The 144,179-nt window shown below is 40.8% G+C and overlaps 1 protein-coding gene across 8 annotated transcripts; it reads right to left on the reverse strand.

Moving 5' to 3' along the window:
* Window positions 1-13,115: 13,115 nt before the first annotated feature.
* ANO5 (anoctamin 5) lies at window positions 13,116-72,895 on the reverse strand. 8 transcript variants are annotated; one of them, XM_057414404.1, is made up of 23 exons: window positions 72,789-72,895; window positions 60,428-60,472; window positions 57,549-57,619; window positions 51,183-51,230; window positions 45,297-45,338; window positions 44,064-44,177; window positions 37,859-37,927; window positions 36,069-36,353; window positions 35,459-35,572; window positions 32,469-32,584; window positions 31,179-31,313; window positions 30,488-30,593; window positions 30,338-30,398; window positions 28,395-28,546; window positions 24,441-24,515; window positions 23,580-23,802; window positions 21,003-21,172; window positions 19,461-19,558; window positions 19,081-19,211; window positions 17,169-17,374; window positions 16,009-16,190; window positions 14,773-14,878; window positions 13,116-14,276 (listed from the first exon to the last, which is right to left on the reverse strand). In XM_057414404.1, the coding sequence occupies exons 1-23, from the start codon at window positions 72,847-72,849 to the stop codon at window positions 14,055-14,057; spliced, it is 2,832 nt and encodes a 943-aa protein (XP_057270387.1). In that variant the 5' UTR covers window positions 72,850-72,895; the 3' UTR covers window positions 13,116-14,054. The 8 variants fall into 8 exon arrangements, with proteins under 8 accessions (XP_057270387.1, XP_057270389.1, XP_057270390.1 ...); XM_057414406.1 differs by lacking the exon at window positions 60,428-60,472; XM_057414407.1 differs by lacking the exon at window positions 51,183-51,230.
* Between the last annotated feature and the right edge of the window lie 71,284 nt (window positions 72,896-144,179).

Consider the following 144,179-nt stretch of genomic DNA (forward strand, 5'->3'; position numbering starts at 1 on the left):
ACATATCCCCAAACTGAATGGCCAGAAAAGCAAGTAGCGCCTACAAAATCCATTGTCAGTCATATCTTCTTAGCTTCCAAATCCTCTTTTACTATGAGGCCCCCATGGTTTATGGAAACATTGTTGCCTGGAGGTATCGTATCTTTAATGAAATTCCCCACCGAATCCCTGAGTTCAATCAGTCTCATATTACTGAGTCGCTCTTGGTGAATTGAGTTGGTCTTTCGCCTTCACAGTCGAATTTCTTTGGCAGGCCAGCAATTTCTTTTTGTTTGTGACAAGAATATTAATCAGTCTCTGAGTGGTGTGTGCTCCATCTTCAGTGGACATCAGAAGTCGCTGAGAAGTACTTTCGCATCTGGTTACCATTACACCTGAGGGCTTCACACAGTGGATACTTTTCTGGTCTACATGGCATCTTTCCTTTGCCTATGTCTTGTACCTTGCCTAGTGTTCTCCAAAAGGTTTCATAATTTGATATCTTGTCTTTCAAAAGCTGCCCTATACTCTCCAGCACTTCTAATAGACTTCAAAATGATCCTCATCAATCCTACCTCACTAAAAGGATACAAATCATGCATTCTGAGGGAGATGGGAAAACACAGCCAGTGAAGGAAAGGGAGAGCAGGGTTCTCTCTTAAGTCCATGTGTGGCACAAGGGAGGTCAGATAGTGTAAAAACCAGCCCAAGTTTTTCTACTCTAACTCAATCTCAAGGAATATTACTTTAAACACAACAGGACTTTCTCATGAGTGCTAGCATTTTTGCAGGAAATCTCAGAAAAATTCACATTCTGGAATTGCTTTCCCATATCCCAGGCAGGTTACCAGCCTGAAAGCAAGCCATAACTAGGCCTTCTGCGGAGGTGAAGGGGGTTTTGTTTCACATACACCTTCCTTTTTTCCAAAATACTCTATGTCTCATCATCCCATGCCTCATCTGCCCCAGTTCCCTGTAGCAGTGTAACAAGCAGCTTAGAGATCCATTGATTCCCAGCATTTGATTGAATGTCTCTTTATCAGCAGAAGTGGGGTGGCAAATGCAGAGGACATCCGAGTCATTTCCTTTTCTGCACTTTTTCTTTAATCCTTGTTATTTCACAGAAGGTTGGAGGGACTGTCCTGGGTTCAGCAGTAGCAGTCATTTTTCTCCTTCTTAGGTAGCTGGTGCAGTGCTGTGTATTTTACTTTCACTCTGGGAACAACGTTGATAACACACCGATGTTTTTAGTTGTTGCTCAGCAATGTTTACTCTGACCAAGGACTTTGTGAGCCTCATGTTCTGCCAGGGAGGAGGGGAAGCCGGGAGGAAGCAGAGACAGGACACCTGACCCAAACTAGCCAAAGAGGTATTCCATACCACAGCACGTCATGCCCAGGATGTAACTGAGAGTTACCTGGAAGGGCTAGATCGCTGCTTGGTAGGGCTGGGTATCGGTCAGCGGGTGGTGAGCAGTTGTATTCTCTCCCCTTGTTATTTCCCTTCTTGTTATTATTATTGGTGGCAGCAGCAGTGATTTGTTTTATACCTTAGTTACTGGACTGTGCTTATCTCAACCCGTGAGAGTTCCATTCTTTCCATTCTGCTCCCTGTCCCTTGGGGAGTGGGGTAGGGAGGGGGGGAATGAGCAAGTGGCTGCATGGTTCTGGGTTGCCGGCTGGGCTTAAACCATGACAAGGACATACACTGGAAAAGATCACCTTCAAAATTAAAATAATTCTAAGCAACCAATCTTGCTGCTAAACGTTTGGGCCCAATTCTGATGCCCTTAACAAATACATGACCAAAGTGGAACTTCATTGTTTTTTCTGCAGGAGAAATCGGGCTCAGTTCTTTCTACATCGGGGGAAAGGCTGAGTACACTGAGCATATGCAAGAACTGTTTGCTTCTTGATTAAGTTCAAATACCTAATGCTTTTCAGGATTTTTATTTACAAATTGGTCTGAGATTAGATCTTCAGCTAATATGAATAAACTACTAATCATATATAATCTGTCTGGCATTATCACCACAGGACAACCCACACATGCAAGCAGCTGAAATGCAACTTGAATGTTGGAATTGGTAACTCAGTCTTGCAGAACAAGATGGGGGTGGAGAATCACAAGATAAAAAATAGAAAACTTTTTGCCTTTGATGATAAAAAATAAAAAAAACCCTTCCATTCCTAGTATTTTGAAATATTCCCCCAAGCATACCTAATGACCATTTAAAAAAATCTGTATGATTTAGAGCTTTGTCAGTTTAAAAACTGTCCACAAAGAAGTGTGTTTTACGTGAAATTCTTCGTTCATAAAACTAAGGGAGCTATTTCATTTGCCAGAATTGGTGGGTCCAAATGTGCCAACTCCTTTCACTGGCATTTTTTAATAGTACGTGAGATATAATAAAGCAATAAAAGAAATAAATGAACAAATCTTGATGAAGAGATCAGTTGTGAATCTTTAAAAAAAATGTTAAAAGCACAACTACTGTCAGGTTTTTAGTTTTTCTGCCTGCTCTGTTCATTGCCTACTTTGCTTCATTCAAAAATCACAGAATATTCAGGGTTGGAAGCTGACAATTGCAGTGCCTGAAGCCATTTTGCATGATCCCTGAAGCTGCCCAAATTAGTAGTCTTTCTTTAGAATATAAGCATTAGTGTCAGTATGTTTTCTGCGTATATGGTGTAATCCCATCCTGGGAAGTCAATGAGGCTTTGCTATTGATTTCAATGGTGGAAAAGTACTAATTTCTGCAACTAATATTTGGAGTGGTGGGAATTATACTGGTTATACTGCTGCCTTCCACTGCTGACTTCTCTGAATTGTGCTGACACAAAATGAGGAGGCTACTGTAGATTGAGATGAGCTCTTAGGCAGAAGTTCTTCCCTGTGAGGGTGCTGAGGCGCTGGCACAGGTTGCTGGCACAGAGAAGCTGTGGCTGCCCCATCCCTGGCAGTGTTCAAGGCCAGGTTGGACGGGGCTTAGAGCAACCTGGTCTAGTGGAAGGTGTCCCTGCCCGTGGCAGGGGGTTGGAACTGGATGAGCGTTAAGGTCCTTTCCAACCCAAAACATTCTATGCTCCTTATGATTCTATGATCCACGTGATTCTATGACAGCGACCTGTTCTCAAAAATACCCACCAGCTAAGGAGCAGAAGAAAGAATTGATGTAAGTATTTAGGCTGCATGCTGCCATCTTCAGAAAGTAGCCACCCACCCAGTGAGTTTCCTGGCAACTGGCCACCATGCTCTCAAAAAGATAAAATTTTCCTTCACAAGGGTCGTGAAAAACAAAGGCAAAAATGATCAGAGTGGAATATCTAAGTTTGGAGAATTTATTCTTGTTAATAAAAGGAAAGGAAAGCTCCATTTGTCAGCAGCCTGATGCTGCTGCAGGTAACAGTGGCAAATCCCAGGGAAGGGCAGCAACCAGAGGCTGCACAGCCCAAGAAAAGGGGGAGTGTTGGAGAGATGAAGTTGGAAACTATATATAGATATAACCTCTATTTGTTTGACATGCCTGAGCACTGACAACAGAGATGACAGGCACACTGCTCTGAGTAGTCATTGTCCCTGTGGGGAGGCAAATCAGAACCCACCACTGTTTAACACTGTCAAGGATTTCAGTGGAAGCGTCAGGGCCAAATAGCAATCCATGCTCTGACATGTGACAAAAGGGATGTTACTGTAATAGCAAACATAGTGAATTGTCCTGGTTATCCTGCAAATAATACTTCTCAAGATACAGCGCAGCTGGCTGCAATGGAAATCAGAAAGGGAAAGGTTACCAGCCACATGGTTTCAGCTAAGACCAGGCTGCAAAGGAAAATCATGTTCTCTGAGTCCAGCATTTCCTCTGGAAGATGAAAAACCAGGTGACAGAGATGTTCAGTCAGCCCTACAGATGGAAGAAGCATCCTGTGAGCAATGTCCACCAAGATGGTATCTATCTGTGTTTCCACAGAAGTCTGTTTCTTCTATCCAAATGCAGGAACATAAAGCACGGTGTTTCCACTTTATGTGACAGACGTCTCCTCTCTGCGTTACAGTTAACATGAACATCTTGTGATTGCCAGTATCATAATTGCCAGTTCTGAGAAGAGATTTATGGTGGAACTGTTATTTTTTTTTTTAGGTGTTTGACATTTTACTGACAAATCATTATGGCCTCATTAAAGGCATTAAAAATCAACAGAGAAATTCCTACCTACTGCTTTGGATTGGCCCAATCAGAACACCTCCAGGCCCAGCTGCTGCTTCCAGCATGCTTTAAAAAGTAACATGAAACATGTTCTTCAAAGACAATGATCCTATATCGCTTGCATTTCTTATGCTAAATAATAGAAATCCTTTTGCAGGATAAAGGTCTAATGATAAAGTTTCAGAATGACTGAGAATTCCTTGCATTTGTGTGCCAAATATACTCCAAATAATTGGCATGTAGAATCCTACAATGGTTAGAGTTGGAAGGGACCTTAAAGCTCACCCAGTTCCAACCTTCTGCCATGGGCAGGGACACCTTCCACTAGACCAGGTTGCTCCAAGTCTTGTCCAACCTGGCCTTGAACACTGCTAGGGATGGGGAAGCCACAGCTTCTCTGGGCAACCTGTGCAAGTGCCTCAGCACCCTCACAGCGAAGAGCTGCTTCCTCTATCTAACCTGAATCTCCCCTCTGTCAGGTTAAAGCCATTCCCCCTTGTCCTGTCCCTACAGGCCTTTGTCAAAGCCCCCCTCCAGATTTTTTATAGCCCCCCTTTAGGCACTGGAAGCTGCTCTAAGGTCTCCCCAGAGCCTTCTCTTCTCCAGGCTGAACAAGCCCAGCTCTCTCAGCCTGTCTCCAGACCAGGGGTGTTCTAGCCCTTGCAGCATCTTTGTGGCCTCTGGATTCGCTCAAGCATGTGTAGTGCTACTGTTGTGTTGGGGGCCCCAGAATTATTGCAGAATGAAGAAACTTGCCAAGATAGTAGGCTTGCAGGAGGTTCTAATTGTTCTCTTCACAAAAGAAACTGAAGTTATTATCTTGCTCATCATTTGCCCCACCTTCATCAGGCACCCTAAGTAATCCGGAAAAGCACTTGCTCCTATGATGGTCTTTGTGCCCAGGAATGAGTCAGGCCCCTGCAATGACAGATGGGTAAATAAATCACTGATGAGCAATGTGCACGCAGGAGAAGGTTGCGCTGTGCACAGGGAGGTGTCTGCTTATCCTGGATAGACACTCCAAGCAGAGTTTATCCTAGCACTGAAAGTGAAGCAAACGCTCCAAATGATTTCTTTGCATCTGATTTCTTCCAGCTGCAAAAGCAGAGGAGAGCCTGCTTTTCCCCTCCCTGCAGAATCAACCTCTTTTGTGTCCCATTTCAGTTCCTGTGTTAAGTGCTGCTAAAATGTGCCTGCGTCTCCTAGGCAGGGGAGACTTGCTGACATACTGCCATTTACATTTAAAGCCGCCTTCTACATACCTGAATATTAACAAGTCTCCACAGCAGTTTTTCTACATGGTCTGGCTTCAAGCTCTTCCAGTGCCTCAGTTTTTCTATCTTCTCCAGTTAACGAGCCTTCACACTTCTATTTATTTTTCTTCCCCCTCTTTTGAAGATAAAGCCATTAGTAACTACTTTATAGTTCCTCTACCCATGTCTTGTCCTTCCACTCTAATCATAGTAGTGACACTATTAACTTGATCATCATCTTTTTACCAGTCCCGGGGAGAATACTTTCATTTGCTGAAAAAGTTGAATGTTGTTCAGTGGTACGAGGTACCTCAGCATGTTGTGGCATCTTCCAGTTAAAACACGAGTCACTGTGATCTGGTTGTAGCCACAAAACCATTTTTTATTTTCACATGAGTGCACAGCAACAAAAATATAGCAAAAAAGCACTGAACTTCTTACTGCTTACCATAAAACACACAGAATCACAGAATCCCAAGGGTTGGAAGGGACCTCAAAAGATCATCTAGTCCAACCCTCCTGCAAGAGGAGGGTAACCTAGGGTACATCACACAGGAACTTGTCCAGGCGGGCCTTGAATATCTCCAACGTAGGAGACTCCACAACCCCCCTGGGCAACCTGTTCCAGTGCTCTCTCTCACTCTCACAGTAAAGAAGTTTTTCCTGATGTTCACATGGAATCTCCTATGCTCCAGGAATTTGTTGTTCCCTCCCTCAAAGCATGAGACTTGTCTACTCAGAAATCTCATGGAAAAAAAAAATCCCATTGGTGATATATCAGACTTCCATTAAGAAAAAAACCCCAACCAACAACCCAGAAAAGCAAAGCAAAGGGCTGGAATATTTGTCTTTCCCAAGAAAATGCCCCTAACATGCCCCATAACATCATCTCTTACAGTTCCTCTGGCCTGAACCTACACACACCAGCATCAGTGGAACTGAAGTGGCAAAACCAGTCATTGCCACAGAGTACCTTGAGTTCTTGTATGAGATGCAAGGAATATGTCTTGAAATGTCCACGCAGCGTGGCACCAACACTAATATTTCCTTTCTCCCCAGCACAATTCTTTATTGCCTGACATGTGCCCCTTCACACTCTGCAGCACCTTGGGAGGATGCTCAGCAGGCACTTGTATCTCACTTCTTGCTGAGAAACTCAAACCTAGGCAAGGAAGCTGCTCTTAGCAGATGAGCGGAAGTGTGACCTGGCTGCTAGGATTCAGTGTTTGGTACTACTGCCACATTCTCTCCTGTATTGCTTCTGAGGAAGCTAAAAAAGCTGTCATGACACAGAGACAATCCTGTGTGAAAAGAGAAAGCAGGGAATCCTTCCTGACTGCAATGCCCTAGCAGCTAACTTAGAGCAACGTGGAGTCTAGACATCTTCAAATTAATGGCTTGCCATCGCATGGTGAGCTGTATGGAAATCTCTTGGCACACCTGTTTCAGCTGGTTTGTTGGTTTTTGACCTGGATCTTTGTTCCACAAACACTGAAACCTTGGCCACATCTGCAAATAATAGTAGTTTCCATCAGTATAGCCGGAGCCAGGATTTTATCTGAAGATAGATGCCACAACCAGAAAATAGGTTTAACTGTAGCAATACTGTTTGCTGACACTCTAGTAATGGGCTAATGCCAACAGAAATGTTTATTCAAGAGAATCTGATAGCAAAGCTGTTGTGATGTGGTTGTAAGATGGCAGGGAATCCATCCCTCCTATCGGTTTTCCCTTGACAAACCTTCTGTCTGGAGTACTTTTATTCCTTTTTGAAAACTTATTAGAAGAGCCAGCAAACATGCAGCACATGGTTCTTGAACACTGGCTTCCTACTACATCATACCAAGCACTAGCCCAGATTATTGAAAGCCATCAGCAGAGATGTGTGAAACTAGGGGCCATGGGACACAGAACATTTCTACCATGGCTTTTCATTGCCAAGGATGGTATGGTTCAGATATACCAGCAGTGTCAAGCATTTCAAACCTACTGTGGTATGGAAGAGACAACATCACCAAAAGACTCATTTAGTTAACGCCTCTTGACTACAGAAGAAGTTATGATGTCCCTTATACTTCTCAGTACCAAAAGTGAAATGCTGAATAGCATTGGATATTTAGAACACCGAAGGACAAAGCTAGGTCAGTCTAATTTAAATACAAATGTATTTCTGACTAGCTAACAGCTCTGGTTTGTTGAGGAGCTGAAAACAGAATTAAAAGGAACCATACCCTTACTAAATGTTGCAGACTGACTCATTTCTGACTGAGAAAGCATAGTCACTAATTATTGCAGGGGAATGTGCATATGTGCCTTCCAAAAATTGATATGGCTGCTGAATTTCACATCCTACTTATCTCTCAGCAGATTTCTCGGTACACATATTTACATTAAAAAAAACCTTCCTGAGCTGCATCTGAATGATGTAAGTGTTGGGTAGAGAGAACCGATGATTTAAAAGCAGAAGATTTAATTTAGCTATTCCTTTTTTAGGATGCCCAGACTATGCCGCAGAGCTGTTGTGACCACCCTAAGCATGCAGGAAGACAGATGACAGATAGTAGCTGTGCCTTAAAGAGGTTACAAAGTGATTAAAATATACTGGAAATAATTTTGTTATCATTCATATGGTAATGATCATGATTTTTTTCCCCTTTACATCTTTCCATCTGTTTAGGTAAGGAAGGATTTTCATGTCTAAATGAGTCCTTTGTAAGGGCCGTCTTTGCCTTCTCTTGGTACAATCTCTGCTGCATCAGACGCTGGGAAATTCAACCCCATCCCCTTTGCTTTTGAGCCACTCATCAGTCTAAATCTCCTAGTTACAACCTGGGCTCTCAGACTGCAGGAGCTGCCATTGGTACATTAGTGCTGACCTCAGTATATTTTCAGTGCTGTGTTTAAGACATTACTTTCAGAAACATTAGTTTTCTTTTAATATTGAACATTTTGAGGAACGTTAGATGAGTGTTGCAGAGCCCACACATCTGAGGCAGACATGAAATGTGCACGCTTCAGATGTTGGAATATAATTTCTTCCACATCTCACCCTTCTTTTCCACTGATCTACCTATGAATAGGTTACATATTTTTTCTACTTCTGTATTTTACAGCAGTTTGATTGAGAGGCACATGTTCAAAATATTTCTTCTATTCAGGGCTCCCTACCATGTTTTGCATAGAATAAACACAGACTCATTTTTAGAAAGACCCTTTAATCTGGATAGATGAAGACACCAAGCAGATCAGATGCCTTGCCTATTTTTCTGATACAAAAAGTTCACCCACCAAAAATTCTGGTGCACCTCTTCATATACCGCGCAAGATAAATGAGGGGATTGCGACTGCCACATCTGGAAGTGTTTAAGGCAAGGCTGGATGGGGCTTTGAGCAACTTGGTCTAGTGGAAGGTGTCTCACTCATTGCCATGCTACTCTTTATTATAAAATACAGTTGTCTTTGGATTAAATTGAACTTCATCACCCATTTGCCACAAGCCACAATGGAGCAAAGTTTAACCTCTAAGGGCAAAGCCTGAATGCACCTGAAGACTTTTAGCACTTTGATGACATATACCCCACATAGCAACAGCCCCTGCCTTTGTCTCTCTTCTGTCTTTAACACTCTATTTTTCCTTTTGATACCTAAGTAAGTAACCCATCCCACTTCAGTAAGCAGCACAGTGATAGGAGTATAATACATACTCGTACCGTGCTTGTTTTGGTCATCTTTTTTCTTTTTTTAAATACAGACAAGATTGTTATTCATCTCACAAATTTCTTTAATTACTGGTATTGCATCTCTCTTAATTTATCATTTCAAAGTTACAAAGGAAATGCCTTATCAAGTCTGGTAAGAGAAGTTCTGATAATGCGATGCAACAGGAGAAGTAACGTGCTGCTGCTGCCTAGTAAGTCACAAATTCAAATCCAGATTCTGTGTGATTTAATCCAAAGCCCCATACTAGTGCCAGAAATGAGTTTTAAGAAAGGTGCAAAGGTATCTATCTCTGAACAGTAAGATTCTACCAGTCCCTTGGGAAAGTTTCAGCTCTGCCCTATTTTCCAGTGTATGAGCTCAAAGCTATTTAAGCGCATGCAGATAAAGGACTTGCTCTGTGTGTGAAAACTGCATGCGTGACTGAGAACTTGAGAAGTCACCTCAGGTCCTGGCATCACAAGAATAAAAACAGTACCCAGAGAATGAAGGGAAAGGCACTCTGGCTGAAAATGAATATGTCTTCATGGACTGCTTGTACTGCATCTAGAGGACGATTAAAGTGCCAAGTCTGAACCCCTGAACCATCTTCTCATGTAAGATATTTGGAAAGCTCAACTCACTCATAGGCTACCCAAGCCCTCTCAGTCCATGGGCATTGACTACAACATATGCAGAATTTAGTACAGGTTTTCCTTGGTAATTCATCCTTAGGAAAATGAAGGAAGACAGAAAAGACTGTTACACAACGAGATTATCAAGTGGAAGATGGCAGTCAGGTGGAGGCTTTCTTCAGTAATCTGAGTAAGAAAGCTGTGAAGTTAAAATTGCAGGAAATCCATATTCAGCATCCAGATACCCTGCAATGAGTTGCAGGAATCTGTACGAATATACTTTTCCCCATGAGGGTCACTGGGTATTTAACTTTTAACACACTTCAGCTCCTCTCTGCAACCTTGGAATATTCAAAAACAGGCTGACAGCACATTAAAAATAAGCACTGCTTTATTTGCCAGGTTTAGATATTAAATTTACACGTGAGCTGAATGCAATGTTTAAAAAATTTATTCCAACATTAGTATATCATATATATCAGCAACATACTTAGCAGACAAAAATACCACTCAGATTACACTACAGTACAAGTCAAAACAAGCATTACACATAGAACAGTATGGAAGTCCATCTATTTTCACTCAGTTCTGTTGTCTCAAGCCCATAGTATTACATAAAAAAACATAGTAACAAAATCTTCTAGAAAAAAAAAAAAACAAACCCAACAGTCTAGTGTCTTATAGTAGCACTCTTATTTTGCAGTCATTTGCTTAGAACATACCACACTAAGTTTTTTCAAGGTAAAAAGACTAAATTTTAAGTGGAAAAAACCTATACAATCCCTGATTGCATTGCACTTGAAAGGCTGATTTGCTAACTAATTCTAATAAAGCAACATACTGTTGCTTAAATGACAGTAGTTCCAAAACAGAACTATCTTCACTTTGGTTAAAGGACACTTTTAGATACTTGTATTAACCACAACTAAATCAATTGTTCCAACAGTTAGGAATAAACATGTCCCCCATCTGACCAGTCCATTTTCCCTGTTTTTCTCACTTTCCAAGACCACTTCAGGAAATGTCTCTGAACCATTATAATCCTAATCATACTAATAATATTTAGTCAAAATACTGCTCAATGACAAGTAAAGGCAAATAATTATGTCAAGAGGTATTAACACTTAATTCGTTATGTGACATCAGGTCTTAAGATGACAACAGATTCTCTTCTGAACAGTTCCTATATATGAAAAAGTAATGCTATGAAGTGTAAGGATATATTTATAAGATATGCATCTTTCTTATTTAAATAAGCTGATTTCAGATTTTTTCCACTTTCCATTGTATGGATACAAGATAGACAAAACATCTGTTTGTACAGCATTCAACAGGAAGTGATCTCAAAAACTAAGCTGGAAAAAGCACAAAGTGAGGGTCAAAACATCAATTCAATTCAGGTCTGCATGCAGGGCTTCTGCATGTCAATGCTGTATCCTGAACTAAGGCATATCTTTGTTTTCCTTCTTGTTTTTTTTGTTTTCCATCTTGCTTTTAAAGAGCATTATTCACTCACAATACATCTAGTTTGCTATCACCTTCTCAAGTGTGGTATATCAGACACTTGATTACAGCACCTGAAGAAACTAATGTTTCCTAAGCAGGAATAGTGCATCTCATACTGAATTTTCAAATCTGTTTTTAGCTTCAATCAGATTGTACATTTTGCATAGAAATATCATTTTGCATCTCCTCACCTTACCATCTGAATCAACTGTTGGCATTGCTACCAGTAACAGAACTGTGAACTCTAAATTAAGCAGTTTAGTTAACAGTATATGTGCAAAAAGCAGCAAAGTGCCTGCATTGTGTTAATTCCGGTGTGGTGCCCATAATTATGGCGACTGATACTCTTCTTTGGCTTATACATTAAGCAGCAGAGCTAATTTATTTATACATGCATTCCTCCAATACATCCATTACTTCAAATACATCTGAATACTCATGAGCACAGTCAGTTCAGCATGAAGGCAAATGGCCAATGTGCTTGGTTTTTCAAGCAAACTTATAGAACAAAGTTGATTAACTTACAGTAAATAAGAAATGTACATCTTCGTCAACTCCCTGACTGGCAGCCAAACCAGGCTAATTTGGGCTGTTCAGCCTGGAGAAGAGAAACTCTGTGGAAACCTCAGAGCAGCCTTCCAGTATCTGAAGGGGGCTTACAATGATACCAGAGAGGGACTTTTCTTCAGGGACTGTAGTGATAGAACAAGGAGTAATGAGTTTAAACTTAAACAGGGGAGATTTGGGTTAGATACAAGGAAGAAATTCTTCCCTGTGAGGGTGGTGAGGCACTGGCACAGGTTGCCCAGAGAAGCTGTGACTGCCCCATCCCTGGCAGTGTTCAAGGCCAGCTTGGATGGGGCTTGGCGCAACCTGGTCTACTGGAAGGTGTCCCTGCCCGTGGCAGGGGGTTGGAACTGGATGAGCTTTAAGGCCCTTTCCAACTAAACTATTCCATAATTCTATGATTCTATGTTTGTTTGAGGTAGGCACTTAAAAAACTTTAGCTAATAATGGCAGTTCCATGGATTTAAAACTCTATTACAACATTAAGGTTATTAGCCGAGCACCCCAAGATGTAGGCTAGGTCTGCTAAAACAAAATACATAAACCTTAAGTTGTGGATCTAGTACACAGTGCATCATTTGGCTGACATGGAATACCAATCTGGATTATTTTTGTGTATACCTGCAAGGAAGTATAACTTTTTAAGTGCAAACATGGTAAAATTTCTCATCTCTCTAGCTACAGCACTTCAGCATGAGAGAACTCAAGTCTGGTGCTACTTCATTGAAACAGTCATGGTATCTATCAGTGGCTCTCTGTGAGCAGCTCCAGCAGCACTAATGCAGAAGTGTGCCAAAGTAAGCATGGTTTGGCTAACACTGAACAGCTCTGGGTGAAGGTTCACAGTATCACGACGCCTGCAAGCACGCACGTTGGAAACAGGCATTTCCCCATAGCGAGCATTTTCACATCTTCTGCCAAATGCAAACAAACAAGGCACTAAGCATGGAAGCGTTGATATGTTTCAAATATACAGCAAACTCATAAAAATGCCTGCTTCAAATTAGAACATGAGGGCACATTCAGAAGCAGCTGGTAGCTACTCTGCACAAGTAGTTATTATATATTTATAACCTTGATAACTCTGGAGAAAAGCTTTATGACAAAATAGGAAAAAAATCCTTCTTAAAAATTAAAAAGAAATAAAAGAAAACAAATGTCCAAACCCCAGGCTCCTATGCATAAGGACAACAAAACCCAAACAGAGATTATTTGGCATACTCAAAAAATCTTTTGACTATAGATCCAGCTTAGATCCATGAGTGTGGCAGTCCAGCTCCCCGTCACTGACTGCGCTGTCACACTCAGCACTATGAATTGAGTACAGACACATAGCTTGAGCCCAATAATCCAAAGAAAGGAGCAGTCTTGGCAAAAACTCATGTCAAACATCATCTTTCAATGGCAGTTTTTGAGATGGAGAAATAAATTAGTTACACTTGTCTGAACTGTATACATATTCTCAAAAAATACTGTAATTAGATGATTTGTCAATATTTGCACTAAAGAGCAAACTCTTTGGCAGGTGGTATCTTTACGAAAATAAATTATTTTTTTTTCCTTCATTAGTACTGACTGAATTCTGTGCCTGTAAGTAATTCCAAGTAGAATTAAGCCAATATATTTTAAAATAGCAATTCCTTCTAAAAAGTGAATAGAAGTTCAAAGTTTCAAACAAATGTTTTCTAAGACATAGCAGATAAAAAAATAAGCCCCAAACCCTAACCCTTTCATCTGGAGTGTTCTCCTGTTTAGAAGATCATGTCATAAAAATACTACTTGTCAGTATTTTCCACAGCAGGATTCCTCTATGATAAGCTGTTTTGTTCAGCTTGGATACTTTTGTATCATCCTGGAATTCTGCATTGAGCAACAAGTGGGGATGCTTGGCCACCATGACCTTACCCTGCCCTGTAAGCCCTTTGAGGGTAATGTTCTCTATATTGGATAATCCAAATTTGAGGATGACAAAATTATGCTTCTTATCCAAAGTGATGGGTAAATAGAAAACAGTGGTGAAATCATACAGTTAAGTAGATTTCCTAAACCTAGAATGCTCAGTGAGGCTTTTAGAGCAAAGTCTAAAATCTTTGGACTGAAAGCAAAGGGCTGAAACCTTTGTTGAAACACATCAACATGATGTGTACTGAGCAAATCACAGATGAAAAAAAAAGCTGAAACGAGCTAAATCCCAAAAAGCTGTTTTTTCAACTACATGGCTCTAGATAACTCCATTCTCCCTTCTGTGGCAATGAACTCTTTCTCTGTGGCTCGTTTATCACCTTGACACAGTCTCTCCTTCAGTTTTTCAAGTTCATACTCATGCAGGATTTTCTGTGTTAAATATTTTTCACGTTTTATTTTGGCTTTCACGTCCGCAGGGACGTCAGGAATCATCCATGCTACGAAGAATTTGACAATGAATACAACATGCTGGAAAAAAAAGAAAAGGAAACCAGGAGAAATGTCACAACTCATTACCAAATGACCTATTGTTTTATCTAACCCTAAAGAGAGCTTTTTTTTTTTTTCTCACAAACAGAATACATTTCATAATGTATATCTGAGGCGTGCTGAAGAAGAGACTTTAACAACTCTATTTCCGCTGCAAACTTGCAAGACAGTGGCCTAATACTGAAGTGACAATTAAGCAAATTATGGATTTAGCTATTTTTAGCCAATATGTATCACTGCAAAATGCTTTCTGGATTTTGGGTATGGCCATCTCCCATCCAGCTCTTCAGTGAAACCAGGGGAAGGAAAAGTGCTAGTAGAGGTGGTTCCTGTCTTTTCCATCTGCATAAAGACCTTCTTGAGTTTGGTATTACTTAGGGAAGCAACGATTTGATACTCAGCAGTTCTAATTTTGGTACTATTAGTAACTAGCTACAGTACCAATTTCAGCAGGAAAATTTTTTAGGGAACATACCTCCATAATAATTATAAAGGCCAGTTTTGCAGCAAGAATATGCCAGAACTGCATAGTGTGTAAATATTTCCTCTCATGATCTGGAGGGTATCGATAGTCTCTGTACCTGTTGGATAGAAAGACATGCAAAGTTGAAATGTCACCGTCAGTCTGAGACAGACTACAAGCTCAGTGACACTGACAAGCAAATACAGCTGTCACTTACGGAACCTTTTCACCTTGTTTTAAATGCTGTTTCCTTCGGCAGAAAAAGGTTGCCCCTTGATTTGTTTCTATGTGATGTTTGTTTAAACACCCTCATGCTCACTGCAGCGGAGCAGAGATGAGGATGTGTGAGAAGTGAAGTTTTGTACATAGGTCACTTTTTTTCAGGCAATCATCAGCTAATACAGGACAGAGGGGTGGAATGGATCAGAGTGACAGACAGGTTTTGAGTAAATGTCACAGACATTGTCAGATTATGGGCTGGGCAGATGCAGGGTTTAATGGAAGGACAGTCTTGAGTAGTGTTCTACACTCACATGTATGAATAGAATAAAGACTCCTGAGGTTTTAAAGCTAATGCATCATACAAATGTAGTTTCTTCTTAAAGTCCTGGGGTTTTTTGTATGTTCATTTATTTGGGTCTTTTCCATTTTCATCAAATCAATATTCTTCTTTTACCATGGACTTCTCCAATTCTTCTGGAGCTTCCAATGCTTCTTCCAGCAAGAAAGGATTATTTTATTTTAGTGAAAACAGGATGGCCCAGATCCTTGGTGATACCTAGCACAGTAATCATTGACTTCAAATACCATGTCTCATTTTCAGCTTTGGAATCCAAACATCCCCTTATTGATACTTTCTTGTCTAGCCTAGGCATTGCAGCCTAAAAACCTTTGAAAATATAGGCTGATGTTTGCAGCCTTAAGGACATCAATCTCCTCTATCATTTAAAAATCAATAGTTTAATTAAGTAAAACCACCCCCAAACAAGCAAAAAGATTAGCAGTGAGACTCGAAACAGCAAAAAGGTGATTTTGATCTCGTACCATCTCAGGCACCACTTTGTTAATAGTTTAAACACTACCTCTCACACTTGAGAATGATGAGAATGACATCATTTCAGTTCTAGTGGACTGCTTAGACCTGCATTGACTTTTTATGCTGTATTCTACACATACTAAGAATTATATATATAATATACACATACTGTATTATACTAAGAAAATATCTGTTACTACATCAACACCAACCTGCATATGACAAAGTCTTCTCGATTCACTTTAGGCTTATTTCTGTCAGGAAAATCTGAGATTTGAAACACTGACAAGCTATTGTTTATGTATCCAGACATTGGCGAGTCTTCGTTTTCAGAATAAGCATAGTAGTAAACTAAACGAGGAATCATATCTGATGTGAATGCAACAATAAAAGCCTGAAAAAGAAATTTGGAAAAGGAATTAAGGAGGTGGCCCACAAACCTTGTGAGGGTTTTGGCACTGTGACTTAGTGGTGTAACTCAGAATCTTTTAAAGCAAGCGTAAGCAGCATAGCCAGGGCACTGCACCTTGGTAAAGACACTGACTGCAGCCTCCCCTGCATTCAGTGAACAAAAAATATGGGAACACTCCTTACAAGAGGCACCAAATCCCAAATATCCCCTGAAACCAAACTGTCTTCTACCTGTGATAACAGATACGGTTTTGAATTCTTGTGAGAGGATGAACTCAAATTCAGTGTGCGATCACTGGAGGGAAAAGGAGGGAGCCACCTTCTCCAGCTGTATCTGAAAACTAAACAATGGCTCCCAGCACATTTTGCCTGGGAACTGGAGATACTTCAGATGCTCAGGTACCTTACTACTTAGGTAGTACCTGCAAGTGGATTTATTGCCCAAGACACTTGCAGATCTGATACTACTCAATATTCCACATTAGAAAAAGGCAACTCTTGTGCTCGCCAGTCTGCCTTCCATTATAATTCAGATGAAATACTAGCACAGCATTTAGTTTCCAGTTTCTACTAAGTACTCTGAGCCACTGGCCCCACAGGGGCATCAGGACGCAGCTGAATGAGCAGAATGGGTATGACAAGACATAATGTCATCAGGCCGATGCAATTAATCCACCTCTCCTGTCCCCTCGAGGCAATCAGTGTGCTTCACCAAACTAAGCTTCAGACTGGCTTATACCATTCCAAAATGCTGGAAAACACAGCCAAGTGATTGAAAGATTACAGTCCAATGAAGTGTGGATTGTGTAATCAACAGAAAAGCCAAACCACCCAAATGAGGTAACATGTGATGAAGTCAATACTGATGATGAAGGACAAAAAGCATCAGATGATTTTTAAATCTGCAAATTGTGAGTACACGGAAGAATCAAAGTTGATGTAGCACAGTTAATGTACTTACATTAGTGACGACTGACAAGATGGCCATTCCATTCAGGATTTCTTGCCAAACTCCTATGCTATGTGCTTTTGCAGCCACAGGTCTCCTATACTGGGTGGTTAATTTCCAGGAGTCTACTCGTATTTCCAGGATATTATTCATCAGAGCAAGGAGGGGAGCCAGGGGAAAAGATGCCACGAAGAGAGTAATGAATCCAAACTGAATGACTGCAAGGGAGAAAAGAAAAGTGCCAAAATCTGCCGCTATAGAAGTACCTTCAGGGTGACAATGAAACATGTAAGTTGCCACTTGCAGACAAGCAAGAAGTCATCTCCAGCCCTGCCCGAAGCCAAGTGGCAACCTGCCCCAGCCCTGAGACTTGTCTAGTCTCTCTCTCAGGGCTGCCAATCAGCAGCACCCAAGGGAATAGGGCGTCTGGGTCCTCTCCAATAGTGCTGCCAGTAGTGCTGGATACTAGTTTTTTGATGGCGCCACAGTTGTCTCCTGAATGGAATGCAGCTGTAGGGAAACTGGAACATACTCATCCTTTGCATTTCTGAATTATGAGAGGAACAAAACCAGGCTGGTTTTCCATTCCTGCAGTTTGTACAGAGCAAGCCTATTCTCCTGTTACTTGTCAGCTATACTCCTAAATGAAAAAGAAGAAATATCACAACCTTACCTCCACCTATGGCTACTGGTTTAGTCTAAATGATACCAAATCTGAATGTAACAGTTCCACTATGGAGTTTTAATGTTAGTTTAAGAATTGCAAATAAAATACACGAACGATTTCTTCAGTCATTACCAAAATGAAATGTCGCTTGGTACAGAATGTGACAGTCCTCAGTGCAGAGCCAATACTGCCACGATGTCTTAAAGACAGGAAATAGAACATCTTGTCTGGTTTAGGCAGTGGATAAAAATAAATTCCCATGCACCAGCCATCAGCTCCTCCATGCTTTCAGTGACGAGTTCTTCATCTTAGACAAGAAACGAAATCCCTACTCGCTTAGCAGCCCCAGGGCAATGCTGGAGCTTAGTGGCTCAGCTTTGCTTCAGGAAGAGCAAGGACATCTATTACAGGCACGGCTGACAGCAGTAATTGTTCTGAGTATATTAGCTTCACAATATTAGGGCCCTGTATGAAATATCACAAAGTGTAGGAAGTGACAATAATAAAGCTACACATCTCTAGGCAATCTAGAACACTTGACTGTTTCTGTAGAAATAAAACAGTACAAAGATCCACTTTTCAACAAATTCTGTCCTTATAATAAACAAATATTCTCTCTATATATATTTTTAGTGTACTTTACATTTAGTTTGCCTTCAGTGTTTGTTTTCGTTTCTCAGGGTTTGTAGACTAATTTCATACACTGACCTGCTCACATTACCTTTGGAAAAGCCTATTGTGCTACGCAAGCTCCCTCTGCTGGGCTGCTCACTGTATGGAAGCACTGATCAGCACAAACCTCAAACTAAATGGAATTTTCCCCTGTCCAGTTTGCAGACCTCCTATTTGTGGTGCCCATCTCTACAGAATATTTGGCACTCAGCCCATACTTACAACTTTCCCATACTTACAACTTGCACTGACATCAGCTGAGAATATGCTAGGGAAGAAGAACAGACAGCAAGACAGCTAGCTGCACTGAGAATAATGTTCCCCATTCAAATGAGGGTAATAGATAGTCTTTGCAGTGCTTCTGTGAAATCCCCTACAGTCTAAGATGCAAAGGCAGCTTGTTTGTTTAGTTTTTTTTTTCATTGGGCTGACCTATTTAACGATTCCCAGCAGTTAATCATCTGCTGTTTACCAGATGAAAGTGGTGGCATCAACCCAGAACAATGAATTGAGAAGCTTTTGTTTTTTACAGTGTCAGTACAAAGTGTCTTGTCCTCAATTCTAAATGTGTATTTTTAAACTTACCCATTTCTAGATATTCATAGAACAGGCCTAGAGCTCCAAATGTCTGCAGATCATGGTCTTGCTCCCAGCGACTGTATAAATTTTCTGGATTATTTCTAGCTTTCCGGCGCCCCCACCAGTTACAAATCCAGCTGCAAATGCAGATAAAAGGTTAATAATGAGAGAAGTAGATTAAGTATCCCTTTCTCTAAGCAAGCTCCTTGCCGCAACATGCTTTTACAAGCACAGCTTTCACAAAAAAAGAGGTCAAAAGCCTCTATGAAATAAGTCTACTTGTCTTGAAAGACTTTATCTTAGCTTCTTCATATGGCAACACTTGTTATTTCTTCCAAGAATCTCCTGTCTACAACAAGGGCATCTCAGTGTAAGAGGGAACTTACGGTACAATGGCTTCTTGAATATTTCCCCAGATCTGTTTGCCAGCCATGACTATGGTGAGCTGTGTCGTCAATTCTATCAAGCAGCCTGCAGGATCGCACTGGCAGAGACAAATAGAGGGTTAATGGACATGAATAACAGATATAACCCAGATAATCCCTAACCTGCTAAGGTAGAAATTAAAAGACAGACAAGTAGAAGAGTTCTTAAAATGTTTTAGGACAACACTCCATTTTCACCTAGGCTGCGAAGATACCCTTCCAGGAAGGCTGTTACAGAAAGGCTTTTCAGTGCTCAATGTGCTTGATAAAACACATTGATAAAAAAAGAACATGTCTGAAAACATACTAGTATCTAGTATCTGATGGGAGCCTACAAGGATGCCAGAAAGAGACTCTTCATCAGGGACTGTAGTGACAGGACAAGAGGCGATGAAAAGAACTTAAAACAGGGGAGATTTACGTTAGGTATAAGGAAGAAGCTCTTCCCTGTGAGGATGGTGAGGTGCTCGCACAGGTTGCGCAGAGAAGCTGTGGCTGCCCCATCCCTGGCAGTGTTCAAGGCCAGGCTGGACGGGGCTTGGAGCAACCTGGTCTAGTGGAAGATGTTGCTGCCTATGACAAGGGGTTGGAACTGGATGAGCTTTAAGGTCCCTTCCAACCCAAACCACTCCATGCTTCTGAGATTCTATAATGACCATTTAAAGAAGAGCAATCCCCCCTTCCAGGGATGGCGCACATCTTAGGATGATGCTATCTTAGGGAGGATAAAATTCATTTGGCTCCCACTGAGATTTGAACTTTCTAAGGACCTGATGCCGTTTTGAAACATGGGATGAAGGATGAGGCTTGGGCTGCTGAACACTTCATCCACAACAAACAGGGCTGGAATAGCCTGGATGCAATGTGATAGCAATGGAAGCTAATGGGAGCTTTGCCTGGTGGTCTACAGCGTGCCTTGTCATACTTCCCAATGAAGGTCAGTGGATGAGGAGCAGTGCAGAACAGGGATGCCTGAAATGAATTTACTTTAAAGTCTTGAAATTAAGCCAGGTCAGGATTGCCTCCTTGTAATGATCCCTTAAGAGGTGGTAATCTATACTCTATATACATTTATAGTAACTTCCTTTAACCTAAGACCTATGGCGAGACCCACTGCAATTTCAGGAGAACTTGGGCCACGGCAGACATTTTGATTTTTTCACCCTTATGTCTGACAATCACAAATTTCACTGCTGGCGTTTCCCTGATAAGCAACAGCAGGAAGAGTCCTTGTAATGCCTGAATGGTTTAGGTTGGAAGGGACCTTAAAGATCATCTTATCCCAACCCCCTGCCATGGGCACGGACATCTTCCACTAGACGAGGCTGCTCCAAGCCCTGTCCAGTCTGGCCTTGAACACTGCCAGGGATGCCTCTCCATCAGCATCAGGATGGCCAACTGAGGTCCAGCTTAGTCCAAGTCAAATGAGAAACTGGTAATTTATAACTGGAGGGGATAAAGAGTTTACTGTTATTCAAACCACCTTAAACAAGAAAGTCTTACCTCCTCATTTCGCCAGCGATTAAACATATATGTGTAGGCACCTGGATAACCAACAAATTTCCCTTTGAAGAAGGCCACATAGAAGCAGGATGAATAGTAGTTGACAAACTGGAACAAAAACATTTTCATAGTGAGCCTGTTCTCGTATTCCATATGAGTTCTTGGTATCTCTGTAAAATGGAAAGGAGTAATTTTATTTCCCTTTATTCCTTTTAAAAGGATACAGATTCATAAACAATCATCATGCACAGCACCCTTACATCCCCAAAGGAAAAAAGAAAGAAAACCACCTACAAACATTTCAGCAGACGGAGTTCCTTCTCTCAAACACTCTAGCTTTAATTTATAAGGCAACATTCTGAGTAGGCATGCAAGTGAAATTCATTCTTAAAACTTGTATAGGCTTCCATTTTCCTTTCCTTGTACCGTCCACTAGCACTTGCCCATCCCCAAACTGTAGGCTATTTTAGACGATCCAAGATGAATCTCACACAGTGACTAGCAGGGACTCCTATAGTATGACAATTTCACTGTTGGCTATGTACGTGATAATATCTTTTTTTTTCTTTGTGGTAGAAAAGTATCTTATAGTTTGTTTTTTTTTCTCCCAATATACTGTATGTGTATAACACTGAAATCAGCAGAAACTGGGTGGGCCTTCTGCCTCTGAGAGAAGAGACTCTCAACAGGGGAAGAACAGGGAAGGATACAGGCATCTGGGTACTGCTGAGCATCACCAAGCCTTTGCTGAAGTTTTGCTGCCGTCATAGCACATAATAATAATGTTTACATTCTTAAAGGTAGCAGGAAGCCCTAAGGACATTGGTAAAATGTCTGTTACATGATAACATACAACCAGTTCAAGCTGAGAGAAAGGGGAACAAAGTACAAGCATTCAAGTGCCTCTGAATTGGTCAGGATCTGGCAAATGTGTTGAGTTGACCTGCCCTGTGGTAAAGTGATTTTACAGATCTGAGTAAACTAACATTTCCAAGCTTGGCGTCAGTTGGCACGGCAGAAGATCATGGAGTATTTACTGGAACTTAACAGCAAGGCGTACTACAAAGGAGGCAGCACTCAGGTGAGGCAGTCTGCCTAGCTTGCAGCACATTAAAACATTTCTGTTGTCAGTGAGCTCTTCAAACGTTTTTGTCAGACACACAACGTTCAGAGGCCAGAGGCAGGTTATATTCCATACCTGAAAGCAAAACCTGGCCTAACCTTTTAAGGGAATTCAGGAGTGCAGAGGGTGTGAACTCCTGACAGCAGCATTTCCTCCCCTGGAAACAAGGGTGCCTCTAAGCCCGGGTTTAGTGCAGCTGCCAGAAGAGGGCAGCAGCTCCCAAAAAAGCCAACTGATTTTTCGCCTGTAATTGATAACCACAGGCAGAGCTGACTTTGAAAATTAATCCTCCACACTTGCAAGCAGCAAAATAACACTGCTGAGCCTTCATGCTTATTATTTCATGCCCGTCAAAAAAAGAAAGATTAAAAATCATGATTTTATGTTTGTTTTATGAAATTGCTAGGAGCATTTTTACTTATTACTTGTTCTTTCTTCGGTCTAATTTGGCCAAGCGAGATAAGTAATACAGATCTCCGAGAAAAGAGACAGTCCATGATAAATCAAAATAAACCCAATTCAGCATCCCATTAACTTTCTGCAAGAAACACTTTTCAGTTCTTGATTCCACTTGTAAGACCTCATAAAAAAAGATTACCCAACTGTTTTTATGACAGCTGTACAAACCCCAAACACCTCATACTTTCAGCTCTGCCTGCCCCCAGCTGAATATTCTGCAATTATTTCTTTCTATAAAATACCTGCAGGGAGTTGTACCTCTAAATCATTAAGTGCAAACAAAACAAAATATGTAAGAAGGGCTCTAGGGGAGGATATTTCCAGCAAGCAAGCAACAGACAAGCATCAAATCTGCTACAAAAGTCATAGTTCTTTCTGGACCTGCCTACCAGCTCTTCCAGTTCTGGAGCAAGGCTACCAATGGCTACAGCCACAGTGACACATCGCAGGTCCAGCTTTGCAACCTGCCCAATCTCTGCCTTTAATCTGTGACATTCGAAATTTGTAAATCTACTGCTAAGGGAAAAAGCGCTCAGAACAATGGAAATACTGTACTTGCCCATCTCCCATCTTCCTATCTTTTCCTCTAAAGGACGAGACATGACTGTTTAGTCTTTTATCTTGTTAAGATGGCTGTGCAAGCTATGATCTGGTTTTAAAAACATACCTCCAGGACTTCTAACTCAATCAGTTTGATCTTGCTTTGGTGACTAATATAACACGTAAGTTTTAACTGGGTTCACAAGTTGGATTGTGTCCACAGACTAGTTTTAATATATGCAAATATTATACTAAGAGAAACTAGTTTATAATAACTATTCAAATGCAGGGAAAATGTTCCACACATGGCCATGGATATAACCTGTTGCATGCTACAGGCTACCATCCTGGTGCTCCCACTATGCCCAAGTGGAGAATAACTGTGCAGAGCACCTCTAGATAAGTTCTATGTTCAGCGATTCCTTGAGCGGCTTGTCTTCAAGCGCACTGCTTACCCATGTCAGTAATCCAGATGGCTATTCTCTCATAGAAGAAATTCAGGATCATGATGATGACAAAATTCAGGCACGAGGCTGTGACTGAAGTCGCCAGCTGAGGGGTCAGTAACCCACTGATGGGTTGCAGAGTCTGCGTGTTCTCCATGAGGCTGGCAAAGGCAGCGTACACTGCGAGGCGATATACAATCACTGCAATCATGCTAGCTATAATCAGAGACACCTAAGGAAAAGAGACATGAAACACATAGCTCAGTATACCTAAAAAGCTGATGAAATCTTCATGTTTCAATCTTTATGGCTAGGAGCTCAGTAACATTGAAATGCAAAGAACACAGGCAAGATACTGTGTTATACTTGAGACATCAAATCAAACAGAATTATTTAATTAATGCAAGAAAAGCAGACAATACCAACATTAAAAAGTGCAGAAGAATACGAATTCAGACATGGAGATGGAAGAGACAAGCCAGATTATATCATCCGCCCTGAAATTCACTCTGCAGGTACTTCTACAGAGGATTATGCAGGTACTTCATTGTAGTGAATAACACTTTTTTGGTTGGATATTTTTTTTTTGCCTTTACTACATTTTTTGTCAGTATGGTCTGTTAACAGCTCATAAGCCAGAGAAAAACTTATCCTGATGCTAAAATGCCCAATTAAATTCCTAATTAACAGATTTCTAAATTTATTCTTTTTTTATTTGAAGTGCATTTTGCATGTCAGCATGAAATGTGCAGGACAATAATAAAAGCATGTGTTAATATCACGATTAAAACCAGTGTGTGTTAAGGTTGTGATTAGTGATGATCAGCAATTGTGATATACGTTACAGTGACGATTCAAAAAGATGCTCACCCAGAACAACACTGTAGTTCCTGAGATGCAAAACCGCACAGCCTGGCTAGTTATAGGCAAATAAGGCTCCATCTCCTGAAACAGTCAAGCAAGCACAGCACAGTTCACAGATCTGTAATCTTATTCTAATATCAAGCAGCCCACAGAGCTCTCTTCAGCTGAGTGGAAGTGCCCACATCTGAGCAAAACCATTTAGGAACCCCTCTCTCTAGAAGGGCAGATAGGACATGATCTGGGGTTGGGGGGAATACAGATCAGGGCAGAAGTGGCCATAAAAATGCTGAAAGATAGTACCTGTGAAGAATGGTTACACCTTTGCAATAAACAATCAGTAGCTGAAGAAAAAAGACCAACTTTTTCATTAGATGAGCAGGCCAGAATGATTACTGTAATGCTGGGTCAGCTGTCAGACAGCTCAGAGCCCACAGCTAGACTGAATTTTAATGAATTCTTCATGTTTAGGTTTCTTAAAACAGTCATTTACTTGAATGCGCCATGTTTTTTTTCCACACAGCCAGAGAACATTCTCCTCCACTCCTTCAATTTCTTTTTCGTTTTAATTGAAGAAATGGTCACATTCATTAGTTGCCAACTTCGGCCACAGCACCAGGCAGCAAGGTCTTACCCAGGCGAGTATCCCCACATAGAACATGAACAACTTCCCATGCTCGTGTAAAGTTCTCTTTTTTGCAACCAATTCTAACTCCTAAAATACCAGATTACAAGTGTTAACAAAGGATCATTTAAGAACTAACACCTATGGAAAAAGAGCTAATAAAAAAATAACCTGAATTTGATAAAGGCATTGATAAAGGATGCTTATGCTCCTCAAAGAGTCACCAATTACTATAGGCAAGCACAATATTAAGTACAGTGAACCAGAAAATACTTTATTTGACAACAGAAGATACCGAACCTGAAAAATGTTGAAGGGGGTTTATTTTCTGCTGCACAAAAGCCCAGAATGTGCCAAACACCCTAGCATAATGTGGTGTAATTATGCTGAATACAATGGCTGCAACTGAGCTGCACATTTCTCCCTGACATAACCAAGCAGGAGCAGCTGTTTTACAAGCATTATTTCTTGATAGACATATTCTTTACTCAGTCGGCTTATTCACACCAATGCGCTTTTGTCTGAAGTATCATGTGCTGCTCTCTCAGGAGAGGTTTACTGCCTGCATCTGCCTGTGTATTCTTGCCAAACGCAGTTATCAATACTGTAGTCAAGTTACATGGTGATGTCACAGTTAAAGGCTCTATTAACAGAACTGTAAAACAAAGCTGAAGATATGAGCAGATATTAGGTGACTCTACACAGACTCGCAGAATGGTTTGGGTTCGATGGGACTTAAAGCTCATCTAGTTCTAGCAGGGACATCTTCCACTAGACCAGGTTGCTCCCAAGCCTCGCCCAGCCTGTCCTTGAACAATGCCAGGGATGGGGCAGCCACATCCACATCTGTCAAGTTAAACACCAAGTACAGCAGGTGCCAAGAAACAAATACTCCCCTCCATCCACATCACCACAGCATTTACATTGGCTCCACCATAACTTTTTATATCTATTTTGTATTAGTAAACAATATGTATATTCTGTACTAAGAACAAATATTCTGCACATTCTAGGCTATTCAACAAGCTTTTTACTTTAGAACAAAGTGTAGGCAACTGTGTGCAATGACAGAGCCTAAGTTTGAATGGAATGCTTCATTATTTATTTAAATTATGATTCTACCATAATCAGCAAACCCACATTTTCATTATGATCTAGCTTGGTTAATACCACAAGCAAATGGAGGTTTTTATTGAAGCCCCCAAATGGGCAATTTCTATTTTAGAGCACCTAGAATTTTGGATCGTGGCCAAGAATAATGAAGAAATACTTTTCTGAGTGAGGCAAAGCCAGCCTTGTGATGCAGGTAACTCAAGTGATCTGGACCCATATTGCCTTATCAGTCTGCAGAATTAAGTGATTGAAAGCATGGTCCTTTCATGTGTTCAGTATTCCACATTATGAAATAAAAGGAAACAACACTGCAGCCTGGCTAACCAGTATGGTTTGCTAGAACTGGGTGTTGATAATGATCACTGCTAAACCCCAATGCACAAAAGCTCCTGAAAATCCATCAAGGTAATAAATTGATGCATCATAAAACAAGGGATTGGACACTCATTAATTTTTATGGTAATTGTTAATGCATACTTAGAAAGCACAGAGCAGCACAGTATCTCACTCTGAGACAAGAAAAATGTATTATGGTCCAATTTCTATTTCCCAAATGCAGTTGAAATAAACAATTCTACCTAAAAGATCTGCATGAATGTAAGGAGCTCACAATCTCCTCCCTCACAACAGTTATACACAAACACCTAATCCATGCCATCTCTGGCTGTGATCTGCTGCAGCTTATTTACCTCCTCAGACTATGGGTTTGCTCTGTGCTGACATAAACACCACCTGCCAGTCAGTTTTGAGACTGAGCATACACAGGAATGCAAGCTAGTAGCTAGCATCCCACATGCAGACATGGGTTTTCAATTAGCAGAACCAGCTAATGAAAAACTGTTTTACCCACAACTCTTTTCCTGAGCATGCAGAAATCAGTAACTCAGCAGAGCTACACTCAAAATCATAGTCTGTGGTTCTCCAAAATCTCTGTGTAACTCAAACCTGTTACTCGTACACTGAAGAACAGCAGCATTAACAGTTCATGTGCAGAAGGGGAAGTAGAGACAGAAAAAACATCTCTCATGAGCAATAAGATTAGTGCATACACTTCATAATAGCTAAGGAGAGAAGCCCTGAAAGACAGGGCTACTGTTTATATAGCAATGATACTTCACATGCTCTAAGCTTCTATTTCTCGTCTGAAAACTTGTTCTCTAAGTACACCTATGACTTCACTTGACCTAGTGAAAAGAAGTTATTCATATGCAATTCTAGGAAGAGGAATGCCGATTTAAAAATAGGTCAAATTGAGGTGGTAGATGTCGTACTGGAATGCGACCATCTGATCCCTGAATTTGTCCAGTAACACCTACCTAAATTAAATATAAATGAAGACAACCATTTATATAGAGCATTTAAGAGAGTTAAAGAGTGTGGTTAATTGTATCTCTATTAGATTTCAAAGAGCTTCAGCAACCTCTCTTTCTCTAGTGTTCCCCAGACAAAGTGGTTTATATGAGAAACAAAACCACAGCTAGTGACACCTATGTATCTTTAGATCAAGATGGCTGCTTCTTCCTATGTGGCATAGGGATGAGAAAGAGTCCTTTTAAAGGCATGAAGATTTCAGAGACTGCTACCTGGAAACATGAAGGACACTGTAAAGATAGTGTTAGCCAAGTAAAAATTATAAACTTTGCCCCTGTTAAATTCCTGATTTAATATATCACAGAACCCGAATGGTGCAGGTTGGAAGGCACCTTAAAGCTCATCTAGTTTCAACTCCCTGCCATGGGCAGGGACATCTTCCACTAAACCAGGTTGCTCCAAGCCCTGTCCAACCTGGCCTTGAACACTGCCAGGGATGGGGCAGCCACAACCTGTGTCAGCACCTCACCATCCTCAATAGTGAAGAATTTCTTCCTAAAATTGGTTTTCAGTAGAAATTAAAATCAAGAGAGCAGAATTAATGAAGGTTATGCATGCACTCCAGAAGCAAATTCTGCTTTGATGCAATCCACTGTGTTCAGGAAAGGTAAGGTTTGCATCACATTCTCCACACTTCAGCCAAATCCCCTGCTGTCACAAGCACTGCTTTCTGGGGATGCAGTAGCTGAGGGCCTGCCCTGCTCCAAGATGAATGTGGCATTGCCTATGTGCCTCACAAATCTTCACCTAGCTGTAAGATACAGGCTTGTTGTTCCTGGGACACAACTCGCACATAAGCAAACTGTCACCATACAACTGAATCCGTGTGCATGTCAACTCAACACACTCCCTACCTGAGTAACAGGGTTCTTCTTCTTCTGGGTACATTTTGCCTCATACTCAGGCCTCAGCTGGAGTTGTTGCTGTTCCTCTTCAAAATCAACCAAATCCCACTCATATTTCAGTCTAGCTTGCCGTCTCTTCCAAAACTCCAAGAAAAGTGTAACTGCAGTTTGGAAATGTTAAAATACAGTTAAGGGAGAAGGGAACAAGTTCAGGAACTAAGTTAAAGTTATTTCTGCACAAGCTTCTATTCAGTGGTCTCACAGTGCAACCCATCTATTTTTACTGACTACCTATTAAAGGTCACAGCTAAGACCATAATATGGATTAAGTAATTCATTAGCTAATTGAATTCCAGAAGTAGATGACAAGAAAAATGGCAAGACAGAACACAGGTACTTCCATGTTTATGATGGCCATGTTCAATTACAGTTTAACTACATTACATATGCAAATAGCAACATGGAATTATCAAAGGGATGTGCTAATTCAACTAATTGCTTCTGCATAAGCCTGCAACATATGAATAACTATTACAAACAAGCAAAATGTTTTCAAGTATCATGTTCAAAGATTTCAGTTGCTTTTTTCTTATTATTTGATATCATGGTCATTTTAAAGACTGTGAATGTCTGATGCTCTTCATATGCTCCAAGGGTGAGGCTGGCTTAAGAAATTTTTAAGACACTAGAGGGAACTGATTTCATATATAAACAACTATAAAAGTTATAATATTGTATAACATTTTAAAAGCCCTCTATAAACTACTTTAAAATGTAAACCTCTTGTAATCTGATTGATCTTATTTGACCTGGAGAGGCTTTACGGTTTACACAAACACAGGAAAGCTTATCTTCTGCAGTTCTCAACTCTTTTGCTGGTACTTTCTGGACTAATCCATATCACTCAAATGCTTGTGGTTAAAACCAAGCAAAGTCCAGTAAAATAACCACACAACAGCTTATTCTGTTGTTTGGTTTGTTGCTTTTGTTCTGTTTTTTTTTTTTTTTTTTTTTTGGGGGGGGGGGGGGAAGGGGCGGCTTTTTGAGAATTCTCTATGCAAAATGTGGCTGGATCCTTTGATAATAAATAAACAAATAGTTTTTTTTTCTGTTGGCACACAGAGATGTTTGTGTGCTAATGAAGTATCTATATTAAAACTGAAAATATGATATTTCATACAGGCAGTATGAAATGGGAGACAAGGTATTTACAGAAATAAGAAACATTAACTACACTATCCTGCATTTATAAACCTTCACAGAGTTTAAGAACACAGAATCATAAGATAGTTTTGGTTGGAAAGGACCTTCAATGGTCATGTAGTCCAACTCCCCTACAATGAGCAGGGACATCTTCAACTAGATCAGGTTGCACAGAAATATATCCAGCCTGGCCTTGAATTCAAGAAAATACCATCTTCAAGTCTGAACAATTTATCACTTGGTGTGAAACTGCTTATAGACAGGCAGGAAATCCACCTATGTCTGCATCATCAAAACATACTGTAATGTATGAACTTAACCAGAGTAGAAGCCAGCTAATTCTCAGTGTACGAGTGTTGCTAATAAAGTAGTCGTGCTGGACCACCATCCAGTGGAAAGACATAGAAGCTCTGTACTCCCTCACAGTGACACTTCTAACGTGCAGGGCTGAGCAGAGGGGACGCTTACGAGGACTGTATAAAGTTGGACCACTCCATCCTAGGTTACGAAGGAAACAAACAAAGGAGTACGGAATGCTTATGATACCCTAGATATCTGATGGGTTCTGTTTGGGGGTTTTAAGTCCAAATCCTGTGTCACCTTAAATTATTTTTATTCTTATCACTTCTGCATCTGAAGCAGGATAGATATTGAAGCTGTTATTCCCCTTCTTCCCACTTTCTGTGCCCCTCAGCAGTTTGGCCAAGATCTCCTTATTGCTTGACATAAAACTTATCAAATGTACTCACCCCATATGCCCATGAAAATGGCAAAAAACAGAGTGGCCACGTTGTCAAACAAATGGGAATACTGCAACAGAATACACAGGAACAGGTCAGGACCGAACCAGTTTTCAGTGTGAACAAAAATGGCAAGTGACTGTAGAACCAGATACAGACCTCTGAGGACTCACAGGTGGTGTTCAGTCTCCAGTACTCACACTCTCGGTCACAAAGAGGGCACATGATGATCTCTCCTCCAATTGCAGGGTCACAGATTTCTTTGCTGAGGAGAAAAACATTACACAGTATCTGTTTCGATAGCATCTGAAGAGCTGCTATAGGAAACTGATCTAAAAGTAAGTAACTTAAGAGCTTCCTTTGTTCAAAGTTCAGCATTTGCAGCTTCCCAGAAAAGAATGCCAGTCTTGTCACATTCACTAGTGTGGTTGATCAGAGCAGGCCAAGCAGTGTAGCTGCGTGGCTGACTGGGCTTAAGCCATGACAACTACTCTGCAAGATAGATTAAAATAGAAAAGCTTAAGGCAGCAATAAACACTTGAAACAATTCTGAGAGATGTCAGTGCTACTTTTAGGACTTTACTGCAGGTACTCCGATATAAAAAAAACTGTAGCCAAATGGCAATAGAAATACTGTTTTTCACCTACAAGTGGAAATCTGAATCTTACTAAATAATAGCCACAAGTTCTGCTTTAGCTGTCCACCACCATTTCTGTCAATAAGAGAGCTGAAGAAGAAACCTGTTTGCTCTAACAAGCTTTAAAATTACTGCCTGTTATTTTGCAAGAGCAACTCTTTCATACTGCTTTGCCCATCATAGGCCCAGGAGATTTTTAACACTACACTCACCTGCTCATATTTTCATCCATCGTAAACAAGCCATAAAGAAAACAGATCAAGCCAACGACTGCTGCAAGGAATAACATCTCTGTGTAAAATCCTAGCCAGGCAAAATAGATTCCAATCTTCTCACCGTAATACTTCCTGAATACAAAAAAAAAAAAACGCAATTAACAGGAATACAAAGCAAAGTTTAAAAATGCTATAGAGAAAATTAGCCAGAGTCAAAATGAAACACTTAGCAAAATTATCATTGAAAAGAAGAGTCAGTGCTTTCATGTACACTGGAAAAAGGAGATTTGAAGCTAGCAGAAGTCATGCAAGCTGAATGAACAAAACACATGGCCTCTTTTTTTTTTCCTTTCTCCTTCCCACAGGATAATGTAAATGAAGATTTTTTGATTTTCTAAGGAGTTATACCAATGAAAGTGAGCACAACAGCTCTGATCATGTGGTTGAAATCAATGAGTAATTCACAGAAATACAACTAGTTGTGTTACGAATGGGGCAACTGTAACCTGTTCATATGAGCTGAATCAGAGTGATCTTGGATTAGTTTCAATCTGGGTTTAGTGCTCAATTCAGAGTCAAGCTTCAGAAATGATTTTATCAGTGCTTTTTCAAGTCTCTGTTAAAATTTCTAATCCTTAAAAATTGTGGCAGATATAGATTATAAAACGCAAGGTATTTTACATATATCCAGTACCTAAAGGGGGCCTACAAAAAAGCTGGAGAAGGGCTTTTGATAAGGGCCTGTAGGGACAGAACAAGGCGGAGTGGCTTTAACCTGACAGAGGGAAGACTGAAATGTGATCTTGGGAGTTCTTCCCTGTGAGTGTGCTGAAGCGCAGACACAGGCTGCCCAGAGAAGCTGTGGTATCCCTGGAAAGATTCAAGGCCAGATTGGATGGGGTTTGGAGCAGCCTGGTCTAGTGGAAGGTGTCCCTACTCATGGCAGGGGCTTGGAACTGGATGAGCTTTAAGGACCCTTCCAACCCAAACGATATTAGGATTCTATGATATGTGTTCCTCTACACAGCTGAAGTACCTGTAATATACCTGACCCCAGGAGCACTGGCTAGATTCAAAGAGACATCATTTGAGATAAAGCATTTTTCCAGTCATTAGTAAAAACCTGTGTTGTTTCCTCCAAGGACCTAGTGCCCACTTAAGTATCCAATTCTCACTGGATCTTAAAAAGCAGTAAAGAGGTCTCAGCAGGATCCAGGTACAAATGAATACATGTTCATATTACAGTGAAAACCAAGTCAATATAATAAAACATGGGCAGTATTTTACCTGATAAGGTCCAAAGGCTGTTCTTTGTAGAACCGCAAGAAACGGGCCCACTCCATGTACAGTGTGTACCTCTCATTGTCACAGTTTGGATCATTTGCCTTTTTCCAGTACTGGCACTGCAAGCAAATCAAGAGTAAAGGCAAAATACCTCACTGACAGACCCAAAGACTACACTGAAAGAAATAAGAGTTAACGATGGTGCAGCCCTCTTAGGACTATGCACATCAAACTCATTTGAAATTCAAACTTAGCACTCCACTTGCAGTAGAATCATTTTTATATATGTTTTAAGATAATACATATTTACAAAGAACATCTATCAGTCTTAGTATGTTTATCTGGAGAAGAAAAGGCTCTGGGGAGACCTTAGAGCAGCTTTTCAGTACCTTAAAGAGGGCCGACAAGAAATCTGGAGATGGACTTCCGACAAGGGTCTGTAGGGACAGGACAAGGAGGAATGGCTTTAAACTCACAGGGGGGAGACTGAGATTAGATATGGGGAAGTTCTTCCCTGTGTGGATGGTGAGGCACTGGCAAAGGTTGCCCAGAAAAGCTGTGGTTGCCCCATACCTGGCAGTGTTCAAGGCCAGGTTGGACAGGGCTTGGAGCAACCTGATCTATGGGAAGATGTCTCTGCCTGTGGCAGGAGATTGGAACTGGATGAGCTTTAAGGTCCTGTCCAACCCAAACCATTTTATGATGCTATGATCACATCAGCCTGGACTGTAACCACCTCATGTTACACTACACCAGTGTTATCTTGGTACAACACACTCATTTGCACTGGTAGATTACTGCAATTAATCGTTTGATTTTTCACACTGGTGTAGCACACACATATGTCGAAGTCCTAGCATCCCTAAAAGTAGAAAATCACTGTTTTACTCAACTTGGTTGAAAATAGTGGAAGTTTACATCCTGTTCTCTGTACTTTAGACTCACTTTAAACGGCACAGCAAAAACCATTTCACTGGGAGATGGAACCTAGGGGATAGAAATTAAAATGCTGTCTCCACAGTAGTATGTATGTATAGTATAGTACCCTGTCTTCCATGCTGTAGCTCTAAGGCAAGGACATGCAAACTGCAATTCTGACACTAACTGCAGTGGTGTTCATCACTATCATCCATCCATCTGTAAAATACTAAATGAGATGTGGAGCTTCATCAGTTTTCTAGAAATTAAATAGCACAAAATAACCAGTTTCTGACAGCTCTTGCAATTTTATATTGTGCTATACAACTCCGCCTTCAGAAATATTTGGCTATGTCAAATACTTGATTTGTGATCTTGTCTTTCCTCTTCTTCTGTATGTCTCTAAATCACAAAGAGAAGCATGAAAACTGGTTTCAAAATAGAAATCAAGAAGTTTAAACACCCTAAAGTTCACATTTAAAAAATATTTTAAAAGTTAAATAGCTATCTAGTTGTCTTAGGGGATTTTTTCTCATATGATTTCTTAGCATTGAAGGTTGGCTGTACTTGTAAAGAAGAGATTCTTGTACAACTGCTTTTTATAATCTGTGGCTTTAGGAGTTCAACAGTATAAGTACTTCCCAGCCTAAAGTATTCTTCTACAGTGCAGACTCTCATCAGCTAAACCTTCCGCCAGAAAACCTAAAATATTCCATCCATTCATCCATTTCTTTTCATACTCTAAGGGAGGAAGAAATATTTAGAAACATTTAAAAGCATAAATCCACATAAACTATTTAAAAATATCTTGTGGCAGAATTCAGAGATATAAATAAGCAACTTAAGCTCCCTAAAGCATTCTGACAAATCTGAACTAACTTAAAAACAAGGAGAATTTAAGATTCAATCAATACAACATTTTGAAAGAAAAAGAATAAAGAACTCCTAACATAGAATACAGTAGCCCATCTCTGTCGTTATTTTTCCAAGGGATTTCAGGGCTAAATCCACACGTCCCTACAGCAAAACTAAACATCAGCTTGCACTAGTATGCAACTCCAGTGTGTGCTTGTATCTACACTAGATAGCCGTTCTTCTAATGTACTATTTAATTATCTGTAGCATAGATGTTAATCATAGAATCATAGAATAGTTAGGGTTGGAATGGACCTTAAGATCATCAAGTTCCAACACCCTGCCATGGGCAAGGACACCTCACACTAAATCATGTCACCCAAGGCCTCGTCCAACCTGGTCCTGAACACTGCCAGGGATGGAGCATTCACAGCCTCCCTGGGCAACCCATTCCAGTGCCTCACCACCCTCACAGGAAAGAATTTCCTCGTTATGTCCAATCTAAACTTCCCCTATTTAAGTTTTAACCCGTTACCCCTTGTCCTATCACTACAGTCCCTAATGAAGAGTCTCTCCCCAGTATCCCTATAGCCCCCGTTCAGATACTGGAAGGCTGCTAGGAGGTCTCCATGCAGCCTTCTCTTCTCCAGGCTGAACAGCACCAACTTCCTCAGCCTGTCTTCATACGGGAGGTGCTCCAGTCCCCTGATCATCCTCATGGCCCTCCTCTGGACTTGTTCCCACAGTTCCATGTCCTTTTTATGTTGAGGACACCAGAACTGCACACAATACTCCAGTGAGGTCTCACAAGAGCAGAGTAGAGGGGAAGGATCACCTCCTTTGACCTGCTGGTCACGCTCCTTTTGATGCAGCCCAGGATACGGCTGGCTTTCTGGGCTGTAAGCGCCCACTGCCTGCTCATGTTCATTTTCTCATCAACCAACATCCCCAACAGGAATATAGTACAGAATAAGTGTCTCAAATTATTTGACTGACACATGAGTATATCCTAGAAACTCATCCATAGGAAGAAACATTGCAAGCACATAAAAGGCTAATAGTAGGACTGGCAGACAGGACTTGTGTGTTATGAAACAGAATTAATTACTGGGACAAATGGAAGGCACATTTTCATTTTTGCTGGAAAAAAGCAAATGTCACTGTAGGTGAAAGTAAAACACTGGGAAGTGGTCAAGGAAGCAGAAGGCTATAATACGTACATCATGAAGAGGATATGCAGCTGAGTAGGTGCCATTATTTAGTAGTCTCTTAATTCCAAATTTCTTCTTGCCTTCTTCTGTTCCATATGGGCAACGTGTAAGGATGTAATTCACCTGAGATTCAAACACAAGCATTTCAGACCTTTCCTGCTTTAAGGCCATGTAACAGAAACCTGTAATGGTTGTGCACTCTCTATAACCTGCAGAAACAACATACAAAGGCAAGAAGTGTTTCTTGAGAAGGCCCTACCCCATACAAGACCACTGAGGGCACGCTTGCCTTGCAAATATCTACAAGATCCCTTCCAACAAATACTATTCCCAATTTTTAAGATGCACAGGTACCAAGGCTTCCTCATATTTACCCACAGATATCCAGTTTATATACTCCTTCCTCGGTTGCCCCATCCCTGGCAGTGTTCAAGGCCAGGCTGGACAAGACTTGGAGCAACCCGGTCTAGTGGAAGGTGTCCCTGCCCATGGCAGGGGGTTGGAACTGGACGAGGTTTTAAGGTCCCTCCCAACCCAAACCCATCTGGGATACTATGAACATTGCAACAGGACCATGTAAGTCTAAATGTAAATAGAAATAAGCAAATCCCATACATACTATTCTGTTTCTCATGGATGGTGAAAAGAAAGTGTTCTCGTCATTAATGAGGTACAGCTCCTGCTTATCCTTGCTGAATGGTGCTGTGAAATAATCCGGTTCAGGGTGCATCACCTTCTCAGGAAGCCTGAGTGGTGCAAGCATGCAGTCCAGAGGGTTCTCCACCATTGAGGGAATGTCATTTTCCTTGATGGGAACTTTGATGTTCAGCACTTCTGCATATGTGATCAGAACCTCCCACGGGGCATGGATCTTCACAAAATAAATCTTGCCATCTTCAGATTCCTGCCCCAGGGAAGTTAAATCAGACATCTGACTAAACTGGGTTTATTGCAAGATTTAGGAGAACAGTTGTTACACAAAATTTATTGCCTTTTACATATTTTTGAGAGCTCTAAATAATGGGGGTGAGGGTGAAGGGGAAAATTGGGACTGTTTTGATAAATATTTAACTGAGAAGTTTATCTGAGTGATTATTTATTCATAAAGATAATCCTTGCATTACTGAAAGCACACAAAGGCTCTTCAAACTACACTAATCTTGTACACTGAGGCCTGCAAATTGTGATCCCACTTGGGAGTGCATTGGAAATGCAGAGATTTGCTGCGCAGGGCATCCCATGCATCCGGCAGTGAGATAAGTCCTCTCTCCTGGAGGGCCAGTTGCCATACACTGGAGCAGAGCACACAAAAATCTTTGCCAAAAGGAGTTACGAACCAGAGCTAAGATCTATTACGGCCTCACACTATGATAAGGAAGAATTTTACCACAGGCCTCACCCAACAGTGTATTATTAGTACTATTAGCGTTCTGCTGTGTACACAGGACAAAGATGGCAACCAGAAGGTATTCTGCAATGTTGCTCAATGAATCCCAATCTACAGATGTAGGAGTCCAATCTTCATCAAGAGATAATTGCACCATTCAGTCAGGCAGCCTAAAAGGTGTGCTGCTTGACGTCAGCATCCTGGGTTCTCCAGTTATTAAACAAACCAGTAACACTAATAAAACACCCTCAAGTTGTTACACCAGGGTCCTTCCTCATAACATCCAGTGGGCACACAGTAATTCCTTCTCGGACTTCCAAACATGTTGTTAGGTGGGATTAAATCTAGCTGTGAGCACACTTCCTATTTACATAACAAAGTCACAGCTAGTTTGGAACTGCTTTCTTTTTGTTATGAAACCAAAAGCCATCACTTCCTCATGAATTGTTATGAACAGTTCAAATAAACACATGAAGTTTTTTTCACCTAAATTAGTCACATTCAACTGAAACCCATTAGAACACTTTAAGTATTTATAAGAAGTAAAGGGCCGACAAGAAATCTGGAGGGGGCCTTTTGACAAGGGTCTGTAGGGACAGAACAAGGGGAATGGCTTTAAACTCACAGAGGGGAGATTGAGATGAGCTCTTAGGCAGAAGTTCTTCCCTGTGAGGGTGCTGAGGCCCTGGTACAGATTGCCCAGAGAAGCTGTGGCTGCCCCATCCCTGGCAGTGTTCAAGGCCAGGTTGGACAGGCTTGGAGCAACCTGGTCTAGTGGAAGGTGCCCCTGCCCATGGCAGGGGCTTGGAACTGGATGAGCTTTAAGGTCCGTTCCAACCCAAACCAGTCTGGAATTCTATGATATTTGGATACAAATATAGGCAGCACTAGCATTAAGGATTCATGATCATTTTTCTCAAAGAAAGAAAGTGGTTCATCAAGAAATGTTCATTACGAATTTGCAGGCCTATTTCTTTGGTCCTAATTTCACACCTCCACACATACACTTTTTTTTTCTTTACCTTCTTGTCTTCTGTTTCTAATTCCAGACCAGCCTTCTGCAGATTGCTCTCAAATTCTTTTCTTCTTTCCTGAAGAGAAATAAACACACTTTATTAAGTGATGAATTAGCAACTAACTGATCACTTACTGGTAACCCCATCAAGTTTCACTCCTAACTGACAATCCCTTAATGCTATGTGACCTTTGTAAAGGAAAGCAGACCAACAGACAAAACCCAACTGATGCATACAGGGCCACTTCCGAGCCAAGGCCAGACTAGTGATTGCACCATATCAGGAATTGCACTGACTAGTAACAGAAACCAGTTTGTTAGGAATAGGCTCATAAACTATGCAATCTTATTAACCAGAGAAGTAAATGAAGTCATGGTCTTGAGCATTTCTAACTCTTTGGGAGGGTGGTGGGTGTCATGTTATTGCTCAAGTTTAGCTCTACTTCTAAGAGAATGTTAAAACTAGATGAAAAGAAAAACTCTAGAAGCACATAGAAGGCTGATCTTTTACAGGGCCATCTATTTACCAGTTTAATAACCAGTCATGCCTCATACAGATGTTCAGATACTGATAACAGACAATTCAGAGTGCTCCACAAACAACGTAACTGCAGAACTAGATAAGACTAACAAAGCATCATATGTAAGCTTACGTATGCTTAGCTTGCATAAAGGCATCATGGAGTTCAGGGAGAGATAAATAAACCTGCCCATGGCAGAGCACAATGGCTGTGGGACCTCTGCCAGTTTGAGACTCTTCTTGAACTCTGCATATTGGCCACTAATTCCAAGGTGGTGTTTTTACCTAAGAACATTTGCTTGTCCCCCTTTACTATAGAACTGTTGCCCCTCTTGGGAGACTGAATTAATTTCCTTTTAATTCTATAAAATTTGCTGAAGAGCTGCCAGAATAATGACAAGTTATGCTAAATATTGAGCCCCAGCCCCTCTAGAATGCACTAGCTAACTCCCAATTTATTTCTAGCTAAAACTTGCAATGCTGTGTGATGTTTTCTTCATTGAAAGGTCTTAAATGACATTTTTCAAACACACTTCAAAAACCACAAACTACTATGCATTTCAGCCAATTTCCGGTGTGGCCGTGAGGAGCAAGCTGCCCTATTTGTATTATAGTTTGCATGAACTACTCAGATAAATTAATACTGACTGAAGAACAGCTTTAAGGGACCTTAAATCTATCTTAAGATGCATTGATGTGTTTTCCTGTGTTAGTGGCCTTGCATTTTTACCTGTCACATGTAATTTTGCCAAATATTATTATATATTAAACACTGGCCTAGATAAACTTGCAAATATAATACCTGAGTTCTAGCACATGCTGGGAGCAAATGCAATTCCATTCACTATTTTTTAATTAATATATCCCCCAAAGCCTGCCTGCACCTATGTATAACCACACCAGAGAACTCATTTGCTGACATGCTGATCTAATAGAGAAAACATAGCCAAAATCACGTGATTATGATTCCATTTGAAAGGAAATATACAAGAGCTGACATTCAAGCCCAGTACCCAAAGCTCTGTGCTATTCTGGATTACATTTTCTCCAACCAAAGCATGATGTCATTCGTTCTTTCCATAGCAAATACTGGAGGGGAGCCAAGAGAGCCATCTCAGGGGGTTCTCTGCCCGTGGAGACACTACCCAGCTCCTCCTTCAGCTCTGCAGCTGAACCACAGGCAGAGCCCGAAGGCCAGGCCCCATCTTACCTTGCTTTATTAGACAGTTAGTATGCTAAACCACAGCTCTCTTAATATAAATGATGCTCTTTTACCACCTTACTCTCTTACAGTAAGCCACCTTCTCTGAAACCCCTGCAAATGTACTGGTCTTTCCAGTTCCATCCAGAACCATCCAGTTCTTTCCAGAGCCATCTTTAAAAGGAAATCAATCTGCTGCAGAAAAAAAACTTGATGCGCCCCCTTTTCCTACCAAATAGTTTATTTCTTCATATCACCATCAGAGGCTTAAAATGGACAAAATGTCCACTTGGACCTGTGCTGTTTTAATATGCATGTATAAAAATTTTAAGCTTACTGTCCCAAACACAAAAAGCCAGACCTGGTGCATTTATTTGTGACACCACTATAGACACCACTGTGCAGTCACAGAGGAAACAATGCAAGTAAATCATGTTATTAGCCCAGTAACAGTGGGCTAATAACTCACACCTTGTTTAAGTACATTTCTTAAACCTCTCCAAAGCATCTGTAAAAAACTGAAACCACATCTCCTGAGACTTCCATGATATCGAAGAGAGGCTGGTAGATCATTCACCTCTCCCAACACCACCGTGGATATCCCACATACTCATACTGAGTAACTTCACCATCTAATGCATGCTTTGCTGTAATCAGCCATCCTGATAAGATTAAGAAAGCCAGATCCAAAGTCCAGCAGCACTCTCATGCCCCATGCAGCTGCAACTCTGCATGATTAGGTATGTATGGAAGATAGACAACTGTTATAAACCTGCTTCTTGATAACAATGCTATTACTGCTAGTAATAACAATCAATAAACAGAAGAATAAAATAATTAAAGATTATGACATACTATTCCTTAATCAAAGTCCTTTCCTCCCTAGGCAAGGAGCACCAAGCTTACAAAAGTCTCAGGACGCTGGGGCTGATTCTAACTGCAGTCACACGTAAGACATTGGGAAACAAACACAGCTTTCAGGAACAATGCCAGGCTGCTGTAAAGTGCATGGGAACTCTGCCCCTGGCTGTGCCCTGAGAAAACCCAATTCACTTCACAAGACTAGCACAGAGGGGCTCAGGTTTATCTCAGGCTGCCCACCAGCCAAGAACATTTTGAGAGCGATGGAGTCTGTTAAGAAAGTCCCCTTGTCTCAAGGCTCTAAAGCTTGGAGATGCCAAACATGGTCATTAAAGCAGCTCAGAGAGGTACCTGCTTTGGACCAAGCCCAGTTTTCAGCTGCTCCTGCAGACCTGGGGACACAGCCTTTTTACTGCCCCTGGCTCCCTAAATTTGGGCTATCTGGTGGCTGTAAGACAGCAGAAGTTTCTGTCTAAGCTGACGACAACTGGGAGAAGACTAGGTAAAATTTCTTTATGTATCTCCAAGCCCCACTGGGATAGGGGGACTTAACTTCCAGTTAACATCAGAACAAGTCACTTTGCACAGATTTCCCAGAGTCCTAATGAGAGAATCACAGAATAGTCCCAAACGCCCTGACATGGATAGAAACATCTTCCATCTAATGCTATGGATTTTCTTGTGAAGAAATACATTTATGGACAAAAAAAGATCATGTCCTGGTAATACACAAATAATTTGTTAGATATTTTTTAAAGCTGTATTTATTTTTCCGTCATATGCAGGTAAAATATTCCCATTTGTTTGCTGGAGGCTCTGAGGAAAAATATCAAGTATTGTCTCACAACAATGTTATCCTAATTTTTTCTTACAGAGACTCTGTGGTTAGGATTTAGTCATGTAGCTTACAGAAGGCAGGCTCAAAAAAGTTTAAGTTGGAAAGTTTCTGGGGAATATGAATTAAGTTAACGCATCTGTTGTGCACAAAGCTGACAGAGAAGATGAACATGCTGCCTCTTACATCTGCATCAGGGCTATGTTGAAACACACAAAGAATTTATTCATCTTTTCCTTAGAAAGGCAAAATAAAGCTGTTTCCTTGAGACAAGGAAACAAAACCCCTTGTCAGAAATGTTCATAGAAATAACATTTCTATTCTTAGCTGTTCTATTTTGCTGTATCATTGTACTACAGCAAAAGAAGTCACATTCTTCCCTGCAATGACTGTGCAATAGCAAGTACAGTATTGTCAGACAAATTCCAAAGGCTGCAGAGCATTAATATTTAAATTACATTCCCACAAAGATAACGGCACAATACTCCCATACTGTGTCTGAGCTAAGTTATGGGCATAGTCGTTGTGCAAAGGTCTATGCTGGACAGAAATACGGATTTCATTTTCTTAGCAGATTCCCCAGGAATTGTGTAAAAAGTGGTGCACTATAACACTGCTATCTTCATGTCTGTTGGTTCTGTGATCACAGAACTAGCTTACAGGGCCACACACCAAACACCTTCTTCTTGTGGGGTCACAAACTCTTCAGTGAGTAACAGACATACAGAATTAAATCTTGCAACACTCGATGCAGACATTCTAGCCTTTTACAAGACTTCCTACCTAAGTGCATTTTTACCTCAAAAAGGAACTCCAATATTGGCTACTAACTCTTGGGTTCTTTCCTGCATGAATCCTTCAGTCAATAATGACACCCATTTACATTGCCTCTGGTCTGGCAAAAAATTTCTGCTACCCCCTAATGACCCTTAAAGCAATGAGAGGAAATTGCTGCACACAACATGAACAAGTGACTGGACTGAGCATCTGGCTCCTTTTCCTTCCCACTTGAAACACTACCTAAATAGTCTCCATTTCTTCCTTCCAGCTATTTGAGTATGACTAATGGAAAAGTTTATTTTAAGAGTTGCTTTCACATATTTTGTATGGATATCTTTCTTCTCTCTACACTTGAGTTGTCTCATCCCCCTTCTTTTTTAAATGCATTTTGCTTTATGGGAGAAAAAACAATTTAGCTAGGATTACACCTGAACAGAGTCAGTGTGTGTTTGGAAAAATATGTCTTTATATAAACCTACTGTGCCATAGCTAGAATGTTCTCGCTGTTCTCCCAGACAAGTCCCTGCACACAGGTAGCTGAGCAAAACTGTGGGATGCTTAAACTGGGAAAAGCACCAGAGAGGATGACAGACTTATTTTTTTTAAGGTAAAAAAAGCAAGATGCAGGGGTGTTCTACACTGGATCACTGGCTGCCCCACGCCTGGCAGTGTTCAAAGCCAAGCTGGACAGGGCTTGGAGCAACCTGATCTAGTGGAAGGTGTCTCCGCTCATGGCAGGGGGTTGGAACTGGATAAGCTTTAAGGTCCCTTCCAACCCAAGCTGTTCTGGGATTCTATGATTCTATGATATCTGGATGCAAATATAGACAGCATCAGTCCTTAATGAAAGCAGTATTTCCTTCATAAAGGAATGAAAGCAATAAGCAGCCTTATCTCACATTTTTTGTTCAAAGGAAACGATAGGTTTATTACAAAACATTTTACTATGACAAGATACAGATAAGAAATATTCCTTACTTCACAGACCTGTAGTTTCGATCATGATTTTGTCATATGCCTTCGTATTAACAGTTATATTCAGATATCTTTATCTTTCAGAATAATAAGATTACATGAGACTTTAGGGGTATTTTGTACCCCCCCCCCCTTTTTTTTTTTTTGATAAAACTTTAGAGAAATCTCCTGGGGAGACCAGTTTGTAAATGTAACCTTGTCCTGACTGCACCGAAAAGCACTGGATGTTTAAATAGCTTGAATTTACATGTTAGTCAAGTTAGACCTCAAAAGTTGGCGTGAACAAGGAACAAATCTATGTCATTTACTGAGTTTGCTGGACCTACTGGGTCTTGTTGAAAAGCCCAGGGATAATCACTAACTGGCATGTTAGAGAAAGCTTGTACTTTGTGCTCTGTTACACAGGAGGTCTCTTATCAAAGCCACTTTATAGACCCCTCTAGATGAATGAATACACATATGTAGAGAGCAAGTCAAGCACAGAGAAACGCTCCAAGATGAGGTGCTGTGCTTGTCTTATTCAGAATATGTATTAAAAAAAAACCAAACAAATCTTAAAAGGAAAACTGCTTTAATTCTTGGATCTAGGAATCTATTTCTGCTCTAACCGAAGTCAAAGGATGGGTGGAAAAAAGTTATTGTTGAATCTCATTTGGATAATGCTTTGCTTATTTAGAAGAAACCAGGTTTAACAGTATCTACAGGTATTTCACCAAAGCCACAGCTAACTCTTAAGACTGTTAAATGGAGAAAGCAAAATAGTTCGTTTTACTTTGCACTGACTGTATAATATATTGCTCAGCCTAATAATAGAGAGTGATCAGTTCTGTAAACGAAGCCCCAGAAATGGAATAAAATCGGGTCCTGACACACAACAGTAAATTACACAGGAATTTCAGTATGTGAAATGGCTTTTCACGCAACTATAACATTTTTAGCTAACTCCTATTCCAGCTGCATGTAGTCATTTGAAAGGTTTAGCAATGATATTCAGGTTATAATAGATAAGAATTAAAAGGACGTCAGAAAGAGATACTTACCAACTTTTTTTCCCATTCCTTATTAAGATCATCCACATAGGAGAGAACAAAATCAATTCTCCTGACACCGTCCCTGAAGAAAATAGAATCTTTGCTTTGATGTCTTTTATCAATCTGTAGAAGATACAGGCATCCGATTACAAACAACAAGCATTGCTGTTGCTCTAAAATATAACAGAAGACATATTTCCCCAAATTGCCTTAATTCTTCAGTTCCTTCACAGCTTGAAGATACATACTTGGGAAAGTTTTAACAAGGGCTTATCCAGTTGTAATTATTTCACCACTGACTGCTTATATCCACAAGCACTACATGTAAGTTACTAGTATATGAAGAATGAACATATGTTAGTGTAGCCATACTTGTGAACATTTATTTTCTTTCCATAAATGATCAAGACAAGTGTTATTTTACAGCATGATTGTTTTTTCCTGCAGTTAGTCAAAACACTACTCTACACAAAAGCCAGCTAAGGCAGAGTTTATCAACTCAAAGCAGGTAGCAAAAAGTCAATTCCATGCATATTCTTCTACATCATGAGATCCACCAAATCGACCACCAAAGAGAAATATGTCCCAGCAATGACCACACATGAAAACAACAAAATACAGTGGTAATGTTTCAAAGCTGAGTGTTTATTGGGGAAAAAAAGAAATGAACCTAATAAAAGCTGTCAGTGTAACAGTGCAATTAGTATTTTAATTGATCTATTAAAGATCATGTTTTCATTTATCAGCATGCCAGAATGTTGTAATAACATTCATCTCTTTCACCTATTAGGCTACAGCAATTAATGTTAAGCTAGTAAAAGACTAGTATCTCTCTCTCCTAGGGAAGTTAACATAGTATTAGGTAGTATTATTTATTATCAGATCAGTATTCAGCTCTACCAAATTGTTTACAAGACTAAAAGTTCATACAAAGTGCTCTCCATTAGAAGCTAATACTCTGGTCTAAATTTAACTCCATGCTAAGTAAGACTGGTGTTGGGTCTTTTAACCACACCCATAAGCAAAAGTGCATTTGTCTAAGACAAGAATAATTCAAAGGGTTCTATCTCTGTCTTTTCTCTCTTACAACATGAAAGGATGCATGTGAAAAAGCCTGTGAGAAAGCATAGAGTATTTATAATGGTGAACTTTGCTCCCAGTTAACAAAAGGCATCACACAGTGAAGCATGTCATTACTGCAGCCACCCAAGCCACTTGCAGTATCATTTCTCACTGGTTTACCCTGAGACGTCGCTTCAGGAACAGATTATATCTTCTTCCACTCTGTCAGAATAACCAACAAGTAGTTAGTGAGGCTACTGCTCCTCTCCAAGAACTGACTCAACTGCTTTCAAAACATACCCTCCAGTAAAGTTAGCAAGAAATCCAAGTCCTTATAAAAGCCAGGAAAAGCCTCCAACTAGTAGAAAAACACAAGCATCCACAAACATTATGACTATTAATATCTTTTTTTAGTAAGGGCTAAGCTGTGCTGGCATCCTTTTTGGGAATAAGCTTGGCTGTTTTAAAGTAGTGACTCCCATAATGCTAACTGCCATCACTGGGATGTTTAAATAAATTAAAAAACCCCACCAAACCCAACAAAGTTTCTTTGAATGTAATGCAAAGGTAACAAAACAAGAACTACCTAATGAATAGTGCATGCATGTTTCTGTAACGCTTGTATTAGGTTTGACCCACTAGGACAGAAACAGATGAATGGCAATCATGTAATTCCAGAACTGCCAAAATTACAAGCAATGATATCTACATGCAGCGGGACATGCATTTATTTTCAAATAGGAACAAATTTAATAACAACAATAATAATAGATAATAACACTGACATCAATAATAATCCCTGTTGTTCCATATGCTTGTACAACTTTAAGCACCTTCATGAGATACCCTGGTAACTGCTGAAACCACTTGTAGCCTATTCTGTCCATCCATGCCCTATGGAAAATATTTCTGAAGCTATTCTAGCCTTTTGGCAGCTCAAAACACTGTGTTGCAAATCAAAGTAACACAAAAATGCTAAAAGATTATTTCCTGAATATGCCTCAATCCTCTTTGCCTTCTCTCCTTGGCAATTCTGTTGGGTTTTTTTTTGCCATTTTCCTTCTTGAGATATATTTCCAGCAGATCAATCGGACTATTTTTTAAGATTGACATCAGACAGCTGGCTCAGAAAATGCTTTTCTTCTATAAGCAGAAGAGAATCATGCAAGACTAAGAGGCTCATAAAATCATGAAATCCAGTCAAAGAAAAAGAACAGCATTTTTCTATTCTATTTTATCCTTACAGTTTGTGGGGTTTTTAAACATAGTTGTGCCTACAAGCAAACTGCAACTGTTTAGGTGTTAATCTAATCAAATTAAGATAGCTTTGACAGTACTGTAATTATCCAGCATTACAGCAAGTAAATCCCAAAGTGCCTTCTAGCAATTTACAATGTTGGGAATTGGCCTAAAACCAGAGCACCCCAACCACTAACTTAAAAAGACAGAGATTGTGTGAGCACAGACGTTGTCCCAGTGAACTAATAAAAGTCATATACACAAAGAAAAAATAAATCAATAAATAATATCTACTTCAGAAAAGCTCCTGTCAAAGAACAGTCCCAGTTTCTTTGGGTAGCACAGCTACAATTAGATTATTCCATCCAACTGCAGTAATAATTTATCTTTAGTGCCATCAAAGTTTGCTGATTTTCTAAGATGTATCAGAATCCTGCTCAGTCATTAAAGGTCTGACTATCAGTTTAAGAAAATGCTGTAGTCATCAGAGTAGGATCTGCTTTAAGGAGGGGAATACTCATCACTTCTCTCCTTTTGTACATCAGATATTCATCATGGATAGAGACAAGCCTATTTACTAAACCCATAAATTACTCCTTTCCATTTTCTGCATTTGGATTTCACAAGCAGAACAAGATCAGTCTTGCATACTCTGACACTTCTGTGCATACATGTGCCCTTGGAGGTTTAAAATATATCAAATTTTAGTAATATGCATTGGTTGCATGAGTGAATCATAAAAGATTATGGATTTGCACATCTCAGGGGAAGTTTAGACTGGATATTAGGAATAATTTCTTCACAGAGAGGGTGTTCAGGCATTGGAACAGGCTGCCCAGGGCAGTGGTGGAGTCACCGTCCCTGGAAGTGTTCACAAACTGTGTAGATGAGGCCCTCAGTGCCATGGTTTAGTGGTGGCCTTGGCAGTGCTGGGGGAACGATTAGACTTGATGATCTTAAAGGTCTTTTCCAAACTGGTTGATTCTGTGGTCCTGTTTCTTAACAGCTGTCTCCCAAACTGTATTTAAATTAACTGATCTTAAGACAGCCTGTAGTCATTAAAGGAACATCAGAGCAGATATTCTGTGGTGTGTACCTTCTGGAACACAAGTAACCAAATTAAAACATCCCAGCGCAGCAAACACAGCAATTGGAAGATTCTGAAAAACTGAATAATACCCTATGAGGATTAGAGAAGAGATGGAGCCCCAAGGCATATGGTGAAAACTCAAGAGGCAAGAGCTACAAGTTGCAACAAGGGAAATTCCTACTGGATGTGAGGGCGTGGTTGAATGGGAACAGGTACAACAGGTTGCCCAGAAAGACCATGTAATCTCTATCCCAGAGATCATGCAGCTTGATCAAGCAAGACCCTGACTGAACAGCCTGATCTAAGTTTGAAGTCAGCCTTGCCCTGAGTATGAGATTGGTCAAGGAGACCTCCAGAGGTCCCTTCCAATCCAGGTCACTGTATGATCTGTGAAATGGTGTTACTGCAAGGGTTCAGCATTTACCAGCACTTCCAGAAAGTTAAAAAAAATCCATCATCTACAAAGCAAGCTCACAAAAACTACTTGTTCAAAAACAAATACTGCTCTCCTGTTCTCTTGTACTAACTTCCCGGTTTTAATACTCTCGTTATCTCTAAAAGCACTAAGTGGCTTCATATGTGGACAGATGTGCTAACTAAACACTGTAATGATCCACCACGAAGAGCTATTTTCACATGGCTACATAAGTGTGAACTTACTGTGTACTTACGGAACTGTATTCATAGAATCACAGAATGGTTTGGGTTGGAAAGGACCTTAAAGCTCATCCAGTTCCAACCCCCTGGCACAGGGAGGGACACCTTCCACTAGACCAGGCTGCTCCAAGCCCTGTCCAGCCTGGCCTTGAACACTTATAACATATATTGCATATTAATATTTCTAGTTACACCATCATCATCAACTTCTGTCTAGACATCCACTGGAGATCCGAATGTTGAATGAGCTATGTTCAACAAACAACCTCCCAAGTACCTAGACTTCCAATCCTTACGTTAGACAAAAACTGAATCCGTGCAGTAGGAAATCCCAACTTAAACAAGTTACAGGAAAGACCAAGTTGTCCTTACGGAAATAAACACAGCACAGCTCAAGACGAAGCAAGGCTGTGTAACACCCCACGTTCAGTCCTAACCAAACTGGTTTGGGTGAAGTGCATAAATGCTGCCTGGTGGTCACACGCTACTTCCAAACCCATCAGAGCTCTCCTGCCCTGCTAGAGTTTTTACTCAATGCCCAGACCCTGGCCACTCTGCTCCCACAGATAGCTCTGACATGCATCTGCAGGGCCAAAGCAAACAAGCCAGTCACCACGAACTGGAGAGGGTAAAGAGAGCTGCTGGATGTGGCATCAACCACTAAACACTAACAGAAAGTGCTTCAGAGAAACAACTTTGTATTGAAGTTGAGGGATAGAGACTGCAGCAGACATGTCCACAGCCTTGCTCAGCCACCAAGGTACACAGCCAGCTGACCTTTAAAGGTACCACAGCACCTGAAAAGCAAATATATTTTGCAGATTATACCTGAATGATTGAATCCTGAATATTTTTCACAGGACTCAGAAGGACTTCTATTTCTTGTAATCCACCTAACAGGAAATTTATGTCCTTAAACGCCGCTTAGCACAACTTTTTCCCTCTACACAACTGAGCGTCCTCCAAGTACACCTCACTGCTAAACACCCTAGCCCTCTCCATGTCTATACTTAATGACAGAGGAACTTGGCTTAAACCAGCATTTTTCATATTAATAGTCAGAAAACTGCAAATTTCTCAGGAGCATACATTCAGAAACACCATTCCCAAACCTAATTCTGGAGACTTCAAGGTTTCCCAAGCATCCAGCCTCACAGAGCTGGGTCTGCAGGTTCAGACCTCAGCAGTCTTCTGCTTTTTGTATCTCAGAGTGGGAAGGTGGTTTAGAGCAGCAAAGTAGTACTCAACAGTAATCTGAGATGGAGAAACCCAATCCATTAGCTTCATTGGCGTTACAGCAGGGTAAAACCTCTGGCTATGACTAATGGGTATGCTGAGATGTTACTAACATGATCCCCATCAGCACATCTAGGAGTTATATTATAATCCTACATTACTAGACAAGAGAGCTGCCTGAAATTAAAAAATAAAACAGACCTGCAACCTTCTGCTTGCTTACAAGATAAAGTCCACAAACCAAATATTTATTTACTGCATACCTTTGATAATCATACAGGCAAATTAGTTTTTAATCACAGACCATGTCATAAACCAAAATAACTACATTAACAATGCAATTAGTTGATTTCTGAATTAACAATCCACTGCAGGAATATTTTTAAGACTACAGAAATAGATGAAAATATAAAGGCTTGAAAGCTGAATCAAAATATAAACTATGCCTCCTAATTGAAAGGGTGGGAAACATTCAATGTCTTAAAAAATATTATCACCTTCAAGCAGATCCTCAGTTCACACAGAGTATGTATGTAATCCCCCTTTTCCCTGAATTAAACGTGCTCACAGCTACAGGAAACACATGCTGAGTTAAGTGCCGCTATACTTAATATATAACTGTTTTGATAAATTTATTTTCCAAAGCAACAAGCTCCTGGAAATGCATTTACACAACATATACAGATATACAGGCACTCCACTGAAACCGAAAAAGGCACATTCCTGGTTTATGCACAATAAACTCAGATCCCATTACACTAGAGATCCCCTTTGCATCAAGTTCTCTTCAATACTCTTCCTTGGAGGAATCCACAAGTGCTTATCCACTTCGAAAGAAGTGTATTAACAACACTCTCAACACCACACATCCCCATTTCCAGTTATGCTTCATGCAGGCTACAAAGCAGCACACAAAGCTTTCCCACTCCAATAAACACAAAAGCCCACATATTTCTGGTAGCTAAAACTTGCAAGCTTCTTTTTACACCTTTACCACAGTTTTGAACCACATGAAAATCTGAAAGCTTGAAAACATGCATTTCAAAGCAGTTTAAGACACCAAGGTATTTGCACTCTAATTTAAACGCGCAGGAAAAAAGCCTCTCTGGATAAAAGGACACATTAAACAAGAATACAACAAAGGGAAATAAAAAGGATGCTAAGAGAGCGCATGAGTTAATGTAAAGACACCAGAGCCCAATGTAAGCAAGCAGACAGTTTTAATACACCTCAGCATGTACTTCTTCAGTTAGCTTAAATGAATTTGTGACTTTCTTCTCCATGAAAAAAAAAGATTATTTCAAGTTTTCTGATATATTTGACAACGCAATTCTCTTGTCTGCAAATTTTAGGAAGTGGCTATTTTGAGCCTTTCCATATTAGAGCCTGCAATAAGAAAAAAAAAGAGGCCACACATTTCAACTGCTGTCAGTGTTCACTTCTTGCTCTTTCAAACATTTGAAAGTACCATGCTGACTCTCAGAGCCCTCCAGGTTATCCCAATAAAAAGGAATCCCACATTTGTTAATAACACCAGAGTCAGAATATATCCTACATCCCATCAAACCAAAGCAATGATAAACAAAGCAAACTTTCCAGTTTTCTCCACCAATCTTAACTTTCCAATTTTGTCTATTATCCTTTTGATTTCCTGGAATTGACCATTTAAGCCATCACTAGGAATAAATGCCGAAACCACATTCATTTTTATAATCTAGAAAAAAAAAACATTTTTTTTTGTAAGGATGGCATCCTTGAAACTGGAAAATTTTTTTGTGAGGGACTTTAATAGAAGACACCACACAGATTCATGCAAGGAAGCATGAATATTGCTTACTGCTTACCACTTGATGTTCAGGGATGAGTAAAGTAGTCTCAGTGCTGTTTAGGCCCTGCCAGTGGCATCATGGGAAAAACATAATGTTGTTAGCAATGATGCAAAGGAGGCTTTAAAATAAAAGGCTATTTGAGAAGAAACAGTGTAGCTGCTGCTTTAAGTTGTTGTAAAAGCTATTCAGAGTGATAGCTGGATTTTCAGTCTAGATTGTAAAACTTGACACGAAGCTCTACTTCCTCAGATGAGCTGGGTCTCCAGCCTAAGCCGCTGACTTCTACATGGCCCATGTTATTTTAAATTATTAACAACTTTTAATAAGAGCTGTCCAGTATTCCTCAGCATTTCCTTTATAAAAATAAAGTCTACACACAGAATACCATCTACAAGCTGATGAAGATGAACTTTTAACAGTACTTATTTTAATATCTAAGAGAGGAGATGTGCATAGCACAGTTGGCTGCACCTGCATTCAGATTAAATGCAACACCCCTTAGGTATTTCTTCAGTACAGAATGAAATTATACCATGTGCACTGAAAAAAAAAAACAACCAACCAAATACAAGGAGACAAATTATTCATCTTACAGCACAGACAAGGCATACCAGTATCAGTAATTGAGGCTGTTATGCCTAAGGAGACTAGCAAAGGCTTCCCAGCTTCCAGTTCTGAGCAATGCCTGGTGAGGCCCTCCCCAGATTTTAATTGTACAAGATCTGGGCGCTCATTATTTTCCTGCGTGTGGGCCTGCAGGGTGCTGCAATGTCCTCTGGTCAGTATCATCCTGTTGGCAGGAAAATCAGCAGCAGAGGACTCTGCAGAGCACAGCTACCCTACAGGCACACATCCATAAGCTGTCTGGGGTCCTGGACACAACTGTGCGATGGCATGAGCAAGGGATTTTGAGATTCACTGGAATGAATAATGGCTTGCAATACCTAAACGGTTCTGCAATATCTCATTCTGCTTCAAAGTAATATCTCACACTCTTGTTTTGCTTCTGGAAACAAATGACTGACAGGTTTTAACACAGCAACCAAATAGTGTGAGCGCATTATGGAAATATGACAGTTCTCTATGGGATTAAATCAACTTTCAGCAGAATGCTAACTGCATTCCACTCCTGTACCACCAGTCATCCATTTACAGTTGTAACATTTCAGAAAGTGTATTTTTCAAAATCCAATTTTCATCAAGTTCTATGATCTTTTTTAAATTAGAAATGAGTATTTTTCACTTTCATTGCACTTTTACTGGAGAGCAACCACTGAGGTCCATTTCCATTATTTTGTGGAAAAAAAACCCCAAACCATGCTATCTTTGTTCCTGTTTACGTTGCAAGTAATACACACACATCTTGACATTCCTTCTTAGTGATGCCATCTCTGAGTATTTGCTTATCTAAATAAGATGAAAATGTCCTTTTCAGAATTCAGCCAGAGAGATTGATCCGGTTTTTGGCAAGGTATCCACCTGAGATGCAGTGCAAATATAAAGAGCTCTACTGTGCTCTTACCCTAAGATAGTCTGAACTGGGTTTAAAAGTCTAATCCTCACATCCCTGATGCTGCTGGACAAACCTGCACTATTTGTAGAGAACCAAGGGTGGAGACACTGAAGTGGAAAGTTCTTCTCCAGCTACACACTGAAAATATCTGTCATGTCAAGCGCTGCACCAACCTGACATCAGGGGAGGTGCAGCCTTGCTTTTCATTGCTGCCTACGGCTCCTACTCTCCATCAGTCACCTGCCCCTTCATCCAAGCTGGTGTCCTTATATATCTCCACCTTGTTCTCATCCAACCCACAGCTCCCCACCTCCACCACAATTAGATATAAAGATGGTTTTAGGCACCCACTGATCTACATATGCGGCTCACGCCGCTTCACTCTGAGATGAGATTTTAGTGGAGCACTAAACTGTGAGATGAAGACACACAGCTGGCATAGTCCTCTCTACAGTTTGTGAAATGCCTTCCCGTCAATCTAGGGAACTTAACCTGCAACCATCTGCAATTAATTAGCTCAAGTCATGGGGGTTAACTATTGTAAAATCAGTGATCAAACCTTCTACTGCACATTTAAAGTGTAAGAACTCTTGTAAAGAGACACCACTTCGTAAGGTTCTCCAGTCTTGCTTACACATGACTTGCAAAACAAGAACCAACAGTGTTTTTAAAAACACTCAGATTTGTTGCAATGAAAACCAAGAACACAGAGGTTGGCAGTGCTCGGCAGCAGCACTGGGCTGGTCCTTTGTGCTTTCGAATCCATCCACAAGTTTTCAGGGCATTCTCTCCCCAGAATATTCCTCAAATTGTGTTTTGCAATTACACTTGAAAGAACTCTTTTAGTATTTCCTTCTAGATTTTAAAATTGATTTGGACTGCCTTCCCAATATTAATAATGACATTTCACGTTTCTCTCTATTACTGGTCTGAATGGAAAAAATGAACAAGCATGGAAAGTAATGCACATTATGATGGTGTTTCTTGCTCTGCTTTCAGAAAGGACACCTAAAAACCCTATGAGTCATACCCTTCATTTTGGCAAAATGCATTGCTTTAATACACCCGCTGGAGCTCTGGCAACTTACTTCTGCTAACCTGGTTAAAATAAAGAGAGGTTCTTCTCAGATTTTCTCATTATCAAGTTACAATATGGAAAAATCCTGATTAACAGGATTTTCTAATGAGCATTTCCCTAGTATGAAATTACCAAAGATGAGAATTACCTATATAACTGTACAAAATTAATTCCTACCTTCTCACAGCTAAAAGAGGGTAAAGAGAGTAAAGCTGTAGTTTTCCCCAGAGTAGTGCAACCATCTGCCTTTTTGGAGGGTGAGAAACTCAGAGTCCACATACACAAAGCAAACATTTTAAGCTACTTTGTCCTTAGTTGGAATAACAAATAGTCCTCTGTATACATCTCATAGATACACTACAAATGACTGATGCAGTCTTCCACAAAATCTGTACTTATTTTACAACTGAATGGCCTAAAATTTAACTCTTAGGGAATTTAATACAGATTCCATTTTTTAACCTTTCTGCCAATCTTGAATTCTCTAACTAGACTTCTTTCCTCTCAAGAATAGGAACTCTGTTTTGTCAGTGGGCCTCATCCTCATTTACTCTGTAACTTGAGCAACTAATTAAAATCACTGCACAGAGATGCAACACAGAATTGCACCATTATATAATCTAGTGCGCTCTTTGCATAAATAGCACAGAGGAAAACCAAAATCTCAAGTTTTATTTCATTCATTTTCCAATTGGCTTGAAAGGACTCTGAGAGGCATTTATGTATTTCTTGGAACAGGAACTCCATAAAGACTGATTGAAGCAGATCCTACACAGAGACTCAATTAGGACAGTTGCCTACAGCCGTCTATCTGTGAATTACTGCTTTAACAATGGCATTATTTGAAGCAGTTTCCACTGCAGCACCTATTTCATAATACTCCTATCACATCCTTAGTTTTCCTCTCTGGTCTGCTGTTTGCTAAAAATCTCATTGCCGCCCTGCATGGCAAAGCATCTAGAAATGATTCATGCTATAAAGCTTGTGATATGAAAAGCTGTTGAACTCCAAGTGATCTTGATTCTTTTCTCTTTGTGGGAGTTTAAAAAAGAGAAGAAAAATAAGGAGACTCTACAAAAAGCAGATCAAAACGAAACAAAACCAAACAAACAAAAAAAAACCCACCAAACAACCAAAAAAAAAAAAAACATACCCAAACCACCACCAAACCAAAACAACAACAAAAAAAAACAGTAAAAATCCAGTGTAAAATAGGCAAGAAGCAGTGAATTAGAGCACAAAGGCAAAATCATGAAGATGGACAAAATGCAGCTTTGACGGGAGATTCAGCTGTTTTCTGAGCCCTGGACTTCTGTATATATATGCTGGCTACAGAATGTTTTTCACCTTCTTTTTTGTTCTACTTGTATTGTTCTTACATCCAAAGGACATATTCCTTTACAGATGGCAAATAAAGAAAAATACCACTGAATTATGAATAGGTAACCTTCTTTGCTCACTATATTTTTTTCTAGACTTCTTTTATTTCCCTCCTCTGTTGCTAAATCAACAATAAGGCCTTGGCTTTTTCTCCCAGGTGCTGAGCAGAAATATACAGTGACTCTATGTCATGTTTCTTCTATTCTAAAACAAAATACAACTAGAACAGTTGTGACCAGAATGTAAATTCATTTAACTCTTTCCCAATGGTCTTTTCATTAATTAATTTCATTTCTGTTTTAAGAATACTTCATTTAAATTGTTGTAAGACTTTCAAGTGTTCCTATTTTCCAACTGCATGAGCAAAATTAAGGACATGATCAACCTGTCCCCAGAGTGAAATCACAAAATAGAGAAATGTGCTATCTGACAAAACGAGCACAAAACATGTTGACCTGAGCTTGGAAGGGTCTTGGTAAAAAGAGGAGAAATCATGCCTTGACTTTCATGCTGGGTGAGATGACCCTGTTCAATTCCTATGGGAATGCATCAAGGATGATAAAAGGCATCCTAGAACTCAGAGAAAAGAAATCCTTCCTGTTGTGACAACATGTTGCAATAAAAAGTTAGCATTAAATGCTAAAAAATATATGTATCTCAGGGCTGTCTTACTGTTGGAATAAATTAATTGAAAAACTTTATGGATAGACTTACCCTGACTACCTAGGACACTAATCATCAAGCCTCTTGTGACTAATAAGAGTGCAAAACTGGGCAAGAAGAATAAAACTAACTGTAACTTTATGTCTGGCTAGTGCTTAGAAAGCAAAAATGAGATAAATGAGGCTGTATTAGGGGACATAGTGTAGGATAACACCAAGGACAGGAAAGTATTAACTGAAATGCAAACAAACATCAGATAACCAGCTGATCTGGAGAAACAAACTACCTAAAGCTAAATAAGCTGTCTCTTCTTAGAGGCAGAGAGAGAATTAACAACCCCCCACCAAGTCACCACATCAACTACAGACTAATATTGCTAATGTGACAATACTTTGTGATATTTAAGAACAAATTATGAAGAGGAATAATTACGTAAGGCACAGGCATAAGCAGAAAACAAGAAATGAGGCAGCATGAAGTTATCAAAAAGAAATTTTTGAGAGGGTAACCATACATTTTTCATAAGGAGACCACCTCCCAGACAAGAAAGTGCTCAAGATCAAAGCCTCCTTCCCCTCCTCATCATAAGTCCTTCACCCTTCGAACAAAATAAGGTTAAAATCCCATGCTTCTACATAAAGAACACGTTTCACTCTTTCTCCCACGTTTCCTTCCTTTTCTTACTTTCCTGGAGAGTAAGATTACTACAACTCCTACAATAGATTCAGAAAGCAGCAAGGTGAACTTACTAGCAATTTTTAAGATGGAACAGGCAGATTTATGAAAACATCTAAATGATACAGTTGCATGTGCTAGCAAAGTAAAAATCTATACTCTAGGAAGCACTTCTGTGTTCAAGTGACCATCTCCAAGTTTGCCTCTTGCAGATAGGCGAGGACAAGTTCAGCAGAACAGCTACAGTTTTCCAACATTCAATTCAACAGTCAATTTCTGTTGAGTGCTCTTGGCCTGTATCAGGCTCTAATCCAACAGAGCAACTATTCCTTTTCCTACCTAAAACTCTTCCTGTCTTCCTCTAAGCACAACAACCATAATAAAGAAATCGGACAATAGAAATTAAAATAAAATACAAATTTCAAGAACACATTATCAATACTGTTTCTAAATCTGTTTCTTCCCTAAATAGTAACCACACACTGCTACCTATTTAAGATATTGTGGACTGTAGATATTAAGCAGAGAGGTATTGTGAAAAAATGAATGTTTTTCATATTGCACAAGTTCCAGGGAACAGGTATTCTTGTAACTCAAATCTTCATTTTCTTAAGTCTTGCTGCACTGTCAAGCAGTTCCTAGAGCAGAGGAATGCAAGGGTGCCTCTATTTCCCTGTCAATCCAGCAATGTAACACACAGCATAAAACAAAGTGGTAGGTTTGTGAAGAAGCATTATGTTTTTCCACCTGCCAGAACATTAGATGACCACGTGATTCTCAGTTCAAGACTGATACTGGAAACACTGTTAAGCCCATACTGTTTTCTACCACTGCTGTGTTGTCGCACTAACACTGGTAAGTCCCTTAAAACACTCAGTGAGCATCAGCGTGACATTTGTGGTTTTGCTCCTTGAAAAAAAACCTATAGAAAGAAAAAGTTTACCTGGATAAAGGGGAAGTATAAGACAATCTATAAGAAATGTAATTTGTAGAAGTAATTCTCTCTTTCACAGCAACTGTTCCTCTCTCTTCCTACCAGTAGTATGTTAACAACGTCAGTATTCTACTTTACCTCAGAGCTGCTAGGGACTTCTGATCCTGCAGTTGAAATAGTTTCACATAAAGGTCCATTGCATTCTTCCCCTATGGAACATTGAAAGAAAGATAAGATTCATATAAATACATTACTTATTTTAAAGTATTTTTGTATCTGAAAATGACATGAACCTTGCGGACACGGAACTACAAACAAGCAAAAGCTGGAAAATAATACTCAGCTACAGAAAACCAGAAGATCTTATAGCAGAAAATACAGAAAGAATGGTTGTGTCTCACAGCATTTTTTCCCCTTCAGTGTACTCAGTCTTTATTACCCGGTTATAACCTTGCAGTCATATAAACTTATTTTTAGCTGTGACAGAAAAACCCTGTCTTCCTTGTCTCCAGTGTCTGTTGGGTTACTCCCATGATGGCCTTGCCCCTGGAGCTTTACTGCCTCAGTATGAAAGTTCAGTTATCTCTGGAGTTGCTTGCTAGAAATTGAATAGTTTTATTGTTGCTAAGGGATTAACGATGTATAACGTAGGATTACAGATGCCCACATAAAAGAGACACGACAACAGGATCAAGAGCAGTAGTAACAACTTTAATTACTTGGCTTCTTGTTCTTTAAAAAAAAAAACCAACAACAAACTCCCAAAACCTCCTACCTTAATTTTAACAACAGCACTGAACTTTAAAATAACAAGTATAGTCAGCTGGGCAAGGACACTTATTTAAATATTAATATTGTAGGGGAAAACTACATTGAATATCTTCAGATCCCTAAATCATACTGAGATGTTGGCTAGGTTTGGGGCTCTGGACCTACTCTATCACCAATTTCCTTTGGATAGCAATTCAGAGCCCATAAGCTAGGCTCCTGCTGCAAGAAGTTTTTGTAAAGAACAATCTCTGTGCTGATTAGACAGACCAGCCTCCTAAATCAGGCATCTAAATAACTCCAACCCCAATGGAAAAGGATAAGCAGTTTGGAAAACAGCTTAGCACATCTAGAACACCTAAGAATGGTCTTCCTTCCAAAAACAGGATTCATCACAATCCCTTCTCCATCAAGGAAGTATTGCTGGATATAGCTTAGATTGAACACACTGACTGGCACATCTTAGACTGGACCACTGTCAACTATGGTTAGATTAGTCCTATCAATAAACCAAACCTACTTCTTTTATTTTTTTTAACCTGTAAGTATTTGCTGTCAAAATTGCATCCAGGCAGAATATACACTGGCTCTTTGAAAATCTATAATAAGCTACTTAAGTACACTTTGAGAACATTTTATTTCCTATAATTTTTGCTTAAGTTCACTTACAGAAAATGGTCTCAGTAATTTATAACTGTCCATATGATGTGATCAGAAACAGGGTAATGGTATATAATAGTATATAACATATAATGAAGAAGTTTCCGAATGTTAAAGACATTTGAGGTTGTCACACATCTGCTAAAGCAAACTATGCCTCCAAAATCTGTATTAGTAAATACAAGTTGAACACTTCAGGTTTACTTATGCACTTGCAGAAAGGTGTTTCCATATGCTGATACATGTGTGAGGACCAGATTAAGTCACCTCTAAAAAGTTAGTGTGAAGATAATTAACTTAGGATCATTCTTCCTAAATATATCATAAATGCTACATACAGGGACTATGCTGTAAAACAGAACACCAAACACAGTGAAGGTTTACAGGGACAGAACTGAATTCAGTTCACCTCCCAGCACAGCACAAACATTCAGCAGGCAAGAGACACAAATGGCACATAACAGGAGAACACTGCAGTAACAATATGGAAGTCTTGACCCAAAAAACAACTATCAAAATATTCAGATTAACTTTTGTGAGAAATTGTTTCTGCAATAATGTTCCCAAGGAGAGGCTCCACACCTTCCTACAGGGCTGGCTCTAAGCTTATGCAAGCCCTGCAGCATATCAAGACAGCAGACCCCTGCTGGACCAAAGCCAGGGATCATCGTCATCCCACTCTGCGGCCTGCTCACCTACAGCCCTGGCAACCAGGCGACTGCTGCTGCTTTCACCAGACGGAGTGAGCCCAGCGTCCATGAGCAGAAAGCCCAAATGTTTTGTCGCCTGACCCTCTGCAGCAGACACAGCCTGGCACCTTGTCCCTGGAGCAGCAGTGCTCAGTTTGCCTGTGCTGCTGAGAGCATTTGAACTGATACCACAGCCTGCGGCAACAAACCTGGATTTTCCTTTCTTTAGCTGTCAACGTTTAACCTCAGAAACAAGCACAATCCAGAATGCCACATTTTATTGTGGCTGCCCCATCCCTGGCAGTGCTCAAGGCCAGGCTGGATGGGGCTTGGAGCAACCTGGTCTAGTGGAAGTTATCCCTGCCTGTGACAGGGGTCTGGAACTGGATGCGCTTTAAGGTCCCTTCCGACCCAAACCAATCTGTGTTTCAATGATTTTTTAAATGCTCTCCCAGTAACACTGCTGATTCCACACATACTTACGTATTTGTGGAATTAAATCCTTTTCATATCTCTAATCCAGGAAATAAAACTGAATAACCCTACAGCAGCACACAAGAAGGCAGAAAGAGAATGCAAAACATTAACTGAGAAGTACAACATACTTAATACATTCACAAGCTCCTGAATAGGAGCAGTAAAAGAAACATACGTCCAAGTCATGTAGGAAAGTGTGAAAGAGCTGCAACCCAAAACTGCAACAAGCACCCAGAACAGAGATGCCCAGCTGGTTCTGTCCACACATAACTTGCAAATCACATTGCAGAAAGCCTGGCTCGTATGTGACATCAATGACCCATATAAACTTAAGTCTGACTACCAAGAGCCTCTCAGCATCAAAAAAAAGGGCAGTGGACACACACAAAAGGGAAGAAGGCTTAATGCTGGTTAGTACAATACCTTCTGGTGGTGATGGCTTGAACCTGGTGAGAATCACAAGCTCATCTTTAAAAGGAAAAAACACTTCAGTAAGACCCAGAAGTAAAACCCACTTTTAACATGAACCTATTTAGTAATTCTCTCCTTCACAATACAGTCACTATATCAAACAAAAGAATAAGCCCTGGAAACCACAGACTGTGACCTATACAGACAGCATGGAGCAGGTTCCTCTTTATAAACACCAAAATTCACCTTTTTGTCCAGGCACCTTTTCCGGCAACACAAACACGTATACCACTTACCCACACCAGCAGCAGGGAGGACCATGACAGTTTCTGCTAGCAAGCAAAGCCCCTTTCAATTTTTTCAAGAAATGACAACTTTGCATCTGAAGATGGGAATAAACCAATAATATTCTGATAAAACCATCATATGTTGTTCTTCAACACTACACACGTTACTGTATGTGAAGAGATAGAAACGTCTGCACACCAAGAACAAATAAGGACATGTATTAATCATAAGAGGCCCTTCAAAACAGAATCTGTACAAATTGCAGTCAGTCCTGGCAATTTTTTTGTTCAAAATTAACTACAGAACATTATGACTATCAAAACTCATTAAAATTGTTTCTTTGAATATTTATTCAAATCACTGCCCTTTCACAGGCATGCCCATATTCTAGCTGACAGAAATGCCTTTTTCCCAACGTAACTGTCAACTCCAACTGCCTTACAGTTGTGCACACAGCTATTTGTAACTCCTTAAACATGTGTCTTGGGAGTTTGCACTTTATTGGAAATAAGGAAGCTTCACACAGCCTGTAATTTGCACTATTAACATAAAACTGTCCCAAACTACACCCTACCGCAGGGCAGCTTACTCATAAACTTTCAGCATGCCATCCCTAAGAATTACAGAGCGTTTCCATTTCAATTACAGACCCAAATGATCACATCACCAGTAATCCAAAACAGCTCACAGAAACCAACATCCAGAACTGAAGACTGGAGAATATAATCAAGACCACTTTTGCCTCTTAAAATATAAATAGTTTACCCCACAAAAAAGGTCCTTATGATTTCTATAAGAAGAATGAAAAATGGCTTCCTGTGTAAGGAAATGATTAGCCTTTCTACATTAGTTTAACTTTGTTCTCTGTGCCTGAATCACTTTATTTCTACATGGCCAAACTGACAATTTGGGAAAAGATAAAAGGAACTGAACTCCCCATCTGGAGCCACTGGTTAAAAGAAGTGCTTTACTATGATTAATATTTCAGGAATCAAAAAGTTGTCCTTCGAAACTTTCCTATTCATTCCATGATAAAAGACAAAAATCTTTCGTGGTCTAGATGCTGACATATGCAATTTTTCAACTGCTGTATCTGCAACTTACAGAACAAATACAGAGAAATTTTGAGACCACATGTGAGACTTTCCTAACACTTCTCTTCAATGACTACAATGGTCATCCAGACTTTACAACTCAAGACACCTGCAAGAAAACATAAAAGCACAAAATAAATCCTGATTATTTTGACCATTTCATTTCTAAAATCTCATCAAATACCAGTGTACGCAGTGCTATCACAAAAAAGGAACTGTGACCTTGTAAATCAAGGCCTCCCTATTTAACTGACTGCTGGGGTGAGGGAAGTGGCACAGGTTGATGATGCCACAGAACAAGTGAGGTATCCAAGACGAGTGATGTACCCCTCTGCACCAAAACTGAGCTGCACATTCTCTGGGAAGTCCAACCCATCATAAGCCATGTCCTGGTCACAATAGTTGTGCCTCAACTAGGCAAACAGAAGGGCCAGGATACAGGGCCAACCACAGGACTGCTCGCTTGACTTAATTACGAGTACACTTTGTGGAAGGAAAGCACTCTGAAGGACACCACAGGCCAGGTTCTGGTCTTCTAAACAGCACAGAGAGGTCTGTCCTGCTTGGGCAGAAGGGATTTCAACCACATGAACTGTGCTACTTGCCCTTGAAGACCCATGAAAAACTACTCAGCTTTTTAACCACTAGCACAGGCACAGCCAGGAATGCTCAGGCATAGAATCATGGAGCAAAATTTTGATGGTCCAGGTAAAAATTAAAATGAACAGAAAAAGAAACAAAGCCAAAACCAACCAAGAAAAAAAAAAACAAAATCCACAAAAACCAACACCCTCCCCCCACCCCCCCCCCCAAGAAAAAAAACACCACAAAAAAACATACCCATTGAAACTTGCATTGTAGTTGTTGGGAGGTAGCTACTTTGTGCTACAAATAAAATTCCTAATCATCCTTACCAGACAAAGCAAGAAAACTTTAGTCCTAGATGCCTTGCAGCCATTATTCAATACCCTCACCTGGCTGACCGAAAAGAGAAATCAATGTAAAACATGACTATGCATCACTAAATCTGGAACGTACAACCTTTGCTCCCCAAGATACCACCATGGGATTACTGCTGTAGCAGGATCTACTCTACCCCATTTCCATCTTTGCTAACAAGCCTGATTCAGCACTGAGTCACTAACAAAAATGCCCACTGAACAAAGACCTTTCTGGAGGAAGGTCACTCATTCCAAGTCAGCTTCAGAATGACTATTGTTAAGTGCTTCCATATCTAGGAAAAACAGAGCTTTAAAATGACTTATTAATTAAACTTATGTGTATATTGACCATGCCCTCCCAGAGCTGGATGACGGAGTTGCCATGGGGAACTGAGGACCCACCTAGTATGCTGGCTCCTGAGAAAGTGAAATCAGTGTTATTACTTCACCTGTTACTCTGAAGGGTAATAACTGCACTGCTGAGACAAAGATTCAGTCTCAGGATTATGTCTGAAGTGGTGATTTATGCACGGTCAGAACTGCTCCTAAAAGTTTTAAACTATTTCTTAACAATGAAAACATTAAATTCTCAGTAAATCAAACAAAATTAATTGGGAATATTTTAAAAGAACTTTATGCTTCCTTTTAAAGAAAACAGATTGCATTGAACTATAGGCTGCTCCATGGACATACTAATTTTCAGCATGTGCCTCATTGTTAAAAAAGTGATTCCAATTAACAGCTAGTTATCAACACATAAGAAGTCAAAGGAAAAAAAAAAATTACTTAATATAGGCATAAATCAATGGAGGAGAAACCCGTTCCTAACCATAAGAAAATGTCACTTAGCATTTGAAAAAGACATGAAGTTCTCAGTTCTCATCTCTAGTAAACTAAATAGCTATTTTAAATCAGAATTTGAGGTTTACGCTCACCTGCCTTCTCTTCTAAAGAACTGAAAAACCTCCCCTCTAATTAAAAGGCACTGGGATAAAAAAAAAAAAGAAAAAAAGAAGAAAAACAAAACAAAAACAAAAGGAAAAAAAAAGTCATGTAAATGTTTTTAGCAAAACCCCACAAGCACAGTGCTGTAAAAAATAACCTCAATGGCTTTTTAATGTGGTTAAGGCAATAACTATTAGCATATTGTATACACCAGTATATACAAGACCTAAGGCATGCTGTGAGCACTAAAGTTAACACTTACACCTTCCAGCTATCACAACTTTGCAGAATAACATATGTAAACTCATAAATAGGTTCAGATGCAATCAAAAAGAAAGCCTAGACCAGTGAGAGTGGGATAAAGTCAGGTATTTTTAAATTGTGTAGCATTCAGATGCACATAAACAGGGGGGAACAGGATGGCAAATAAACCTCGTCAGAGCAGGGTGGTGGAATACCAGACTGCCAAAGTCATGAAGCAAACGGCTGGGCTTGTTTGCACTCAGACTATTTATATGTGCAGGGACAGGTTTCATCAGCACCATCTGACTGCAGAGGCAGACGCCCAGCTCAGGCAATAGCTTTGACAGGTGCTCTCACATCTCCTTCAGGAGAAGGTGGACAAAGGGGCACCATGGTATTGCTTCCGATCACAACCCAAAGGAATTCTGAGCACCTCAAGAAGTGTTAGGTACAGATTTGCTTTCCTAGTATTGCCAAAGATACATTTAAAATCTTAAGGCATCCTTCATAATGCATTTTTCTAACTTCCACTGACATGACTGGTGTAACCCCGAAAGAACACAATCTCTGATTTCTTTCAGTATTTGCAATATAAAAGTTTTCCAAAGTAGTGGAGGGCCCATTCTATAGACACGTTACATGTCCATTCTGCTATGAGAGATCTGCTATAGACACTGTAAGAGAAAACCAAAACATGATCAAGGAACTAATGATGAAGAGCTAGTGAAAAACCTGTGGGAAGAGGTTTAGTATAAATTAGGATCACATATAACTTGCACTTTTATAAAGAAAGTGAAAAACTATATATAAAAAACCCACACCTTAAACGTACTGTCCTGTGGCAGTGTTCCTTTGCTTCATGCTACTTGGACGTTTAATTTCTGACAATTCAGATGCAATTTTTCCTTCCTTCTGGTTCTCACATTCTGCCTAGTTCAACTCTATTTTGGTCAAGCTTCCAATTAAATATATCACTTGCAATTTTGCTAGTGTATTCATCAAGTATTTTACTTTCTCTTCCTAAACAACAAAAATATAAGTATAAAAAGGCTTTTTACAAATTAATCCCATTTAAAATATTTTTTCTTGTGAATTGGACTTGGCAAGAATTAATATTTTCGGTCCAAAGTGCTTTAAGATAATGAAAGAATGCTGGGATTCATATACTGACCTCAGAGAGAAACAGTTTTCATCAACCAAGAAAACAAGCAAGGCCACAGACCATGGCTTCTATCACCCATAATTTCTTCTGTAAGCACCAGTCCACCAAAGGAGCTGAAGTACACAAGGGCACCCAACTTGCCAATAGCCTCAAAGCCACATCTGCTAGTCCTTACTCATCAACATAGTCTATTTCTAGCCCACTGTAAATTGTGCAGACATAGCTCTCTAATCACCTACCTGATAGTTAAAGAAAACCCTTCTGAATAACAAACCATGGAGCACTTTCTAATTTAGGGCTCGCGCAGAAAATGAAACGCCAGCCATCTGCATCACGATGTACCCACACAGCTTGCTGGGGCACTGCTCTCTTGCCAAAGGCCTCAGATTTCACATTTACACTTGGCAGCCTGCTAAGGAAGGGGAACACTTCGGATCTCCAGTTATAAGGCTGCACTTTACCCAAAGATATACTAATTTCCTAAAAACCAGCATGTGCAACTTCACTACCTCTACTGGTCCTAACTGAGAACCACAGAAGTACAGCTCCAACTGTACCGAAAGACCCAGACAAACCAACATGACGAAATAATGAGGTGCTTGTACTGTTATGTGGCAATGAGTGCACTAGGAAAGAAGTCAGGTTTGAAGCAGCAGCCTAGGATGAAGTCTTTTAACACAAGCAACAGCAACAAGAAATCTTGATCCATTCTTAATTTATTCTGGGTGGCCCAAGCTGTAACAGTCTACCTTACCAGTGAAAATTAGTAGTAAATCCCACAACCTTTGATCTATAGGATCTATTGAAAATTCCAGATTACAGCCGTGCTAACAGGACCAAAGACAATTTCTCTTCTCATTTCTTAAGCACCGCTTACATCTAAAGCAGAAACAGTGATGAGAACAGGGCCTAAAGAGAGAGGCTGAATGCAGGTCTGCAGTGTGCAAGAGCATGTGCAAGTTCTGCCTTGATGTGTGGTGAAACAAGTGATCCAGATATACACATGGATGTATTCTGAACACAGAAATACATTCAGAAGCCTTTGGTGCATTACTGCAATATGAGCACTGCAGGTATGGAATTAAGGTATTCAATCAGCTGCTCTGGAGAAATATGCTTACACTTAAGACCCAGAGAGTTGTTTTGGTTGGAAGGGACCTTAGGATTATCCAGTTCTAACCTCCTACCATGGACAGGGACACCTCCCAATACACCAGATTGCTCCAAGCCCTGTCCAACCTGGCCTTGAGCACTGGCATGAATGGGGCAGCCACAGCTTCTCTGGGCAACCTGTGCCAGGGCCTCACCACCCTCACAGGGAAGAACTTCTGCCTAAGATCTCATCTCAATCTCCCCTCTATCAGGTTAAAGCCATTCCCCCTTGCCCTGTCCCTAGAGGTCCTTCTCCAAAGCCCCTCTCCAGGTTTCCTGTAGTCCTTTTAGGCACTGGAAGCTGTTCTAAGGTCTTCCCGGAGTTTTCTCCAGGCTGACCAAGCCCAGCTCTCTCAGCCTGTCTCCAGAGCAGAGCTGCTCCAGCCCTCGCAGCATCTCCATAGCACCCTCTGGACTTGTTTCAACAGCTCCATGTCCCTCCTGTGCTGTTGCCCCAGAGCTGGGTGCAGGACTGCAGGGTGTCTCAAGAGCAGAGTGGAAGGGGACCTGCTGGAGACACTACTTTTGGTGCAGCCCAGCACTCAGTTGGCTTTCTGGGCTGCACCCCTTTAAAGCCTACCCAGATAGGTGAGTTGAGAATTTCATTATGTTGCATTAGAGGTAATTAGTGCTTACAACGCATGTCAGCACCATTGCACAAGACAAGTTTCCAGCACTGGTTCAGGTGTCCTGCCTTATTCTGCACATTTTATCAGCAGCGCCAACTCTCCTGCTAACACACCTTTTCTTGGTACGTAGCAAACTAAAACAATGAGCACCATACAAAAGTCAGCGCTTTATACAGCTGAAGGTTCTCACAGGAGGCCCTCCAAAGAAAAACATGCATCTCTATAGTATAATCCAAGCAATCATGTCCCAAACCAGAATCAACTCCCACAGACAAGATGTAATCTGTAAATAAGTCCTGACATATTATTCAGCTTTCTGCAGCTAGCCAACACCTCAAAATCCTTCCATAATTATAATTGTTAAGAACTACCCCTAGCAATACAACACAAGGATCTTCCTTCCCCTTCATGCATTTATACACATGGGCACATGAAAAGCCAGCACCAAATAAAATTACTGTGGGATCAGGAGGCACAACTTGTCAAATACACTGCTCCTCAGTTCAACTCCCAGATAACAATAAGTAGTGGAAGAGTTCACTGCATTATTAACTTGCTGCTTACATCTGACACAGCAACTCTCATCAATATTTTTGCACTACCTACACCTTCTTAATTAAAATTGCCATAGCATCCCACACTGGTTTGAGCTGAAAGCGATCTTAAAGCTCATCCAGTTCCAGCCCCCTGCCACAGGCAGGGACACCTTCCACTAGAACAGACTGCTCCAAGCCCCGTCCAACCTGACCTTGAACACTGCCAGGGATGGGGCAGCCACAGCTTCTCCGGGTGACCTGTGCCAGCGCCTCATCATCCTCACAGAGAAAAGCTTCCTCCTAATGTCTAACTTAAATCTCCCCTGTTTAAGTTTGAACCCATTACCCCTTGTCCAACCACATTTGTATTAGGTGATTGTACTTTTCCATGTATGTATATATATACACACACATCTCATTAGTTTACAAATACTAAATATTAAGACAATTGTGGTTGATTTTCTGGTTTTGTGTGGGTTTTGTTTGTTTTTTTGTAGGTTTCTTTAGGTTTTTTTTACAAAATATCTGCCAACAGTTCTCAGCATAATTTTAAAAGGCACATTTTCAACAGCACACTTATATCTTATCCTAGTTTTTCCTTGCCTCAGAGTAATCATTTCTCGTTGGTACATAGATGTTAAATGCCCTTTCATTTTATGATACAGTTATCTTTTCCATGGAGACTTCCCCAGTGCGCAAAACTTGGCATTTCAACACAGCCTGCAGCTCTCAATATGTGTTCCTAACGCACAGGTTAATAAAAGCCTGAAAAGCAAAGTAACTCTAAATTTTGTTTGCAAGTTGAGAAGAATTAGTTACAAAAACCTTCCAAGGAGCAACACCAGACTTTTGGCACAACTTCAGTGTGAATGCCCCATCCCTGGCAGTGTTCAAACCCAGGTTGGACAGGGCTTGGACCAACCTGGTCTAGTGGAAGGTGTCCCTGTCCATGGCAAGAGGTTGGAACTGGATGAGCTTTAAGGACCTTCCAACCCAAACCAGTCTGGGATTCTACAATTCATTCAACAGCAGCAAATACTGGAAAATTTCCAGCTATAATTATGCTTCCAGAGTGTCGTGGTTTAAACTCTGTCAGCCACACAGTCTCTCTCTCACTCCCCCCCTTCTTTCCCTCCCCCTACTCCCGGGGGGACGGACAGGAGAATTGAAAAGAATGCAACTCCCACGGGCTGAGTTAAGAACAGTTTAGTAACTAAGGTATAACACAAATCACTACTGCTACCACCAATAATAATAATGACAAAGGAAATAACAAGGGAAGAGAATACAACACCTCACCACCTGCCAACCGAATAACTCGCCACCCCCAACTGAGCACCGACCGATCCCTAGTCCAACCCTGCAGAGAACTCACCCTTCCAGGTAACTCTCAGTTACATCCTGGGCATGACGTGCTGTGGTATGGAATACCTCTTTGGTCAGTTTGGGTCAGGTGTCCTGTCTCTGCTTCCTCCCAGCTTCCCCTCCTCCCTGGCAGAGCACGAGGCTCAGAAAGTCCTTGGTCAGACTAAACATTTGAGCAGTAACTAAAAACTGTGTTATGAGCGTTGTTCCCAGGCTGAAAGTCAAAAACACAGCAGTGCACCAGCTACTAAGAAGGAGAAATGATTGCTACTGCTGAACCCAGGACACAGAGGTTTTAATTTTACTCAGATCCAAGTGCAGTCACCAGTCCAAGGGTGGTTTCTTTTCATTTTTTTCTTAAACTGACACAATCTCCATGTAAAAATCCATATTTAACAGCTGCAGTGGAGTGGGTTTGATATTTCCATTTTCCCATTAAAAGCACCACAGCTATAATGTGACACTGTTGGAATGAGTTCCCGAAAGCAGGCTTTCCTCCAAGTTGAAGTTTTCCATTAAAAGGAGTTTTAACTTCCAATAACCAACCTGTATTTACACTGTGCCCCCGCAGTGACACACTGCAGCCAGCAAAGAAATTCCACACAGGAACTACACATTGGTTAGTGTAAGGGAGTATTTTCTCCCCTGCCTTTTATATTCTTCTGAACTATGTCTAAATTTCTCCGAGCTTTTACTTCATTACCTGGGCATAATCTCTCAAACAGCTTTCACGTTACAAACGCTCTGGTTTAGCCCGGTGGGAACACGATATCCCATTCAGCATTTCCACAAACAGACCAGAAATTACTACATACAGCACCCCAGTAATTAGAGACAGATGTAGTTTTGCACAGAGGCCTATATTTTATGTTGCTAGTATGAATCCTAATAATTCTGATTAAATAAGTGAAGTATCATTCTATAAAATGACAGCAGTATTTGGTCCTGGATGCTGAGGCATTATGAGAAGCCAACACAGTGTCACAAATGGCATTTTCCAGTCACACCAGCAGTTTTTCCCTATGCTTTGCTATCTTTCTTAGAGGAATATAAGCAAGATGACAGCCAACCTAAGGAAGCATTTGAATTCAGACCAGTCTTAAGAGCATTCTGAGTTCAAATCAGACTCCTGGAAGTTTCAGAAGAAGAACCACATGTGTAATGGCAGCATACTTCAAACCATAGCAGAAAGCCAATGAGGAGTTTCCAGAAGATCCACAGTCTTGGGATATATCCCACAACACAGTTACTGCAGCATTAACATTTCATGCTGGTAAAACACAGCGTAGACAAAGAAACACTCCTAACAATATAGTGTAGTGGTCTTCCTCTGATAGTTACAACCCAGTTTTGCAAGTTCAGTTTTCTCTGGGTTTACAATTTGAGGTAAATGGCACACACATCCCAACAGAAAGCAAAATCATGCTCATGAAAATGGAAGTTATTACCTCACATGAGCGTAAGCCACCAGGAAGCCAGAAAGCTTCCTTCCAGGTAGGAGTTTTGGCACACAGCCTCTTAACACAGTCTCTGAGAGTTACACTTTGTGCTGATGTTTAAGTAGTTTTTCATCCCCACAACCTGCTCCTCAGCATTCAAGTTTATTGAAATGCGGCAGGAAACCAGGATTAAATACACACATAGTATCCAAATACAAACACATCCTTCAGGAAAATGAGCAGCAGATGCTTTTTCTTCTTGTTCCTATTGACTCATACAGACCCTGCTCATGCACATCAGGCATCTATAGCTTGAAGGTTCCTTAAGAGGCTCCTTACAAAAAGGCTTTTCCTTAAAAGCACAGAGCAGATTTTGGATTGAAGAGATGTCCCCGTGGCAATATATGCATAGTGTTAACCGTTTTCAAACTATATTTAAGGAAGATTTTATGGTGCTTTTAACCTTGAGAGATTTTTCGGATGACAAATTGACATAAACTTTAAAAAGTCTACTCACATCACCCCATATTCAGGTTGTTTCTGTTTTAGAAAAGTGGCTAATTAAATTAAAAACTGAACTGGCACAAGATTTTGTATGGACAGTTCTGTGCTCCTAAATGGCAAACTCTTTGAATCACCCTTGTGCACAGAAATCCCACATATCTCCTTATATTCAGTGCTGATGAATATAAAAACCTACCAGACACTGATGGGAAAACTGACATCTGTGGAATTACGTTTACAAACCTGACTCCTAACCTCATTCTCTAAATGCTTCTTGAGTATTTCGTAAATATCTTTTAGCCTCAAGCTGCTCCAGAAGCATGACCCCAGCCAGAGCAGCTCCTAAGAACTCTTCCCTGCTCGCAGGCAGTGGGACGGTCAATGACTCAGGAATACCCACACGGCTGGAAACATGCTGCTGTCAAGAGGTTGTAACACCCATCTGTTCTCCACTCCAGAGCACACTCTAGCTCCACCAGGCTCTCCCAGAGAAGCTAAGTGGCCATCTGGCACTTGGTGCCTCACCACAGTCGGACCCCTCTCCTCTCTGGCATTGTCAACTCCTTCTTTTGGGGCATTCTCATAGCCGTTATCTGATGTCACACATCCCTGAAACAAGACTGCCAGGTATTTCAAAGATCATGGTTCTGCACTAGTGCTCAGGGTGTTTAAAATGACATTAGTTGTCGTGTAGTCACGCTTTGAGGGAAAAACACACAACCCAAGCAGCCAACCTAGAAGCTTAGTGGTTCTTTCCTGCTTCAAGATCTTCATTTTCATGACTGGTGGCAAAGAATGAATTCCAAAAATAACTTTTTCCTAGATCAGCATTTTCTTCTGTTTTAAAATATCTATAGAATGTTTCTCAAAAAAGCCTGGAGAAGAGAAGGCTCCAGGGACACCTGAGAGCAGCTTCCAGTACCTGAAGGGGCTACAAGAAACCTGGAGAGGGCCTGTAGGGACAGAACAAGGGGGAATGGCTTTCCTGACAGAGGGGAGACTGAGGTGAGACCTTAGGCAGAAGTTCTTCCCTGTGAGGATGGTGAGGCGCTGGCACAGGTTGCCCAGAGAAGCTGTGGCTGCCTCATCCCTGGCAGTGTTCAACGCCAGGTTGGACAGGGCTTGGAGCAACCTGGTCTAGCGGAAGGTGTCCCTGCCCATGGCAGGGTGCTGGGACTGGATGAGCTTTAACGTCCCTTCCAACCCAAACCAGTCTGGGATTTTATGACAATATCAACACAGTAGCTGACATGCGTCTGTTGATTCAGGGCTGCCTGGTGAGATGCTGATAAATACACGAGGGCACCTGCAGCGTGTCATTTTCTGAAACCTTAATGTTACCACAATTATTACAAGTAATCCCATTATATTCTGACACAATCTGGAAACCGTAACCTGGCTGCTACAGAAGAGCAAGGCCCCAACACAAACCCACCGGCTGCACTGCAACTGGTACAGAGACCTCATGGGTACCCATGGAGCACCCCAGATGGAGCAAGGTGTGAAAGAGGATGCTTCCACCTTCCGAAGCAGAGTGCACCAAACTCCTCACAATGGGAACCTCAGCTCCAGCGACCCAGCAAGTCCTCTCACCCTAAACCCAGCCGGGCCTTTGTGAAAGGCTACAAGTTTGCTTGAAGGCTCTGCATCTGAAACAGGTTTAAAATCACAATCAAGGGCTACCTCTGGTTTTTACTTCTTAACAGGTGCTGGTGCAAGCACCGTTTTCTTAAGGTTTAATTATTAATTTAATATAAATCTGGTTTATAAAGCCCTAACCCAGCTGTGCTCAGGCTCATGCAAACGTGGCTTCGTCTGTTATTTCTCTTTCCAGTGAAAACCGGAGGATTAGACACAGTCGGGAGGATCCAGCCGGGAACAACCCCACCGCAACTGCCTGCAGAGCCCCAGCATGAAACGGGACCCCCAGATCCACTCTTACCACCAGCCCCATGCTCGCACCCGCCGCCTCCCACCCGCGCCGCTCCCATGGAATCCGGTCCCCACCGAAGCAGAGTCCTCGAGCGGGAAAACAAAGCAGCGACCCCCCTACCCCCAGACCCATGAGGTCCTACCGTCGGCAGTCAGAGCCATCTCGATGAGGGTCTCGGACCGGTTCTTCCCCAGCAGCTCCATAGCACCCTACTTCACCCTCCGCACGCAGCAACCGGGAACGGGTGGGTCACAGCCCAGCGTGAGTCAGGGCCGCCCCACACATGCGCAGCTCCCGCAAGGGCGGAGCGGGGCACCGGGGACGGGAGGAGGGACTGGGGTGCTGACGCTATCGGGCGCGGTTTCCGCCCGTCGGTGGCCGCGGGTAGAGGCCGCGCCCGAGGGATCAACTCGTTTCCCCGGGGAGAGAAATTTTCCCTGCCCAAGCTGCCTGTGTTCTACTTTACTCAATTCCAGTGTCCTGCTGAAAAGAGGATTCTCATAGTTGATCTTTCCCGAGAGGCAAGGGGATGTGGCATGAATGAATATTCCCCCTGGGCGAGGTGGGGAGGGGGGTAGAATTGTTTAAGGCTGATCGGCAACTAAGTCATGAAGATCACTTCTAGCGTAATGGGATGGAGGGGAGAATCATAGAGTCATAGAACAGTTTGTGTTGGAAGGGACCTTAAAGCTCAACCAGTGCCAACCACATGCCATGGGCAGGGACTCCTTCCTCTATGTCAGCTTGGAGTGCTTATGTTATACGGTTAAGTGGCAGTGAGTGATCCATGCACACTGGGAAAGAAGTCAGATTTGAAGCAGCAGCCTAGGATGAAGTCTTTTAACACAAGCAACAGCAACAGGAAATCTTGATCCATTCTTAATTTATTCTGGGTGGCCCAAGCTGTAACAGACTACCTTACCAGTGAAAATTAGTAGTAAATCCCACAACCTTTGATCTATAGGATCTATTGAAAATTCCAGATTACAGCCATGCTAACAGGACCAAAGACAATTTCTCTTCTCATTTCTTAAGCACCGCTTACATCTAAAGCAGAAACAGTGATGAGAACAGGGCCTAAAGAGAGAGGCTGAATGCAGGTCTGCAGTGTGCAAGAGCATGTGCAAGTTCTGCCTTGATGTGTGGTGAAACAAGTGATCCAGATATACACATGGATGTATTCTGAACACAGAAATACATTCGGAAGCCTTTGATGCATTACTGCAATATGAGCACTGCAGGTATGGAATTAAGGTATTCAATCAGCTGCTCTGGAGAAATATGCTTACACTTAAGACCCAGAGAGTTGTTTTGGTTGGAAGGGACCTTAGGATTATCCAGTTCTAACCTCCTACCATGGACAGGGACACCTTCCAATACACCAGATTGCTCCAAGCCCCATCCAACCTGGCCTTGAGCACTGGCATGAATGGGGCAGGCACAGCTTCTCTGGACAACCTGTGCCAGGGCCTCACCACCCTCACAGAGAAGGTGATCTGAACCAGCACAGTCTCTGATCTTTACTAAGAATAAATTTGTTCTTACTTTAGATCCTGCGGGGATGGTAAGGACAGCAAACAGTTCTCCTGCCTTCAGGCCAAATTGAAGCTGGTGTCAGACAATAAAGGATGATGCTGTCTTGATTATAGATTCAGAGCAAGCAAAACCATTGTTTTGGCTAATGATACTGGGCTCTTTTTAAGTAGTAGTCAGGAGAGAGATGGAATTGAGAATAAAGCCTGACGAAGGCGAAAATGAGGAATGGAAAGGTGGCAGAAGAAACATAACTCTTTCATTCCAGATGTTGAATTGAGAAAGAAACACTGTCTTCCTCTCTCAGACTGGCCTTATCTAATCTAGGCTTGCTCAGGATCTCTGAAGCAGGGAGCATCTCCCAGCACCAGATCCTGACAGTTCTGGTAGGGTGCAAGGCTCCTGTCCCAGGCCCTGTCCCTTTTCCCAGAGCTGGTGCCATTTCCCTGTCCCAGATAGCCTCATCTCCTCATCACTTCCTTCAGTAGTTTGCAGTAGTTTCCTACGACTGTTCCGTACGTGTATTTCACACATTTTTTTTTCATTAATATCATCTCAGGCCTTCTTTCAGCCTAACTTTTTTCATAGTCAGCTTTTACAGCCTGAGTGTTTTATGCACCAGACTGATGGGGGGGGGGGGGGGTGATGGGGGTGTTATTACTTAGGCAACTGTAATGTAAGTTGTTTTCATGGCAGGATTTCTTAATCTCAAAGTTAATCAAGTCAAGTGACTTAGTGCTGGGCTCATGTTCAAGTCTACGTACAGTATTAGGCCTTTATTTGTACTATGTGGCATTACTACTTTGAGAAATGTATTTTTAGTCAGAAGGAAAACCTAAAAATGTGTCTGGTTGCTTGCTGAAATCTGAAATGTTTAGTTTGGTTTTTCATCTTACGGTGCAAGATAGTGGAAACAAAGAAGACAGGCTCAGCACTCCAGAGGACGCCTTTAAGCAGCTTGTGACCGCATACAACACACTAGGTCACAAGGTTCAGTTTAAAAGTTGTATTTTCTCAGCCTTTAATTTCCTCACAGCATCATATATCTCGGATAAATGCTTTTATGCCTATAGAAGATGCAATTGAAGCCAGTATTCAACCAGAGTTAGAAACAGCAAGAATTGCAGTGGCCATCCATGGGTTTTGCCTCCTAATTACATGCTCACACTGCCCAGCTCCACCCAGCATGTGCAGTGGTAAAGCCAAGCATACCTAGAGCTGTGTAAGCATCACGTCCAGCATGCCACGGATGATTTGGTGTATCTGTAATTGGACAGGCTCGTGGTTTGCTGAGGCACTGCAGTTGTCTAAATGACATGGTGGCTTGTGTTAGGGAGTTCTCTCTCCCAGAAGGAGCTATCTATGGAAGGCCTGGTGCCTGTGGCAGGGGCACAGGGGAGCCACACAGTATCCAGCGCTGAGATTTCTTGTGTATCCAAGTGTTTAAGTAACTATTGTGTAACTCGGTGGTTTCACAGTATGTCTAAGCCATCCAGGACCATACTTCCTTCAAAAGGCACAGATATTACTCCCTCCCACCTTGCATTTTCACTGCTGATGGATCATAAGGTGTTACAATGACTCAGGTCAGCCTGTCAAACTGACTGATCTTTTCTTTCTTCTGTGCTTTCAGATCCATGAATCACTGCAAGAAACAGGTCCTGCCAAAACAAAGGAGGAAATGGGGAACCACACCATGGCAGGACCATTTTATTCCTGAAATACAAACCCATAACCAGGTATGCCATAGTAGTTCTGCTTTTAGTGGTCTGGAGTTCACACACTGTTTCTAATACAGTGTGTACATAAACTGAAAAGTAAAAATACCTAAAGGGCTGTGGATGTAGGTTGCAAGCATCACAAAAACTGACTAGCAATGATTAATTGCACTTAGGATGTTCAGTAGTGAAGTGTAATCTTTTGTGCTAAAGGAGAGCAGGTAGTTTGTAGCCCTTATAAAGTCTTGCTTTCCACTGATGGGCTTTTCAAAAGCATGGAACTGCTTTACAAGCCTTCGTATTTAAAAAAATAATAATTTAAATGCAGAAAATTGGTGGGATGGGAGGGTCAGATTTCAAAGATAACTCTGTGTCCATCACTGCCTCAAGCATGTACTCCAAGACCTGTTCAAAACAACTCACAACTTACAACCTGAGCTCCCAGCTTTTGAAAGTCCTGGTAGAAAGCACTGCCTAAACCTTTTGGCACTGAAGCATCTTTGAAAATATGACCCTGAGTCCTAAATCATGCGGAAAATGGAGCTTTTGTGTCTATCAGTTAGGTGCTCTGAAAAATTCCCTTCCTGGGAAGGAATCTAATATATACAGCTTTTGCATTTACCACTTGGGGAACTACCTGTAAGTATGCTTTCTGGATTCCCTATGCTGTGCACATCATATATCCATGCCACAGTCTTAGCAGGTGCAGCAGCTTCCTGCTATCGAGGATATGTGTATTGTGTAAAAAAAGTTTTACACTTATATATATCTATATATATGCAGAATTTCAGTAAGTTTTCAAATCAGACTGTGAGTACAAAGTTAGAAGTAGCAAAACAGGAGTCTGAAACAGTTGCAGGAGTAAAAGGGAAGTGGTGTATCCCCTGCCCAGCCTCTTCAGCCTGCTCTTTTTCCTCTGATGGCTGCACAACCCTGTGGATGGTCACTTTGCTGTGAGACTTCAGCACACGTGGGCTGAGTCCCAGAAACACCTGTTGCTGCTTCCCGCATCTCCAGGAGTGTGCTTTTGTCAACTGATTAAAGGCTATTGAGAGCTAACCTATTTAGAATAGAATCCTAGAATGGGTTGGAAGGGACCTTAAAGCTCAACCACTTCCAACCCGCTGCCATGAGCAGGGACACCTTCCACTAGAGAATGTTGTTCCAAGCCCTGTCTCCCCCCAACCTGGCCTTGAACACTACCAGGCATGGGGCAGCCACAGCTTCTCTGGGCAACCTGTGCCAGTGCCTCACCACCCTCACAGGGGAGAATTTCAACCTACTTTCTATTCCAAATCTCCCCTCTGTCAGTTTAAAGCCATTCCCCCTTGCCTTATCACTCTATTTCTTTCCCTGTCTTTGAATTACCCCTTTAGAATATCAGTTACAGTGCCATTTGGAAAGAAATATTTTAGAGACCAGTAGGGCCAGGTATCAAAAAGGCTTAGAAAGGTAAAGAGAGACTTGGATGGAAGTATAGGTGCTCAAATCCAGCATTATGATACCCCAAATCACCGTTTGGTTATCACAGGCTTTTTAGGTTTTTGAAATGCACGAGAAAGGGAGCACAGTTTCTGTACCCCAGGTAATAACATCAGTTAAAGTTTCAGCAGATGTCTGGGGTGTGGGATATCACCGGCAAATTCCCATGAGTGAAGGGGGTGCAGCCTCTCCTGCTGTAAGGCTGCTCTAGCAGCCTGAAGGCTGGGCTGGCTGTTAGGAGGAAGCAAGAGATGAGGAAGAGACAGGAATGGTGGGATGTACTGTGTACTGTGTGCGCTCCTGGGAAGTCTGCCGCTGTGAGGAAAGGGATGTAGCAGCCACTAACTAAAGAGAAAGCCCGAGGGAGATCACAACTGTCTGAAGGTTCAGTCTGGGCTCCCTAAATTCTTTCTGCATTTTACTCAGAGGCTGTTTGCCATCTGACTCTGCCTTCCTGCTGCACAGTGCCTAAGGCTAAACCCAAGCTGCCCGAATACCAGGCAGCCACTAAGAAATACAGTAACAGTCACTGATGGGATGGGCATGTGGATTTGTATATCAAGACAGCTGGTTCTTCCCGTGTGCCGCTGCACAGCCCTGAAGCTGCCATGAAATGAAATGAGGGGGTTATAAAGAACTGCAGTGTAGGGCGGCAGAATGCAAACACTTCTCAAAGGAAGTCAGAAGTTCCATAGCGTGCAAAAGTTCATTGTTAGTCACTGCATGTTTCCTACTTCACTTTTCAGTTAGTCAGCTGCTTGCAGAAAGCGATGCATGTAAGGATAACACCTATGCTGTCTAAACAGACAGATAACTTTACAGACTATAATATACTTTTTTCTTGGCCAGAGTTACTACATGTTTGCGACACGGAACTAAACCCAACTACCCGATTTTCTCTCCCCAGGGCAAGGAAGCTGCCTGGGTGCGGTCCCAGCGGTGCCGCTGAAGGAGGAGGAAAGCCCGCGTCAAGCACACCGTCTTTGTGCCCTCTGCGTGCGCAACAGCGGTTTGCAGAGAGGTGCTAGAGTTAAGGTGATCTTAACAGAAGCCTGTGTCCCATTTTAAGCAGAAACAGTCATTTTAGTTCTGTAATCTTGCAGTTACCCTCCCTTAACTGGATTGCCCGGTTTACAGCTGCCATCGAAGCCTTCCTAAAAACATAATTCAAACCACAAAAAAAAGGTGACAAAGAAAACTACTTTGGTGTTGTTTGGGAAGTAGAAGGAATTAATCCCTTTCCTGATAGTAGAGACATTCTTAAGGGTACTTGAATATGTGCAAAATCTATTCACTAACAATGTTTGAGGCTGTTTATTCACTCTCCTTGTGTCTCTGTGGATATAGTTCCACTAATATTACCAAACCACTCCTAAACAGCCTGAGTAAAGATCTGTTTTTAATTCTGATGGGTTGTGCAGTCATAGGTACACTTACATAAAAGAGTATTAAATGTGGTAGGGTTGGAGTAAGGCCAGTTCATCAGTTCTGACACTTAAATGACAACGTTAAGATAAGAAGTTGCATCATCTTGGTGAATTTCCGTGTGAAATTGGTGAATTTCTAGTGAAATCATCCGTTTTCTCTCTTGTCCTTTTATAGACAATTTCGTTTCTCGGGGTTTATTGCCCTCTGGTGGCAATAGTGGTTTTTGCTGCGATACCGGGCTCTGACCTCTGGTGCTTCATTTAGGCTTTTCATTTCTATCTGCTGGTTATCCCGAAGTGATAAATAAAGAAAGTCCAATGATGTTAGTTTCTTTAAGCAGCGAGGATTGTCGCAAGGAAGTAAATGAGGCGGATGTGTGAAAGCCACAGCACTGAAGTGATGTGGGGAGCTCAGGAGCTCTAGCAAAAAACATTAACAGAATCAGTTTGGTTCAGTGTGCATTGGTCAGCTTAGACATAAAGCAGAACTGAGTGGTAAAGAGACCACAAATGTAGAAGAGAAGAAAAATCTGCAGTTACATATCAGATACTCACAAATAGTACTTTGTGTCATCCCAAATGAATTTGTGTTAACCATGGTTTTTGTACACAACTTTTAATGACTTGTGCATCTCTCATATGTGCACATTTTTAATGTCCTTGATTACATATTTTATTACAAAGTGATTATTATTAATAGTAGCAGTGCTAGTGTTATTCTCAAGACATTAGCAGCTTTCTCAAAAATTTGAGAAAAATCTAAGGCCTTCAATATGAGTATTAATCCTAGAATCCTGGACTGGTTTAAGTTAAAAGGGACCTTAAAGCTCATGCAGTTCCAGTCCCCTGCCACGGGCAGGGACACCTTCCACTAGACCAGGTTGCTCCAAGCCCTGTCCAACCTGGCCTTGAACACTGCCAGGGATGGGGCAGCCACAGCTTCTCTGGCCAACCTGTGCCAGGGTTTCATCACTCTCACAGGGAAGAACTTCTGCCTAAGAGCTCATCTCAATCTCCCCTCTGTCAGTTTAAAGCCGTTCCCCTTGTCCTGTCCCTACAAGGTGTTGTAAAAATTTCCTGCCAAAAATATTCTGGAAGGGAGCCTTTTTCATTGAAGGTAAATTAAATAGTGGATGGCATCAGTCTTGACCCGGTTCTGCTTTACAGAGTCTTGGGTTTAATTCTAGTAAGACTCATAAGTGAGCTGGTAGTTCTTGGCTGTTGCAGCACATCAGTTCCTTCTCATTTTCACAGCTTTCCCATGCAGCTGTGTGAGATGCAGTGACTGTGGTTTCCAGCCTTTCTCCAGTCTCTAGTCCCGGCTTATCCTACCCCAGATCCTGTCTGAATAATGCCGTGCTTATCTCCCTGTGCTGGGAACCCTTGTGCAGGGTTGTGAGAGCTGCCCCACCTGCCCATCCATCCCAGGAGAAGCTGATCTGGACACAAGGATCAGTTGTGTGAGCTCCGTGGGCACAAGGAGCATCCTGGAGCAGCATAAGCTGGGAAATGCACGGGGACCCTTAGCCTCAGCCAGCACAATCAGAAGGATCAGGCAAAAAGCAAAGGGAAAAATTTAAGCAGAAAAGATGTATCTGAAAATCAGTGCTTTAAAAGTAAGATGAGATGTATGAATAGGAGGATGAAATCGATATAACCTAATAATTTATGTACACCTTCTAAACAGGAAAAAGCAGAGCCTATGAGGAACAGAGTGAAAATGCATAGAAGCAATAAATAAGAAAGACATATCAAATTAAAACCTTCATTGGCTGGAAAGTATATTTACAACTGCAGGGGAACAGATAAAAGCACTCAAAATGCAAGGTGCCACTTAATTTCATCTGGTTTCACAGAGATCCACCAGTACCAACAACAGAATTCCTTTTTTTTTTGTGTTTACCTCTGTCTTCAGGTAGGAAAGGTAACCATAACAGAAATACTCCAGCGCATAACTGTGTAATTTTTGTAAAGCAAATCTACCATTTGAACACTTTTTAGTAGCTCCCTCTCAGAATGTTAATTCTCCTCCCTGTCAAACCACTGAACTCGTAAGAGGAGCTCTGCCATCTCTAATCAAAGTCAAATCTCTTTTCTTGAGGTGGTTGCTCTTGCCTGTCATCTAGTTCTTCTTACGAATTGTAAATCATCTTGCTTATCAGAAGACAAACTCTTTGTGCCTTCTAACTATGCCCTCTTGGATATCCATTCAAGTGCATTATGTATGAGGAAGAGTTTCATTTGTCATTCCTTGTTTCCCTCATTGTAAACGTTGTACTGTTTCACACTTCATTTCAAATGGAAAGCAAGAAGATACCATGGGAGTTACTTATCCAAGCAGTTACTGGCTGAATAATTTCTGAAATCCTTGAGTCTTATTGTATTAATTGTGAAGATTTTTCCATATTGTTGAATTTATTGCTTTTCCTGTTAATGAGCATACAATGTGTAGCTCTGGATGCTTCCCTTTCAGTTTAATCTCCAGGTAAGTCAGTTTGCTAAGATACTTGGTAGTAACATTCCTTTCAAATTCTTGAAATTACTGGACTTATGCCTATCAGCCAACATTAAAGATGAACACACAGGCATTTATTGATAGCCCTCTGTATGTAAAGGAGAGAAAGTGGTATCTGTGTGGTCTGGTACATAAACATAATATTTGCCTTTGTGCGTTTCTGTGAGTGATTGAGAAGTTACAGCATCAGGATGTGCAGGCGTAGTGGTGCCTGCCCCATCAGTTCTAATGAGTATAGCGGAGGAGTGACAGTGGCTTGTGCACAGGAGGGGTGAGACTGGCTGTCCTGATCCATCCCTACATTAATTAACACAAGTGATGCTGCTTCATTTTTTCAATTCAAAGCACATCTGCACATTTTGATAGAAGTCTTGAATTAAATTACTGCTATGAATATCAAGATCATTGATTTGAAGGAATCTTTGTAAACAGAAGCAAAGCCTTGTGCAGTATCTATGAGTACAACAGTTCTTGGTCTGTTTCTTCCTGATGTTCTCCTAAAACCTGTCTGACTCAATTTAATGGAGTAGTCTTTAGTTAATCTATCCATTAAAATTATTGAGGAAAAGTTGCGTAAAAATTGTCCTTTCAGTAATAGGTCTGTGGCTTCTGATGTGATTTAATTTTCCTGGGTCTGACATACGGAGAATTAAAATAGAATGAAATTTTTTAAAGCTGTCAGTAATCACTGTTCTTATCAATCATTAGCCAGTGAGGCCGCATCTGTATGAGGTGACTTTGCCATGCCTTGCAGCAGCTCTTTTTTTTTCATTTCCTTTGTACTTTCACAAAGTAATGAAGTTATTAAGCTTCATCCCTCCATCTCTGTTTGTGAAATTGATGTCCTCCCCACACATTTCCACTCATGATGAATTGAAAGCTGAAACAGGCAGAGCATTTCTCTTTACCTCGCACTTACCAGCATCTACGCTATTGCTAAATGGCATTTCTGACTGGCCCCCTTTCATTTAGTATCTCCATACTATGGCCCTTAAGAAGTGCTAATGTCTGTCATTGTTTTTCTATCTGCATGCCCCCAAACTCATCTTTAATCTCTTCTTCTTCTTTTGTTACAATGCTTCTTAACCAGACATCTGATAATCTTTGTTCTGAATTCATTCTCAAGATCATGCTCTTCTGCTAGGTGGGGGATCATAGTCTCTGACTCTGCACAATTACATATGCTGTCAGAGTCAAGAGCAGGTGCAGCACTTTCTTTAATCAACACTAATCTTTTTAGCAGTATTACCAGACAGTGGAGAATTTATTATTACTATTCTTCTACTATGGTAGATCTAGCTAAATCATCCAAGAGAGCTTCCTCCTCCAAAGACCAGCAGCTTTCATACAATCCTTTCCTGAAACAGTGTCCCATGCTGCCTTGTGAGCCCTTCTTTTATGCTTCAAGAAACCTATTTCTCATGTCTCCCTCTGGTTGGTGTTATTCGTTGTTTTTAGAGCTGGGACATGGTATGATGTGATCCTTTTTATAGCTTTTCTCTCACAAGAAACTCTGAAACAAAGTTATGTTCCCCATCTTGATTCTGTGATGAACGGAGTGCAACCCCTGCAGGGTGACTTCCTGCTGTGTGAAAAGATAGATAGGAAACTTTCTCTGTATGGATTCCTAACACTCACCCTTTCACCACTGATTTTAATTCAGATAAAACCCGGGCCGAGACAGTGATGAGATAAACATTGCCATCAGCTGCTCTTCCAGAACAGTTCCCTTGTCACTATTCATCATTATTTTTGATCAAAACAGTCCAGTGATAATCTATCATCTCAGTTTTCAATGCTAAAATTACTAACCACAGGAACGTTGCTCCATGTTTCACACTGTATATCTCAGAAGTTACTTAGCTGGCAGAGAAGGGCTGTGTCAGGAAATAGAGTCCTGGGTGAGCTGTATGAAAACTGTGCCAGATACTTTCCTTGGCTTTATTACACCTGTGGTGAACTTGGCCAAGTGAGCTTGGCTTTGTGCAATTTCCAGTGATAAGTTTCAAGCTATTATCAGTTTTCCACTGAAATCAGTTGGTTCAGCAGGGTGTAGACATATCTGAGCCAAATCCAAACAAATGGCTTGGCTGGAGCCCTGTTTTGCTGTTTCAAAATACTAAGTAACCAACAGGAATCACAAGGAGGTAGGGGATTCACAATCCCCTAAAGCGTCACTGCCCATAATAGTGTTGTTACTCCTGCCAAAGTAACCTGCCCTTAGCTTAGTTTTTCTCTCCTACCTAAGTTTGTACTTTGATCTCTCCTGCCTCGTACCAGTCTAGGTTGTTCTAAAACCTGATCTACCTCATGTAAAATTTCATGGCTCCCAGGTACAAACCCCTAACCTATTCTCCTGCTAATTCTTTTTTAATTATTCATTCTTATTAATTCAAAAGGCACTGCCTTGATGTGGTTTAGTCAGCCTTGTTCTTTAGGAGCTTCATTTCCAGACCACCTTCCAGTTGGCATGCTATGCTATGGACATGACTAGAAGTAAGGCCTTTCTTTTAGCAACAAGAGGCTCATGTAGGGATCTCCTAGTACAGAGATTGAGTGAGTTTTAGACACCAGAGTTGTCAGGGTGTTGACTCTTGTACATGAATGGTGTACTCAATAGCTAGGGATCATTAGGCATACACAATCTAAAGTATAGATTTAGGCGTTGAAAATATATTTGGGAGAAGGAATAGGTAAGAAAAACCAGATATTAATTCAGAAGGTACTCTTTTTTAATGGAGACTTTCTATTTTTTTAATTGTTTTGTTTTTCTCAATATGTTTTCCTCTCTGAAGGAAAAACACTAACCCAAAAAATCCACATTCTCCTCTCTCTACTTTCTTTCACACTTTACAGCTCTTATTTAGTTCTTTCCCTGTTACAGTCTCACGCTTCTACACAGAGTGAAAATTATGTGCAGTCTGAATTATAATTCATGTAGCTTTACTGCCATGTCATGCACAGTGTTTTGTATCAGTGATTCACAAACTTTTTTGTTACCAAGGATTCCTCTGGCGTGTAACTAAGCTTCCCAGAGCCTTTGCATTCTCCACTTCTGTTCTCTCCTCTTGTCCTGCTGGTGCTACCTGGCTCTTCTGACCCACCTCAGAGCCTTTCCTTTCCACCCGATACAAATTCTAATATCCCCCTTTCTTCCATTCCCTCCTGCCCTCAGGTTCATTTATCATTATTTTCCCAGCCTGCTCAGAGTATCTTTTCCTCTTCTCAGAGTTTCAATGCTTTTCCCTTAAGAAGGAAATGAGGCTATGGGAACAGTACAGGAGATTTCCTGCTTCCATGGCTGGCCTTCTACTTTTCCTGCACAGCTACATCTCCTGCCTTTTCCTCCCTAGGAAAACTGGATTCCTGCTGTCTGCAAGAGAGGCTGCTGGTTCAGAGGATAGGTGCTGTCACGGCTATCTCCTGGTGTCCAGCAGTTACCCTTGGGGCACTGCAAGTATTTTCTGTCGCCTGTGAATGTGTCTCTGCCTCTTTGTCTGCAAGTATTTGACGTTTAATATTTGCATATATGAAGTGTTTCAGCACCAGACTACTCTGGGCTGTTGCTGATCCTGTGTAATCCTTTGTTCCTAGCATGGTCCCTTTGGAAGTGTTACGATATCGTTCATGGCAAATAAATATTTATGTCTCTGAATCTAATTATGGTGTCATTCTCTGGACCTAATCCTGAAATGTTCAGTTTGCCCATTTTCAGACAAAACTCGCACTAAAGTTAACGGCCCAAGATTTTTTGTTACTGTTATAATGTCATTGAAAAAGAGAAAAAGCTTTTCAGAAGCATTCATTTTTCCATAGTGCTGTGTGTTTCTTAGATGAGGAGAATCAACTGGAAAACAAATATAACTGAGAAGATGTTTAGGCATTGCACAGTGAAGAGAAATGTTTTTATATAAGTGTTTGATATGACAAGTTAGAAATACTTTTCACTTCTTTTAAATTGGCATCTTACATTCCCAGGGGCTTTGTCTGGGGTTTAAAGAGCAGAAAAAAGAATATTGTCCCCGGAAAAAGCTATCCTGTGTAATTTGTTTCTTCTTTGCTTGCAATCAATCATTCTTTCAGTGAGGCTGATCCTACGTGCTGCTCCTTGGTTGCAGGATTCTTGTTATGCTATGATACTCATGGCTGTAGCTCACCACAATATGATCATCTAGTTTGCTAGATTTAGTCATCTGTAGCTGGTTTCTTGAACATGGTATTTTGATTTAGTTTACTGCGAATAAGTGTGCTCTTCCCTTCCTTCATTGTTAAATGCTTTTCAGGAAGTATTCCTGCCTTGTCTCTGGCTTTAACAGCATACTGCATTGTGTAAGGATTGGAATCACACTGCAGACCCTCATGGAGCTCCCTTGAATTGATCCTTCTATAAGCAGACTAGTTAGGGAGATGCACAAAGCTTAATCTGGGGAGCACCAGGCAGCAATTTTTCTGCCTATTTAAGCCACCATTTAGAGATTCATATTTACTAACTCTTTTGGTCTCACGCCTGGAACAACAGCCATTCATTTCAAACTGAGAGTCCAGTGTTGATTTTGAAGAGCAAATGTTAATCATTTGAAGTTGATACTTTTACTAAGAAGCTTTCTGTTCTTGAGATTCTTTTTGTTGTATAAAAAGGATTTTTCTCATTCTAGCCAAAGCAAGAGAAAATTAGCACAAGCTATTTGTGTAGGTCAATGAGAATATTAACCTGGCAATGGAGAAATGCCACATCATGGAATCACAGAATCATAGAATAGTTAGGGTTGGAAAGGACCTTAAGATTTCCTAGTTCCAACCCCCCTGCAGAATCCCAGACTGGTTTGGGTTGTAAGGAACCTTAAAGCTCCTCCTCCCTAAAGATGGGCAGGGACACCTTCCACTAGGCCAGGTTGCTCCAAGCCCCATTCAACCTGGCCTTGAGCACTGCCAGGGATGGGGCAGCCACAGCTTCTCTGGGCAACCTGTGCCAGCGCTTCACTACCCTCACAGGGAAGAATTTCTTCCTAACATCTAAGATCACCTAAGATAACCAGAAATGGTTGGTTAGAGCTATTGCTTGTGAATATCTCCTGCCCCATGGAATCTCGCCATTAAAACTGTTTTGTTCTATAGACTTGTTGGCAACATAGTCAAGCTTAAGGAAACTGACTGTAATCCTCCCGTTTGAGCATTCGTCTGGCATATTGGAAAACCAACTGTGTGTTCCAGCCCCACAGGCATAAAGCTTTCTGTTAGACAGAAGTGAATTATGAATGACTTACAGAAAATTACAATAGCATATGTAACAAAGAGACAGCATATGTAACACAGAGAGGGTTAAGTACAATTACAGCAGCAGCAAAGTGTAAATGGGTAGAAAATCAGTGGGACAAGCTCTCCTCCTGCTGAGTAACCTTGGTGTGCTGGGAGAATCAGATTCCAGGCTTCCCTTAAATTGTAGAATCTGAATATTTGCCTGGCACAGTCTTTTGCCAAAGCCCAGGATGTAGCACAGATGTGGGGTTAATGATCAATTCATATTAAGCCTGGAATGAACTCTAGAATTCAGCAGTTCAGATCTGATATGCCCCCAAATGCTCACAGACTGAACAAAACCCCTTTGCTTCCTTCACATGGTAATTTTTCAGGTTCTCAGTGGTTACAAGTTGGAATTGTAGGTTTGCCACAGCTATACTTTTGCTGGGGTATAGGAGGTAGAAAATGTCTACATGAGTCTAGGGTATTTCTGGAGCCACAGCAGAGAGGTGTCTTAGTGAAGTTCTCAATCTAAGAGTATGTTTAGCTGCTGCCCATCCAGCAGAGGCTTCCTCTGTAGTTGAAACACCCCAGACTTTTGGAAGCCTTTTTTTAAGGACATATTTTAAGACCTTTTAAAAAATGTTCAGCTTTTAGTTTAAGCTTCGGGTAAGTTGACTTCAACCATCTCTGAGTACATTATGTCCCTCTACAACCTCCTGTTTCTTGGTGTAACAGGAATATTCACCACCCCTTTCTTTGGAAAGTGAAAGCCATTTTGACAGCACCAAAATCACTTGACTTTGGCCTGAATCTAAAATGAGGGACTTGGAGGTTATAGCAATTGGCAAATGCTGCTGGTGATGTAATAATGTAAACTTGATGTAATCCTGCTTTTCTGAAAGTTCTGCTTATTGGCATAGTAGAGGAAGCTGGTGTCTTTGTGCATAGTTCTATAAATGCTCCACTGTCTGGGTGAATTCATTAAACATAGTATTTCCTGTCTCCACTTTCCTTAACTCTGTTTTTCTCCTAATCCCTCAGAAGAAATAGTTCCAGTCTTATCAGTGCTTAACCTTGTTTTGTTATTTGTTAGCTACCCTCTTGTTTTGTATTTTAACACCAAGAATACCTCTTTGACTGCATGACTGTGTGACTCTAATTCAGCCTGTGTTTGTGTTCACTAGAGCGCTTCTATTGTTTCAGCATCCTGCTTATACAAGAATGTTTCACAGATTCTTTATATTTATGCTGGAAGATAGTTGTTCAAGAGCTTTAAATGGTAGAAATGTTCCTCCCCCATCTTTCCTTCTTTGCCCACCTCACAGCCCCTCTAACAGATTAATGAAGTGGTTCTGTGAATATCAGGCATAGAAGTTGCAGGGATCAGCCCTGGTGCTTCTTCCCCACAGCAGTTCAGCTCTGTATAGTAACCTTTGCTTACTGGGGGAGCGAGAACTGTGTGCACTATAGGGCTCCAGGTTCTGTCACAGTCCTAGTCAGACTCCTTTGTGTATCCAGCTCACATAGTTGCTATTCATTCTATAAATTAATCTGCTGTATTCTTCTAACAATGGAAACTAAATGCATCATGGTAAAACCAAATCAGTGTCATTCGTGTCAGTCACCAGGGGTCTCTTGATCTCTTTCTAGCAAGGATTTGTTATTCAGACATTCGCCACAAGCTGTCAAATCTTCCAACTCAGTAACAACTAATAAAGCAAGCACCCTTAACAATTTCCCCAGGGAATCTTTTTAAATTGAACAGGGAGTAATAAATCTTGTAGTGTCAATAACGGTGAAAATGTTAATTTGGGTGAGTCTACTGCATGCCTCCTCCAGTGAAATTCCTAATGCTGTGCTGGGAAGATGGCTACTACCGCTGAATCCACTCTGTCGCTCTCTGCCTGCAGCACCAGGGTCATCTGAGATAGGCTGTGTAACAAAACAGTGTTCTGGTGCTTTCTCAACCCTTTAAATCTCAGCTACTGATCTTAGTGATGCCCTGAAATGAAAGTTAGATGGCAGGGATGAATGTGCTGGTAAGACTTTGTCAGGTGGCTGGTACAGTCCCTAGCACATAGCAGAAATGTGTCCATCTGCTACACATAGCATGAGTCTGATTTACATACCACACAAAGCCGGTTTTAATACCAGTATCAATAACATTTTTCTTTATTATACAAACTGGGTAGAAAAGGGGTTTTATGGTGTAAATTCAGCCTATGAAGGGCATATCTGTAAATAAATTATACTAGATGTTCTTTTCATCCTTTTTAGCACAGATTTGTTTCGCAGATGTCATTTTTGGTCATTAGACAATTCTTGTCTCCTGCTCTTGTGAAAGGAGAACTGTAAGTACTGACATTAAACGTTCTGGAAATCTGTTCTGTTTTTTTATAAGTGGAAACAGGCGTGCCAGAACTCAAATCTTCCAGTGACTTGCATTTTTATTTTATTGTATTGTTTCTTAGGTAATTGATATCATCCTAAAGAACCTAATGAAGGGGCTATTTCTGAAGTCCCAGTTAGATACTTACTCCATAAAATCATGCTTCTATTTTTCCATATTTAAATATATATATATCAGCATAGGAAACAAAATGGCAGCTTTAAGCATGACTACTAAAATTTATGACATGAGAGGAAAAGTGCTAAAAGTTTCTGATTACTAGATGTTAATGGACTTGGGTCAGGCACAAGAGTAACCTGGAGATGGTACAGTTAAGGACCTATGTGTCCACTTTCAGATTCTTATCTATATTTTTAAAAGCTATTTAATTTATTCCATCCTGTAAAATTTAGGAAGTTTCCCTTTTCTTAGCTGCTTGATCCACTTCAGGGTTTGTTTAAGCTCTTTGTGGTGGTATAGGCAAGTATGCGATTGGCATGCTAGGCAGGCAGGGAGACCTGATAGTCTATCCATCAGCTTTAATCAAGAGCCAGCCCTGCACTCGCTGGGCAGCCCTGCCCTCAGTGTTCCATGGGAGCCCAATGCCCCTGCCATGTCCAGATCAGTGCACTTCTTTTCCTTTCCCTTTAGAAATTGCTTTTCCCCTTTATTAATGGCTTTAAACTGACAGAGGGGAGATTGAGATAAGATCTTAGGCAGAAGTTCTTCCCTGTAAGGGTGGTGAGGTGCTGGCACAGATTGCTCAGAGAAGCTGTGGCTGCCCCATCGCTGGCAGTGTTCAAGGCCAGGTTGGACAGGGCTTGGAGCAACCTGGTCGAGTGGAAGGTGTCCCCGCCTGTGGTAGGGGTTGGAACTGGATGAGCTTTAAGGTCCCTTCCAACCCAAACCAGTGTGGGATTCTATGATTGTATAAATGCAGAAAAGAAAGGAGACCTGACAGTTGTGAAGAAAGTTGAAGCAGGAAGACGTAGAAGTTGCCAGACAAACTTGGCAGGTGCCTGCAATTCATTCCATTTGTGGCTGTGCAGGTAAAGCAGGCATTGCTTAAAATCCTCTCCTCTCGGGCAAGAAACGGGAGGCAGAAAGCAGCGTCCATGTGCATAGATAGGCAGAGCTGGGATCTGACATGTCCCTCCCTAGTGGGGTGAAGGCCACTATTTCTCACTGGATGCCATGGTCAGCAGGGCACCCACTGGTGCCAGGCCAGGCGTATGTGTGAGTGGCCCTGTGGGAATGGCAGAGCACACAGAGAAAGACAGAACCATGCAGGTATCAGTGAAAATAGGTGCATTTCATATGCAGGCTGTCAGGGGTGTTGTGGGGCCACACCGCTGAGGTGCAGCCTGTGGCCTGCAGGACATGCACCATGTCATAGAATCATAGAATCATAGAATAGTTAGGCTTGGAAAGGACCTTAAGACCACCTAGTTCCAACACCCCTGCCATGGGCAGAGACACCTCCCACTAAACCATGCCAGCCAAGGCTCTGTCTAACCTGGGCTTGAACACCGCCAGGGATGGAGCATTCACAACCTCCCTGGGCAACCCATTCCAGTCCCTCACCATCCTAACAGTAAAGAATTTCTTCCTTATACCCAATCAAAACTTCCCCTGTTTAAGTTTTAACCTGTTATCCCATGTCCTGTCACTACAGTCCATAATGAAAAGTCCATCCCCAGCATCCCTATAGGCCCCCTTCAGATACTGGAAGGCTGCTATGAGGTCTCCACGCAGCCTTCTCTTCTCCAGGCTGAGCAGCCCCCAACTTCTCAGCCTATCTTCATACGGGAGATGCTGGAGCCCCCTGATCATCCTTGTGGCCCTCCTCTGAGCTTGTTCCAACAGTTCCATGTCCTTTTTATGTTGAGGACGCCAGAACTGCACACAATACTCCAGGTGAGGTCTCACGAGAGCAGAGTAGAGGGGCAGGATCACCTTCTTCGACCTGCTGGTCACGCTCCTTTTGATGCAGCCCAGGATATGGTTGGCTTTCTGGGCTGCGAGCGCACACTGAAGCCTTCTCATGTTAAGTTTCTCATCGACCAACACCCCCAAGTCCTTTTCCGCAGGGCTGCTCTGAATCTCTTCTCTGCCCACCCTGTAGCTGTGCCTGGGATTGCTCCAACCCAGGTGTAGGACCTTGCACTTGTCATAGTTAAACTTCATCAGGTTGGCATCAGCCCAACTCACAAGCGTGTCAAGGTCCCTCTGGATGGCATTCCTTCCCTCCAGGGTATCAACCGAACCACACAGCTTGGTGTCATCGGCAAACTTGCTGAGGGTGCACTCAATCCCACTGTCCATGTCAGCGACAAAGATGTTGAACAAGACCGGTCCCAACACCGATCCCTGAGGGACACCACTCGTTACTGGTCTCCAGCCGGACATTGAGCCACTGACCACAACTCTTTGCGTGAGGCCATCCAGCCAGTTCTTTATCCACCGAGTGGTCCATCCATCAAATTGATGTCTCTCCAATTTAGAGACAAGGATGTCATGTGGGACTGTGTCGAATGCTTTGCACAAGTCCAGGTAGATGACATCAACTGCTCTACCCCTGTCCATCAGTCCTGTAGCCCCATCATAGAAGGCCACCAAATTGGTCAGGCAGGATTTCCCCTTAGTGAAGCCATGCTGGCTGTCACCAAGCACCTTGTTGTTTTTCATGTGCCTTAGCATGCCTTCCAGGAGAATCTGCTCCAAGATTTCGCCAGTCACAGAGGTGAGACTGACTGGTCTGTAATTCCCCAGGTCATCCATTTTCCCCTTCTTGAAAATGGGGGTTATATTTCCCTTTTTCCAGTCATCGGGAACTTCACCTGACTGCCATGATTTCTCAAATACGATGGCCAGTGGCTTAGCAACTTCATTTGCCAGCTCCTTCAGGACCTGTGGATGGATTTCATCAGGTCCCATGGACTTGTGCACGTTCAGGTTCTTAAGATGGTCTCGAACCAGATCCTCTCCTACAGTGAGCCTAGGGTCTTCATTCTCACAGTCCCTGTATCTGCCTTCCAAGACTTGGGTGGTTTGGTCAGAGCCTTTGCCAGTGAAGACCGAGGTGAAAAAGTCATTCAGAACCTCAGCCTTCTTCAAATCCAGGGTAGCCAGTTCTCCTGAGAGCTTCCAGAGGGGGCCCACATTGTCCCTAGTCTGTCTTTTACTTGCAATGTACCTACAGAATCCTTTCCTGTTATCTTTCACATCCCTAGCCAAGTTTAATTCTAACTGGGCCTTAGCTTTCCTCACCTGGTCCCTAGCTTCTCAGACAACATCCCTGTACTCTTCCCATGCCACCTGTCCTTGCTTCCACTTATTATAAGCCTCTTTTCATTTGAATTTTCCTCAGGAGCTCCTTATCCATCCAAGGAGGTCTCCTGGCCCTCCTGCTGCACTTCCTTCTGGTTGGGATGCAACACTCCTGAGCTTGTAGCAGGTGATCCTTGATTATCAACCAACAGGCTTGGGCCCCTCTGCCCTCTAGGGCTGTATCCCATGGAACCTTCCGAAGCAGGTTCCTGAAGAAGCCGAAGTCTGCTCTCTTGAAGTCCAGGGCAGTGAGCTTGCTGCACACTCTTCTCACTGTCCTGAGGATCAAGACTCACCTATCTCATGATCGTGACAACCAAGACTGCCCTGGAGCATCACATTTCCAACCAGCCCTTCCCTGTGGGTGAGCATGAGGTCAAGCATGGCACCTCTCCTTGTTGGCTCCTCTATTACTTGCAGAAGGAAGTTGTCTTCCACACAATCGAGGAACCATGTCCTTCAGGCAAGTTGAGGTTGGGGCTGATGCGTGACATGGCTCATAAAGGGGCAGGTGTCAGGCTGAGGGTCAGTTTTAGGATTAATTGTCACTGCAGAGCTCTCACTTTGCAGGGTAAAACTAAACACTGCCTTTAGAATGCTTTGCAGGCCTGAGGTGGTCAATGATTCTGATGCCAACATAAATCCTCTCACCTCACACATTCCTTGGGCTGAGAAATGGTTCCGGAGGGTGAATGCTGAGCAACATGGGCAGAGAGTGTTCTGTTTCCAGAAACAACCCTGACAAATGGCAGAACCATTTGGTGCTGTTTTGTGGCTGTTCATTTATGTTTGTAACACAGAACCCCAGAGCCTGGGTGTGAAGTGAGGCTGCTGCTGCTCAGCACCGCATGATAACAACACACCCACGAGCAAGATGGTCTCTGCTGCAGGAGCCCACCTCCATATCCCTGGGTGAGGACCAGCTGCTCCAGAGAAGGTGCTGCAGGTGCGGCCTGGGTGCTTTGTCATCCATTTTGTGTTTAGGTGGCACTGGCAGCATTCTGTCTTTGCACAGTACCCCTCTGAGGTGCTGCCTTGTTGTTTACCTACCAGTGATCTACATCTTTCAGGATGGACAAGTTCTTCCGCTGTTCTATTGAGGTTTTCACGATAAGGAGTCACAAGGCTTGAAATTTTCAACTTCTTCTGTTGAAGTAATTATAAAATTAAGTAAAACACATTAAGGCTTCCTTTTCAAATACTTTATGACCATCTATAGGAATGCAGCACTGGAGGAAACTCCCTACATTGTTGCTTCCAGATATCTGCTGTTGCAAGCAGGTTTGTTTTATCTTGTTTTTTAGAAAATAGTACTTATTGCTGCATGCTGGCAGTCATCTTCTTCTACAGGGGTAGCAAAATCAGAAAGAGGGAAAAAAGAATTCTAGAGCACTATTCTTGGCAAGAAAATTCCAAATGTGGCAAATGAGATGCTGGGTTTCTGCTCAGTTTCTCCATGTGTTGTTGTTACCTTTAAATGAAATCAGCATTGGTTGGGATTGCTTTTCATGAGAGGCTTTGTAGTGCAGTGCTCCATCTTTTGCACCCAGCGTGTTCACAGAAATGTCACCGACGATAAAATATCAGCAAAACCCTGTGAGAAAGAATGTCCCAATTTTCTGGTAGCATGCTGCTGCGGAAGACTTCCTATTTGTCTCCTTACCATGAAACGGTCAGTTTGAAATCATCATCAATTTCTGTTCCCTCAACTTCCAGGCTTTCTTCTGAGACAGAAAAAATTTTCTGTGTACTTTCAAAAAGTGATTTTCTGCAACTGAAATAACTGTAAGTGACCCCTGTATCTCCTAATGTAGACCATGGCAAAGAATCAGGCAATAAAGGACAAATATTTGCTTTTATTGATTTTACTTATTCTATCTGTATTTCCTACAACAGTGCATGGAATCTTGTCCATACTTGATTGTTTTTTTAGACAATTATTTGCCCTCCATTTTAATCCTATCATCTGAGCATTTCCCAGTTGTCAAACTATCTTGACACCCATTTCCTCTTGCTTTTGGTTCTGCAGCAGAATTCTTTCAAAGCCGTGTTGGTTTACTTTTGAGAAATCCTGCTGTGCATTTCGGAAATATTTCTAATCTTCCTCAAGCTGTTTCATCATCAGCTGGGGATATGGCAACAACAAAGATTACAGGTTCTGATCAGACAGAGGAAGCACGGCAAGCACTTAATGTCAGAAAGGGCACAAGCATCACTAAATTACAATACAACAGCAGCTCATTGATTAAATATACTACTGACAACCTTTTTTCCTTTATTTTTTTTCACATTTGCTCCCAGGATTTTTTGTTAGTAACATTTTTTTATTTTTTTTTTTTTACGACCCATTGCTGTGTACTTTTAGGCCAGAGTACTTTAGTGCTTTGTGTGTTGAGTTTGCAAACACTGAGTCCTAAGTTTCTATCTTCCACACTCAGGTCTGATTGCTGATATTAGTTTACCACAATGTATGTGGGACCATCAACAGGTTAGATGAGTGCAGTTGTGTCAGACAAGGTACCTAACACCGTCTGGAAACAAAACGTGAATTCATAGAACCAGATTGGTTTCTGAGAGTCAAGATATTTATGTTATTGTTTCAAGTAGATCCTTAGTAATCTGCTGGATCCTTAAATGTTGTCGTCCTTTGGATTTTATTTTATTTTTTCAGAATAACAGATTGGTAGAGGCTTGGCACAGATGGAAATTCCAAAGTCTCTGAAATGACCCTTTCAAATTACAGAATTTAGAGGTGCAAAGCACTGTACAAAAATTAAAGTCTGTGCTCAAATGTGTAATCATCTGCTCCAAAACTCAGCAGGTTGCTGAATGTTAGAAAATTTCTGGGGATTTTGTTTTTTTTTTTTTAATATTTTTCTGATAGAAAATCCTTATGACAAATTTAGGCACTTAAGATACTTCTGGCTGCAAGGAAAAAGCAAAATTGAAAGGCAAGTCCCCAACAGCAGCTCCATGTTGAGACTGAGGAAGCAGCGAGTGGGACAACTCGCCTTTTGTTTTCTTTGCTAGCAAGAGGTGCAAAAGAGGTGGCAGGCATTGCCACCTTCCTCCTTTTCTGGCATCCCCTTCCTGTAGAAGTAAGTATTTAAAATATTTGCCCCTGTTCTAAATAGAAACATTTTCATAAAAAGCATTTGTATTTTCTGGTTTAGTTTTGATGATCTTTGAGAAGCCTGCTACAAACTGCCCACAGCTATGGGAGTGATCTTGCTCACATTGCAAGATGGGAAAAAAATACTACCCTCATCCAGCTCCACAATGAACTAACTTCAGATCTGGATGTAAAAACAGAGTCTGTAGGAAGGATTCGTGGTCTCTTTATTTGCTTGAATATCAGGAGAAAAATGTTTGCCAATAGCAATGATTTTTGCTTTTTAAAATATAAAATGCTTAATTCACATTAGTTATGTGCATGAGAACTGGGGAATTATGGTGTTGAGTCATTTATGTTTTTAGAAGAGTTAAGCTTGTCAGTGCCTATCTCACTTTCAAAAAGGGAATTTAAGTTCCTAAGTTATCAATGTGCTTATTAAATGGTACTAAAAACGGCTTTTCCAAGCACCCAGTGACTTTGGATTGACAGCATCTCCATGTTGCATCCATAGCTCTGAAAATCCTACAGAAAAGGGGAGTTTCATCCAAGTGAATCCCCTGCCTATCCTTTCCTCCAGAAAGTTCAGCTGAATTGGTTTTGATTAGATTATGTTTGGTTTTTGCCTTTTAAAAGTATTGCAGCATAATCTGCTAAGTATAACATTGGAGCATTGTGTACAGTCAAACCTCAGCTGCAGTTTTCTTCTAATGCATGTGTTTTCTAATGCAGATTTATGGCTGTCCTAAAATCTAATCTAGAAATATTCTGGACAAATATGTGCTTTGTGCTTCTAAAAAGTGTGAGACAAAGTCTTTCCAGGCATTTCAAACTCGGAAAAAGGAGACAGTAGGTCATGTGAGATCATTTTGTCACTGCTGTTCACATTATATTGAATTGGGAAAAACACTTGGTTCTGACAACCTGCAGTTAGAGGTTAAAATTAGCTTCTTGACTCAGGAGCTGGTGATTTACATGGCAAAAACATTATTGTCTTTATTATGTTTTGTTCTATAGGATAACGTGACCTATGTCCTTCTTTGGACAACACAGAACTGAGACACTAAGCATAGATTCTCAAGGGGATTTCTGTACTATTTCTATATTACATGGTACTAACCCATGTAATTCCTAACTTTCACAGCCAGAGAGCCAGACGAGTTCACAACCCAGAGATAAGTTTATAAATTCTGTCAGTCACCCAGTCCTTGGATCTCATATTTACCTGGAAATGAATTTATATAAATCAGCAAGTAACAATGTCAAGAGAGCTAGGTGATGGGGAAAGGCCAGCAGAGGGAATGCCCAGATGTCAGTGCCTTTCAGAGCGCCCTGTCCCTCAGGGCCCTCCCCAGCTTCTCTCTGCTTTTAAGAAACAAATACTAATTTCCTCAATGACTTCATTTTGCTTTTATCCCATATGAATTCCAAAAATCTATCTCAAACTAATGACAAATATTTTTAATTTCTCTATGCAAAGGAGAAGAGCTTCATAAGGAAAGATTGAGAGCTGCTTGTCTTATGGTTTCCAGTGGCATACTGTCGTGTTGGTAGGGTTGATATGTCCAAGTTTTATAATGGCTTGAAGCTTTTTGATCTGGATTGTCTGGTACCTAAATAAATATCCTAATGACTTTATGGAGACTTCCTCTCCTCTCTTAGTGTTGGTCAGTTGTCATTTTTTTGCAGCTAAACTGGAAAATATGGATCAGATTGGCAACCAACCCTCGCCTTTTGGGGATCCAGGAAGTCAAATTCAAGCGCTGACCTTTTTAAATAATGCCCTCTCTAATTCTGCATTGAATGAACTGAAGGGAAAGGGCCATCCATGGGGTAGTACTGTAGATTGCTATGGTGGATATATGTTCTGTTCTGTCTGTGGTGATTCCTGTGGAATGCTATTAACAGCAAGAGATTACTCTGCGAAGTTTATGATGGTGGTCTTGCTGATACAAGCAGATACTTTCTATTACATTAATGTTCTATTTAAGTAACACATTGCCAGCCATAAACTTTGTATATCTTATTCCCTGTATGGGCTATATATGGGTCCTCTTGAGTATGGGTTTGTGGATTCATTTAGTACCTAATGCACTTTTAATGAAAGATATTTTTGGAATCTCTTTGTAAGGCTTGTGGTGCAATGGCTTTTCGTAGTGCTTCATAGAAGAGGTATTTATAATTTTCAGAATAGTTATGAAAGTTTACTTCAGGTTTACTGAAACACTGTACTAGGCAGGGAAAAAAAGAAGAAAAAATGATAGTGAATTAGGTCAGGAAACCTCACATGCAATCCAGTACATCCTCATGGCATTTCATCCTGCTCTTTCTGCTGACATAGATGAGCTCAGCTGGTGAGCTGTTTCTGCTGGAGACCGCAGATGCAGAGCTAGTCAAATATCCTTCCAGCTATGCCTCTCATCAAAACCTCTTTGACAAAATACCTAATCAAGGCCTCTGATTTTTCACAATTCCAGAAGAATGGAAGTAAGTGTGGGGAGAAGTCAGTTTTCCCACACACTAATGTTGAACAGGCTGCAAAAACATCTGTGTGACTGCCTGTATTGGGCTAACCAGGATGAAGATTCACTGCTTATGTTACAAATCCATGCTGCATTTCTGTTTTAGGAAATGTAACGGAAGTGGTGGTCAAGGGGAAATTCATCTGAGCAGAGCAGTCAAAAAGCAATGTGAGGAATTTACATGTGACTGAGAATCTAAACCGAAGCAGACAGACAGCTGTCAAACAGAAAGCTAATGGCTTGCTCTTCAAATGCAGACTGTAGTTAGGCTGGCTTGGAATATCAGACCAGAAAGTGAGCCAAAATAAGTTAAACTGGAAAAACTTGTGTTAATAATTCTCTACTGCTTTATTAGGAAATTCTTCAAAGGTGGGTTTTAATATAATTAATGTATTGGTTCAGATTTGGTGGTAACAGATGGAAAGCAGCCTGTTTCTCAGTTGGTTTAACTCATGTGCTGCTGAAATGGGAGAGTGCAGTGCAGGAGTGAAATACTGTTTAGGAATACATGAGTTGAAATGGTCTCAGTATTATTAAGTTGTGTCCTGGGTTCAGCAGTAGCTACTGCTGAACCCAGGACAAGTTGCCAGAAGTAAAACTGGAAAGAACTGACAAATATTAATGGGATACAATGTTTAAATTATTGTGCTTCAGGGCATATTCATCCTCAGCTTAAGCCAGAATTTTCCTATTGAGTTCAGAATTTTTAGTTAGAATTTCTCTTCCATCCCATTCTGTGTCAGGTACCTCATACTGACCACCACCAAGGACAGAGCATAAAGCTACCTGAACTGTTGGTTTGTTTTAGTAAATAATAGATTTTCCCTCTCCAACAGCAAATGTGTCCAAAGAGTGTTGAGTAAAATGGCAAAAAAAAAAAAAACAAGAAGTGGAAAAAAAAATCAGGCAAAACTCTGTAGCAAGGAGCAGTTCTTCCTTTCCTATGAGACAGATTTATCATGGAAAACACTCATTTCTCTTTTTGGAGACCATGAGAGAGTAGGTAGGTGTTATTAAGATAAAATGTTTAACAGCTTCTTCCTCTATTACAATCCTTCATAACCATCAACTGCAGGTGACAGTTCCTAATGACTATTGTTCCCAGTGAAATTTTGAATCAAGGGTTTACTTAACGTATTAACCAGTGAACCTGCACTTCAGACAGTACTTGCTTTGATGGACCACTCTTACTTAATAAGAAACCTAAAACACTGTACTGCGCATGACATTTTATCCCCCCTTTTCAATTCTCTTTCCTTTGTGAGCTTAAACATGGCATGACCTCATGCTTTTCCTTCTGTGTGTCAGGATCTGGACACTGGCTCTTTGACTGCTGTTGGCTCTCAGAGAGTGGCTGCAACTGATTCTACTTAAGCAGGTTTCTTTTCACACTTATGCCAAAGTTGAGATTTACAGCCTTGTCCAGATACCAAGTTAAAGAAACAATGAATAACTTGGGTTTGACGGGCTTCATAGTCAAGGTGCAATAATTGAATAATCCTGTGATTAAGTCTCAAAAGGGATTCCACCTAATTAAGTGCCTTATGAACTGTAAAGACTGGACAAAATGCAGTAGAAGATGTCATTTTCCTTTAGAAGGAATAGAAGATAGTCTCATCCTGCTGTTTCCTTTATATCTCATAGCCTGTAATTGCAAAAGAATTCTGTTCACCTTTCTTTCCATTCTTTTGGGGAGTTGAGACCCACATGCCCCATTTTCTTAGTTTAGGTGTCTGTGGTAAATGGGGTATATACGTAGGCACTGCTCCTTCAGCCATCCTGTTGAATCTGGATTGTTGCATAGAAATGAACTCAAGATTCAAGGTCAAAGGGAGAACAACCATGGGGGACATTACTGTGGGGATCTGTTACAGACCGCCTGATCAAGAAGACTCGGTGGCTGAAGCATTCTATAGACAGAAGGAACAGCCTCACACCCGCAGGCCCTTGTCCTCATGGGTGACTTCAACCACCCTGACATCTCTTGGAAGGACGGTACGGCCCGGCACAACCAATCCAGGAGGTTCCTCGATTGTGTAGAAGACAGCTTCCTTCTGCAAGCAACAGAGGAGCCGACCAGGAGAGGTGCCATGCTTGACCTCGTGCTCACCAACAGGGAGGGGCTGGTTGGAAATGTGACGCCTCAGGGCAGCCTTGGATGCAGCGATCATGAGATGGCCAATTTGACAGGTGGACCACTCGGTGGATAAAGAACTGGCTGGATGGCCGCACGCAAAGAGTTGTGGTCAATGGCTCAATGTCCGGCTAGAGACCAGTAACGAGTGGTATCTCTCAGGGATCGGTGTTGGGACCGGTCTTGTTCAACATCTTTGTCGCTGACATGGACAGTGGGATTGAGTGCACCCTCAGCAAGTTTGCCGATGACACCAAGCTGTGTGGTTCGGTTGATACCCTGGAGGGAAGGAATGCCATCCAGAGGGACCTTGACATACTTGTGAGGTGGGCTGATGCCAACCTCATGAAGTTTAACTATGACAAGTGCAAGGTCCTAGAGCTGGGTCAGAGGAATCCCAGGCACAGCTACAGGTTGGGCAGAGAAGAGATTCAGAGCAGCCCTGTGGAGAAGTACTTGGGGGTGCTGGTCAATGAGAAAATGAACATGAGCCGGCTTCAGTGTGCACTTGCAGCCCAGAAAGCCAACCGTATCCTGGGCTGCATCAAAAGGAGCGTGACCAGCAGGTCGAAGGAGGTGATCCTGCCCCTCTACTCTGCTCTTGTGAGACCTCACCTGGAGTATTGTGTGCAGTTCTGGTGTCCTCAACATAAAAAGGACATGGAACTGTTGGAACAAGTCCAGAGGAGGCCATGAGGATGATCAGGGGACTGGAGCACCTCCCATATGAAGACAGGCTGAGAAAGTTGCTGCTGTTCAGCCTGGAGAAGGCTGCGTGGAGACCTCCTAGCAGCCTTCCAGTATCTGGAAAGATGTTGGGGATAGACTTTTCATTATGGACTGTAGTGACAGGACAAAGGGTAATGGGTTAAAACGTAAACAGGGGAAGTTTAGGTTGGATATAAGGAAGAAGCTCTTTACTATAAGGGTGGTGAGGCACTGGAATGGGTTGCCCAAGGAAGCTGTGAATGCTCCATCCCCGGCGGTCTTCAAAGGTGGGCTGGACAGAGGCTTGGGTGATATGGTTTAGTGTGAAGTGTCCCTGCCCGTGGCAGGGGTGTTGGAACTAGATGATCTTAAGGTCCTTTCCAAGCCTAACTATTCTATGAGTCTATGATTCTATGATTTGCTGGGCCAGTAAGATAATAGGAATATGCACACAGTTTCATGGGTAGGGCACGACATGATAGGCAGCTCTAGTTCTGCTCCAAGAATTCATATTTTATTCAATTCTGTTTTGTCATCTCTTTCAACTGTGTTTTAAAAGGAAAAGATTAGTCCCTACTTAGCTATTTCAAAGACAGGTCACAGACCTCTTCTTTCAGGAAAGTACTAAAAGCTGCGGATCTGCAGTAGATAAAAGCATTTCCCTGCAAAATGTGCAGAAAAGAGTAGGTCAGGGTCACATTTTAAATGCATCCTTGTGCTTAGTGTTTCCTAAAGCAGCTGCTTTCACAAAGCGCCTCTTCCCCTGCCTTCCCCCATGGCACAGAATAAATCCTTGAAACACGTTTCTCAGGAGCGTGAGGAGGTCCAAGGAAAGATCATAGTCTCTGCCTTTCCCTTTCTCCTCTCTTTCTCCTTTGTATACCCATGTGAAAGGTGCACACTAGGTCAGCACTGTGGGCTGATTATTCTGGAGGAAGAAGGCATTTGAAGGACCCAAGGCTCCAGGGTGCCCTATCTTAGTGGCAGCACCTGGGTGAGGATGGTCAGTGTCTCCTGCTCCTCTGCTGGCTGTGTGCTGGCAGCGCCAGCACCACTGGCAGATGCCTGCTTGCCTGGTGAGGGAAAGTAGTAATGAAGCTGGACTGTGATAATTCTGTAAATTCATACAATTCACAATCAGGATATTTTCTCATATTTGGCCTAAACTTTTTCCCATTTCAACTGTGTACCTTTATTCTGCCAAGTTTTCTTTTGAGTACATGTAAATCCACTTATATATCAACAGTAATTTCACTGTTCACCCTTCCCATACTCTTTTCCTGAATCTGATGAAATGGAGACATTTTGAGGTATTGTTTCCTACAGTTTGGTCAGCCCCAGTGCAGATTTCATGCTGATAACTCCCTTGGTCCCTCTTAGGACTTGCTGCTTGATTCAAGCCAGGCACTTGTTTTGCAACAGTCATATTTTATGCTTTTGAAACTGGGTCTGGCCCAGGTCTGAATTAGCAGTGACATATTCCCTGAACTCTCGGTTGTTAAGCAGAAGATCAACAACTCTTGGTTGGTGAGCACAAGATAAACAGCAGTTGCAGCATTTTTGGCTAGGAATCATGCCCTCAATGCTTATGCTTGATGTGCAGACATAGTCCCTAAGCTGCTTACACTCACGTCCATCTGCTGAGATGGCAAAGTGCCTTCTCACAAGTTGGTTGGACTCCTGCCTTGTGGGCAGAGGTGCCAGGCAATGATCAGCAGCCTGCATGACAATGCAAGCACCATTTCTTCTAAAAGAGCAGCTCCTTTAAGCAATTACTGTATTACAGGCTGCTACTATGGGCCTCTTAGAGCATGGTTCCACCTGCTGAAAATTGTGTGCCAGAAAAAGAACACATGAACCATAGTGGAGAGCAGCTCAACCAGTGCAGTAGAGTTTGTAGCTGCCAAGGAGACAGGTTGTGCTGCCGCAGGGTATCAAAACTCATCAGAAGTTCTCAGGGTGTCAAAAAAAGATCTCAGCAGGTCAAAACTGCCTGGAGGCAAATCCAAACCAGACAGTACAATAGCCCCAAGTAGCAACTGAAGCAAAATAACAGCAACAGAGCCTGTGTGAGAACTTTCCTCACAGAACTGGTACCTAAGCAAGACAAAACAGGATAACTTTGTGTTGTCCTCTTCAAAGAAAAAGAGAAGACCCACCCTTATTCTCCCCACTGAATAAACACCTGTGCTATGTGCTACAAAGGCAAAGATACAGTAGGAAATGAAGGTAAAATTAATTTTTCATAGGCATAATTAGATAACCCTACAGCATGTTGGGACTCAACTTCTCAGTTTAGGGTTCAGGAGCTGCATGACAGGAGAAGCAATTCTGTCACTTGGGGTTAAGCTAGACCCATTTCTCTTTTATCCCGAGACGTTGTTAGATTGCCACAAGCACTTGTTTTGGGAAGGAGTTCAGAAGCATCTTGTGACCCATTCCTACAGCCTCATGCTATCCAAAGGTTGAACCTACACAAAAGGAGCTAGGATTTACTTGACCAAAACTACTCTGGGGGAAATGAAGTTTCAACAACTTTTATTAGCATTGTTGCAGTTAGCTCATGTCAAAAATGGGAAGCTGTTATAAAAAATATTTGAGTAGATTTTAAATCTGTTTAACTGTATGTTTCTCATTATTTTTAAACTGCATTGCAAAACATTTTAACCTGAACAGATTTGGGCCTGGCTAGTGATTTTTGGATTTCAGTTGTCTAGAAAGTTCATGAAGTGTTCCTCTGAGAGAGTCTGGAAACAGCATTTCATTTTTGTGTTCTTATACTGCAGAGAACTAAAGCTAAGTTGTGTCTGTATGGCTCAGCATTAGCCTGGAGGTAATTTTTAAATCTCCTCTGAGTTGCTGGAGTGGACAAAAGGACTTGTGAATGCCTCTGTGTGTTTCCAAGGAAGTACAATGAGCTGAAAGGCTGTTGCCAGTCTGCTCTGGTTCATATGCAGCTGTCACATTCTGTGTCAGGTCTCATTGCGGTCAGTGGGAATTCTGCTATTACCTTCATTAGAGTGAAGATTTGCTCTAAGCTGCAGCTGATAGTTTATGTAAGCCACTGGAGTTCTATTTTCCACCAGCTGAGCATTTTGAGTGCCAGATTAAGAGATTTTGGCAAAGACTGGTGAACAAAAGGCTGTTGATGCTTTATGATGGGAAAGTTTTGTGTTTGAGACAGGTAATAGTATGTCTGTGGATTTGTACTGTAGGGCTGAGTTCAGAAACTAGTCTCTTTGGGCTGAGTCATGATGAATGCCAGAGCCTTGGATCTTTGACACCTGCAGTTAACATCATCAATGTCAAAAAAAGCCTGTGAACATGAAGATAATGTCATTTAAACACAGACTGGCCTTTGTGTGACCTTTCCCTCTAACTGGAAAGAAATACGGAATGAGCTCCATAACAAAAGAATATTGAACACCAAGTAAATATCCCATCGCATTTCTTCTGCATGCTGTCCAAAAGGCTCTGGATTGATATTTCAGCATCATGTCATAGTTTCATTGACTGCAGAAGCAGTTTATGTATTCATCAGGAAGCATCTTAGTCTGGATTGTTTGAGCTGCAGAGTAGAATTTACCCTACTCCTTGCACAGTTTTACAGTACATTAATCTAAAATTGCATGAGAAAAGCAATGTGAGTAATTACAGCTTTACAGTGAAATGTAATCCATCAGCTTTATTCTGCCCCTGGATCAATACATGTAAGTCTCACTGACAGCAATATGATTTCTATATGTACACTGAGGGATAAGATTTGGTTAATGATGTTTTCTTACAGAAGGTACATATTCCTGCAGGGTTTTTTGGCTGCCCATAGTAGTACAGCTGACACAGAAGCCATATGCTGACCTCTTTGCCAGCCTTTCAGAAGTGATGTTGGTACATGAGAGTTATTGCTCATAGGACTAGCACTTACATGTCATATGACTTGGGTAATTGAAAACAGAAGGAGATTATTGTACTCTGAAAAACCTGAATCTGATCCAAAAGATAACCTTGGAGAAGGTTCTGCAATCTATTTTTTTTTGTTTGGTTGGTTTTGTTTTTGTTTTTTTTTAGGTTAAAACCCAATGTAACTTTCATTGAAGGCAACAATACCAATTGCATTGCTCAAGGTGGGAAGAGTATCAGGCTTTGGCCTTTCTACTGGGAAACCACAGGTATAACTTAAGGCTGAGTGTGGCAATATGAGATTGTTATGATCTACTAGAATTTCAGAAAAACATAAAAACCATAACAGCAGCCCTTGTCAGATCCATCCAGTGCATCTTACCTCCGACAGTAGCCAGCAGTGGGTGTCCAGGGGAGAGTAGTAGACAGGGAAGATGCTGATACTTTGCGGGTGTTTCTCCGATAGTAAAGGAGAAACTCAGACTGACACAGAACAGAGTCAAAAGAGTGACTGTTTTCAGTCTCTCATCTCCTAGTTTGATTTTGAAATAGCAGAACATGACAGCTCCTTATTCCATTACCACTCGCAGCCAGTTCAGAGCCTGAGCCAGGGTGGGATTATGTGCAAGGTATCTCACCCCCCACTTTGTGTAAAGACTGTGCTGAAATGCTTTACGATTTAGGAGGAAACTGGATGTAGATTAAAAGGCCTTTTAAATCAACAAACAGAAACATTCCCAGGGTGCTGCAATCCTTTTCAAATACACCCAGCAATGAATTCCTCCAAAGTTCATATTTGTGTTTGTTCTATTGTGTGAAATTCTGATTTCATACAGTAATGAAATGCTGCAGTCCAGCATTTTACCCTGGAGAAAAATATTTGCCATTAAAAAGAGTATTCATGAAGCTTTTACTTCCTCATGTTTTTAAGGCTCCCTTGCTAATGAATAAGCTCCATTAGTAGAAGAGTTAGTTCTTTTAAAATTAAAGATAATATCAAAACCTCTCTTGTTTGCTGGCTTCTCTGCAATTTATTTTTTACCATTAGGACTCCAAATGAGACAAACATAATGAGCCTTTTCTTGAGTCACAGAGCCTTTTAGCTCTAAGGAAAGCTGAAAGCATAGAATGTGAGAAACTGATAGCTTCTCTGTGTCAGCAAGAGAAAGAGAGAGGAGGGAGGAATGCAAAGGATGGTGTTTCAGCAGTGATGATTCTCATCCCTCAGTCCCTACTTCCCTCTGAGCTGAGCAAGTTGTTGAATTAAGCAAGTGCAGATCATCCCAGAATGGCACAGGGGAGAAACCAACAATACCTCTTGTTCTGTCTGTAGGACGCAGGTGGAATTTAGATGCCCAGATCTAGGAAGCGCTTTCCAGGACACTAGAAATACCTGCTTTCTGCAGGTACCATTCTCAAGGTTTTTGAACATCAGCATTAACACATTTGCAGAAGTCAAAGAGCGAGGTGGATGCCTGGAATGCTGCCTTGTCCTGCTGCGGCCCAAAAGCAAGGTGCAGAGGTTCCCCAGCTTTGCCTACATCTCTTGAGTGTCAGGCAGAAATGTCCTTCAGGTACAAGGCAGGCAGAAGTGTTCTTCAGATACAGGCTTACTTCAAGACTGATACACAATTTACTACTTTGCATCAGACAGGGAGCTGTGCTTTACCAGAGCTTTACGCTTGCTCGCAGTGTGGTTTCTGTTTTCTTTAGCTGTAGCTGGTGACTGGGCAGTTTAAAATACACAAACAGCTGGGGAAACAAAAAGCAAGCCTTGCAAGGATTTTCTTCCTTGCTGACTGACCTGTCTTCCAGTCTACAGCTCTTTCGGTCCTCTGGAGCTTTAATTTATGGCCTCACAGTAGTTTGTCTTCTACAGAAGGGATCAGGTACACTTTTTTCTTTCTTACTCTATTAACCAGTGATTCTGTACTCTGTGTGGCAGCGTGATATTGACTGAAGTCCCTTCTGTTGAAGTGCTAAGTGTACTCAGGTTTCTTGTCTCCTGGATAAGTGGTTTATGTTATTATTCATTAACTGAGGTCCAGCATCCTTTAAGTGTATTTTTTGATGAAGCTGACTTTATGAAAATCGTAATTTTAGGATTTGAATTACTTTGGATTCTGTGACTGAGGGTCTGTCTACATGAACAACTTAACTCAGGAGTCTGTTTTTAAAGCAAATATGTTAATAATCTCTCTTTTTACCATGCTGTGTTTAATATCATGGGGTAATCTCTGAACACACAGACTGATACCTTTCCAATGGAATTGAAGTGGTAGGCATGTTCAAGAATTGCACCTAATATGCTGTAGTCATTCATGGATATTCAGGTTAGAGTTCCTTTGAAATGAAACCCTTGAAACTTGTATAGTCTGGTGTCAGATCTCCAGCAAGAATTGTTCTGATCCACAGCTGTATTCCTGTTGTGTTGTACAACTTGTAAATGCAGACATAGCCTTATGCTGAGCTTTGGCCCTCCTCTCTCTACTGAAAAGACCTGGGGAGGAGGAAGGAAAGAAAATGAAACTTAGCAGCAAAATATGGAAATATGAACTTGATAGCACTTAAGTGGAACAAAAAATGCTGCTGACCAAGAGAGATAAAGACATGGCTCTGTGACCACCTCACACAATAAGGAGGAAAGAAAAGGAAAGAGAAATAGGAAAACTATTCCCTTTTTGCACTAAATGGATTATAAGTCCTATAAGAAATATATGGTTAAATGGAATGTTTTCAGTCCACTTCAAAAGGAGAGATGGTTAAAGCTGGTAAAACAGGTTTGCTAATGCAGCGTTCACAGCTGTGATTAGGGAAGAGGAAACATTCCACTCTCAAGGACTCTGATTCATGAGAAATCCTGATTGAATTCTGAGATAGGAAGTATCCTCCTGGTGACCCTCATAAGGCATAGCTGGAGTCAGCTGCAGTCATTGCAAATGCAGGATAGGAAATTAGCACTTAGCTTATATAAGTCAATAACTAAAGTGACACCAGCATACCCAAATATGCACCCTGCTGTACTAGTAAGACAAAAGTGTTCTGCATGAGCCATGTTTATAAGTGATTATAGATTTATGGCTTTTCTGACATTATTAAAGCAAATAAATTGAGGCAGAATAATGTTTCAAAAATACCCCGTTTAAATGTCATCAGAGACTTTTTTTTTCCCCCAGTTCAGAAGGATGGAATAAAAGCAGTGGGACTATGGAGCACGAAATGTGTGAGAGGTTTGTGCTGTTGTTAGTACAAGGATGCTTCTGGAACAGCAGCTGTACTGGGCAACTGCTGTGCAATCTGGGAAACAGGTAAGTGACTTGGAATGCTTAAGGGAATGGCATTGTAGAACATGTTTCTAGTAGGTGTCCTTACTCTAGAGGCTATAGATAGGTTATGTGGAGATCTTCTGTGATGCTGTTACTTGTAGGCACTGATAAAGTCAACACATAGAGAGCTGGTGCTAATATCTGAAGGGTGCTTTTTTGCTCAAGCTCAAGGATCAGTTTTCTGTCCCATTTGAAAGCCTGTGTGATTTACACGAGATACTGTAAGTGAGCCCTGGCTGTTTGGTATTTCTGCCAGGAAGGAGGAACCACATGTATTTACACTTGCTTTATTTTCTTAAAGCAGTCTGAAAAACACTGGAATTTTGATTCTTGGAAAAAGAAAGTTAGGATTCTGGTAAAAATATTAGAGTAGGATATCGAGCTACATCTTTTCATCTTTGCCACTTTTGTAAACTTGGCTTTATGGTGTTTCTCTGATCCTGTGTGTCTGTCATGCTTCCTTCTCAAACTTAAAGAGCTATTTTTTGTGAGATACAAATGAATGTGATGCTCATGCCATCAGAAAAGGAAATTATTCCTGTTTGTGAGCAGATAGCAGTATGTAACAGTGTAGGGGAAGAAGAGGTGAAGACAGTTGAAGTATCAATTCATTATGCTTGTAAAAATTAAAAATATAAGCAGCAGCAATGAAGTTGGACTAGAAGCCATCAACACAGCATCTTCACAGGGCAAGCTAATGAAACAGTTAAATTCTAATAAAGATTGCATACCAGACCACAAAATATAATCCCAATTGTCTACTGTCTGAAAAGACCAAGAATAATGGTATTATTCAAGAACATCTGTTAGAGGCTTAACAAGTCTGCATCCCTTTTAGTTACTCGTGAAAGCCCCATAAAATCTTAGAGAGTTTCAGAAGAAACAACAAATCCTGTGCAAATTCAAGCAGGGAATGCTAGGATGCTGAAATTTATATCCTTAATGCAGCAGTTCCTGGTACAACAAGAAAAACTCACTGCTTTGGGTGTTTGGGTGGAGTAGTTCAGTTTTAGGTGAAACCTGCTTAACAACTGTAGTAAAAAAGCATTTTTAATGGGAGTTGTTATGAGCTGCAGGTGCTGTTCACTCAGTTATACTGTTGCGAAGCTTAACACATCTGTGCCCAGCAAACTATGGCCATAGCAAAACACCATCTCTTAGTCTTCATTTGCACCTTCCAATCCACAGCTCTCATCTGAGCTGAATCTGAATCATCTGTGGTGTTTAGATTGGATGAGATCACCAGGTTCTCTGACTTTTGAGAGTGACAGACAACAACCTGAATTGCAGAAGCATTTTGTTTAGACAATATTGCAGATGTCTACATTGTAATTTTGTATGACAGCAGATTAACACAGGTAACAAGGTGATTTTTGCACTTTAACAATACTGGCCAGAAAAGAAAGTAATTCTGTATGTCCTCTGGTTGTGAAAGTATAGACTGCTACCCAGTGAATTAAAAATTCTGCTGGTTCAGGCTGCAAAATGAATTGTCCTCGTAAGTAGTTCTGGATGAGTGACAATTTACAATAGTAATAAATTCTGTCTTTGCCGCATACAAACCTGAAGAGAAATAATTTATTCTGAACAGAAGTGTTCAGGGAAGGCATTTTCTGGATCTTGGCTTGTACTTTGAGAAATCCAGGTTTTTCATCACATTAAGAAATAATTATGAGTCAATAATCTTGTCTCTGCATCTTATATTAGTTCAAAATAAGATAAATTTGAAGGAAACTGCAGTCACATGAGCTGCCTTCCTAAAGAGAAGTGTAAAAGAGGAAAGATGATTCCTTCCATTTTAAAGAAGCAGTAACTCTTCAAAGAGAAGTCTGGAGGTGCTCCATGGTGGTCTGTCCTATCCATATCTAGTCCTTTCCTCCGTGCTGGGGGCCCAGAATCCTTGATGATCCTGCCCACTTACAGATTTGGAGTATTTCTAGTTTCAGTAATGTGGGTCCTAGTTCACTCCTAGTCCAAATTGCCTAAATTGTCTCTTGTTCCCAGAAAACAAACCCTCTGGGATGGAAGCGGGATGTTTTCAGTGTGGTTCATTTTAGGGTCTTCCTTCCTGAAGGTAGTATATGCAAGAGGGAACCAGTGTTGTCACTTCCTACCCTCTGCAGTCCCCAGCACTCTCCAGCATTTCTTCAGCCTATCTCTGTAAGCTTTTCTGTTGTCAGAGCATTTTACACTCCCTGTCATACCCACTGTGTGAAAGGACAACCCCAGACTGCTATATGAGGATCAGAGGTGGAGAATCCCACCTGCAAGCAGGGATCATTCAGGGTGCTGTGTTTTGACACTTCCAGTCTCCATGGATCATTTTACAGGTAGCCTGTGGCTGCTCATTCACTCATTCTGTTACGTTCTCAGGGGTATCTATGTGTGTCCTGTAACAAAGACATACAAATTGAGGGGGTTTTGAATACTGAGGGCATCTTCCCCAAAATTTGATGTGGAAGAGTTACTGCTACTTCCTATGGAGACTTCAACCATAGTGCCTTCTTTTGGGAGCCTTTCATATCTTTCTACATGAGCAAATCAAATTGCTGCCTTATTCAGTGTGATGCCAGCAGAAACTACCAGGGGCTGAACACCGGCAGTTAATTCTTACCTCTCTGAGATGAACATTGGGTAAAACAGTTTCTTAGAGGGCAAGTCGATCCTATCTATAGGTAAAAGCCAATCTCCTCAGCCTGAGTTCCTAGTGCTGTGATGCATGGTAAAAATGCAGTTTAAATCTTTGAAGCATTAGTGTAATCAATCATTCAACCATACAAAGAATTGCCTCTTGTCTCAGAATGGGAAAAAATATCTATTCAGTTTGAAAGCCACATAACCTGACAAAATTTCCACTTGGGCCAGATTGAAAGTGGAGCAAGACCTTGTAGAAAGCATTCTGCCAGCAGCCCACAGTTTATGGTATGAAAAGTCCAGACTGAGCAGGTTTTCTAGCAAATGAAATTTGGCATGGAAGATGTACATCTCGGTCTTACTCTAGGTCATATAAAAGTTTATAGCATGATTCTAGCCAGATGCTCAGGTTAACAAATGGAGTTCTTCAGATTTATCTATCAAGTGTTTAAAGGACATGTCCCATACTGAATGGATTCCAGCACGCTAATCTTGATAAGAATGATAAGGGTTGCATGCAGAGAACTTGCAATGCTGTAGAGAGATGAAGACCATCAAATGATGAGTTAACTGCTATGTTATGGTTATCAAAAAATATCTGGAAGTCAAAGTCACTAGAAACTAACAGAAAATCACAGAGACCAGAGAGCTGTGTAGCCTCCTGCATTCAAAAAGCCTAATCCTACTTTTGGGTAAAAGTCCCAGGGTGCTTGCTGCAGCACAGGGATGTCAGGGCTACTGTCTTGGCCAAATCATTCCTATTAATGAATTCTTGCCTTTATCTTTTCTGAATATTAAATTCTCCATTTTCCTTACTGTGCAGTTGTCCATAAGTGTTTATTTACTATGTTTAACTGCTTGTTAAACAACAGGTAGTAATCCTGGTGATGGGTGAAAATATCTTTAATCCCTTAGTAAATTCATGTTATGCTGTAGAAGATTTTATTCTTTAATGAAGATGTTCCAGAAGAACAAATTCGATTATAACCTTTATCATCTTCTGCCTCCCTTTTAACTGCTGCATTTTAACACAATCTCTTGGAAATCTAAGGAAAAACTGTGTGTAACAGGTTCACTCTTGACCTCCCTGCTCATTATTCTTGCTTCCATGTTGTAAAATATATGTGTTTATATGTACATGTAAAACAAACTAATTTTTGTAATCTTCCTTTCTGACTCATTGCCTCACATCAGCCTTGGCTGAGCTCTAGGAATAATGTATATTAGTCAGTTGCTGCGTATGAATCAGCAGGGAGAGTACATCCAGGTTTAGAGGTGTGCTGGAATAATGACTTTCTATTTCTTTGTCAACACAGTGGTAAGCTAAAAGGTATGGAGGAAGTCAAATTTAGATCATAGAGCAAAATTAATGTAGGTTCAGTTTGAAAAACTAAGTTATGTGAATTTTCCTTCAAGTGCCATAATTAATAGAAACTTACATCTATTTAGCAATTTTCATCCTGAAGCGCTGTCATGCAGCCACATGATACATGCAGGAATTATTAGCCATATTTGGAATGAAGAGCTGGTTGAGGGCCCTCCTGGAGCTTAGAGAAGAGAAGATATTTTCATTCCATAATTTCAACCTAATAGAAAAGTCTGTGACATTTTTGACTTCTGTAGTCAAGCACTCCTTGACTAAAGGGAGTGCTTTTGAAAACCTGGTGCTTAATGGGGGCTCAGATCAGGAGGGTTTTGTTCATGTTGTTTGTTTTCTTATTTAGATAAGTCAGCAGGGGGAATCTCATCCAAATGTCAATGCACAATACAGACTTTTTTATTGTGCAGAGAACAAAGAGCTGGGTAAATATTGTGATAAACATTCAGGCTTATGTTCCCATAAAAACTCAACTAGTATTTAGCCCATGAGGTCAGATAAAATGGGCATGTATGAACTGTGTATCCTTCTGTGTGTTTTAGCGAACAAGACTGACAAACCTAACAGGAAAAAGAAGGGAAGAGAACAAAATGTATTATGGCAAAAAATCATATCAAGTGTTAAGTGCACAGAGCTGTTGTATTGCTGGAAACTTTAGTAGCACGTAAGACTCAACAATTAACTGTTGAGAGCCATAAGAACACAGGCCTAAAGGGACAACTATGTTATTGAGTCTCATTGTCTCCTTACGCGGCCAGCAGTGGATAAGAGTCTGGAAAGGTCTAGTTTCTCCTCCAGTTTTCCTTGTGTACAACAAGGAACAATATACTTGCCTTCACCTTAAACCAGTTAGATTTTCAGCAGGAGAGTGTAAGCCTGAAAATCAGGCACAGGAAGAGAAGACTGTAAGGAAAAAGAGACATTCTAGCTCCCTTGCTAAGGCTTAACAATGACATGGAACACGCGAGGTGAAATACTCAGATGACCCTCTTGATGGCACTGACATCTATTCATTGCTGGTGTCAGTGACAGTCTGTGAGGCTCTGTTTACTTTTGAAACAGATTTGGGCTTTTACCAAGACTGCAAAGCTGTTGTACAAACCTTTCCTCAGTGAAACAGCATCCTGGCAGCAATGCTGTGTATTCCACTTCTTTCAGATATAATCATAAACCAGGCTCCCCCAAAAAAAGCATACAAAAGAATATGTATTTTGTGACTTTTCAGGCTCTTTATATGTTCTCAGATAAAGATCTGCACAAGGAACACTTTTCTTGAGTGAAAACACAAGATATGTCAGAACAGTTGCCGATTTCAAGGATTCACAAAGCTGTATGAGTACTCTGTTAGAAGGTGACAACATAGTCTTCCAGATCTCCTCTACCTTATTTTTCTTACATGACACCAGGAAAACATAAAGACAACTTCTACAGGAAAACACAAACAATTTCTAGGAGAATGATGAAATGGAACAAAAGTTTTTAATTTTATTGTGTCAAAAATCCTTGCCTTGACCTTGTTGTCGTTGGAGTTTTAGGCTGCTGTTCTGTCACCTTGACATGGGCCTCCTCTGTGCTGATACTGTAACTGGTGAACTTCCAGTTCTCTCCAACCCTTTGATAAAGAAATGGCATTAGAAAGTTTCAGGATTATTTATCTATTTTTCCCTCTGAAGCTTTGTGTTGGTGATTGTTGTGCTCTGGAAAAGACTTTCAGGTCATGCTGGGTAATCAACCAGCCATGAACAGCTTGTGCAAAGCCCTGGCTATGAGAACATGTGTGTTAAGAGGGTTTATGAGGAAGGAACTTTCTTTTGGGAATTGGGACATTATGTTATCTGTGTGTATGGCATTAGTGAAATGACCTTTGGACTGTTAAGTCCAGTTCTGTTGTCCAGCAGGATGCAAATTTTGCTTCAGTGAAACCCAAAACAGTGCAGACTATCACAGAGAACTTGAAAAGGTGGCTTGATCACGTCTGTGTTTTACATGGGGAGACTGCAGCTGATGGCAAGTGCAGCATACTCTAATGGCTGGAAGCTGTTGTCAGGCAAAACTCATGTAGAAATTATGCTTATATTTGTAAATTAATAAACTCATTGTTTCTTGAGCTATTGTAAGCTCATTAAAAGCTATTGTGAGGCCTTATTGAAAGATTGGTGATTTTTCTAGTGATTTGTTCTCTTCAGTGAATTAGCAATCTTTTTGACAAAATACCCTTCTTCCTCACCTAGAAATGAGCATAAGGGACAGTCATACGTTACGTGTTATGCAAGAAACTCTGATTATTTGAGTGCTGTCCCTCTTCAAGTTGTCTGTCATTAAATTTACTATATCTGCAAGGACCCATCATAGGTGCGGGATGGTGTAATATCATAATATAGAATCAAAGCTTGTGCTGGCATTAAGGACAGGTGTGAAATCTTTGCGCATGAAATCAACACCTGCCTTTTGAAAGTGCAATGAAAATGCATTAGACTGCTGAATCACTGTCTGATTCTGTGTCTAAGAACTCTTGAGTAAAAGTTGTCTTGTTATGTGCTCAGAGCACCTGGGGAAATTGGCACAGAATGTCACATATAGTATAAAGAGAAATAGACTGGAACATCAGACTATACTGTTTTAGGCCACAGAGTAATACTAACAGTAGGAACATGAGGAACAGAGCCCCAGGAACATGACTCCGAGTCATTCGGTCATCCCAGATTAAAACTTCAAGCCAGATAGATATGCATTTGTTGAATATGACGTTGTACTGGAAATGCATCTTCGCTGGAGAACAGATGAGAAATCAATGTACACTCTTCTACTTGCCTTGAGTTACACAGTGCCTTCTGAGGACCTGTGTTTCTGTGTCAATACAATGTTAGTTGCTTTGCTTTGGAAGAGAACTGCAAAAGATGGTGACCTGTATGATTTCATCTAAATATAGTGCAAATACGTATTTAAAATACAATGAAGAAGTGTAATAGCAAGTATTTTACCTTGCACACTTATAATTTTATTCTGTCAAGAAAGGTTTCATGTGTGTGGGTACAAGTGAGGAGGAATTTTGCTGGTACCATGGCAACAATCTGTCCTTATTTTATAGAGTGAAATCTTGTAGCTTTTTCATTGTAATAGAGTAATTTTGTGCCCCCCTTTTTTTTTTCCATAAGAACAGCAGATTCTTGAGGCTGATTCTGCTCACCCCAATCTCTACCCTCTTTCTCAGCGAGCATCTCAGTTTTCTTCATGTACATCACATAAACCTGGACAGTTTGAAAGGCCTATTTAAAAGATAGACTTAAATGAAAAGTGTTCAGAAAAAAAAGCATTGAATTTCTTCGGCCTCATATACATGGATCTTGCTTTTTTTGTCTTTCCACTTAAGATAATTAATATATTAAACTATACAGAACAAAAGCAGAGGAGAGAGAAAGACTAAACTTCGCTTGAGGTTGATGGAAGTCAAGGGTCAAGTACAAAGAGAACAACTTTATAGTGTGTGGTGTTCCTGTCATATAAAATATTCTGCTTATTTAATAGTTTATCTAGGAATAAGGAGTTAGTACTCGTAGCAAGAGCCCAAATTCCAGCTCCAAACAAGCTGGGATGAGCATACTATCTGGCAATAATACCAGCAACTTCAAAGGTCTGTGGGAATAAAATTCCCAATGGAAAATAAGCAGTGGTTTAATTGCTATTCCAGCTCTCTAAAACTGTCCCCACAATTCACTTTTGTCAGAGTATATATCTGAATCTCCCAATGCTAAAGGAATGGAGTAATAATTCGAAGTGGAAAATTAGAAATCTAGAATTTACCCTTCCTTTCAATTATAGGTGTCATAGATGTTATTTTTCTTTGTATTTATACACAACTGCCTATTCCTCAAGAGAACTCCTAATTATTCCTGTTAAAATTGTTCCTACTTTTGTTAATTTACAGTTCTGCAGTCTGAATTTGAGTCATAAAGCAGGAAATGACTGTGCCCCTTTTGACAGGACTTATAATATCTTCCTAATTCAGCTGCTGTATATGTGTTATATACTTGCTTCTATCCTTTCTTGGACTGAGTTTCTGAATGCATTGTTAGTTATAATTCCCAATATAATGAGCTGGTTCTCTACATTTACAGCACTTGGTGAGTTGCTGGTACAGAGAGAGGATTGAGTGGCTGGAAAAAGGTATTGTAGCTTTTGTAGGAGAGGCTTATCCAGTACTCATTTAGACTGTGTAAGTGAAAGGCTGATTTGACTCAGAGAGTTGTGTAAAGCTTAACATTTCTTAAAATATCCCCTTACTCTTGCCAGTAGATTTGAAGTGGGAAGGAATGAGCAAAATATAGAGATCAGTCTGAAAAGTAAATATGGGGAGAATGGATGAAGCACAACAAACAGATGCTGAGAAACCAGCCAGCCTCATAAAATGTCCATAGTTTACCATGAATCCTGCCTGGTAAAAGGAAAAATAAATAAATTAAAAGAATACTGCTTCTGCAAATCATAAACTACATGCTTTTCTTTGGCTGAGTATCTTAAGTTTTGCTATGGATCATAACCCAATTCATCTGTACCTTGTGGCTGAGGGCAGGCACCTGTGTTTCAAAGCCACTGGAGTCCTGTGCAAAAGACTAGCATTTTCTTGAGACACCAGGAAGCTTTCCACTTGGAGAGTAACAAAAGCGTTTTATAAGCAGATTTGAAAACCTTGCTCCAAAAGGGTCATTATTATGGTGAAAGTCACCCATGTCTGATGGCCCACTGAAGTCCTAGTGTGAACCTTTAATGGGATTTAAGTTATTGCATGGGCCCTGTGAATGTTTCATTAAACATATTGAGCATCCACTGCACAAATACAACCCTGAAGAAGGAACCAAAATAACTGAACTGAATGAAATAATGCATTCCCAGCTATTGTTCCTGGTCTTCAAGTGCAGCCTTATACAAATAAGATAATAGCCAGATATTGGCTTGAGGCCATTACTAATAATGTCTCTGTCAAAGAGGGTATCTGTAGCACATCAGGATGAAATATGGGCATTTTCATTTTCAAATACTAATTCCTTCCCATACGTTATGGAATTAGGAAACAATGCTGTAAGTGAGCATCAAAACGTCTGTGCAAATGATAATCCAGTGTTTTTCCATTTGATGATTACTCTATTTAGATCAAGACCTCTGCTTTCCAATTGCCCATGCCACTACACTAATCAATGGATTGGAACACTTCCTGCTTAATAAAGTGTTTACAAATGTAATGATTATATATATTTATGCAATTCTTCTCCTGCCTGAGAATTAATTAGAATTAATTTGAGGCAAGAAACTGAGCAGGTTTTAGTTCTCTTGAATTGTGGTTTCTACCTGGAGTATATCCTGTAGCAGTAATTCACAAACAATGCCTGGAGTAAGGGCTGGGACATTGACTTTGTAGCCTCTCTTACTATTGACCTACCTGTGTTGCCTTATTTTGAGAAGCAGAACTTGTTTTGATTACTTCTTCATTTATAGTAGTGATAATTTTCAGTTAATAAAGCTGTCAAAGAACAGATACATTGTTCTCAAAACTGGCATTAGCAATTCATTTTTGCTATCTTCAAGTGAAAATTGAGATGTTGCCTGATAGTTAGAGTTCTGTTCTGGGAATGATGATTGTACAGATCTCAGCTTCTCTGAAGATATTTATGTCAAGTTATTTAAGACAAATTTGTAAAATGTCTTCTGTTGCTGAGTACCTGACGAGACTTCCAGGATTAACAGATTTTGGGGATATTAAGAATAGCTGTCTATTTGTGATGGCTGTGTCACCATGTGCTGCAGGCAGCAGCTCTGTGAAACGGAGGAGCTGGTATCCATGTGTATAAATGTCAGGAAGTTTTACTTCACCACAGTTTAATTCTGGGTCCCGTGCAAGGAATGCAGGTAGGTGGTTTGATGTTGCTGAGTGTCTTCCTGGAGTAGATCTCTGGGTTGATTTCCACCTGCAGAAGGACTGATACATGCAGCCCAAGCCCACACTGCAGTAAATACGGATGTTTAACAGATTAAGATCAAACCTCATCTCCTGATGTACACTAAAATGCTAATGCAGAGGTGCCCTGTTCCATGTTTCTTGCCAATAAAAAGGGTATTAGTGCAGTACAGTGTAGTGCTAGCACAGAAAAAACAACTGCCTTTTCAGATTTAGTGGTAGAGGCTTTCATTTTGATGCTCAAGGCATCTTATAACATCATTACCTTAGGCAACATAAGGTGATTGAGAATGGCAAAATGTATAAAACCAGGTAGCATATTCATCAGACTAACTGGGAGAGTCAGAAAACAGGCACATTTTTTGACCTTGATCATGTCAGATTTAGAGCTGTAAGTATTCAGCGCTAGGGACCCAGGTTTTGGTAAGTACCATATACTGGTACCTTTCATTGTCTTAAAGTGGATCTGTTGGTGACAGTTATTGTTAAAATGTAGTGCAGAAGCACTTCAGATTGCATCCAAGACGTGAGAGAAGTATTTTGAAGACATGGGTCTAAACATCTTGAGACAGAAGTGTTTCCTACAAAAACAACTTTTGTTGAGCAAAACACTGCAGTTTTGAGCAGCACCTTTCTGTCTGCAGAAAGCATGTGAGTAACTCCAAATTTTCCCTGATTCTTTTATTGTTAATAACAAATGACTGCATCGCGCATTTATCAAATCACCATAGCTTAAATGAACAATGAATCTCATGTAATGCATCCTTCACCTCAAAGTAAACCTGCAAGCTTTTTAATTGGCAAATAATCACGTTTGCTCCAAGGTCATTTTTAATAAATATTTATGGTATGTAAGCGCACTGTACCAACCAGTCAATGAAAAACAAATGTGGTGCTGTATACATGTATAAAAAAAAAAAGAAAAAAAGAAACAGCAGAGAGCACAAGACTAGTAATCCCATTCAAGATCATTCAAAGAGATCACAAGTCTCAGTTTTTCAGTTTTCCTGTACGCTTGCAATTAGCACGGTCATGGCAAATGTGTAAAACTGAGTTGTGTCTCTGAATTGCCGTAAGTGTAGAGGGGAAAAATGGCATATTAAGTAGAAACCACATAAGGAAAGAAACTGGGGGAGTGGAGGAGGGGAAGGAAGTTGCACGTGGATATAAAAGAGAATTTAGGAAGCCATGTCTGATAATGAGTTAAAAAAATTATATGTATGTGTGTATATATATATAGTCTTAATAATGAAACAGAAGGCTACTGAGAAATCTGACTTGCTCACTTCCACTCACATTTAAATTAGGGTAAGAATGAGAGGTAGCAGGGGAAAACCTCTTGTCATTAATAAAACAATCTGCTAATATAGGTAGGTGACTTAGAGAATATTCTTGCGTTAATGTTATATGTCTGTTGTGCTCATTTTATACCTCCAGGGTTAAGATGAAAGAAGCTGAATAAGGAACTCTTTACATCTGCTTTGTGGTTTCTTGAGGTGAATACACTATGCATGGGCAAATTAACTGTGTGACAAAAATATAGTTGGGATGGGGAAAAAAATCTGTAGTTGAAAACCTATAGTGCTAATTTACCCAAGGGTAAAAGCTTCCTTTAAACATTAGTTCTCTTTGAATGGTTGGTTGGTTTTGATCAATAGCTAAACATTGTTTATACCAGTAGAAGGTTTTAAATATCTTTCAGCTAGCTAAGTCTAGTCCAAGTTACAGTTGCTGTACTCTGAGCTTCCTTCAGGTTGTCTTAATCAGAAAGTTTTGGATTTGAATGTATTTCTATTTCAGTAATCACTGAAAACGTCAAAATAAGTCTACAATCCACAATACTTCTGTGGAACACTTCCAGTGTCCACAGTTCTCAATAGAAAATGTTATATTGTGTTTGCTGTGAAAAACTTAATAAACATATTGTTTGCCTTATGGTATAATTCTTAATACAGAGAAGCAGAAGGGGCGTAGACATTTATCCTGAATTGATCAGCCTCATATTTTTTAATTTTAGATTTCTATAATCTCTATTTGAATAATAGAAAAGATGTCTGAAAAAAAGAGCTTGCCTTTTGTCTACAGTAATTATTTAAATGATAGTATCACATTTTACATTATTCAGTATAGGGACACATGAAAAAGATACCACTTTGTCTTGAGAGCTTATACATTGGGATTTATTTCTGAGTTCAGGAACTGCTATTACATTATCAACTTCATGCATGCCATTCCTCATGAGAGAATATATAATACCTTTTATTGCTGTGAGACACTCGGAGTGCTCCAAAGTATGATGCATTGTGCCAAGTGTAGTATTTTTATGACTTAAAGTGAAGGAAATCTTATATCAAAAGGAAATCTCAACTGTTTCTTTGATGTTACTTTATATGGATATTCACAAATAGTTCAGTGTAAGATCTTTTTACCTAAAGCAGGATGGAAATTAACCTAAGTAATGAGAAGACCTGGAAACCATCATCTGTGAGAACTCTGATTTTTTTTTTTATTTTTTATAATTGCATTCTCAGTTTAATGTCTTTCTGTTCAGATAGTAACAACATATTACACTGAGGAAAATGCAGAATAAGGCCAGGAGACTTCTGTGGGGTTTTAATGACCACAGGCTCTGTTAAATTAAATAGGAGCATTCTATGGAGCTAGTGGTAGATAAAAATCTAATGACTGTTGGCAATGTGCTCATATTGCTGATAGGAAATATGAACACAAAGATAAGATATAAAATCCTGAAGTTGATAGAATGCTGTGATCCTTGCGGGAAATTCTGATGTTACCTTTCTTTATGATGGCTCTCTGATAGTTAATAGAGATAGTATCCTTTTTTTTAGTTGTTTTCATTAAATATTCTAGTGAGTAAGCCCAGTGGTATCAACAATCATGGAAACAGTTTTGGAATTACACAGAGCACATTAAAAGCTTGCTCAGAGCATTCTTGTGAAAAAAAATAAAAAAAAAATATTCCTAACATGATGTTCTGCTCAGAGAATGGGAGTCCCTGAATAAGTGATGTGATCCATGAAGTAACAAATGACATAGCCTAGGCCAGCCAAGACATCTCATGAAATGTTGATGAATTCTGAGTTAAATGCAGAAAACAGCAGTCCTCATATAGACACATGCCAGAAATTTCTGTAACATTACAGACTCTCACATGTCCTGAAATTTTGCCTAAGTCTTCCTGGTCTGTATTTAGCCAGAGCATGTCATGTTTTATCAGAGAACCACTCCTTGTGGGAGTCTCACCTTCTTGCACCACAACTGACTTTGTTTCAATACCTTCTGAATTTGATCTTGCATTCTTTTGATTTTCCTTTCAGCAGTCTCAAAGCACAGTGCCAACCGTATTTAGTTCTATCTACCACCATGCTATGTTCTGTGCCTGATCAGACTTTAGCAACAGATGGTCTTTAAGAACAAATTTTCCATCCAATTTTTTCCCCAAAAGGCTCATTACCTTCCAGTTCTAATGCTGAAATGCTCAATGTGCCCATTCTTCAAGTCAGTGTAAGCCATTCCAAATTTTATTGTCCTCCTACTTTATATTGACTGTTCCTTTCTATAGGAGTCTCATAATCAAATGCAGTTGCCCTCAATGTCTGCTCCTTCCTTCTGATGGTAAACGGTTTCAGTTAATAATGTTATGTACAAATGTAGTGGCCAGTTGGTTGCAACCCTTTATTTGTATTTTCCTTGGCCAATAATAAATCCATGTTCTTCATCACTAATGTACTTAACTAATGTCTCATTTAGCCATCTGTGGTTATTTGTCATTAATACTTTGTGATTATAATTCTGTAAGTATAATTATTTCTCAATTATACCATACTAGCATGAAATATAACCTCTTTGTAGTTCCTGTCTGCTTATCTGTTTAGTATGCTAATATTTTCAGTAATTTTGAATGCATGTTTACAGCTTCCCTGGTTAGTGCTTACTGTGGACATAAGGCTTGAAAGTCTGCAACGTCATCTCTTGGTTATCCAATGGTTGTATGGGTAGAAAGGGAAATGTAAGTACAGGCTCTATAAATATACTGGTAAAATGATTAATATTAAAGACTGAGAGCTCTGGCTAAGAAGCTGTCTTTACTCAAAGAACATTCCTTTCTGACTAAAACCTGACAGTCTGATTGTTTCCAGCTCTCCACTCTAAGCTGAAATAGTTCTGGGTGTGCCACTGGTGTAAACCCATCAAAAGCCATCTCTCCATTTTGTTGTGTTATTTATTGTTTGATTCCTTAGCAGTTAGCAAGCTACTTGAGGAGTACATCCCTCCCAGGGATGGATACCTGGCTTCATTAACATTGACCAGATTGTTTTTCCTCACATCTTCCCTTTTTGTCTGAAACAGTATATACTCCTTGAGTTCCTCCAGTCACTTGGGAGAGAACAGGGGAGCAGCGGGGGAGATATTGTCCAAACCTTCTCTCATGACCATAGTTAAACCTTTTGTCTGACCTGTCCTAAATTGTACTTGCAGTATTATGCTCTTGGGATCCCCAGAATCTCCAACATGAGAAAATGGTGCTTTATGGTTTTACTATAGGAGCTCTGTTTCTATATAGTGCTAGCTGTATATCAGGGAAATTTTTGTAAGGTGTGTAGCTCATGTTGCTTCCTCACAGATTTTTTTTTGTGTTTAGGTGATACCTACCAGATCTTCTGAGTATCTGAATGAGTAACAATTTTAGGGTACTGAATTGAGAGAGATGTTGAAATACATGGGAAAAGGAGCAGTTTAATTCCAAAATACAGAAATAGCCATAAGAATACTACTTAGGAAAAAAAAAGGTACAAGAAGTTGTAGTGTTAAAGTTTTTCTGAGGCTCTGTCCATGCTTACATATCTTCTCAGTTACTGACATCAGTAAGAACAGTTCTTTCCTGACAATGTTAGCATTGATCCTAAAATTCTCCAGTCTTGTGGTTGTATGTTCTGCACTGATGATGATTTTTTAATAACATTCTGTGTACAAATCTATCAGCAGTTATCAGTTGAATACAATTTATCAATACTTGAAAATCCACTTGAATTGTATGGCTAGGTCAGGGATGTGCCATTGAATTGCACATCTTCATCTGATGAAATGCTCATCTTATTAACTACATTTATTCATCCAATCTATTTTCTTTACATTCTCAATATTTCTTGATATTTTTACATTAGCGCATTTCAAAGTGAGTTTAGCAGTTTGTCAGTTCCATGTTATATTCTGGATGGCTGTAGGACACTCACATGCGTAAAGCTTGCATTTTGGAAGAAGCATTCTTTTATTGCTTTAGCTTCAGTGGGTTGCAACAAGTTTCACTCCAGTTCTTTGAACAGTTTGGAAACTAAACTGAAAGCTGTTCTTTAAACTATGATCTCTCATGGTGAGGTAAAAGATGGTAAATTTGTGGAGTTGTGGTGTTTCCTCCAACTGCATTATTCAGCTGGTAGTAAACTCCAGGATGTCTAGTATAGAAAGTAAGCTGAGAGAGATTAGAAATGCAGCTATGAGAATAACATTTTGTTTTCTTATGCGAACTTGTAACATGCTGTGTTTAAGCAGGGAAGTCTTTGAGGATCAGCCCGCTGGACACCACTGATAAGGAACTGTGGAACATGTGATCACTTCAGGACTTCCTTCACCAATTTACTGTCTAACTGCCTGCAGCTGCCATTTCATCCAATGAATTTTGGAGCCTTTTCAGTGAGGGCTGCATATCAAGTTGCCATGTGTGGTGTCAGAATTGCCTTAAAAAAGTTTAACAGTGTTATATAGAAATTGTGATTGATAAGGAGAAATTGTTTAGTGAGGTATGCACATAAAAACTCAGTTTGCTTGTCTGGGAAAATGTGGAAGAAGGAAAAGATGATAACTTCTTGGAGTTTCATAATACCACCAAATTATATTTACATTGCTGGTAACAACAGAAGCCCTTACTGTGCAGGTGTAGGCTTAGCCTGTTTGGCCTTTCATACTGATGTTATGCCAGTCCAGCACTTCTCACGGTATGTGTCATGTTTAACCCTCATACTTGAGTTGATATGATTTGGGCGAGTGCACCATAAATCACAGTAACTGTATCCTTCCTTTATGACCTTGTTTTGTTTAGAATATATTTTGTGTGACTGGAAGATGTCACAACTCTTAGTAATGGTACAGGACAATATTGCAGAGATCAAGGAAGCCATTTGCTTAGCATTTTTAAAAATCACATTGATTATTATATTGTATGGTTTCTGTAATCTAAATATGGATATTTGCCTGAGGAATGGAAACAAGCCTGGGAAGGAGGAGTTATTAGATATGTCAAAGTGCTTTCAAAACAGTCTTCAATGGATGGCAAATCTAAAAGTTGGTATCGTTCAGCAGAACATAGATGTTTCTTAAGCTCAGCAGAAACACTGAAAGCTGTTAGGCCTTTTTTTTCCTAATCACTTCCCCATGTATAATGGACTTGAATTGACACTGGGGAAGTGAAAGATGTATCGAATGAATTTTCTGCCTTTTTATCAAAGCAGTCCCTCAGCAAATCAAGAGTGGGTCTTCCTTGATTGACTTCCACTTGCAAGTTGCATCTTCAGGCAATGAATTCATGCCAATAACATTTCACTGAATGCCAATCTGAGAATAACTATGATATTCTGAAACAGGATTAGGGATTTTCTTTGGTTTCCCTTTTCTTTAACTTCACTGGAATACTGGAAAAGTGCCAAATCAAAGAGCTGATAAAGAGCTGACAAAGTGATGAAATCACCGAAGTGATGAATCACCATTTCCATCTCTTAAATCCACTCTTAAGAATTGGTTGCTTGATTCCCTCTTCTAAAGGAAATACAGCATCAGAAGGATATAAAGTCAAGATGGAAATTTGGAGAAGATGTTTCTATTGAAATAAATGTGTTCTGTAGGAGGAGGACGTGAGGACATGGATGATTTTCTTTCTGTGTAATAGCCTGAAAAATGTCACTATGCTTCATGTTAGCTGCAGATGAGCATGCCGTGTTGTCCTACTTGCCTGTGATAGTAACACACAGCAGTTTTGAGAACATCTTACAGAATATGCCAGACTCTATTGACTTGATATAAGAAGACTGGTAAAAAATAGCTAAGGTTCTGATATCCATTCTGAATGGTAGAGAGTAAACATACATAAAGCATTTAACTCAGGCTCTTGTGAATATTCACCACTTGGCAATAGGTGCATGCTTTTATTTGGCTTGTGTCTGTGGACTTTTCCCAAACTAGAGTTTTAATCATTACATATACTTGAGATTTTCTGTCAGTCTTTAAAGTTGCTGGAGATTGATGTACTAGTTGCAATTAATAATACAAATTCCTGATAACACATTTTTCTATCATAGAATCATAGAATAGTTAGGGTTGGAAAGGACCTTAAGATCATCTAGTTACACCCCCCCTGCTGTGGGCAGGGACACCTTACGCTAAATCATATCACCCAAGGCCTCATTCAACCTGTTCTTGAACACCGCCAGGGATGGAGCATTCACAACCTCCCTGGGCAACCCATTCCAGTGCCTCAGCACCCTAGCAGGAAAGAATTTCCTCCTTAGATCCAATCTAAACTTCCCCTGTTTAAGATTTAACCTGTTACCCCATGTCCTGTCACTACAGTCCATAATGAAAAGTCCATCCCCAGCATCCCTATAGGTCCCCTTCAGATACTGGAAGGCTGCTATGAGGTCTCCACGCAGCCTTCTCTTCTCCAGGCTGAACAGCCCCAACTTTCTCAGCCTGTCTTCATACGGGAGGTGCTCCAGTCCCCTGATCATCCTCGTGGTCCTTCTCTGGACTTGTTCCCACAGTTCCATGTCCTTTTTATGTTGAGGACACCAGAACTGCACACAATACTCCAGGTGAGGTCTCACAAGAGCAGAGTAGAGGGGCAGGATCACCTCCTTCGACCTGCTGGTCACGCTCCTTTTGATGCAGCCCAGGATACGGTTGGCTTTCTGGGCTGTGAGCACACACTGAAGCCGGCTCATGTTAAGTTTCTCATCAACCAACACCCCCAAGTCCTTTACCGCAGGGCTGGTCTGAATCTCTTCTCTGCCCAACCTGTAGCTGTGCCTGGGATTGCTCCAACCCAGCTGTAGGACCTTGCACTTGTCATAGTTAAACTTCATGAGTTTGGCATCAGCCCACCTCACAAGTGTGTCAAGGTCCCTCTGGATGGCATTCCTTCCCTCCAGCGTACCAACCGAACCACACAGCTTGGTGTCATCGGCAGACTTGCTGAGGGTGCACTCAATCCCACTGTCCATGTCAGCGATGAAGATGTTAAACAAGACTGGTTTCAACACCGATCCCAGAGGGACACCACTTGTTACTGGTCTCCAGCCGGACATTGAGCCATTGACCACAACTCTTTGTGTGCGGCCATCCAGCCAGTTCTTTATCCACCGAGTGGTCCATCCATCAAATTGATGTCTCTCCAATTTAGAGACAAGGATGTCATGTGGGACAGTGTCGAATGCTTTACACAAGTCCAGGCAGATGACATCAACTGCTCTACCCCTATCCATCAGTCCTGTAGCCCCATCATAGAAGGCCACCAAATTGGTCAGGCAGGATTTCCCCTTAGTGAAGCCATGCTGGCTGTCACCAAGCACCTTGTTGTTTTTCATGTGCCTTAGCATGCCTTCCAGGAGAATCTGCTCCAAGATTTTGCCAGGCACAGAGGTTACACTGACTGGTCTGTAATTCCCCAGGTCATCCATTTTCCCCTTCTTGAAAACGGGGGTTATATTTCCCTTTTTCCAGTCATCGGGAACTTCACCTGACTGCCATGATTTCTCAAATATGATGGCCAGCGACTTCGCAACTTCATTTGCCAGCTCCTTCAGGACCCGCAGATGGATTTCATCAGGACCCAGATTTTTAAGATGGTCTCGAACCAGATCCTCTCCTACAGTGGGCGCAAGGTCTTCATTCTCACAGTCCCTGCATCTGCCTTCCAAGACTTGGGTGGTTTGGTCAGAGCCTTTGCCAGTGAAGACCGAGGCAAAGAAGTCATTCAGAACCTCAGCCTTCTCCAAATCCTGTGTAGCCAGTTCTCCCGAGAGCTTCCTGAGGGGGCCTACATTCTCCCTAGTCTGTTTTTTATTTGCTGTGTACTTGTAGAATCCCTTCCTGTTATCTTTAATACCTCTAGCTAATTTTAATTCTAACTGAGCCTTAGCTTTCCTCACCTGGTCCCTAGCTTCCCAGACAACATCCCTGTACTCTTCCCATGCCACCTGTCCTTGCTTCCACCTTTTATAAGCCTCTTTTTTCATTTGAATTTTCCTCAGGAGCTCCTTATCCATCCAAGGAGGTCTCCTGGCCCTCCTGCTGCACTTCCTTCTGGTTGGGATGCAACACTCCTGAGCTTGTAGCAGGTGATCCTTGAATATCAACCAACAGTCTTGAGCCCCTCTGCCCTCTAGGGCTGTATCCCATGGAACCTTCCGAAGCAGGTTCCTGAAGAAGCCGAAGTCTGCTCTCTTGAAGTCTAGGGCAGTGAGCTTGCTGCACGCTCTTCTCACTGTCCTGAGGATCAAGACTCACCCATCTCATGATCGTGACAACCAAGACTGCCCTGGAGCATCACATTTCCAACCAGCCCTTCCCTGTTGGTGAACACAAGGTCAAGCATGGCACCTCTCCTTGTCGGCTCCTTTGTTACTTGCAGAAGGAAGTTGTCTTCTACACAATCGAGGAACCTCCTGGATTGGTTGTGCCGGGCCGTACCGTCCTTCCAAAAGATGTCGGGGTGGTTGAAGTCATCCATGATAACAAGGGCCTGCGGGTGTGAGGCTTTTCCTATCTGTCTATAGAGTGCTTCATCCACAGGTTCTCCTTGATCAGGCGGTCTGTAACAGATCCCCACGGTAATGTCTACCATAGCTATATTCCCTTTAACCCTGATCCGCAAACTCTCTGTGGACTGCTCACCTATCCCCAGACAGAGTTCCATAGTCTCCAGCCTATCCCTAACATAAAGGGCAACTCCCCCTCCCCATCTGCCGGGCCTGTCTTTTCTAAAGAGCCTGTAACCTTCCATTCCAACACTCCAGTCCTAGGAGCCATCCCGCCATGTTTCTGTGATGCCTATTATATCATACCCCTGTAGACGTGCACACATCTCTAATTCCTCTTGTTTGTTCCCCATGCTATGGGTGTTTGTATAGAGGCATCTGAGCCGAGCTCCAACTGAAGCTGGCTCATTGGCTGGAGCGGATGGGATATCTCTACATTGCTCTGAGCATTTATTATAGGTGCTGGCAACTGACTGGGTGTGTTGGGATGGAATGATGCCCCCCTCCCCCGACACATCTAGTTTAAGCCTCCTTGACCAGCCTGGCAAGCCTCCTACCGAAACTGCTCTTTCCCTTCTTTATCATCAGACCAGCTCCACCAGCCCCCACTAGACCTGGCCTACAAGCTTGGGTCCCGTCTTCAAGACACCCAAACCCCTGACTATGACACCACCCTTTTAACCATATGTTAACCTGGCAAATCCTCCTAGCTTTTTTTAGGTCCTAGTTTTTTATCCCTCAAGTCAGTCTCTTCTAGTAGTTATATACTCTCACCCCTAAAGGATCTTATGACTCCTTTGATCCTTCATAATTCTGAATGTATAGCTCACAAGGAACAACATTCTCATGTTCACTGTATTCACACTTCTGTACTGGGCAAGTCCACACAGATACGTCTTCAAGCAGTATTGATGCCAGCTTCTGGAGTTGAGCTGTCAGGTGAACCTCTGCAGTCAAGCTTCACGAGTCTATATCCTTACCTTACTTCATGCTGTGCATTTAGTTCATCCAGAAGCAAAGAATGCTCTGCTGCTAACAGTCTGTGTTTTCAGCTCTGCAATGATTTAATAACGTGTCTTAAAGATCAAATCTCTGTGAAATAATCTAAAAGATAAGTCAAAAAAAAAAAAAAAGAAAGAAAAAAGAAAAAAGTCTTGGACACTGATGGCATTCTTGGACACTGATGGCATAGGTTTAGGGGGTTTGATGTTGGGCCATTTGTAAGCAGTTTAATTCCAGGTCATTGGCTTGGCTAACTTGTACCTCAGCAAAGCACAAGCAGGTGATGTAACTGCTCAGCACTGGAGGTCTTACTGTTTGCCAGGATTTGATGTCTAGTGTAGGCCCGGTTGGAAAGCAGAAGACTTTAATTAATGGGTACATGGGAAGGCCTGAGTTAGGTTTTGATTTCTCTAAATCCATAGATCAGAAAGCATCATAATTTCCATAGTAAGTCCAAGAAATTCTAAGCAAGTTTTAACAATTTTGCTCACCTTTATCCATGTCAATTTTTGCAAGCAAATAGAATTTCAGGAAGGACAGACCTGACAGTACTTATAAATAAGGTCAGAACAGGGGAACGTGCAAGCAAACCTATACTAACAATGCAAACAAGCATGCCAGATTTGCTGGTTCTTTCACAACTGAACTGCACTTTGATACTGCACACTATGTAAGGCTTTGAGAAACGCTGATGTATTTCAAAAGCTGCATTTACCCTTGGAGCAGCAATGCAATACCACAAAGCCTACTTTGTGTAACTTCCCCTGTAATTTAGACCCTAGGTGTACTTCATACCTTGACCACACTTCTAGAGCGCCCGCCAGAGACCCTTAACAAATTTTCTTCTGATGTAGGATGCAATGTTCATCTTTTTCAAAGGAAGTAGCTCAGAGACGATTGTAAAATCAACCTTCCCGCTAGGTGGCAAAGAGAGACAGTGGTTTGCAATGTGTTTCTGCACATGACAGAGGATGAAAAACAACCATCTACAGAGCCAGGTCTACAAAAATACCTTCTGTTTTACGGGCCCTTCAGAGTGATGCTGAACTTTAGTAAGTGTGGTTGTGAAAGATGGGAAGGAGCACATTGATTAAGGCACTCTAGACTAGGAAAAAAGCTATCTGCATGTAAGGAAAATTGTCTCATTTCAGTTTGTCCATTTTAGTAACATAATTGAAAAGTGTTGGCTCCTCCAAGTAATTTGTTACAAATTGTAATGCTCCGTGTGGAGAACCGTGGTGCTGTGGTCAGCTCAGCTGAATCACTGAAGCCATCAGCTTTTTTAAAAAAGTAATATTTTTAATGAAGAAATTCTGCTGGCCACATGAGAGACTGTTGGACATAAGGACTCTGTCTACTGCAGTCATTGGAGTTATCAGAGAAATCTATTGTGGCAGGTAAAGCCATATATAATCTGCATTTACAGCCCACACCTCCTCACCTGCAAGGTACTTCCTTGACCTGCACGCTCATACCCCAGGAATGTGAAGTGGAAGCTTTCCTAATGAAAGCAATTCAAGATTATGGGGTCTTTTGTTCTTTTCTTTAGTGCTTTCATAACAACTTAACACTCAGTCGAGGTATCTATGGGTTGGATGCAAGGTGATTTTGACATAATATTTATTATAAAACAGCAGTTATATTGAGCAGTTCAAATGTGTGATCAGCATTCTTCTTGTTGCACTGTCAAAATAAATTCTTTTCAGATTTCTACAGAATTGTAACTTTCCCTTGGAATTAAAAGAGTAAAAGCTTCATTTGTGCTATGTAAGCAAAGCATCTCATCTTGGTGGTGTTACAATCGTATGAATTTCTGTAAAACTCAGCTTGTGTTTCATGTTGTCTTCCTCTTTGAAATAGGTAATAGTGAAGCTGAAGAAACTTTATGGTAAGAAATGGGAGAAAACCTTACCTATTGTTTCTCTGTACTTTCTATTATAAAATTCTTTTTCCTTATTTTGAAGGGCTCTAATATTGCAATGAATTATAATAGGAACTTGAAATTTGAAAGAGCCAAATAATCCTGAAACGCAGCTAGTCTTTTGTTCATAAAACCCCATATTTCTTAGCATATATTTTGAGGTAAAAAAAGTGTTTTTCACCCCATATATTTTAGAATATTAGGCTCATGTTTATAAACTTACTACATAGAGAATGGGAAGAAAACATGGGAACAGATTATGGAGAAAACAAAACTAGTCTCAAAAGAAGACAATCTTTCCAGAGTAAAGAGGTCATGAAGTACCTTTAGAGGTACTTCTTGCTATCTATTGAGGGAATTTCTGTGGTAGGAAATTTAAAAGGTGTACACGATGAGGATCTTGGAAAAACAAAGATGGAAGTACTTTTTCTAGGAAAATGGTTGATAGTTCAAGTGTAGGGAAGGACATAACAAGAATGGCAGATGGGGGGAAGAGGATTATGGAGATAAATAAGATGGAGTATGGCAGTAAGACATGATAGCTGAGATGTTTAAGACACTAGGTCTACATACAACTTTTTAGATACATATGAGGAGTTTGATACTGGAGGTGTCAGAAAACATTGAAGACACTCAGACAAGTCAAGGTGAAGGGATGATTCAATGGGAATGGAAGAGCTGAATTTGAACAAAATAAGGAAAATAAGTAGCAAAGGTAAGAGGCTCCAGCATTTGAGGTACTAGGGGATGAAGCTGGATTATAACATATGTCCATGGAAGAAGAGGATGAAACTGCTTTAAGGACTGTTAGAAACTTTTAGAAACTACTTTTAGAACAGAGGAAAAATAAAATGTTTACTTGATATAAACAATGCCCATGTGGGAAATAAAATTCAGGGACCACATTTTGCTGTGCCTAAAGAAGAACACGCCTGCTGAAGACCCTTCCATACATTATGCAGAATTAACAAAATGGCTTTAATCCTGTTGTGGCAAAGAAAATAGGATTTTGTATTGTTTTGTCTCAATTTTCTTGCTAGATAATGTTCTCTCAGCTTCCCACTGCTATTTAAGCATCCAACAGAAGTGAACTAATCAATGGGAAATCCTAAAATATCAAGAATAAAGCTTGTTTAAAAACTTATTGCTATGTGTAAAATATAAATGAATTGTTTGGTTGTTTTTTTTTTTTTTAGAGGAATGACTATAGAACACTATTAAAAATGTGTATCATCCAGCTGGATTCAGCAGGACTGGATTCAGCAGGTTTTTTCCATAAGTGTACCTTGAAGGAAAATTCTTTCCCGGAATATGGACGTATGAACTCTGGGAAATAACTTTTGTTTCTTTGAAGGCAAATTCTTTGCTTATTTTACTGGCTCTTTCAACTGCTTTCATGTGGCTTGGTCATCTCATTACTGACCACTTTGTTCAAATATCAGTCCAAAATGTGGAGGAAAACCAAGTTTCCCTGTAATGTTTCATAAGTAGAGAAACTGAAAATGCACGGTACAGTCTCTACACTTCTCTAATGAGGAGGTAATCTGAAAAAGTCCAGAAGAATGCATAGAATCAGGGTTCTGGAATTTTAGATATGCTTTGAATGCCAATTTCTCCTCAATGCAGCAGCTCATTGGAGAACTCAGTATTCAGGCCAACAGGTCAACGTAACTGTATGCTGCTTTGTGGAACACATCTAGAGGATAAGTATGGTTCAAATTCTTGGCTTATAGAATCCCACCGGAATCAAATTAGAGTTTCACTTTATATTTCCCTTCAGATGAATTGAGCTGTGTTTTCAAGTAGACAGGCAAAGAGAACTTTTCCAGATTGCCAAAGGGTACTCAGGAAAGCTGAACATGAGCTTGAGGAAATAATTACCAGGAGACATACGATGGTTCTTTTGACCTCAAATTTAGTTTTATCACTTGACTAGAACTGTAATTGACAGGGCCTCTTAAAAGCTACTAGAGTGATCTGAAACTTCTCTGAGAGTCCAGTTCCAGGTAACACATGGTACTGCAGACGTGCTGATAAATTACTGTTAAAAATCACTGAGTAGGACATTTTACAAAAAACAATAAAATAATAAAAAATCACCCAAAAGCCTTGTTTCTAGTTAATAAATGTGTGTCACTTATCTACACTAAGCTTAGGTGGCTGTAGAAGTCCCGTTGATCTCCACAGTACAAATTCTGAACACAGTTACAGATCTTATATATATGCAATATTATACATATATTGATAAATAATAATGATGTGCTTTCACTTACAAGAATAACTATATAAAGGAATCTCTTAAAAGCTAACATTTCTCAGATGAGTTTTAGAAGAGCTAGCAAAATTACTTTCTGGATTGTTAATATTGATTTTTCTATACATATTGGAAAAGCACAGACATTTCAAGGAGTAGAATCAAGCTAGACAGTTTGGTTTAGGTTAAAGGACAGCCATCTCACAGTGTGATCTCTGGCAAAAGAATTAGATACAGGACTCTATTTCTAAAGACTTAAAGAACAGTAATATAGTTAATCACAAAGTTGGTAAGAAAAGCCTTTTTAGTCAGGCAGAAAACTCCAGGAAAAGCAAAAAGCTTAAAGTCAAGTGAGAATTTTGAGAATGTTATTCTTAATGGTGAGGATAATTAAAAATGGGAGCAGTTTACAGAGAGTTCTGTACTTTTTCATCCCTGGGAAACAAGAGAAATCAAGAGTGGTTGTTTCTGAAAGAAAATGTTTTGTTCAAACCCAGCTGTTGGACTGTGAAGCTGGAATTAGTGAATGAAAATCACCTAGTGCTAACCAGGAGGCTAGAGTACAGGTTTCAGTTAAAATGGGCTTTTCTGGCCTGAGAAGGCTGTAAAGTGTGAAAGTATTGTGGTACCTAACTGTGAACTCAGTGAACCAATCCCCTGTGTACTCTTGTATATACCTCTAGAAAGCACCAGTTTTGGCTTCAGCTTCACATTTAGTTTCATGACACATCTTTTATGTTGGAGTAAGTTAAATGGTGAAAGTCTGTGTTCAAAGAGGAATGCTCAAAATATGTGTGTGTGTGTGTGTGTATGTTAAGAAAAAAATAAAAAGCCTGGTGGTCTTTGACTTTTTATGTTTGATTTGCAGTGGGAATTCAACTTTTCATTATAGTTGGTACTAAACCAGTGGTGTTGCAGAGAGCTGAGCTGAATTGCATTCTGTCAAAAACTTCAATTTCAGATTTGGACTGCAAAATTTTCATTTGTAGTGGTGCAAGAAGTACAATGAGCAGGGGCTGGCTTTCAGATCTTGGGTATTCTGTGTGCTAGAGATGACATTTAGAGAAATTATTTGTTTTTCAAGCCCATTGGATTTGATGTAAAGTCACTGGTGGTGGAAGACAAAACACGGAGCCCTTGGAACTAACTTCTGACACAGTTTCTTACTTGAAACACATTTTAAAGCTCCAACTTGCCTTTGTTATAGGCTGTTGAAGCACTGCTGATGTTCAGATGATTCAAAGCTGTTTACTATCAGAGCAATAGTCAAAGGTAAAAAGATGTCTGTGTCTCCAGCGCATGCTTGGACATTCTTCAGTCCTGGCAGTGCTGAGCAGCTCAATGCCTTCCTCATCCCTAAGCCTTTCTGGGTTTCACCAACCAGGCATTCTGGTGTCCACCTCAGCCAAAGGAAGCTCCCGATGAAATCTGTTGGAAAAGCTTTGCCCGGGAGGTGCAGAGCCAAGAGCATTCCTGCTGCATGTGGGACATAGAGGAGACCCAGTTTGATTCCGCTTTGCTGAGTGGGTTGTAGCCTGTATCTCCAGTCATCCCAAAGAGTGCTCTCCCTCATGCAGCACAGGAAGCTCTGGCTGCTTCTCGGTCTCAACTGTTTATACCCATTCCTGGCTTTTCTTCACTTATGAACTAACTAGAGCCAATTGACCTGCTTGGATTTAAGAAAGAGAAAGAAGGCTCACATGAATATATGTCCTTGAGTCCTAAAGCTGGTTTATGTCCTGCACAGCATTTGTTAACAATAAAATACAGGGCTGTGTTGTGCCCTGAGTGTGCATTATCACACTTCGCTCAAGACCCTAGTTTTGAAGTCCTCTCTGTTTCCACTCATGGTGTAGGGAGGATTAAACACTTCACTCTTTGCTCTGGATTCCAGTCAGTGAAAGGGCAATCGTGCTGACATGAATCCTGGTGTGAAGTTAGCACTTCAGCCTGTGCATGCTGATTATCAGTTAAAAGCTGTGACCTGTCCTATAAATACCAGAGCAGACCATTCTGGGGTAAACATCATAAGATCCACATTGTAACACAGCAGACCGTGACAGTTGCATATAAAACATTATAGTATATCATGCAAACATTTACGACTAAGTAGGTTAAAGCAGTAGACTACCATAATTATCATGTACTAAATAATTAGCATTAATTACTAAGAGGATTAATTAGTTTGCTTCTGAAGTACTTTGAAGATGCAAAGCAAAGAGTAACTGTCATGCACCATGACCTGTGTTCCCTTACAACTGAATAACCTGGTCTTAAACATGTCATCTTGTTTATACAAACTTGTGTTCCTTTAGGCTAGAAAGTGGCAGCATTATTGACTGGATTCAGAAAGGTTTTGTCACTGTGAAACCCATTCAGAAAAGTGTTCCTTCCTCCAGTCTAAATGACTGATCGCAGCTCTCTTGTAGGGAGAACCCAGACTCAGGGAATGCAGTTAAGATTCATCACGTACAGGGAGTGAAACTCTTCCCTGTGCATTGATCTGTAATAGATTTTTATATGCATACTAGCAATAAGAATCTAATTACTACATACTGAGAGCACAATTCCCCCTAGAAAAATTAACTAGAACGAGTTCAAAGGTGCTGTTCAAGAACCTCTGTAGCACTTCGGCTTCACCAAAGCCCCATGTTCAAATTCCTGATTTTCTGAAGTACCAAATGCCAAGATCTCTTAAGGATCTTATTGGGAACAGTGGCTGGTTTTCAAAGCCTCTGATTCCAGGAGCCTTTGAGGCATGAGGGATGGAGACAGCTTTGCACAGGCTCTGAATTTATCTGGTATGAAACAGAAATGTGGGTATGTGAGAGATGTGTTGGCTTGTTAGCTGATCTTAGCAGGTAGGCAAGACTGCTCAGAACTAAAATAACTGCTTAATTGTGATTTTCGTTGTATTCCATATATCCAAGAAAGCATAATTATTTGCAATGCTGAGTTTTCTGAAAATTGAAAATAATCTGACTTGTCCCTTCCAGAAATGAAAAAAAAAAAAAAAGGAATTAAATCCCATTGTACACGATGGCAAATTTACTGCATTAATATTAAAGGATGATTAATGGAGTTATAAATCTGTAAAACCAAGAAATTATAAGGAAAATTTTGTGATAAATCCATAACCAGCAGCACTGGCAGACAGCATTTTATCTGGATATTGCCACAGTCTTGATCAGTTCACTGTCAAGAGACAGAGGCCAACTGCAGTATATTCTCAGACATGAAGGGTCAGCAAGTGACCTTCAGTTCTTTTAAATATTTTTAGAGCAATTATGCTAATTCTTGTTCTTAAGCATCCAACCCCTTTATGACAATTTCATTTACCCTTACTGAAATTATGTCAAAGTTCACCTTCTGTATATTATCTGCAGACAAGTGATGAGCTATTCAGCAGGATCTGAAACCTCAGTGGAGAGGTTTAATCATCTGAATATGATGCTGGGATTATATTGCCTACAAACCTTAAATATTCCCTGTTTCCTTCAGGTTTTTTCATGAAGGAGGTAAAAAGCATGAGGGAAGATGCACTGTCTGTGGCAGCAAATACTAATACCAGTGTTTAACATAGCATGTTTCTAACTTCACTGAGTTATATATCAGTTGCAGCTGTATTTTTTTTCCAAGTGACAGCATACTGTTCCTTCAGTGGGAGTTCTGATTTTAGTTATGGACTTGTTATAACTCTAAGTAATTAAATATTTTTGTAACCCTTTGAAGTTCCACATGTGCTACCCAATGCAATTAGTAAGCCATAAAATTTTTCTTTGCTCTTTCCTAGTTTCAAGAAAGGCAGGTTATTTAATCTGTGAGTTTATAAAGACCATAGACTTAAATGATGAATCACATAAGATGATAAAAAATAAATGCTGGTTATCTGACATAGGGAGTGTGTGAGCAGTCACAGTATAAATTCTGTGTAGCTAAACTATGTGCCACCTACTTTAGAAATAATTAACACATTAGAATCATAGAACCATAGAATGGTTTGGGTTGGAAGTGACTTTTAAGGGTCAACCAGTCCAACCTACCTGCAGTGAGTAGAGACATCTTCAGCTAGATCGCGTTGCTTACATGAGTGGGCATCTGCTTTGGTTTGCAGTTTTCTCTTCAGCAGAAGCATTTGCAGTGCCTTTGTTTGAACCAGTTGTTAAAAGTGCAGCAGGTTGTGGAGAACTGACTCACTTGCATCTTTCTCCCCCTTTCTACTAGCATTCCTCAAGGATCAGCCCAGTTTAGCAGGAGTTTCTTTCTCCTTCTATTCAAACAGGCTTGGATCTGGAAGGTGTCCCATGTGAAGAGAAACAGGACAAAATCCCTACCGGCAACTTGTTCTGACATCTGCCTCATTTTCCCCTCTCTCTGAAATCCTCCCACAGCTAGGCTTGGGTAAATTCTGGCTTAGACCTGGAGGATACAGGAATCCCCTTTTCATCCTGCTTCCTACCGCTCCCCTTCTGCTCTGATTCAAATCTGAAAACTGCCAGATGATTTCTGAAGAGCAGCGGAGCTTCACTGTAAATGGTCAAGAGCCTTACTCTGAAAGAAGGGATCACAGCTGAAAGTCCTCACACATTCATTGTAGGTTCTCATGTGCTTGTTCTTGGAACATTTGCACCATTTTGTTTCAAATAATAGACACTTGTCAGGTTCTAAGGCCTCTGTTCCAGGGGCAGCAGCATTTACAGAATTAGGCTTTCTCTAATTAACATGTTTGCTGCCAGTTTCTGTAGTGAGATCTGGAACTGGATAAGGCTGAAGATGAATCTGTTCCATCCTCTTCAGAACAGGTGTTTCTGGCCAAGCCTGATTTGCTGTAGTGGGAATGAAAACGGGTCCTGCCTCTGGTCTGCCAATACACTGAGTAAAATAACATAATCTGTCTTCAAGACTATGGGTTTGATGTCATCAATAAGCATTTCATTTGCTTTCAAAACAGGTAATAAAGAAGAAAACTGTTTCTAATATTAGCCAGTTCTCTGGTATCTGAAGCATTGCAGGTTTTTCAGTAAGGGTCATAACAAAAAAAACTGGTGGATGACGGTTTGCAGAGGCTGCCGCTGCTTCTGAAGGCAAGGATATGTAATGCTGCTGTGGAGGCAAGGATATGTATGTCTTATCTTTAAGTCACATAACTGCTGAATGTAAATCAGCATTACTGCCTCATTCATCAGCATGATGGCTTTAATTGTGGAGCTGGAAGATTCATTTATAATGTCTGGAAAATGGCCCAATTTTCAGGAGGAGCATTTGGCTTAAATGATCAATGCAGCAATGAAGAAGTGATTGTCTGTAACCCTGGAATCTTATTCTGATCCAAGAGAAAACTCCAAAGAATATAGCCATGAATAGCAACTATTTTTATTTCTACAGTTTACTGGATTCATTAGGATTTTGATAGTATTTAAGCATTACATCACTGTACCTGCGATCAAGTTAATTAATACTAATTTTTGCGGCTTGAACAAACAAAAGGGCAGTACCTTCAATACTAAGCTATGTTAAGAGCTGGAAAGGATTTACCTGCTTTCTTACCTAAAGTTTTACAAACCCAGAAGCTTTATTTTTAATTACTTAACTGTTATTGAATTGTCCCTTTTCCTTCTATGAATTCCCAACAGAAACAGGGCAAAATCTGGCCATGGATCAATAGTAAGACATACTATCTTTTCACAATTATTTGCAGTGACTTGGTCCTTCTGTCTGGTCCTGTCCCTAACTAGATCTCCAGAATGTATGTTTTGCTGTGATTAAAGCATACAAAAATAGCAGCTGTGTCCACAAATGTCAGGAGATAAATATATATATAAAATATATATATATTTTCTTCCTTTTCGAAAGCAGAACAGTTATCAGGATTCACCTAAAAGCCTCTTGGATATCACTGGTGTTTCTTTAGTCACCTTAGCCTACATTGTTGTCCTCCTTTAATTTAAGCACATCTGAAACCCCAGAATAGTGGAGAGAAACAAAACACATTTTCCACCATATATAATGGAGCAGAGAGAGGGAGGAAGAAAGAGTGAGTTTGTTTGAGTAAAGAGCCATGAAACCTATCATAATCACAGATTGCACAACCTCCATTGCCTGTGAGGGTTCTTAAGATCCATTTTTATAAACAAATATTCTGAGCTTTCTACAAGTAGACTGGAATTATTTTTCTGTTAGCAAGACTATTAGTGACTAGGGAGATGCAGGTAAAGTGTTTACCAAAGAATAAAATGTGTGTATCTGCAGCTAAGTCAATAGCAACCACCATCCTAGCAGCTAATAGGGTTGTCCTGGGCCTGCATTTCTCTAACCTTGCAGGAGGATCATGTAAGAGCTGTAGGGGGAGCTCATAGCAGCTTAACCTTCTGAATCTTGATCTCTTATGGGAGCACGGCCTACAGAGCTATCACCACTGGAACACTAGCTTCTCACAAAAACGAAGGTGTTTGAATGTAGACATTAGTCTTCACAACGTGATAGCTATTTTCAACAACAGAGGATGATGCTGAGAAGTACTTTCTACAAATCTGAGTCAGGAGAGCCCTTTTCTTCCTTTCCTATGTTGTTCTGCACACCATGATGTTGCTCTGAATATTTTACTAGTACTGGGAAAAACATCCTAGCAGAACAGACTGGATTTACATCTACTGACTTGAGAACTGGCTGCAGTGACTTTGTCCTGGTAGATGGTCCTGTCCAAACTGAAACACGGAAGGCTCCCTCTGACCATCAGGAAACGCATTTTTACTGTGAGGGTGACCAAGCACTGGCTCAGGCTGTGTAGTGTTATGGATTGACCTACACTGGATGTTGGTTGCCCACCAAACCACTCTGTCAGTCCCCTCAAGCAAGACACAATACACTTGGAGGTATTCAGAAGCCATCTGGACACAGTCCTGAGCAACTGGCTCTAGGTGACCTTGCTTGAACAGTCAAAGGGACCAGATGACCGCCAGAGGTCCCTTCCACCCTCAGCCTTTCTGTAATTCTGTGATGTCTTTGTCTTCAAAAAACTTTGCACCTTATGTGAATGTTTATACAGCAGCAACAACTTTTATTGACTTTGAAGCTTGTTACTGAGAAAAATAATGTATTGTTTGTACTTGATTGTTGCTCATCAAAGTGGCTGTTAAATATATTATGTTATTTCAGGGAGGCGTGGAGTATAAAGAAACAGCAGCAGCAGAAGAGCTGTAGCTGTTTGAGACCATCCTTCCAATTATTTGCTGGGTGTCTTCATTAGACGATAGTATGGTGTGACATCTTTCCCTTGGACATTACTAAAGCAGTGTTCTAACAAGAGTTCTTCACTTTTAAGCCTTCCACTGATTGGAAGGCTCCTGATGACAGCTTGAAAGTTACTGCTTCTTAGTGGTTTCAAAACCACTTTCACCACATACTGAACAAATGACACCAGAAAGATGACACTGATGTCACCTTCAAGTTGTCATTTCAAATGGATGGAGGATGTTGACAATGAGGGTAGCATAATCCTAGTGGGCAGTAGGAAGGACAGCAGCTGTCTTTTTTCTCTGTTGCTTGTCAAATGCTGGAAGCACCATGGTTTTTGTTATGTCCCTGAAGCATACAGAAAAAGGAGTTCTAAAAAGTTTTAAATTCCATCTTAGGTGACTAGCTTAATTCACTCGCTTACTCGAGTTGCCTCAAAGGTTTTCCACTTTTTGGGCACCCAGAAAGGGGCTTTGTAGATATTTGCAAGGAATCCATAATGGATATTTGATACTGCTGAATAATTGTTCAAAGCCTTTTAGAGTAATTTTTGGACTGGAACTAAGTCATACAAATCATACTGAGCTGCTGTCTGGGGACTTCTAGCTTCAGCTCAGGGGAAAGCTCTTTTTCAAACTTTACTGTAAGCATGTTTAGATCTTAACATGAGACTGCTTGTAAGATAGGTAGACAAAAACAACAAAAATTGTAAACCTGAATTATCTTCTACTTCGTGGTGACATTTTTTCTTGATTATTCTTTGCTTTAGACACTAAATACACATCTAATTTTCCCATTGTCATCTCTGTTTTCTCTTCTTTGTTTGGCCCTGGAAGGCTGCTGGATCAGAGAAAGCTCAGGTTTTCTTATCATTCAAATTGTAGGTGATGTGGAAAGCAGATGAGTTTGAATTGCTGGTTAGCAGCATGGGCTCGAGCCTGCGCTTCCATTTCTGTATAGATGTTTCCATCCCACTAATACTGAATTATGCAGTCATGTCAGACATACTAAATGATATCAAAGTAAATGATTTGGAAAAAAGAGTTCAAGAGACTTGTTCGCTGCTCCATAATGTTCACATGAAAAAAAAAAAAAAGTACTGAAAACTATTAGTATTTTCTCAAGTACCTTTTTTAGTTTCTGATCAACTGGCTTATATTTTAATGTAATAGACCTATTTAGCGCTCTGGGTTTGTTCAGTTTTAAACTACTCTTTTTTTGTCTTCACTAGATCAGGATTTTATAGCTGGTGATCTGCTGTAATCAATTCTTGCCATGTTTTCTCACACCTTTCAGTCACCACTTAACCATTTCTTGTACACTTATTTCTCTGAGTTCCCCTTAATCCTTTTGTCTGCCCCGTACGCATTCTTGTTGTGCTGTGTCTCCAATCCAGTGGTGGTTTTCATAGAATCAACCAGGTTGGAAAAGATTTAACCTTTTTATAAGGTTTTCCTAATACAGGTTCTAGTCATCCTAACAGCAAGCACTGACTTCACTGTATAAGCTTGTTGCACACATCTGTACTGCAGTGTGTGTCTGAATGGTTTATTTCATCTCATTTTCCTATGCACATTCTACCTGTCTTGGCTTTCTCAGACTGTGAATTTTTTGTTTTGTTTGACTTGCTCAGCAAAACTTTTTTAGGGATCTTTATTTTATCTGGAATGTGTAGGGATTAATAATTATTACAATATCAAGCCACTTTCTGTGTGTCCCAGATGTATTTTATCTTATCTGTAGTTGTCTGTTAGCTATATTCTTACATATCTATATATAAAACCAGTGCAATGATGTTCTAGGTGGTGCAGGCATTTTGTTCTGAGCAGTTATATTGCTGCTGTAACTGCAAAGAGTTCTCTGAAAAGTTTTAAGAGACTGAATCCTATTCTGAACTATTCTGAACCCTAAAATAACATTAAAAATTTATATAATAATGTGAATTTTGTCTCCATGTCTGCCTGGGAGAAATTCTACCCCGCGATCCAGCCAGATATCAGATGAAATCATGAGGTCCCTCTCATACATATTCCTCTAGGAATGAGTCAGATGTCTGGCCATTCCTCCAATCGCTTTTTCTGTGCTTTCCTAGAGCAAAGGTGATGTATATAATGCAAACCAAAGAATTATCCCTAGATAATCCCATTTCTTCAAAGCTCCACATTTTTGTTTGAAACTTTCCGTAGAAATGTGTCAGACTTTTTAATGATTATGATTTACTGTCTCCAAGGTTTGGACATAGTCTCTGTGTAAAGTAGATGTAACTATTAAAAATACAGAACAAGATTTTATTACCCGAACAGGAATAGAATGAGGTGCTTAGAAACAAAAGGAGCATTAGAGAAATTATGGCTATGATTTACAGGAAGGGGGCAAACCTTTTAAAATTATTTGACCATTCACTATTGTAAGATAAATTATGATAGCCTTTTACAATTAGAGAGGATATCCTAAGTTATAAGGAATTCTGCTAAACTTTGACATTACAAACCCCTCTTTTCCCACTGCAAGATAGGAATACCATTTGCATGCCCATCATTGGGAATTACTGTGGGCTGCCATGGCATGATAAGATCACCGAATGCAGTTTAGATGTGATTGCCCTGGTTTGGGAAGTGAGGTAGTTCAGCTGCATGGACACTAATGCTGCTGTAACAGGTTGCCCAAGAGCTGGAGGGTAATAATCCCTCTCCTGTGTCCCTAAATTAGTGCAGAAATAGCCTGGAAGTATTCACCTGAGTTCAGATAGGGAATATGTCATTTTAAAAGAGCTGAGAAAGAGTGAAGGGAATACCTAGTAAACTCTTTATCTTTGCGCACTATAAATAATTGCAGCTTAAATGCACTTTCTGGAGTGTTTGCATACTCTCTGGATTTGCATTTTTACCTCAATAAAATCTATCACTTACACCTAGCAAGCATTTGTTCTGTTTTGTATCACCTATAAACCGCATTGACTTATAGTGTTTTCCATTGTAGCTGGTACAATTATACAGACTCTAAATCAGGATGGAACTTGTCTTTGTATCTGTCTACAGCCATAATATTTTCCACCTGATTGTCATGCACAGGACAATTATTTTATCCAGGGATTCTCCGGATTTACTTTTGTCAGCCTCACAAACACAGTTAGTGCCTGGTGGAAGGTACATCAGCTGTATGATGAATATGAATCTGTTCCCCAAACCACTCAGAAAAGCACTGGTTTCTCTCTTTGATATTGTTTTATTTTGATCAGGTAGGATGATAAAAAATAAGCTAAATCATGTCCAATTTGGTCGCTAAAGTTGAAGTAATAGAATGCATGTGATTTCATTGTTTAATTATTTCATGTTGATTAGTATATATCATCCATAATCCTTTTATTCGTGTGAGATCTTTGCCATTTTGTTGTTTACTTGCTGAATTTCAGGCACTGTCCCACATTCTGCTGTTTTTTCAGTTCTACCAGCATATATACAGCATATGAAAAAGTGGGCCAAATGTATCTTGTGAAACTATGTAAAAATCATATTTTTGTTTTGGGAAAATTAACTCTTGTGTTCCATTGGGCATCTTTGCAACAAGAGCACCTATAAGAAGCTAGAAAATCTGCATGCTTTATGAAGTACTTTAGCTGTCACATGTTATACGTCATTATAGGTCCTTTGATAGTAATAGTAAATGGAAATCATCCTTTAGTCACAGAATCACAGAACGGTGATTCTAGTTCCAGCCCCCTGCCACAGGCAGGGACACCTTCCACTAGAGCAGGTTTCTCCAAGCCCTGGCCTTGAACACTGCCAGGAATGGAGCATCCAGAGCTTCTCTGGGTAGCCTGTGCCAGAGCCTCACCGCCCTCACAGGGAAAAACTTCTGCCTAAGATCTCATCTCGGTTTCCCCTTTGTCAGTTTAAAACCAACCCCCCTTGTCCTGTCCCTACAGGCCCTTGTCTAAAGCCCCTCTCCAGGTTTCTTGTAGCTCCTTTAGGCACTGAAAGCTGCTTTAAGGTGTTCC

Source organism: Pezoporus wallicus, unplaced genomic scaffold (genome assembly GCF_028554395.1).
Source record: "Pezoporus wallicus isolate ANWC-B61680 ecotype Strahan unplaced genomic scaffold, APGP_CSIRO_Pwel_v1 contig_5967, whole genome shotgun sequence".
NCBI classification, from domain to species: domain Eukaryota; kingdom Metazoa; phylum Chordata; class Aves; order Psittaciformes; family Psittacidae; genus Pezoporus; species Pezoporus wallicus.

Coding starts and splice junctions, on each gene's coding strand:
- ANO5 (XM_057414404.1), bottom strand. CDS start 72,849: ATGGAGCTGCTGGGGAAGAACCGGTCCGAGACCCTCATCGAGATGGCT. Junction 45,339..51,182: donor TCATCCCTGAACATCAAGTG/GTAAGCAGTAAG, acceptor TTATTCTGACAG/AGTGGAAGAAGATATAATCT. Junction 28,547..30,337: donor CATTTTCATGGGCATATGGG/GTGAGTACATTT, acceptor TCCAAACTGCAG/TTACACTTTTCTTGGAGTTT.